The sequence below is a fragment of the Castor canadensis genome, chromosome 11, assembly GCF_047511655.1.
Source record: "Castor canadensis chromosome 11, mCasCan1.hap1v2, whole genome shotgun sequence".
In the NCBI taxonomy this organism is placed as follows: Eukaryota; Metazoa; Chordata; class Mammalia; order Rodentia; family Castoridae; genus Castor; species Castor canadensis.
In genome coordinates this window covers 109,215,314-109,336,967 of record NC_133396.1, presented here as the reverse complement: position 1 = coordinate 109,336,967, position 121,654 = coordinate 109,215,314, and the positions used below count along the sequence as shown (strand labels likewise).

The 121,654-nt window shown below is 46.2% G+C and overlaps 7 protein-coding genes across 15 annotated transcripts; 2 read left to right on the top strand and 5 right to left on the bottom strand.

Annotated features, from left to right (window-relative positions):
- Positions 1–5,017: 5,017 nt before the first annotated feature.
- Celf3 (CUGBP Elav-like family member 3) lies at positions 5,018–19,603 on the bottom strand. 5 transcript variants are annotated; one of them, XM_074048098.1, is made up of 14 exons: positions 19,549–19,603; positions 18,688–18,793; positions 17,405–17,487; positions 12,413–12,461; positions 11,884–12,012; positions 11,669–11,748; positions 10,353–10,496; positions 10,053–10,194; positions 9,682–9,831; positions 9,228–9,293; positions 8,788–8,922; positions 8,378–8,521; positions 7,482–7,618; positions 5,020–5,878 (listed from the first exon to the last, which is right to left on the bottom strand). In XM_074048098.1, the coding sequence occupies exons 4-13, from the start codon at positions 12,459–12,461 to the stop codon at positions 7,491–7,493; spliced, it is 1,167 nt and encodes a 388-aa protein (XP_073904199.1). In that variant the 5' UTR covers positions 17,405–17,487; positions 18,688–18,793; positions 19,549–19,603; the 3' UTR covers positions 5,020–5,878; positions 7,482–7,490. The 5 variants fall into 5 exon arrangements, with proteins under 5 accessions (XP_020035400.1, XP_020035399.1, XP_020035401.1 ...); XM_020179811.2 differs by lacking the exon at positions 19,549–19,603 and having other exon boundaries at positions 5,018–5,878; positions 11,884–12,009; positions 18,688–19,455; XM_020179810.2 differs by lacking the exon at positions 19,549–19,603 and having other exon boundaries at positions 5,019–5,878; positions 18,688–19,455.
- A 4,946-nt stretch (positions 19,604–24,549) lies between these two features.
- Positions 24,550–48,570, top strand: Riiad1 (regulatory subunit of type II PKA R-subunit domain containing 1). 2 transcript variants are annotated; one of them, XM_074048094.1, is made up of 5 exons: positions 24,550–24,674; positions 25,158–25,234; positions 29,656–29,702; positions 30,789–30,921; positions 46,702–48,570. In XM_074048094.1, the coding sequence occupies exons 1-4, from the start codon at positions 24,591–24,593 to the stop codon at positions 30,857–30,859; spliced, it is 279 nt and encodes a 92-aa protein (XP_073904195.1). In that variant the 5' UTR covers positions 24,550–24,590; the 3' UTR covers positions 30,860–30,921; positions 46,702–48,570. The 2 variants fall into 2 exon arrangements, with proteins under 2 accessions (XP_073904195.1, XP_020035422.1); XM_020179833.2 differs by lacking the exon at positions 46,702–48,570 and adding an exon at positions 31,496–31,614.
- A 3,629-nt stretch (positions 48,571–52,199) lies between these two features.
- On the bottom strand, positions 52,200–56,385 carry Mrpl9 (mitochondrial ribosomal protein L9). Of its 2 annotated transcripts, none has more exons than XM_020179830.2 (7): positions 56,196–56,385; positions 55,849–56,005; positions 55,261–55,385; positions 54,986–55,033; positions 53,626–53,727; positions 52,889–52,972; positions 52,200–52,740 (listed from the first exon to the last, which is right to left on the bottom strand). In XM_020179830.2, exons 1-7 carry the CDS (start codon positions 56,352–56,354, stop codon positions 52,606–52,608), a joined length of 810 nt encoding a protein of 269 aa, XP_020035419.2. In that variant the 5' UTR covers positions 56,355–56,385; the 3' UTR covers positions 52,200–52,605. The 2 variants fall into 2 exon arrangements, with proteins under 2 accessions (XP_020035419.2, XP_020035418.2); XM_020179829.2 differs by having other exon boundaries at positions 54,986–55,036; positions 56,196–56,384.
- Positions 56,386–61,092: 4,707 nt separating this feature from the next.
- On the top strand, positions 61,093–64,548 carry Oaz3 (ornithine decarboxylase antizyme 3). Its single transcript, XM_020179831.2, is given in 6 exon segments — positions 61,093–61,216; positions 61,547–61,625; positions 61,627–61,710; positions 62,619–62,794; positions 63,268–63,353; positions 64,132–64,548. Coding segments are annotated over 6 exon segments (609 nt in total). The 5' UTR covers positions 61,093–61,175; the 3' UTR covers positions 64,275–64,548.
- Positions 64,549–65,135: 587 nt separating this feature from the next.
- Positions 65,136–81,146, bottom strand: Tdrkh (tudor and KH domain containing). Of its 2 annotated transcripts, XM_074048092.1 has the most exons (14): positions 81,000–81,146; positions 74,796–74,945; positions 73,578–73,684; positions 72,578–72,767; positions 71,742–71,881; positions 71,310–71,631; positions 70,073–70,233; positions 69,739–69,911; positions 69,440–69,504; positions 69,087–69,238; positions 67,704–67,805; positions 67,162–67,258; positions 66,870–66,961; positions 65,138–66,673 (listed from the first exon to the last, which is right to left on the bottom strand). In XM_074048092.1, the coding sequence occupies exons 2-13, from the start codon at positions 74,917–74,919 to the stop codon at positions 66,909–66,911; spliced, it is 1,686 nt and encodes a 561-aa protein (XP_073904193.1). In that variant the 5' UTR covers positions 74,920–74,945; positions 81,000–81,146; the 3' UTR covers positions 65,138–66,673; positions 66,870–66,908. The 2 variants fall into 2 exon arrangements, with proteins under 2 accessions (XP_073904194.1, XP_073904193.1); XM_074048093.1 differs by lacking the exons at positions 72,578–72,767; positions 73,578–73,684 and having other exon boundaries at positions 65,136–66,673.
- Positions 81,147–86,056: 4,910 nt separating this feature from the next.
- Lingo4 (leucine rich repeat and Ig domain containing 4) lies at positions 86,057–94,512 on the bottom strand. The gene is made up of 2 exons (XM_020179836.2): positions 93,878–94,512; positions 86,057–91,704 (listed from the first exon to the last, which is right to left on the bottom strand). The coding sequence occupies exons 1-2, from the start codon at positions 94,078–94,080 to the stop codon at positions 89,838–89,840; spliced, it is 2,070 nt and encodes a 689-aa protein (XP_020035425.1). The 5' UTR covers positions 94,081–94,512; the 3' UTR covers positions 86,057–89,837.
- Positions 94,513–94,665: 153 nt separating this feature from the next.
- Positions 94,666–117,070, bottom strand: Rorc (RAR related orphan receptor C). Of its 2 annotated transcripts, XM_020179838.2 has the most exons (11): positions 116,921–117,069; positions 114,640–114,669; positions 103,630–103,715; positions 103,217–103,358; positions 101,468–101,983; positions 101,128–101,249; positions 99,301–99,433; positions 99,026–99,133; positions 98,740–98,850; positions 97,493–97,602; positions 94,666–96,193 (listed from the first exon to the last, which is right to left on the bottom strand). In XM_020179838.2, exons 1-11 carry the CDS (start codon positions 116,958–116,960, stop codon positions 96,032–96,034), a joined length of 1,560 nt encoding a protein of 519 aa, XP_020035427.1. In that variant the 5' UTR covers positions 116,961–117,069; the 3' UTR covers positions 94,666–96,031. The 2 variants fall into 2 exon arrangements, with proteins under 2 accessions (XP_020035427.1, XP_073904192.1); XM_074048091.1 differs by lacking the exon at positions 98,740–98,850 and having other exon boundaries at positions 116,921–117,070.
- Between the last annotated feature and the right edge of the window lie 4,584 nt (positions 117,071–121,654).

The following is a 121,654-nucleotide window of genomic DNA, read 5'->3' as shown; positions in this document are numbered from 1 at the left end:
CCCTCAGTTCTCAAGAGTTAATTCAGCTTGTCCCTCCCATCTGCCAGTGTACACAAAATCCTGTTACAGTTCACATCTGAGTACATATAAAACCAGGCAGAGCCCTTGGGATGGACCTTAGCACTGTCCCCTCACCTCATCTCCAGCAACATATACTTCATTTTTCAAGTAATTCAGGAAACTTTTTCTTTTGGGAATCTGAACTGAAAAGTACATGTCACCCCTAATGAATGCCCAGAAAATACCAGGCTCTTTGCCCACGCCCCTGAGAGTAAGGGTGGTCCTTTGCCTTTCCAGAGGAATCACAGGTGCCAGGCCTCCTTAGCTACTTGTAAGAGTACCTGCTCCTCTCTGTGCATGAAGCTATCAACTGAATCTGCTCTGAAAAGCTCAGCATTTGTATCAGGTCAGACATTTTTAGTGCTTTTATAAATCTTCATTTCTTACTATTTTTATAACCCCTGACTACGTGCTTTTGTTCCTTAGTTGATGATTGTAAGAGCAAGGACTAGTTTGACATTTGGTTTGGCATTTTTGGGAGAGACATTATTGTGGATCTCATTCATCCAGCTGCCAGCATTGAATATTTGGAATCATAAATATTACTGTACTTAGGGGAATTTTTTTTCTTTAACAAGGAAAGAACTCATTGAGAAGTAGAAAGTGGAATTACAGAATTAGAATTATGGAGGGTACAGTCAACAAGCATTATCTATCTACTGGGGGGGGAGCATTGTGGTAGATACTGCAACAGATACCAAAGCAAAGCAAACTAGTGCTCATTTGCAGCCTCACAGAGGAGTGAGACGTTTGCAAAAGATCATGATACAGAGCAGTGGAAGGTTTCAAGGATATGCGTGAAGAAAATCTTGAAGAAAGTAGTATTTAAGATGAATTGTTTAACATGAGCAGCATTTCAGCAAGGAGGCATCCAATGAATATTTACTGCACCAAACACTGTAGTGATGGGGGATGAAAAGACTTGTCCAGAGAACAATTAACAGTTCTATTCAAGTGGAACTTACGACATGGGTAGGAATAAAGTGAGAAGTAAGGCTTTAAGGAGCTTTCATGCTTTAGAGATACCCTACAATAAAAGAAAAAGTTTTTCTTATCAGTTGCAGTTTAGAAAGATTGACATTTCAGAATACAGTATTGACAGAAGGGTCAATTAGGAGACAGTAAGTGGAAGCAGTGGTATTTGAAAAGAAGGAAATGGATATGAGAAAAAAATCTTTATTTTTTTATGATGGAGTGGCTGTGTAGCCCAAGCTGGCCTTGAACTTTTGACCCTTATGCCTCCACCTTCCAAGTTTTGCATCCCTCTCCCCCACTCCCTCCCAATCCAGCTGTGGTACTGAGGACCTCACGATTGTAGGTAGGCTTTCCACCAATTGAACCATGCCCCAAGCCCTTTTTGCTTTAGGTTTTTTGCAGGTGGGGGGGGTTGTTTTGTTTTGTTTTGAGATAGGGTCTTTCATTTTTGCCCACTTGGACATGATCTTCCTGTTTATTCTTCCCAAGTAGCTGGAATGACAGATGTGTGCCACCATGAGCCCAGCTGTATTGGTTGAAATGGGGGTCTTGCTAACTTCTTGCCTGGGCTGGTCTTGAAACTCAAGTCTTCCCAAACTCCACCTCCCAAGTAGCTGGGATTACAGATCTGAGCCACCATGTTCAACCTCACATCTGGCTCTTTCATAATTTAATAACATTGAATTTATGTGAGAGGAGTAAAAGACTCAAGGTTTTATATATGTGTGTGAATAGAAAATAGAAATATTTAAAAGTTGAGACTTTGAGGAGAAAGTGTTTTAATTTTTATTTTAATTATTTACCATGTAGTGGTAAATTCTAGTGTTCTGGGCACTATTTAGGGTGATGGGGATACGGTGGTGAATAAGGTAGATGAATATCACTCAATGCATAATATCAGTGTATTAACTTCTTTTTTTGGTGGTACTGGGGGCTAAACTAAGGGCCTCATGCTTACTAGGCAGGTGTTCTACCACTTGAACCACTCCGCTAGCCCAAGTGTATTAACTTAAAATTAACTCCAGCTTCTTTGGAGAACAGATTATAGGAGAGCAAGAGGAGAAACATGGAGACAGATGAGGGTACCGTAGGCCTCTGTTGGGTAGTGGGGTGTGGATGGTGGAGATGGCAAGACATGAGTAGATGAGTGATAATATTTTAGAGGCGGACCCAGTGGGATATTGCAGTTGGGTTAAATAAGAGATGTGGGAGAAGAGGGGCTTGGAGGTATATGCATATCATTTCAGCACTTGGGAGGCTGAGGCAGGAGGATCTTGAGTTCAAGGGTAGCCTGGGCTACAGAATAAGAGTCTGTCTCATGTGTCCTCCACCAAAAACGGTGGGAAACTGTGGGAGAAAGGGTATAATCCAAATTTGAGCTTGAGTGGATACATAGGGGTTGATGCTACTTACTAATGAGAAAGATTAAGAGAAAAGACAATACTGAAGTTGAATTCAGGAGAAGTTAGGCTAGGAACACATGCCTGGGATTATCAAGCAGGTGAGAAGATGGAGCAGAATGGAAGGAAACTCCACTTATGGGGAGCAAAAGGGAGCTGATTCTGCATTGAAATAGACTGAGAGACCAGAGAACTAGGATTTTATAAGAACCAGGGGCTTGAGTCAGGGCTACTCAAGTTTTTAGATATGGAGAAGAGAATGAGATTTGGCCATCAGTGCAAATTCCTTCAGTCACAAATACTAGAAGCCAAAGCTGTGAAAGGCTTTGAAATTTTAGCAAGAGATCAAAAGATGAACCCTGAGAGTCAGAGAGGTCATGGCTCTCAAGCCAGCAAGCAGAGTCCACACCCACACCTCATGTGAGGTGTGTCTCATTTCCAGGAGGGGAATGAGAACACATTAAAAGAATCATTCAGGGCTCTTTTTTTTTCCCACACCATGTTCTTACACTTTAGTCTCCCTAATTGAGGATGTTTTTCTAAACGTCTGGTTTGAGTTCTACAACTGAAAGTCTCCCACTGTCCTTGCTGTTAAGGTACCAGCCCCACTCTTCTGCTTCAGAAAGTTATTTGCCTTCTCTTTATGCTTCCATTAACATTTGAAAATAGATTACTATAGCAGAAACACCCAGTAAAGGCAGCCATTGATGTTTGTGTGAGGGGCCACCACACCTTGGTGCTGCAGAGATATGAAAAGATCAGGGAGGGGACTTCCCAGTCCTGACACTCCCTACTCTCCGCATCCCAGAGGGAATACATGACACAGTAAGTCGCTCTGGGAGATGCTTTTAGTCTAAAACCCACCTTTCATCTTTCCATTCTGACCCACAATCTTCTAAAGCTAAGGCAGCTCAAGGGAAAAGTCACAAATACTAAATGCCAACTCCTACTGATTTTACACACACTCTTCCCATCTCTGACCATAGACATCTCTGAGATTTCTGAACTTGGCTACAAATTTTGCCTGGATTTCTCCTGAATAAGATCCCAATCCAAGAACTGTTTTTCCCTGATACCATGTCCACAAGTATATCTCTGCAGTACATCTCTTTTTAACTTTTTTTTCGGGGGTGGGGCCTCCTGGGAGCTTACTAGGCAGGCTTTCTACCACTTAAGCCATACCCCTAGTTGTCCCCCTTTTTTTTTTTTTTTTGCTTTGTTTTTCAGGTAGAGTCTTGCACTATTGGCAAGAGCTGGCCTCAGACAGTGATCCTATTTCCCATGTAGCTGGGTTTACAGGTGTGTGTCACCATGCCTAACCCTTAACTTTTATTCATATTTTTTTCAATGTTTTGAGACAGGGCCTCACTATATATAGCCCAAGCTGGCCTTGAACTTAAGATCCTCCCACCTTTGCCGCCCAAGTTCTGGAATTACAGGTATGCACCACCATGCTCAACTTCTTTTCAACTATTCTTAAATTGAAGCCATGTTAAAAAGAGGCAGACAAATGGGGGCGATGAATTGTAGGGATTTATGTGTTGTGCTTTTTTTTTTTTTTTTTTGTGGTGCTGAGAACTGAACCCAGGGCCTTCCATGTGCTTGGCAAATGCTGTATCACAGAGCAACCCCAACCTGTGGTTTTGCTTTCCCTGGGCAGCTTTGGCCTGAGGCCAGATCACATCTGGAAGGGGGCAACTTTATAAGAAGGGCTGAGGTAGCAGGTAGCTGCCTACAAGCAAGTGGCCCATGAACTGTGGGCCTGTGTGATCCTCCTGACCCCAACCCTACAGCAGTTCACAAAAAGGAATCACTGGGAGTCACTGCTGCAGCCTGCTTGTTACTACTTTGGATCTTTGCCTGAGGTCAGAAATAGGTGAGGAGACAAACTGGGTTCAACGGACATAGCCTACCTTTCCTGCCTTTGTGACTCTGGGTACATTAGTTAACCTGCAAAGCTGCCTCTTCCCTGTCTATAAAATTCTGTCCTGCCTCACAGGGTTGTTGGAAGGTGAAATGAAGAGATGCACATTGAAGACCTGACATAAAATCACACACAGACCAATGGTTAACGCTTGGTGATGTTACAGCAGCTTCCAGTATTCTGCTGGTCTAGGTGCAGAAATTAGACTGCAAGTCCTCAGCCTGGGCAGTGCATGGCTGGATACAGGTGAGAGGCCTGCTCACTGACTCCCTTGTGCCCAACTCAGCAGAACATTCCAGAGTTAAGCTCCGAAGATGAGCAGAAACAATGAGCAAGGCCTGGACACTACTCAAAAGCAAAAGCTGGGACTTCCCTGATAAATTTTCTCTCTCAAGCCTTGTTCTCTTCTTCCCTCCCTCCCCATCCCCAGTGTAAACAATCCCCTACCCTCCTCCTTCCAAGACTCTTAATTTGATGCTTTTCAATGTTTTTATTTAGACAGAAAAGACCAACTCTTTAAAAGTAAAATGCAATAAATAAATAAGTGAAGCATAGAGAACTGTCTGAAACTGACTCCCCAGTCTCCCCTTATCACTCCCACCCCCCACCCCGTTTTCTTTTCCCTAAAACCTCTTCCTAAAGAAAATGATCAGGTAATAAACCCCCTTTAGCCCTCCCCACACCCCTCCTCCCAAATACCCAATTACCCACCAAAGCAAAGGGGGAAATCGGAGAGTGAGAAAAAATCCAAGGGCAACATTGTCTAAACTCCCAGAAGGAGAGACGGCAGCGCCCGGGCCAGGCCGGGCAGGCTGGATAACGCACGGGTGGTTGTGGTATTTACATGGAGGGGGCCAGCAGAGACTGTAAACATTTTTAGGGGATTAGGGATAGGTCTTTTCCTTGTGAAAGGAGGAGGGTCTCTGTGGCTGACTGGTGGAGAGGCAGCCCTCAGGGCTCCCCCACACCCTCCTTGAAGGGGGCCCTTGGGGGAGGCAGTGAGTTTTAGGGCTTGAAGCCCAGGATTCAGGAGATCCTACCTCTAGCGGAGAGTGGAGGGGACGTGTGAGAGCCAGCTTCTGAGAAGCCCCTACTGCGGGGAAGAGACTGGGGTGAGGGTGGGCCAGGGAGTGTGGGGGATGCCCCACTGCCCTTCCGAGCCTGCGCAGCTAGAACAGGCCCACTGATGGGGGAGGCAAGTACAAACAAACGGTGGGCCCTGTCCCATCACAGGAGCCCTGGCAGGAGGCAGATACCCCAGAACCCTCAAGCCTGTTCCTTGCTCCCTCAACAAAGACCAAAAGGGCACCTGGGAGGAAATAGGCCCTTGGAGTCGGGGAAGCAAAGCTCTGGCCCTTCAGAGAGCTGGGTGCTGGGAGAGGGTCATGTCCTATGTCCCCAGGGCCATGAAGCAGCTTTTGCCTGAGCCCAGTCAAGGCCCAAGGCAGATGTGCAGAGAGGGCCAGGACCAGTCGTGGGAAGAGGGTGTGAAGCGCCCCTTCCTCTGGTATCTCCAGACCTGTGAAGGAAGGAAACATGAATGAAGCATGGGGCAGATGGCCGGTGCTAGTCACAGCGCTAGGGGGAAGGGGAAATGGCTGTGGTGGGCGACAGTATCTAAGATGGAGCTGCCTATGGATAGGCAGGTCATGAGAAAGGCCTCAGTCCAAGTGGACCCATCTGCCCACCCCCACCCCCAGCCATGAGAGCAAAGGGCAAGGATGTGGGAGAAGAGGAGGGAGGGAGATGAATGATACAGAAACTAAAGGCTATTAGGAAGGATTGTCAAACAGCCCCTGAGAAAAAGACTAGAAGATATACAGAGACCTAGAGGGGGGGAGAGGCAAAGAAATGAGAGCAAACAGGCAGGCAGAGATAACTAAGAGAAGGAAGGAAAAGGGGGTGCATGAATGAGACAGACACCTGGAAAGAGAGAGGGAGCATCCGCAGAGAAGGCCAGGGTGACCCAGGATGGGCTTAGGGATGGAGTCTCGGGGTGAGACTGCCCCAGCCCCTAGGTAGTGCTCTCATTCCTTTTTGAAAAGGAACAAAGAAAGCAAGAGAAAATGCACAGAACACAGACCACAGTCACCAACCACTGTTGACCAAGCACATCCCGCGAGCTGCCCCCGGCCCTGACCCTGGGCTGGGGGGCGCTTCCCTCCATGGCCCCTCCCCAAATAACAAACAATTGGCTCCAAAGACAACACGCTCGTTCCATGCAACTTACAGGGGCCCGGAGCAGGGGTCCGGGGATGGGGGCTTCAGCCGACAATGGACACGGGCCCTGGGCTGGGGGCCCCCAGGGTGGGGTGAGTTAAGCAGCCAGGATTGGGGGGGAAAGGGGAGAAACAGAAAATGTGGGTATTGTTCTTGGGTTGTGGTTTTTTTTTTAGGGGTTTGGTCCAAAAGAGATTAAAACAACACAAAAATAACCAAGGCTCACACATCTGTGGCCCTGAGGTTGGGGTGGTGTCCGGCACTGGGGTTGAGGGGACCTGATAATGAAATTCACAGGCAGTACAACATTCCAACCTCTATCTAAGTCAAAGACACTCCCAAGAGGCCTTCAAATTGGCTCCCCCAGTCTGTCCTGTGCACTCTCCTGCCCCTGGATCACTGCTGCATAGGAAGATCACCTGAAGTTCTGGGCAACCAGGACCTGGTGTTTCCACTTCTCAGAACAGAGTCTAGGACCCAGTAACTCCAGGACCCTCTGCTACTCTAAACCAGCCCCCCAGTCCCCCAGTCCTACTCCTAATTCCATCCAACCCAAAGGAAAACCAGAAAGAGACACACACAGACACATGGACACTGAACAGACAAAACCAGATACTGTGGAAGCTCTGGGAGTGGACACAAATAGATACAGACTTGGCTCCTTCTGGGTCATGGGGCGTGTGTGTGTGTGTGTGTGTGTGTGTGTGTGTGTGTGTGTCAGAGAACCATTACTAACAGCTGAGGTAGCCTCCTCAGATGCCTGCTTCTCATGCCCAGAGTCAGGGATGGGGGTGGGAGGGCCAGCCCTGAAGATGGTGGAAGGGTGAATTTGTCTACTTGAGAGCCCTGGCTGTAGGTGTGGGGGCTGAATTGGAAGGGCGTGAGACAGAAGCAGCACCCACCTGGGGCCCTCAGTAGGGCCGGTTGGCATCCTTAGGCCGCTTTAGCTGGACTTTGAGGCGCTTCATGCCGATCTGGAAACCATTCATGGCCTGGATGGCAGCCTGGGCACTGGCTGGATTGTCGAAACTCACAAAGCCTGAGGTGAAAGGGGCATAAGGCCTGGCCTACCCCACCTCACTCTCCTGTTTTAGGACCAAGGCCTGTTGTTTGGTTTCCCAGCACCACCCTACTTCTTCCCTGAATCCCTAATGCCTAGAAAATTATCTGGCACATAGACAGACATTCAGAAAAAAATTGTTGATTGATGGATTTGAGTGAATCCAGTCCAGACATTCATGCAAACTAGGACATTGTTTCCAGTGTTCTTTGCAGGGTGGCCCCTTCTCCTCAGCGTGGATAGCTTTCTGAACCTCCCTTTTAAAGACTGCCACTTCTAAATTCTGAATGGCTTTAGAATCAAGGCCCTGAGGTAGGCTTTCAAAGATGCGAAGGAACTAAAACCTACTCCCGAAAAACCAAACATCCCCAGACTACTACTTAATGAAAATGAATTTGGCTGGGTTTTTTGTTTGTTTGTTTTTGGTGCTGGGGATGGAACACTGAGCCTCAAGAAAAGCATGAGCTCTATCACTGAGCCACAACCCCAGTCCCAAGGCTGGTTCTTAAGGAGAAAGATGAAGCTGTGGCTTTCTGCAGAAAGGGAACGGCTTGGGTAGCAACTGTATGAGATGATGGGTGCGTCAAAGATGGTTCTTTCATGGCCTTGGACACTCAGGATTTCAAATACTGGGTCCACTGTGATCCTGAATGCCTTCAAATGTATCAGACCTTGTTCTAATTTGGAGTTTGTGCAAAAATGTCCATAACTTTATCTTTTGAATCATCATATTCTTACCAAAACATTTGCTCTGATTGGTGGCCCGGTCAACAAAGACTTTGGCTGAGATGACATGACCAAAGGGGACAAACATCTGGAGGATCTCTGAGTCCGTGAACTCCTGGGGTAGGTGGTAGATGAAGATGTTGCAGCCATCAGGGCCTGGGTGGCGGCAGAGACAGAAGGAAGAGCTCAGTGACTGGGAGATGCAGACACAAGCAGCAGAGGCCCCGGGGAAAGCAGATCCTGGGAGGGCCCTCCAATCCTAGCCCTAGCAGCGTGGGCCAGGGCTCCCCACTTGCTTCCATCCGCACACTTGGGGCAAGAACTGGGCTTGACACGGTGCAATCAAGAGTCCCGAGCTCACAACAAGGACATTCCTAGACCTGAAGGTTCACAGCTGTGAGGACCCTGCCCCAGGCCGGCACCTTCTCGCTGCTGCTGCTGCTGCTGCTGTTGCTGCTGCTGCTGCTGTTGAGGCGGTGGCGGAGGCTGCTGGGCGACCAGGGCTGGAGGCTGTGGGAACGCAGGTGCAACCAGGCTGTAGGCCGCTGGGTAGGCTGCTGGGATGGGGAGAACAGAAAAAGCTAATGGGGCCCTCTGACTGCCCAGTCAACGCTGTCTGCCTTCCCCTAGCCCAGGCCAGTGAAATCTACAGGACTGCAAGGTTGTCAGGGAAGGAGCTGCCTCAGATCCACCCTTGGATGTGCTGCCCCAAAGATTCATCCTCACAGGTATAGCTTGTCAGGAAAGCCCAAAGGGGGTTTCCCCTTTGGCAGGGAATGGAGAAACCAGACCCACTTTCTGGACCTCTTTTCCTCTTTTCATCCTTTTCACCTAGGCAGAGGCCTGGGTTGGGGTGCCTCACCTGTGTAGTGCTGCATCCCTGCATAGGCCTGCTGTAGGGGGTCCACGGGGGCTGCAGGGCTCTGAGCTGGGAAGAGCATCATGGACCATGAGTAAGCCTGAGACACAGCAGGAGCCCCACCAGCACCTCTGAACAGAGGCTGGCGATGGGGTGGAGAGCCTCATTGGGGCATGGGGTATGAGGTGAAGGGGAAGTGCATATGGGAAGAGGGGAAAGAGCCCAGCGTTAGGAAGACAAGTCTATGACTGGCTTGCAACCCCCAGACAAATTGTTCACCTCTCTAAGTCTCAGCTGCCCTGGCCAAGAACACAAGGAGCATCTCTGCTCAGGAAGACAGAGCAAAAGAAAGCACCTTGAACCCTGAGGCTGGAGAGGGAAGGGGTGTCATGGCTACCAGCAATGAGAATGATGTCTTGAATGTTTGCTGGCAGCGTGGGCAGGCAGAGAGCCCCACCTGGATAGGGGTGAACCCCGTTGGGATACAGAGCATCAGGGGCAGGCTGCCCAGTGGGCTGGGTGGGCACTGGGCTGTAGCCGTTGACACCCAGAGCAGCAGGGATGGCAGAGACAGGCGTGGCAGCAATGGCAGGAGGGGTGCTGGTTCCTGGGGAGGAGAAAGTGACAGAGACAGAGCAGAGTAGCAGACACACACAGATGCAAAGAACCAGTCAGCAAGTCTGAGGGCACAGGGGAGCAAGCAGGCCATTCTTTGACCCCTGAGCCTCTCCTGGACCCCATGGCTTCCCTTCTCCTCTCTCCCCATGCCATAGTTCCCTTGCCCTACCCTGTTCACACTTAGCCCAGCCTGCCTTGCACAGGCCTTACCTGAGGATGGGGTGATGGGGGTGGCGATGAGGCCATTGGCATTGATGGCAGCCATGTGCTGCATCTGCACGGCAGCCATGGTGGCCATGGGGCTGAGGTAGGCACTGTGAGCCGCTACCAGGGCTGCCTGCTGCTGCATCAGCTGGTGGAGAGGAAGGGGAGAGGAGAGGAGAGTGGGGCCAGGCCCCCCACACCCTGGCCTGTCTCCCTCTCAACCCTGGGCCTTGGTGTTGGGAGAATGAGGCAGGACGCAGGAGGGACATGGAGAAGGGACAGGGCTAGCACTGGGGGCATGCTTACAGCCTGGGTGTAGGCGCTGTAGGCTCCAAACTGGAGGGCGATGGGGCTGAACATGCCCAGCTGGGTGGCCACCTGCTGCATTCGACGGAGACCTCGCTCCTTCTCTGTGTCAGCAAACTTTACCACCAGGCTGGATGAGGCTCCCTGGGCATGGGCCCCACGTGTGTTCAGAGGAATAGAGTCAGCATCTGTCCTCCCCAGGGCCCTCAGCACCTGGCCTAGGTCCCACTCTCATGTCCTGGCTTCTCTGGGAAAGCAGCTGCTACCCTATGTCAAATGGGGAATTCCATCCCACCCTTTCCCTGTGGATGTGCAAAAGGCTGGTAAGAGTTGAGGAATGTGAAGGCATGTGCTCAAAAAGTGAAAGGCCTGCCAGGCAGCTATGGCTCACACCTACAATCCTAGCTACTGAAGAGGCAGAGATCAGGAGGATCAAGGTTCAAAGCTAGCCTACCCTACCTTGAAAATACCTAGCACAAAAAAGGGCTGGCAGAGTAGCTCAAGTGGTAGAGTGCCTGTCTAGCAAGTGTTGAGGCCCTGAGTTCAAACCCCAATACTGCCAAAGGGAAGAAAGGGAAAAAAAAAAAAAAGTGAAGGCCTATGGAAATAGGAAGGGCTTCTCTCTGAGGATTCCGAGTTAGAACTTTCTCCAGTGGATCAGCCACCACAAATGTTTAATCTTGCCTTATAGCTGCCCTACCTCCCTGACGCCCAGTCTTTGTGTGCTCAGTTGATGCAGCCTCAAATTTTAATACCAGCCTGAGCCAAATAAAAACCAAACTGGAACATTTTGCAAGGATTACAGACTCTTAAGAGTCTTAGAGCTGGAAGGGGCCTAGGATCATCTAACGCAGTTCTCTGTCGGCTGCTGTGTCCTCTCCACCAAGTCCAAGTCCCCTAGCAATGCTTGCCCAGCCTCTGCAAGCACACACCCTCCAGAGAGGAGCTTCCCAAGTATGTTCAGCTGACCCAATGCTAACGTGCAGGGGTAGCAGAACTGATGTGTAGGAGATATGTGTAAGGGGGCACCTCTAAGCAAGCGTCTTGAATGAATGAGGGTGATATGGGAAGGCAGAGAAGAGATGGGAGATGAACGGAGGGCAGAGGAATGGAGGAAGCAGAAGGAAGATGAGGGAATTTGGACTGAAGATGAGGAGGAGAGGTGGGGAAATGTTATTTTACATGTGCAGATATTCCTACGATTCCTTCTGAATCAATTAAAAACCCTATTCTGAGTGGACCACCTCTCTGCCAGGGCCTGGTGGGAGAGCTGGTGGGAAGGAAAAGTCTAGCTGGGAGGGGAGAGTAGGGCTCACCGGCAGGGTCCTGCTGCTGTGAAGGGTGTTGATGGCTGCCTGGGCCTCAGCATGAGTCTGGAACTTCACGAAGGCGCAGCCTACAGAGGTGGAGGAGGAAGGGGGTGAGTACCCATCATGAGGTCCCCTAATGGGGACCCACTGCCCAGGAAACCAGTGGGGAGGGACAGTAAAGCTAAAGGGGCCCACAAGGAGAAGGGCAGTGGGTGGGCTACCTTTGCTGGTACCATCTGGCCCCCGGAGCACAGTGCACTCATCTATGGTCCCGAACGGCTCAAACATCTTCCGGACATCTTCATCTGTCTGCTGCTTCCCTAGCATCCCCACAAAGAGCTTCCGGTCTTCTGGGGGTGGTGGGTAGGACGGGGGAGAGGAATGTTCAGGGCCTCCTGGCCTCTCTCCAGCCCCTTCACTTTCCATTCTTCCCTGGAGCTCCTGACACTACTTTCCCCCACCCTTGGGACTACTGGTTCTAAGATGTAACAGGGGTGATGACTAGGGAGTGGGGTTCGTCCCAGCTCTGAAGGACTTCTACTCCACCCTGAGCCTCAGTTTTGCTGTCTCTGTAGTGGAGCAGATCCTGCCTCCTACAGTCATACAGACTCATCCTATCCCAACCTTGACTGGGAAGTCTTTAGAACTGTCAAAACTTTCTTTGTCAGGAAAGGTTGCTCCTCAGCTCTTCCAAACCCTGGGTCTGGGGGTGGGAGGAGAGGGACTTGAGTCCAAAGGTGCAGAACCTACCTCCTCGACTCTCGCTGTCGGCTGGCTTGACCTGGATCGGCCTGTTCATCTAAAGGAGAGAAGAAAAGGCAGCTGCTAGGATCTCTTCTGCATACCCAAGAGCCCTCCCCAGGCCAGAGCTGCAGAGAGGCTGAAGGGAGCAGGCCCCAGACCAAGGCGGTTTCCCCAGTTTTCTAAATTTCTGGTGGGAAGAAAGGGCCTGACCTAATCTTGACCAGGATTATGACCTGAGGGGATTAGGGCAGTGGAGAGAGTGGGTGTGGAGGAAGATGCTCTTGGGGGCACAGCTCCAGGCTCAGGTTAACCCCAGATGCTTGGGCCAGGTGTTGCTCTCCTTAGGGGAGAGGGGGCGTGCCCAAAGGACCTGAGTCATAAAACAGAAGCCATCCAAAGGACTATTCAATCAGAGCTGCCTCCATTCTGCAAAGTAGGAGACACAGAGGCCACCCTATGGAGAAGCCCCAAGGAGGGTTCTAGACTGAGGGAGATTCCACAGAGGCCCAGACTTCCTTCTGACCCCTGGAGGTATGTCTGTCTCTCTTTCTGCCCCCCTACACCTCTTGACCCCAGGGGGAAGGCACTCGGGCAGCACAAAGGGAGCAGATGCCCAGTCTCCGTGGCAACAGGAGAATGCGCACCATGGCAACCGCCCACTCAGCCTGATTTATCCGTCCCCGTCGCCCTGGCGACCGTGGTGACGTCATCACTTCTGCTGCTCCACACACCCAGAGAAGGAGTGGGGAGGGGGGGTGGGAACAGGGTATGCTGGGGTTGGAGAATTTGGTGGAGGCTGTGAGGTGGGGGAGGGGCTCAGGAAAGCATCCTGGTCTTGGAAGGAGGTGTGCAGAACAAGCCCTGCACAGACTACCTCCTCCTGTCTCCCTCCTCCAGAGCAAATCCTTAGTGTCTGGAGAGCCTCCTGTGTCCCCTCGCAATTCCCCCCACGTTGTGTGGAGGCCCTCCAGAGCTCTACCCTCTTTTTGACCCCTGCATTATCGCCCTTTGTTCCATCTTCAGTGGCAGTGGAAAGACTCCTAGTTCCACTCTCCATGTCTTGTTTGGTGAGAACACTTGGAAATTATTACCACAGTTTGAGTTCCTTAACCAGTTTGAGGAACATCGTGAGAACTGGAAAGGGAGGACTCTCTCAGCATCCAATGTCTGAAAATATTTTGCAATTGAGGACTTTGACCTCTGGGGCCCACTGGGTTCCCCCATTCATCTGATGGTGGGACAGTCTTAGTTCCAGTGACCAACGAAATTAAAACAAACCATTCATTTATATTCTGAGAGTTAGGCTAAGGGTACCTTCAAGAAAGGCACTGGACTGGGAGTCATGAGACCTGAGTTCAAGGACCAGCCCTACCACTAACTAGCTGTGTGACCTAGAATAAGTGACTTCTTTCCTCTGGGCCTCAACTTCCTCATCTGTAAAATGAGAGGGCAGACCAGGTGGTCTCTAGTGAGGTTCCCTTCAGCTCTGATGTTCCAGCATTGGAAGACCTTGTGTGGATACTCAAAACAGAGGAGTAAAGAAGTGACACTTTCCATCACCCCTCCTCCCAGTGGGCCCTCTGACCATTGGCTGGACTCTGCCGGTCAGGTATTCATAGCCTTAGATCAAATCTTAGCCCCACCTCAAATGATACTTCTGTCCCAGAATCCACCCCCCTCCCCCCGGCCAAGGCTCTGGATCTGTGAGCAGCTGGTGGGGTAGGGAGGGTCACAGTCACACAGATCCTCTGGCCAATCTGCCCCCAGCTTTGTCTCCCACCAATCTGGGATTATCCCGTTAGAGGTTCAATCTCCTTAGAGCAAAGAGAGAGAGAGAGAGAGAGAGGGTGTAAGGCAAGGCTTGGGGAGTCAGAGGCTCAGTTCATGGTCATTCACCTCCTCTTCTGCACTGTAGCCAAAACAAGAAATTCCCTCACAAGCACCTCAGCAGTTAGGCACAGCCCTACCCCCACCCACCCCTGAGGTAAAGCCAGAACCAGGGTCACAGCACAGGGGGGATTCTTATGGTTTGCACTAACCCTTTCCCAACAGGCCTCTGGGGATTTTTTGTTCTGCTCAGAGATGGGGAACCTGGGACCCAGAGAAAGAAAGATGCGGTTCTCTCCCTGCTCAGGCTTCCAGGCACAAAAATAGCATGTCAATAAATACCCACAGTTGATGTAGATTTGCACAAAGACACACAAGTGCACGGACCACCGGACAGGTGCCCCACACTCTCAAAGACAGACTCCCTTGGTGCCCCCAGTGCATGTTCCCAGTAGCCTTCCTCCTGGTGTGGCACTTCCTGTGGGAAGCTCAGCTTTGTTAGCTGGCTCAGGCACACCTGCCCCCTCCCCTGAGTCCAGCTGTGCTGTGTTCACCTGGCAACCAGGCAGGCACGCCTGTTCCCTAGCTACTACCCACTAGGCAATAAGCCCTCTCCAGGGCCTCCCAAAGAAGAAGAGGCTATTTATACCCTGACCAAGAATCCCTGAGTTGCTCCACCAACAGGACCACTTTTAAGGACCTCTACTTCTCACCCATAACAAAGACCCCACCTCCAAGAAGTCATCTCACAAAATCCAATTCTCTTGAGGGCCCAGGCCTGGGCTCTGCCACTCCTGGCTCCACACTTGTTCCTGGTGTCTAGGTGTCCCAGACCACACACAGGTGGGGAAAGAGCTCACCTTCCCAGCCACGAGCTGACAGGAAGGCCCATGTCCCTGAAGGGGGATTTTGGTCCAGAGTAGAGAGGAAGAATAGCCAGACAGAGTCAACCCACACAACCCATGCCTCCAGGAGGCCACACCCTGCTCACAGGATAGATCCAGAGACCTGTGGCAGAGCTACCCCTGGGAATCACTCAAGAGAGAAGAGGAAGTGGGGCTTGACAGTCTAGGCCCAGCCCCCATTCTTTCTCTGTAGCCTGAATATCACCCTAATACAGTAGCACCTTCTAGATTCTGGGGTAACAAAGATAGAGAATAAGGACAGAGGGCTAAATGCTCTTATGAAAAGAGAACTTGCAGTAGGAGGACTTAGAGATTAGACAGTAGGAAGAACTTCCTAAGAGAATCGTGCAGCAGCTGACACTGTGAATACACAAACACACACGCACACACGCACACATGACTCTGAGGGGGAAGACAGGAGAAAAGACCCAGGGGTTGGGGGGTGTACAAAGGGTTATGTAGAGCTTGATCACAGACATCTCCCCTTGACTGCCCTGGGTCTGCCCCCAAGATCCCTAGTATGGGGTCCCCAGGATGATGGAACCTCTTATTTCCTACTGGAAATTCTGTCAGGTCCCTCTGGATTCTGTCAGCTAGGGCTGGGATGGGAACTCAGTGTCACCTGGGAGCTTTGGACCAGGACCAGACTAAATCCTTAACTGAATGCCCTGCCCCACACTGAGCCTGATGTCCTCAAGAAGGGCAGGTGGTGCCTCTCTGCATCCCAGACAGAGTTCTGCCTGAGCTGCACAAACAGCTAGAGGGGACAGACACAGGTTAGAGGCCCCCAGCTGGCACATACTACCCTTGAGGCTTGTAACCACCTTCAGGCCATTTCTCACCTAAGTCCCCACCCTGGTCTTCCCGTTTTCACTCTTGCTTTTCCCCTAAACCCTCTGTTTTTTTCAGGGACTCTGAAATGGGGGAGACAATAGGAAAAGACCAACAGCAATGGAGATGAAAATTGAATTTATGAGGGGCCTCCAGAGAGAAGAGAAAGGGAAAGAGAAGTTGGGACTCAGTGGGGACCAGGCTTTTGTGTGCCCCCGCCCCCACAGCTGGCCTGTTAGTGCTCACATGTGTGCGAGCATGAACCATGTTCACCCTGGATCCCTAAGCCTGCTCCCACACATGCACAGGTCCTCCACTCTGCAGTCATGGCTGTTCTTGTACTGATGGGATGAAATGGTTGGGGGAGGGGGGGGGTAGGTTTGCTCTCCCGTCGTCATACTCAAGGACTGAGGGGCCAAGGCATACCTCAAGGGCTTGAAGTTAGGGGTGATAGAAGCAGCTCTAATTTTCCTAAATCTGCCCTCTCCCAGTATGTATTGACTGTTTCCTCCCAGAAAGAGCTGGATAGTCAGCACCATTCTCCATATCCCATGTAGGGAAGGAGGAGAGGCCAGGACAGATGTGTCTCTAGCACCCAGACCTTGCTGAGCAAATGTTTGCAGAAGGCAGGGGTGGAGCCAAGTCTCAGGAAGTGCTTCCTGGAATTCACAGTCTGGGAGAAAACAAGTAGATAGATAGCAAAAGGGAATGGGCCTCCTTTCCCCCACCCAGGTCTGAGATTTTTATTACTGCCTGCCCAGCCCAGGCTTGGGACAATCTGCAAGTCTGGCTAAGAAGAAGAAACAAAGAAATGTGACTTTGCAGCGGGGAGGCTAGGCACACTTGGTGGGGTCAGACTTGATCCTTGTCAATTCTGTCTGCCCTGCCCTTGCTTACCTATGCCCAGGTCCTGCTCTACCTTGATGCCCCCGGGTGGCTCTGTTCCCAGGGTTCTTCCTGGGAAAGAAGGGAGCCTGTTTGAGCTGAGAAACCTGCATAGAGATGACAATCCAGCAGGCCCAGCTGCCTATTCTCAGGGCGGCAGTACCCCTCCCCCATCTCACACCCAAGCTGCCTTTCCAGAGCCACAAAAGAGTGCCTGGGTGCCTCCAGCTCATCCTGACACAGATGACCAGTCTTCTCCCCATACGTTCCAACCAGTTAAGTCCTCCCTCTAGCATGACCTGTGGACAGGTTGGGAAGAGGAGGAGGGGGTTGCACTTGTTCCTCAGAAAGGTCACATTTACTCCCCTAATGGCTCCTTTCCTTCTCTCCAGATAAGATAAGAGAAATGAAAGATGTGGGTGCTAGAAAGAGAAAGGGGCTTCCTGGTGATGAGAGGAGGTGGAAAATATGCTCAATGTCTTGGGACTGTAGAGGGTGGTGGCCCCCTGCCACCTCTAAGCCCTGTGGCCCTGCAAAGGACAGGACTCACCCCTGGAAGCGTCTTCTGTTCGTGCAGGGCGCTCTGGGCCTTCAGGGCTGAATCGCGGGCACAGTATGTCAGGAAGGCACATCCTGAGGAGGGACAGGAGCAGAGAGACAGGGTGGATGGTGAGTGTCTGGTCTCCCCTCCCAAGGGCCCCCCCACCCCCCACCCCAAGGAGACTAAGGGCTAGAGAAGTTTTCCCTTTTTGCCATATTCTGCCTCCTGAGTTGGGGAAAATTTGAGAGGGTAGAAATTCTGCCCCTGAAGTGGCAGAATTTAGATATGGAGGTCCAAATGCTGGTGGATGATGGACCAGGGAGAGCACTTGGGCTGTTGAGAGATGGGGCTTAGGGTGGGGGTGGGGGCGGTGTTCCTAAAACAAGTGCCTGCAGTGTGCTTCTCTTCCTCAGCTTCTCTCCTTTCCCCTTTCTCCTTTGCCTTCTCCTTCCTCCATCTTTGCCATCATCACCCCTCTCCTCTCCCATTTTCCCTATTTCCTCATGTCTCCCCAACTCCATGGGAGGCAGGTACAGAGTATAGAGTGAACAAAAAAGGAAAGGGAAGAGCAGTTGGCCCAGAAGTGCCTTTTCCCTGGGCTCAGTGATGGGAGACAGGAAGTGTGGCCCTAGGATCTGGTGCTTGGAGCTTTCCGAGTCCTGACCAAGGCCAACCCTGCTTAGCCCAACAGTCCTTGGAGAGGCCTCAGGGTATCTTCCAGCTTAACTTTCCAAGTCCCCCCATACTTCCCAGGCCTTCTCCAACCTGGTGTTCCATGCCCTACTTCTCTGGTTCCTCTTTAGTCCTGGGATTGCCCTGCCCCAGGCCATCTCCACTCTTTCTAGGTTGAGCACCTGACTATGTGTCCTGACCCCCATCCCAACATTATCTGAAGCTACTCAGATTCTCAGTCTTGCCCAACAAACACATGCACACATGCGCGCGTGCACGCACACACACCTGTCCAGCTCCTTATCTCCTGAGCCAAGTCTCTTGTCCCTCTGACCTTTCTTGAGTTCATCCCATAGCATCAACACCCTCTTACATCTCTGGAATCCACATCTCTGCAGCCGTCTTGACAACTCTTTACCCAAAATAGACCCCTTAGCCTTCCACCCTGGAGTCCCCTGGTCACTCTAGCTGAGTCCTCTTCTAGCTCCTCCATCCACAGTCCCCTGAACTCTTCTTTCATATTGGCCCTTTCTGGCCATTACATTGCTCCAGCCTAGCTTCCCCTCCTCAGTCCCCCAGCCTCCTCGCTGCCACCTCTCCAGCCCAGCCTGACCCCTCACCCTTGTGCAGCCCGGTGTACTTGTCCTTGATGACAGTCAGCTCGAAGATCCGACCAAACTGCTCGAAGATGGGCTTCAGGTCCTTTTCCTCCAGATGCCTCGGGATCTGCCCCACAAACAGCTTGATGGCATCTGGCTCCTTCATTGGGGCGGCCCAGGAGGAGGGGCCGAGGGGAGCAGGGAAAGGCCCAAAGACCAGGGGAGCTGCCCAACAAGGAGGCAAATGGTGGGGGCCCAGAGCCCAGCCGGGCCGGCTTTCCCTTTGGCCCCCAACCACACTGCTGAGGAGAGGAGCGGCTCTTCACACAAAGGAGGCCCAGGGAGTTGAGGTCTGGGGGTCAGGGGTCTAGGCAGATACTGTTATGCCACCAGGGGGCATAGCCCAAACAATCTCCCTCCCCGAGATCTGGCAAATATCCCAGATTGGGGGTCAGTGTGGTCAGGACCTGGAGGGTTAGGGTGGTAGCAGGGGCACTGGAGCTGGGAGGGCTAGGGACTGGGAGTGGAGATGAGGGGGAAAGGCCTGAGGAGGTGATGGAGAGGAGACTGAAGGGTCAGGGGCCTGATATGGTTGCCAGCAGCGTCAGTGAGAGGGGCCCACTCCTGATGTGGGGCAGGTGGATCTCTCGTTGGCCTCCCTAGGGAGGACACCTCCCCTGTGGCTGATCCTTCTGCTGGGTCCGAAGATCCCTGATGCCAGATGCTTGATCTCTGATGGCGGCAGGGCTCCGGGGGTCCCTTTCTGCCCTGCCTCCCCCTTTAGGTCCTCCCCCTGGCCCCCCTCCCACCCCCACCCCGGTCCCCGGGCCTGGGCTGCTGCTGGCTGCTCCCGCCGCTGGGGCTGCCTGCTTTCCCGGTCACCTGGGTCCCGGAGCTCTGCTCTCCGGCCGCGCTCTCCTCAACAAAAACCTCCCCCCTCCACACCCCCCTCCCCACTCCCACCTCCTTTCCCCTGACATCAGTGATGTCAGTCTCAGGGGTGGAATACAAATTCTCTACCCTGGAGAGGAACGCACAATCCAGGCAAGAGCCACGCCCTCTTTCTATCTCCATCTTACCCGACTCCCTTCCCACCCCCCAGAAGAGCAGCTGGTCCTGTTGATAACAACCCCTCCCCCATCTTACTCCCCAGTCAGGAGTTGGGCAAGGCACTAAGATGGAGAATTTATAGAGGAGCCCTAAGGTGGGGTCCATTGTTCCGGGGGCTGGAGCTGTCCCCGGTGCTGGAAGAGAAGACCCAGGAGATGGGAGCTGGGGGTGGGGAGGAGAGAGGAGCCCAGCATTTGGGGAGCTCGAGAGTGGGGAGCCAAGGAAAGAAACCACTGAAAAGAAAACGGGATAGAAAAGTTAGGTTGAGGAGGAAGGGATGTGTAGATAGGAAAGGAAGCAGGTCACAGACTGGGGTGTGGAGGGGAGAGCAAAAGGGACCCAGAGAGGAAAAATGAAAGGGAGGTGGGAGGAGAAGAACAGGTTGAGATGAGTACAGAAGGAGAACTGTATATTTTCCAGAAAAAGAACCAAGAAAAACGAGCTTTCTGGCACTTGCCGACACCCCCTTCTCTCCCTCTGGGGGTTTGTGTGTGTAAGTGTGTGGGCAGAGAGGCAGCAGAGGCTGTGGTGGCGCGGGAACTCTCACTCCTTGAAGACCAAGACACCGTTTAATTCAGCATTTTACTCTTCATGGTGTCTAGCGCTGTCTTGCTCATGGGTAGCAGGTGCTTAACCAACACTTCATGCAAAGAACCTGTGACAACTGTAGACTCTGATTCCTTCAGTGGAAAGAAACACAGCTGACAAACTCCTCTTTAGGGCAGAAAAACCCAATTACTCCTTTTTGTTTGTTTTGTTTTGTTTTGTTTCTTTCGCTTCTCCCTTAAGTTGGGCTCGTTGGGTGGAACTTGCTCTAATTGAATCAGGTAGTGAAGAGGAGCAGACATGTACATGAGGGGCCATTACTCCTCAAAACAATTATGCTTGTATGCATGAGTCCTAGGTTCCATGATTTGGAGGGATCTTGACCTCCATGCACTGGGCCAACTCACGGCACCGCTCAGCACAGGGAGCATCCCTGACAGCAGCCCTCAGTGCTAGCAGCTCTAGCTTTCCAACCAGTGCTCCACTCACAGCTTTTGTAGAACATTCTGCCTCCCTGCCATTCCCTTCTTCACTCCAGGGTGGGACTGATGTCTCCATAGTGGTGCTGTTGTCTCTGAAATGTGTCCCAGTCCAACAGTCTCCATTCAGCTAGGCAGGCTCCTCTTCTGTAAGTGAAATAGTAACAGGCTTATATGGCACTTATAGTGTCCCAGGCATTGTTCCAAGTGTGTTATACTTTGTAACTCCTTAAATCCTCATCACTGCCCTACGATGTGGATTCTACCATTATATCCAAATATAGATGAAGAAATCTCGGCACAGAGCGATTAAATAACTTGCCTAAGGCCACACAGCTAGAAAGGAGTCTAGCTAAGATTGGAGCCTAGGCAATCTGGCTCCTGAGTCCATACAACGCCCATATCAAGCATTCCTCTTGGGAATGGGGGCAGTGCCTAGCCTGTCTGTTCTTTCCCTCTGTCTTAATTTAAGTGCTGGGTGAGACTCAGTTCTTCTTTTCACTGCCTGATTCCCTGCTGACCACTTGCCATCCTTCCTTAGCCTAGGTTTCAGTGGCTTGGAACTACATTCTGGTAGGTGTGTATATTTGAGTGGATTTGTATACGTGGAGACGTGAGTATACCTCATCATATGGAGGCCCAGGTCCTTCCCATAAAGTCCCCTAAGATGGGGAGGAGGTGCAGGAGGTGGTTGAGGACTCTGTAGCCCAAAGATGTGATGGCAAGTGCCAGGGAATCAGGAAGTACAAACATATCTGTCTCCAAAGTAACTTTCCACTCGCCTGCCCCACCCCCATTGCTCCTTTCTTGCTTTCTAATCTGATCTCCTCAGTATTTATGGAGATGCTAAACAGATCACTCCCTCTGAGGATGGAGAAGGGAAGACCCCATGGCCGGGCCCCGCTGATCTCATTACTCTGTGTCTTCTCAGCAGATCTGCCGCCTTGCTGCTCGTTCAGGCTTCAGCCTAATCATATTAATTGAAATATTAAACATTCACAAAAATGAATTTCAATGAACTACTCTCACTCCTCCTCCCAGTCAGTAATTGGGGAGACAGCTGCAGGCAGCAAATTATCTCCAATCTCTCTCTTAGCTTTCAGTCTCCAGATTGGAGGTGTCAGTGTGAGTGAGAGGCAAGGGAAGGTTTAGGGGAGAGAAAGAGAACTGTCATCAGGCCTTCTTAGTTGAAGGACTGTGGCACGCCTCTGATCTTCTCTCAGGCCAGGGGAGTGGGGGCCCTGTGAAGTTAAGACCAGGGTCGGGGGACCCTGTGGCTCAGAGGCCCATTCTGAGGAGTTTGTGTCCAGGAAGAAAGGAAGCTTCAAGCCCTAATTCCTTCAAGATATTTCCTCTGTCTACCATCCTCGAGCTCACCTTCTCTCTTCTATAGTCAAAGCTAAGTTGCCCTATATAAAAGATTATTGATTTCAAAAGGGAAAGCTCTGTTCCTGGTTCTCTTAGGAAGTAAGAGAAGTCAGATAATTGGGTATGCTCAGAAAGAGAAAAATGTGGTGGTATATGTAGGCAGGGTGGCTTGTCATCAATACTTACTGGCTCCACTAATTTAACAGGGAGTGAAGACATTGAAAGAAGAATTATGAAACTGTACAAAGAACTGACTTATAACCTCCCTGCCCTCCAGTGGCTTCTAGCTCAGGTGGCAAGATGAGACAGGAAAGCACAATATGTAAGAGTGAGTACAGAGATGTTCTCACATATGGGTATTTGGGCATAAGGTGTGATCAGTCAAGAAAGACTCAATTTGCTGGAGGTGTGGCTCAAGCAACAGAGCTCCTGCCTAGAAAGCACAAATCCTTGTTTTCAAACTCCAGTACCGCCAAAAGAAAGGTTTGATTTTCTCAAGCACAAGAAGATCATAGACTAGCAAAAAGAAGATAACAATTATTTTATGCATGGGGATGGAAGATGAACAGAATTGTGTGTGTGTGTGTGTGTGTGTGTGTGTGTGTGTGTAGGTTCACAGGTCTAGACTTTAGTATTTTCTAAAGGCAGGCCACATATATAATGTGAAAATTTCTAGTATCAACATTAAAGAAGTAGAAAGAAACAAGTCAAATTATTTTTAAAAAGACATTTTAACCTGCTATCCAAATACTATTTCAACATGTAATCAATATAAAGGTATTGAGATATTTTACATTATTTTTTCATACCAAGTCTTCAAGATCCAGAGTACATTTTACATTTCCAACATAGTTGACACTCACAGCCATGTTTCAAGCACTCTAGAGTCATGGAGGGCTTGTAGCGACCCTACTGGCTAGTGCAGCTCTGGAGGTTCCACCATTAGCTTCTCTGGGGAGTACAGGGTGGGAAGAGACAGGTCTTGGCCAACAGGAAATATTGGTTAACCTCTGCTCCTGCTGGAAAAATAGCTCTTCTGACAGATGGCAGCTTATCTCTCTCTCACTCTATTAACTCTCCTAAAACACAGACAAACAACCAAAATGATTACTAACCTGGATGAGGATCAGATGAGGTTCCTGGGAAGCTTGTAGCCCGTTGCCTAATTTACCTCTTTCCCTGTATTGGGAACTGCAAACATTTTCACTATTTTTCTTTGCTGGGAAAGGGAGGGTCCGTGGCCTAATGCTGGGCTTATTTCTCATGTCATTTCCTTGCTCAGTGGAGTAGTTGTTCAACAGTCTGAAAATACAGCCTCAGCTGGCACTGAGGCACCTGTAATCCTAGCTATTTGGGAGGGTGAAATTGAGAGGATCATGGTTCAAGGCCAGCCCAGGCAAATAATTCACAAGACCCCATCTCCAAAATAATCAGAGCACAACGGACTAGAGGTATGGCTCAAGCAGTTGATTGCCTGCTTTGCAAGTACGAAGCCGAGTTCAAACCCCAGTTGTTCCCTCCACCTCCCCCCCAAAAAAGAGATAGCCTCCCTTTTGAGTTCTCATCTCCAAACTCTCTAAGGGCCTCTCTGCTGGGCACTGTCTCTGTGGATGTGAATGCTCACATGATTGTGTCCTGCCCTTTCCACGAGGATATTTTCAGCTCTCCAGCTTTATGTTTCACTTATCCTTCTTAATCAGATACTAGAAGAACAAATCTTGAAGACCTTTCTTCTCCCTTATTCAACAGGGAGTAGGAGAAATAATTTAGAATTTTTGAGAAGCCCAGGGTGAAGAGAAAAATTAATCTGTGTAGGAAAGTCAGTACAAGAGGGAGAAATTCAACCAAGATATCCCCCTGGGCCTTTCCAGCATCTGGAGTCAGCTAACGTTTTGTTTCTTCCTTTGCAGAACTCCATGCTCTGGGGTGGTTTCTGGTTGTTTTAAGACTTCAACATTTCAATGTCAAGTGTCTGCAGGTCAGATGCAAGGGTTGGTTTCTGGCCACTGGAACGGGAAGAAGCCTGGATTCTCTTTAACCAGGACCAGAGTTCCTCCAGCTTTTGCAGATCAGGAATCAGATTTTGGGAGACCATGCCTTGGGGACCTTTTTCTGTTTTGTTCTAGAGCTAATAGAAAACACTATTTGAGGTTGTCTGGGGTCAAGAAGAAAAGTTCATTCCATAGACAACTAAGTTCGGAAATAAGTCCTCAAATCTGGGAAAAAAGATCTTTTGGAGACCACCTTTTCCCCCAGGTTCACTCAGCTGCAGAGCGGACACCAACTGGTTTCTTCCGGCGGTTCTCGCTTTGAATCTGGAGAGGAACAGACTTCGGGCGGGGCGGGGCGGGGCGGGGCGGGGCGGGCTCGGGGGCGGAGCCTCGTTAGCCCTCGGCCCGTCGCCTTGACAACCACAGCAAGATGGCTACGTTGCAGGGCGGGCTGCTGGGGCCAGACCCCGGGGCTCTGAGCCCCCAGCAACTGGAGCAGCTGCGAAACTTCAAGGTGCGTGAGCCTGCTCTCCCCGAACCCTCCTCCGTCAAATTGCAGCTCCCCATGACAGAGGACCCCAAACGGGGATGGGGGCCCCGAGAGTAGGGGAGTGGGGCCTGTTACCAGTTAAAGGGGTGAAGGGCTCAGAGGAGACACGCCGCTCACCAGACTATCTCTGGGCTTTTGGTCCCCTGAGCCGAGCCCAACGGGCGTTGGAAAGTGCAAGAACTAAAGTAGGGATCTGGCCGGAGAAATAGGCCGAAATTACTCCCAGACACAAAAGTTAGATACAGACGAGAACTTACCGACCTCAGTTAACCCTAACAGGAGGCAGCAAGAAGTGAGTCTATGAGAAGATGGGCGGCGTGAGCTTTCAAGCACCCGGGAAAGATCTGGGTTACTTGCAGGTTGATTCCTCAGACTTTCGCACCTCCGGGGTTGAAACTGGATCTGTCTTCTCGAGGAGCGTGGTGACCCTTTGCTCTTGCCCGGCAGATCCAGACTCGGATTGCTAGTGAAAAGTACCTAAGGACCCATAAAGAAGTGGAGTTCCTTCTAAGTGGCTTCTTCAGGTAGGTGGTTTTCCAGACTGACCTTGGGCAACTAGTGGAAAATTTATACCAAAATTTCGCCAGAAGTTAAACGAATATGAGAGTCCCCTTCCTTTTTTAAACAAACTCTAAAAGCTGGTGGAGTGGCTCAAGTGGTAGATCACCTGAGGCCCTGAGTTCAAACCTCAGTACCACCAAAAAAAAAAAAAAAAAAGAAAGAAAAAGAAAAAAGATATTAAAATATTAAACACAATATTCTTCAAAGTTTGAAAATATCCTACAATTCAACTTTTTCTAACTCTGGGCACTGAGGACTTTCTTCCTTTATCTCTTAAAGGCTTCCTTCAGTTATCTCTAAATTCTTAAAAATATTAATGCTTGCTTACTCACTATAACTGTAAAGGTAAATATGTACTCTGTGGCACTTGGAAGTGGGAATTTGGTATTGGGAAACCCAACAAATAGCCAGTGGGTGTAGAACACTGTTCGCAACTAGAGGAGCTCAACAAAATCATTAGTAGAAGTTAAAAAAAAAATTCAGATGTCTGACCCATCCCTATCTGAGAAGTGTTGTAGAACTCCATGGGTTGGATGCCCCTTACTTCTTGGGCAAAAGGGGACCATTTTCCAGTGTATCCTAGAGTGTATTCTTTCCTTCTCCTACACTGCATGGTAGCCTGGCATTTGCTTGAATGAAAAATCTCTTAATGGGTCAACAGGCAAAGAACTGAAGGGACAGAAAAGAAATCACAGAGCAGCAGTGGATGAACACAACAGAGCTGCTCAAATACTGTTTGGCTCAATGGGCAAGGCATGGTTTAAATAATAACAATGGCTTCCATTTTCAGGCACTGCTTTGTTTCCTTACATCAACAGTCATCACACTGTATTGTAGTTGTGTTGTCAATCTTCCCTGTTACTGATCCAAAACTCCAAGCTGATGAAGCAATGTGTTTGTCCCCAGTGCCCATGCTGAGTGTGGCATCTTAGTGCCATTTTGCTGGTATTCCCAGCAACGCTACAAAAGATATTATGGTTTATGGTTATGGTTTCAATTTTATTATGGTTTCCATTTTATAGGTGAGACAGGTTAAGCTTGATGATGTGAAGTACCTTCCTCAAGTTGACGACTTAGGATTTGAACCCTGGTTCTTTTCACTGTTTTATGCTGTAAACACAGATCCTACTAAGACTCATGTGGCAGAACACTCGACTAGCATGCATGAAGCCCTGGGTTCAAGCCCCAGCACTGGCGTATTTCCCAGGCCCCTTTATATTTCTTGGATCTCACTATTCATATTTTAGCCATTTCTCTGAGGGGCATCAGACTTAGAAGACAGACTGGGGAAGGAGTCAGGAAAAAATGAAACCTATCTAGTTCTGTCTGTGAACGCCAGGTTCATTGGGGTAAGTCTTGACCAAACAATAGTTTAGGAGTCATCTGTCAGTATCAGACCTGGGGAATTAGACAATCACTTTTGCACTTTTCTTCTAAAGGGAAAGAATGACATGGTTCCTATCCTGGGGAGCTTGCAATCTAAGTTAGGAATGGTTCCAGCTGAGAGACTAGGGATAAATGTTAAAAGCTTGAATTACATCTCCATTTGCATTGTTCACAAACAACAGGATTAGAACACTTGGGGGTGGTGAATGAAGAGGGTGATGTTTGAGTCACATGTCCCCGATGGCCCTGCTTCTCTGTTTGTTCAGGAACAGTTTCCAAGAGGAGGCTGAGCCTCTTGGCCCTGGCTGTGGCAGGAACACCTCAGCTGCCTTCTCTTTTCCTTCTTCACCACCCTCCTTTCCAAGCTCCCTTGCAGGAATCCCATGAGACCTTCCTCTTGGGTGGTAGGGGCTAGTATTTGAAGTATAGGGGTTGCTTTTGTTTGTTTGGTCTTATTGTTATTTCCTTTGAGTGCTAACAGGGTGAGCCAGAATCTACCCAGCATTGTACTAGATGGGACATAGTCCTATGAGTAGAGGAAGGCAGAAGAGACGACAGAACTCTGAACAGCTTGCCTGTCCCTGTCTGTATGCAGGTTTCTGCTCTCAACTCACTCTCAACCACAAGAAGCTCTGAATTGTTCTTGTTGGGAAATGAACTCTGCTTGGGTTTTCTGGGTTCTAGTAATTTATAGCCATTCAGCCACAGTTTTCCAGTCTATAACAGAAAATACTGTGTAGAGAATTTTTAATACCTTCAAATTTGGACCTGAAAAATAAAAAGAAGAGGATGGAGCTTATTTGAGGTACCCAGAAACCTCAAATAAGCGTTGGGCTGTAGATACAACATCCATAGGTGATATCGTAGATTTATTTTTGTGGTACTAGGGTTTGAACTCAGGGCTTCAAGATTGCTTGGCAGGTGTTCCTAACACTTGAGTCACTCTGCTCATCCAGATGTTTTTATAAATACTTAGGCAGATAAATCTTTCCAAATTACAGCACTAGTCATATTCCTTGCTGGAAGAATCTTCAGTGGCTGCACAACATCGCCTTTTTTTGTTTTAAAGTGTGCTATTGAAATATACAGAGACGTGACATATCCTAAGACACATGACCTTTTCTACACTCATGGCATGAGTGTTCAGATGAACAAACTGAACCTTATCATCACCTCAGACCCGTTGTGAACCCTTTTACTCACTCCTGCCACATTATTTTTTTTTGTTTTTGTTTTTGAGACAGGGTTTTGTCATGTAGCTTAGTCTGGCTTCAAACTTTCAATCTTCCTGCCTCAGCCTCCCAAATGCTGGTGTGTACCACCACGTCCAGTTGCCAGTATTATTTCTAACTGCACAAATTCATTATGTCTTTTTGCATTTTATGTAAGTGGAATTTTATAATATGTGGTCTTTTGTGCCTGCCTTCTTTCGCTCAATAGTAGAGCCTCTATTCTCACTCCTGTGATTGTATGGCTATACCATGTTATTCATCCATTCCTGCTGGCTTCTCCTTTTCTGGGATGCTGAAGATTGAACCCAGGGTCTCTTGTGCAAAGCACATGCTCTACCTTCAAGATACACTCCAGACCTGCCACTGTCTTCTCCTTCATTTCCCCCTGCTCCCTGCATCATAGGGCTCTTACTCCAGCTAGACCGAACTTCACTGATTATTCTTTGAGCTCATAGAGCTCAGCACAGACACTCTTTGAGTGCGTTTTTTGGACTCTGGGTATACAAAAGTGGCTACAACATAGTTGCTACCCTCAGGGAAGTCATAGTCTATGGTAAGAAGACTGTTTCTATTTCTGGGTCTTGATGCTTGCTGTTCCCCTGGATCTGGAATATTCTTGTCCTTCAACCCTCAGCCCTCATCCCTTCTACCAAAATCCTATCTGTACCTAATGCCATCTGCACTATGAAGATTTTTGGGGTCCTCTCAATCCCTTCTCTCCCCTTTGATTTCCCAGAGCACTATTTAATACCCCTCTTTTAGCACATCTTAGAGATTACTTGGCCATTTGGCCATTTGGGAATTTACCTGTTCCCTGAAAGTTCTTTGAAGTAGGGCTATATTTTATCTTTAAAAAAAAAATCAATCCCTATAGCTTGTGCAGTTACTTACATGTAATTTGTGCTCAGAATTAGCATGTAGAATTGAAAGAGAAAGGAAGTGACATTATTGAAACTTGTATGTTTAAAGTTTAGGACTTCCTGGGCAAGGGGGGCCTTGGTCAAGAGAACATAGGGAAGTGGGGCTGGTGAGGCAGGCCTGGCGTTCCAGGGCAGCGAGAGCAGTAACCTCAGAGTCACAGAGCTGGGTCCACTCTCCTTTATTATCTTTGTGAACTTGGGCAAATGTTTAACCTTTTAAAGGCTTAGTTTCTTCATATGCAAAATGGGGACATAATAATTGTCATTTTACAGGGATGTTATAAAGCAAGATAATACTAGTGAGCATATTTTATGAACCATAAAACTCAATGGGATGTAAGCCATTTTCCATGACCCGGAGGTGCTGGGACTTTGGCGTTATCATGGTGTATGTTTGCTGTGCTGCAGGGCTAATAACCATCTTTTCAGCTTTGTTTATGATACCCCTGCCCTGTACCCAGTGGGAACTCAGAACCTTGTGAGGTTGTATGTTTGTCCCATTGCACACGAGCCCCTTGAAGACTGGGCAGATGCTCTTCATGTTTGCCTGTTTCCCTGGCTTGGTATTGGTTCTGTGAAAATGTTTTTGGATGAATGTCAAGCCCCACCTGGCTATAGTTCTTTTGTGAAATGAGCAGTGACTGAAGTTTATTGCCTCTTGGATGTTTTGATCCTGCCTTGGATACTGACTTGAAGAAAATCATAAATGAAAGGGTCTTTGTCTGAGGTCCCTGGTTTGTTGACTCCTGCGATGGGAATGTCTCACATTACACAGGACTATTGCAGTGGCCACTGCCTCAAAGCCTGCTTTACCTGCTACCCTCCCTATCCCTTAATGTTTTCCAGAGAAATGCTTCTGAAACGACCAGACAACATCCCAGAATTCGCTGCAGGTAAGTAAAGCAGCATCAGTTTGGGGCACCATGAAGCCTAGGCAAGGAGTGTGATTGGGAATTTAGACTTGGACAAGCCCAGGATTCTCCCTGGAGAGTCTGAGGTCCTTTTTTGCCAGATGTCCCTCACAGGAGCTATTTTCAGAAGGCTTCTTTGCTCCACTGTCATTTCCTCAAAATGAGGCCAGATAAGAAATGAGGCAGAACTTCCTCTTGGTGAGGACTGTTAATAATTTTGAGCTTCCCAAAGGAACACACAGGCAGTCCTTTTCCCTGGGAATCTTAAAGCGGTTCCTGACCCCTGCTGCACATTAGAATCACCTGGGAGCTTTTAAAAACTATGGATGCTCAGGCCCCGCCCCTAGAGATTTTTATTTAATTAGTCTGGGGTGGGGCCCAGCATCCATAGTTTTAAAGGCTCCCCAGGTGACTCTAATGGACTTGGCTGCCCACATGGCTTAAGGTCAACAGTATTTAGAAGGAAGGAGATAGGGCTGGATGATTTCTTGGGTGCAGTTAACCCTGGGAGTTGATTGCATCTTCAAGCCGTTTCTAACGGAATCTAAGTACGTCTGTGCTGCCACAGCAGATGCTGCCTGTGACTCACATTCTGCCGGGTGTATAAAAACCCTTTCTGTCGTCATCCTGCGGAGCCTGGCTCTCCTCTGAGACAGTATTCTCAGAGAAGGCGTATATTTCAGAGATAGGAGCTGGCAAGCCGAGTAGTGACAAGAATAATACTTGGCATTTATTTGGGCCCTAAGATGGGTCGGGAGCAGAAAATCCAGAGACTCCCTGAGCCCTCTGATGGCTCCCTGTGAGAGAGCAGGCAAGGAGCAAACATCACAGGGTGGTGGAGCTGGAGCCCCCTGTGTAAGGCCTCCCTGGGATGGTTTGAGCAGGCACACTCAGAGCTGGACTGGCAAAGGCAGTGGCCATGGGAACTTGCTGACCATTTGTATTATGTTAAGTGGGGGCCACCAGTGGCAGTCCTCCTAGGACCAAGCCATCCTAACTTTTTAGCAGAGTAAGCTGTCTCTCTTTTTCACTTGAGTATAGATGATTTCTTTTTGATTTTTATCCCAGACTATTTCACGGATCCCAGACTTCCCAACAAGATTCACATGCAGCTAATTAAAGACAAGAAAGCGGCTTAATTAGCAAAAATCACGATGTTAAGCTGTTGGGAGAGACCAGAACCAGACGGAATCAGCCCTCGGTGGGTGTTAACCTCACTTAGCCAAGGAGGCATCTTCACTCTTGTGAAAAGAAGCACTGGTTTATTGGTCCAGGGTGTGAAAGAAAGGAAGTGGAGGAACCAAAGCAGAGTTAGTGCAAGTGTTCAATCTTTCTGACACTGTTTTGGGGAATTAGGGACTGTGAAGAAAGGCCTAGAATCTAACATGTCAGTGGTAGGAGCTTTCAGCCAAATGAAGTGGATTAAGAGAATGGAAATGGGGGTAGTCCAGGGCTAGAGAGAGCGGTAGAAAGAGCAGTAGGGAAATGGGAGGGGACCTTAGCACCAAGTCTGCTCCTGCAAATACCCTTTTCCTACGGCCTTGGTGGTGAGAGTGGTGGGGGTTAGGAATGGGAGCAGTCTCTGTGCACTTTGGGTTGGGCACTTTCTATTTCTTCACCTTCAAAGCAAGCTGTGTATTAAGGCCATTGCACAATTTCAGACAGGATGATTCCTGAAACTATTTCAAAGGCTGGGATTTCTTTCTTTCTTTTTTTAATGTGAGGCAGGAAAAAGGCCACCCTCCTAACTCAGCAGAACCGTTTCTGTTTTGCAGGGTCATCTGGAAGCCTGAAAGCTGGGTTACTATCAGTCTGGGCTTCCAAGCTGCCTTGGGCTCTGTCAACTGTCTCAAAGGCTTTTTAAGATCTCATTAAAACCAGACTTTCCTGCTTTCGGCTTTGTCTTCCTTGAGGAAGGAGAACATCCTGCATGGAGGTCTGCTCTGCCCTACTCTGACCTATTAGGCAGTGAGCCCAGTTCTCACTTGTGGTGACCAGGGGCTCTTGATATGGCAGGGGGGACTGTCCCACTCCATCCACTCCCTGCCAGAGCCAAGACTGGAGCAAAGAACAGGGGTGGGGACCCTGACAGAACTGCCAGCTGGTAGTAATGGGACAAAACAAGTGAGTCCACACTCAGCACTGTATCTCCTGTGTGACTGGACAGAGTATAAGGTGATTAACTCTGGTTTCCCTAGAAGCAGTAGTAAGAGGAATTGTGCTGGAAGGGTATCAAGATAGACTGACATTAGACATTGAAAACCCATTTGGGGTCAGGAATATTGTGAAATACGAGCCTAACAGGTGACTCAGGGAGGTGGTGGACTTTGTTCTTTTTTTTTGTTTTTGGTGGTACTGGGGTTTGAACTCAGTGCCTTGTGCTTGCTAGGCAGGCACTCTTCCCTTGAGTCATTCCACCAGCCCTGTTCTCTTTTTTTTGAAACATAAATTTGTTATCTTTTTTATTACCGTACATTAGTAGTATAAGGGGGCTTCGTTATGATAATTGCGTAGGTTTGTACAGTATACTTTGAACAAGTTCACCCCTCTATTATATTCCCCCTCCCTCTTCCTCTCCTTTTTCAAATTGTATATGGTAGCTTTTGTATTGCTATCTTCATGTATGCATATATAATATATATGCATATATATACATATTACATATACGTATATATGTAATATATATACGTATATACGTATATGTAATATACATATACACACATAATGTATATAAACATATAATGTATGTAAAACTACTTCAATCAGGAGCAACCCTCCCCATCCATTTGACTTTTGGCTAACAGGGTGGAAAATGGGCCAGATGGCTTCCTGAAGTCTTTTCCAGGTCTAGGAATATTGGGGGTCTCCTATATTTATGTCCTCCTTCTCTGGCCTCCACAATACACTGGCTCCACTGTGTAAAGAACCTCTCACCTGTGTGTCACTTGTCAACATCACCATGGCAACAGAAGCACAGACCAAAGCAGGGGTTGTATTATTTTTATTTCCCTTGTCTCTGCCTGCCTCGTTCCCAGCTGCCATTACCTGCAGTAGTAGAAAGGGCAACAAAACAGGGCATTTAAGGACCTATTAAAACTACACATAAGCTTTGGACTAGGAATCCGAAGAGTTATTTTAAGTACTTTCAGAATTACACTTTGGCAGCTCTGGCACTGACAATGATAGTGCCTTGTTTAGAAAAGCCAAACAAAGCCTTCAGTAAAAACCACATATCCACACTGTAATCCCAGCACTTGAGAGGTGGAAGTAGAAGGATCATGAATTCAAGGCCAACCTAGGCTACATAGTGAGATGCTGTCTCAAACAAAATAAAACCCCAAAGACCCCTGTTCCATACACTAAGTTCCTCTGATGTGAAGTGTTAGGTTAGATGCTCCTGGGCTGTTTCCTGAGAGAAGAGACCTGCAATGAGGGTGGGAGTGATTTTCAAGCTGCTTGAGGGTATGATGTAATGCTGGGGTGGTAGCATGGATCATTCTTGGGGGAGGGTCACAATAGGTAGGCAAACACACTACCACTTGAGCCACACCTCCAGCCCTGGGTTTCCTAATAGAATTAAGGAATGCATTTCTCTTAAAATGTTTACATTTTTTCCTAAATGTTTACATTTTAAATACATTTCAAAGCCTTTCTGAGAGAAGAATGGCTTCAACATATGGTCATAGTACTGCTACTTTAGTGAGACACTGCTAGGAGGTCCTGGGGGTAACACATTTTTTTTTTAGACAGTTCTGCCATTATGTTATTTATAGTCTGGGGAGATGGCCTTCTTTCCTCCTATAACCTTGCCTGTCTGAATATCTCACCTAATTAGACTGAAAGCTTCATCAGGGCAGGAATCAAGTCTGAAAATCTTATTCACTGCTGAATTCCTGGCTCTTACAGTGTCTGACAAAGAGCAAGTGTTAAATAAGCATTTTGAAGACAATGCATGTGTAACTGAATGAACAGTCACACTGCAGCACATCAACTACTAGAATGGCAATTTGATACCTATGATGGAAGCAGGTGCATACTGTAGGAGGAGAGGAGCATCAGTTTGGCTAGGGAAGGGAGCGAGGGAGGAAAGTCTCAGGGAAACTGGCATGTGATGGGCAAAAAGGGTTTCCTGGAAGATCTGGGGGGAGGTGGGTGAGTACCCCAGCTGTTCCCATTCTGCCTAGCAGGAGGTGGCAACACACCCTGTCCCCTGCTCATCTTCCTTGCTAAGAGAACTCCAGATCTGTTCAGGGCAATAGTGGGCTCAGGCTCAATTGGCAGATTATATTTGATCTAGACCAACCATAACAATGACATTTCCTTATTTTCCAGCCTCCTTTGTAGCCAGGGGCAGCCAAACGGCTGCCATAAACTGTGGGTAAAAAGTTTTGGGAGGTTCTAGGTAAGCATTTGCTTTCTTAAAAAAAAAAAAAAAAAGAGGGGGTGTGGCATCTGTGCCACCTGGCAAGAGCCCACAGCTTCTCTTGTGTTTTCTTTTACTCTTTCTTTCCTTTTCTTTCAATAAGGTTTTGCTACTGTTGGTTTTCAAAAAAAAAAAAAAATTGGAGAAAGAAAAGAGGGGCTGCGATCAAACTGGTGTAGACTTCCCTTTTCTGATTTGGACCTGAATGTGATTCCTGGAGCTGAGCAGTCATCCTAAGACTACAAAGTAGCTGGGCAATGGTGGCACATGCCTGTAATCCTAGCTACTCAGGAGGCTGAGAATGGGAGGATCTAGGTTTGAGGCTATCCCTGGCAAATATATCAGGAGACCCCAGCTCCAAAATAACCAGAACAAAATGGACTGGTGGTGTGGCTCAAGCCATAGAGAGCCTGCTTTGCAAGCAGAAAGCCCTGAGTTCAAACCCCAGTTCCACCAAAAAAAAAAAAAAAAAGACTATGAAGTAGCAAGTGTGAAGGTAAATGCTAGTCCTCTGAAGTGGCAGAAAGGAAAGACTAGAAGATCCTGGGGCCCTGCTGGCATCCTTGAGCATTTTTTTTTTTTTTTTTTTTTTGGTTGGACTGGGGTTTGAACTTAGGGCTACTCATCTACAAGGCAGGTGCTCTACTGCTTGAGCCATACCTACAGCTCTTTTTGCTCTAGTTGTTTTGGAGATAAGGTCTCACTTTTTGCCCAGGCTGGCCTGGACCTTGATCCTCCTATTTTGTTATTCTTGCTCTCACTGGGATGACAGGTGTCCCACCACACCTTACCTTTTTCTGTTGAGATGGAGTCTCACAAACTTTTTGCCTGGGCCGGCCTCAAACCATGATCTTCTGATTGCAGCCTCCAACAGGCTAAGATTACAGTAGCTAGGATTACAGGTGTGAGTCGCAGTGCCTGGCTTCTTTGAGAATTTGACACAGCAGTCATCTACCTTCAGAGTTCTTGAAAAGTGAGAGTGGCAAATTATTGTTCTGAAATCAAACCAGGGGCTAAATACTAATCAACCACTGTAGCCAAGTCATTTAACTTCCTTGAGCATTAGGTTTCTCAATCTATAAAATAAGACTTGCAGTATGTACTTTTTGTATTAGGGGTAAAGAATGGACAGTGTTGTCTGTCATATGGGAGATGTTCACCAGGTGATATTCCTCATGGAAGGGGTGTAAAGTGGAAGGGTAGATCTAGTGAGAAGAGATGGCAGATAAGGAGGTGGGACAAATCACAAAGGGCACTGTGTACTAGGCAAAGGAGGTTAGAGTTTTATTATGTAGGCAATGGCGAGCCAGCAAAGAATTTTAAGTTATGAGGACTTCATGAAGAGATGTGTATTTAGAAAGTGTTAGTGAGCCTGGCATGGTGGTACATGCCTGTAATCCCAGCACTTGGGAGAATGAGGCAGGAAAATCATGAGTTTGAGGCCAGCCTGGGCTAAATAGTGAGACTCTGCCTTCAAAAAAAGAAAAAGTGATTGTGTGGAAGACAAATTAGAGAAAAGTAAGACTAGAAATGTTAAGATCTGTGGGGAGAGAGTTGCAAGAGTCTGAGCCACCATTGTCTCTCACCCCCTCAGTCACTTCTTACCTGGCCTCTCTGCTGACTTTCCTGTCAACTACATCAGTTGAGAATATATTTAATTGCAAGCACCAGAAACCCAATTTATATTGGCTTAGGCAAATAGAGGGTTATTTTGCTCACCTAGTAAGTTTTGGCAGCAGGCAGAATTCAGAGTTTTGAGGATGCTGACAAGTACCCAGAGCAGGCATTTTCTATTTTTTTTTCACTCCGCCAGCTTCAGTCGACATGTCCCTCTTGCTTGCAAGAAGACTGCAGTCCCAGGTGTCATTTCTGTTCTTTATAGACAGGAGGTGGGTAAAGTGCCATACCAGCTGACTCTGTCCCCATCAGGGGAGAAAACCTTTCTTGCAAGTCCTCCCCATCTGTGTCTCAGGGGCCACCCCAGGATCATGTGGCCCACCCTAAGCTCAGCAGAGACCAGACAGGGAGCAAATGGAGGGTGGGAATAGCGGTTGGGCCAGCCATAAAGCAGCATTGGGTCCCACCTGCACTCTCTTGTAACAGCTAGAGAGAGCTTTTAAGAAACTTTGATCTGAGAATTTCACTCTCCTGCCCGAAAACCCTCAAAGGTCCCCTAGGAACTTAAAAAAAGAAAACCTAGATGGCTCTCCGGGGCCACAAAGCTCCAGAAGACCCTTTGCCTCCTGGACTTTACTCTTTTCCCTCCCTCCCCTGTGCTCCAGCCACACACATCTTTTCTTTGTTTCTCATTAGCTCCCAATTTAGGGCTTTGAACTTTGTCCCATTTCTCTTTCCCAGATCTTTATGTGCCAGGGGTCCAAGTTGAAGTTGTGATGCTCTGTGATGAGAAAACCCCATGGAGAATGGCTTGCTTTTCTTACATAGCAAGTTTGGGGGTAGCAGCTGCTGGTGATATTTCTGGCTTGCATGCCTGGTGTTTCCCTCCTTTTCCTAGGGGCCAGAGGAGCAACAGCAGGACCAGGAAGGGACCATATCAGTGATATTTGTCTTTCTTTTCTGGAAAGCAACAGCGAGCCCTGCACACCCCTCCAACCCAGCTGATTTCCACTGATACCTCCTTGGCTAGAACTGCACATGTCCTTCTGTTAGGACGGCTGGGAAATTGAATATTTAGGCAATGATGGTGACCTAGATGGTTGCTTGTCACTGTCTCAGAGTCCTTTCCTAGAGATACAGCCGCTGCTAAATATTTAATTGAAAAGATAGTTTCCCCTAGCTGTTTTCCATCACTGTTCTGTTTTCCTTATAGCACTTATCACTATCTAGTATTATCTCATTAATTTTGTTGTTACTGTCTGTGGCCCAAGCCTAAGAGTTCCAGTGACAGCAAACCTTGTCAAGCCTGATCAGCACTCCATGGCCACCACCCACAATAGCATCTGGCACAGTAGCTGCTCAATATGCATTTGCTGGATGATTGCATGAATGGATGGATGGGTGGGTGGGTGGGTGGGTGGGAGGATGGACGGATGGGTGGATGGGTGGATGAGCAGTTGGAAAACAACTTCAGAATGAGATTTTGATCTATGCAGTGGCATGAAAATAAGGGATGAATGCTAGCTATATTTAGGAGGAGGATTGACAGAACTTGTGATTTGAATGGGGGAGTAGTTAGAAGAAAAGGTATAGATTCTAGAATGACCTCCAATGTTTCTTGCATGGGCAAAGAATGATGGAATCATTCACTAATTGAGAGGGGTAATAGGTAGAGAAAGGGAAATGGGATGAATTTTGATCAAAAGGTTTTCTGGGAATTTGTAGTTGGGTCATGGGTGATATTAATAAGAATAGTTTTGGCAGAGAAGGTAGAAGTCAGAGTGCAGTGGGATGGGTAGCAATTGTGAGATGTGGATGTAGAAGTGAATGCATAGGCGATGGCTTTCTGGGGGTATGGCTTCGAGAGAGGATGGAGGAGAAGCAGTCAGTGGAACAAGAAGTAGGGTCGAGGGTGGGTTCTTGTAATGGGAGACACTTGAGCTCCAGTGAGCTGATATTTTCATCTCTTCCAATCTATTTTACTTTTAGGCTTAAAAACTTAGAAGCTTCTTAGATTGCTCAGCTTGTTAGAAGTTGCTCAGATTGGATATGATTTCCAGGAGCAAAGCCAAAGCTAACCAGGGGCTCCAGGGAGGCCCAACTTTGCCACCAAGTGACCTACAGAAACTTCTCTGTGTCAGGGGCTTCATCCCCCATATTGGAGCAGTATCTCTCACATGAGCTTGTGAGTGAGGATCAGCTGGGTCTTACTGTGTCTCTTCTTGGGAAGCCAGGGAGGAGGCTAGAAAGCAGGGCACTCAGTGTGGCTGGTCTGGCCTCTACTGCCCTCTTGTGGGCATTACACACCACTCAGAATGCCTGTTCCAGGACCAAGTAGGAAGAGCCAGGGAAAGGAAGTAAAGAGGAAACAGAACTGGGAGTGGAAAATACGCATTTCCAGATTCCTGGAGTGCAAAGTTTCTGTGAAAACTCCAGAATCCAGGGCCTCATCTCTAGGCACTGCTGCTTCACTGAGCACCTAGATGTTTTCTTCTAACTTGTGTCGGAGGATAGACACCTTGCAAAGTTGATTATTCCTTCATTATTCACTTGTGCAATCACGTAGTCAACAAATTTCTTCATTATTCACTTCTGCAATCACTTATTTAACAAATATTAGGACATTTAGTGTATTCATGATGCAAAGCCTTGGGCTCACACTCTTTCAAGGAACTCACAGTCTAGTGAGTGAAAGCAGATAACAGATGGCCGAGCGCTGCTGGCTCACATCTGTAATCCTAGCTACTTGGGAGGCAGAAATCAGGAGGATAGTTATTTGAGGCCAGCCCAGACAAATAGTTTGAGAGACCTTATCTTGAAAATACTGAGCACCAAAAAGGACTGGTGGAGTTGATCAAGTGGTAGAGCACCTGCCTCACAAGTGCAAGGCCCTGAGTTCAAACCCCTGTACTGCCCAAAATCCCAAACAGATACATGGTTAGTTATAGTACAGTCTCAAAGTAAAATGCAAGCACATGTGTATTCAGTAGGTCATAGCAACATGAGGCCTAATGTATAATAAAGGGCAAACGCCACGTCCGTCTAACTTTGGAGTATGCTATTTTATGGTTTTTCCCCTCAGCTGGTGAGCCTTCAAAAGGGAAGTAACACTGTGAGCCACCACATATCAGATCGAGTGGAGCTGTCCAGAGCCTGGGCAGAAGTGTAATTTAAAAAAATGGTTAGGAGGGAGAGGGTGGGGGCGGGGGGAAGGGGAGAGAAATGACCCAAACAATGTATGTACATGTGACTAAATGAATTAAAAAAGTGTGGGTGTTCTACCTCTTACGTTTACAGGTTCTAAGGTGGATGCTGTCATGTCCATCTATAGGTCCCCTTCAAGACTGAAGCACTGGTCCTTGTGCCAACCCCAGGGCAGCTGGGAATTTTGGTAGCTGTCAGTTCCCTCCAATGAAAACCCACCCAAGGGGCTGTGCCCTCCTGGGACAGCCTATGTCTACTGGTCAATGTGGATGAATAAAGATCTGATCCCCTCAGCTCAGTGTGGGGACAACTCTGCAGGGCCACAACAGTTCCAATGCCCTTTCTGTCCAATCCAAATTCTCACTGCATTGATTCTGAGAGCACATCCTAATCAATCTCCATCTCACTATGTTTCCCAAGGAACCCAACCTGGCAACAACTGGTGCCAACAGTGCTGAGGAAGCAGCCTCTAAAATAAGATTTTTAAAGTGGGATCACCTGCTGGCCAGCTGACAAGGAGGATTCCAGCAGTGAAGGAGGCAGTGCAATGCTGGCCTCATACATCAGATCAGTGCAGTTACAACTTTTACTAGTGATGAGTGGGGATGGAATCCTGGTAGAAGGGATGCATTCGTGGGTAAATATTTCAAGCTTGGTAAATATATCAGGGTTTTCTACAAAGAAATTGGATGGCTGTTGCTGGAGGCAATCAATGTATTGGAGAAAAGCAATGAAAGGCTGAGCACTGAGGGTCAATTAAAGACTAAGTGCAAAAGCCCGAGGTTCTCATGAACTTAGACATTTTGATATGGTGCATCTACAGCACCCAAAAAGCTGAAAGTAAGGTCCAGGGTTTAGTTGCAAGAGTAGCTAGGCTCCAAAGAAGTCTGAATTCTGAACTCTAGCAGGTTTATTGAGAAGGAGTGAGATCCTGGGATTAGGATGGGGGTGTCTGGGTTGGTGCTTTGAGTCTTAAATCCTCAAATTCCCCTTTGTCTTTTGGGCCTAGAAGAGTGTATATTTCTTCCTTTAAAGGACTTCACTACTTCCTTGCTTAAAGTTGATGGAGAGGCCTCTGCATTCAAGACAAGTCCTAGTCCACCCCACCTCCTCTACTGACCTCCAAGCCAACAACCAAGATAAAGTCCTGTCAGAACCCAGCTAAGAGTCCCGTAAGAGGAGAAAGGGACCCATGCCTCAGAGGTATCAGAGGGCCTCGCCAGCATGTCTAGGATGGATATGGGAGAGGATGCTTGAGACTGGCTTTTGGGGGTGTTGGCCCCAGGAGAGTGGGATATAATGTCTGGTAACAGGATTTAATATTCTGGCAAGGACCCCACTTGATGTTGCTAACATTCAAATAGGATAACTGTGGGAGGCTTGGAGAAAGCCACTGCCCACATTAAATGAAGTAGAAATGCCAGTAGTGCTGTGGCTCAAAAAGAGTGGGTATGGCCAGTAGTGGTGATGCACACTTGTAAATCCCAGCACATGGGAGGGTGAGGCCAGTCTGGGTTACAAAGTGAGACTCTGTCTCAAAAACAAAAAACAAGCCAGTGAGCATTGCTAGAGTGAATATGCTATGTAAAGTCAAAAAATTCACCAAATGATTATATATTCTGTTAGATGTTATGTCTTTCCATTTATTTAGCTCTTTGATTCCTTTCATCCACATTGTATAGTTTTCATCATATAAATCATATTTGTTAACTTATACCTATGAGCAACTATAAACAGTATTGTATTTTAAATTTTGGTGTCCACATGAAAGGGTGTGTGTGTGTTTCTAGGAGATTTTTTTTTTCTTGTTATTTGCAAATAGGGAGTTTTCTTTTTATTCCTGGTGGGTCTGGGGTTTGAACTCAGGCATTCTACTGCTTGAGCCATACCTCCAGTCCACTTTGCTTTATTTTGGAGATAGGGCCTCTTGAACTATTTGCCCATGCTGGCCCTGAACCTCAAACCTCCTAATCTCAGCCTCCCAATTAGCTAGGATTACAAGTGTGAGCCCCTGGCACCTGGCTTGGAAGTTTTATTTATTTTCTGGTTCATATTCCTTTTCCTGCCCTTTCTTGACTTACTGCACTGGCTAGACCTGTTGCGCTATGTTGAATGTGAGGGGTGAGAACAGACATACCTGCCTTGTTCCTGACTGTAAAGCATTTAGACTTTCATCCTTGAGTATAATGTTAACTGTAAGGTTTTTTTTTTTTGTAGATGTTCTCAAGTTGAGGAAGTTTCCCTGTATTCTTGTTTGTGAGAGCTACTTTTGTTTTTTAAATCATAAATGGCTATTGAACCACTGAATCACAAATGATTCTACATTTTTTTAGGGTCTTATGATATTCCTTCCTTCCTTCCTCCCTCTCTCCCTTGCTCCCTCCCTCTCAACTTCCCAACCTCCCCCTCTCCCTTCTTTCTTTCTTTCCTCCCCTCCAGTACTGGGGTTTGAACTCAGGGCCTTGAGCCACTCTACCAGTCCTTTTTGTGATGTGTGTTTTGGAGATAGGGTCTGGCAAACTATTTGCCCAGGCTGGCCTCGAATTGTGATCCTCCTGATCTCTGCCTCCTGAGTACCTAGGATTACAGGCGTGAGCCACCAGCACCCGGCTTATGATTTTCTTTCTTAAGAGTATTAATATAGTGTTTTCCATCGATTTATTTTTGGATATTGAACCAACCTTGCATCCCTGGAAAATACTTCATTTGGGCATAGTGTGTAATGCTTTTATACACTACTTTAATCCATTTGTTGATGCTTTTAAAAGAATTTTTGCATCTGTATTTATAAAATGTTTTGATCTGTACATTTTGTACTGTTTTGTCTTTTTTTTTTCTTCTTTGGGGTAATATTAACTTCATAAAATGAACTGGAAAGTATTCGTTTTCTATTTTGTGAAAGAGATTATATTATGGTTGGTATTTTCTTTTTTTTTGTGAAGAGTTTTTTCAAGATAGGGTCTCACGAGCTATTTGCCTGGGCTGGCTGCAGACCACGATCCTCCTGATCTCTGCCTCCTGAGTAGTTAGAATTAGAGGCGTTAGTCACTGGCACCCGGTATGATTGGCATTTTCTTTAAAAATCTGGTACAAAATCATCTGGACTTGGAAATTTCCTTTTTTGGAGGAGGGGAAAGTTTTAAACTATGAATTAAATTTCCTTAATAGTTATAGAATTATTCAAATAGCCTATTTCATATTGGGTCAGTTGTGGTATTTCAAAGATTTGGGTCATTTTGTCTAAGTTGTCAACTTATGTGTATGGAGTTCAAGGTATTCTCTTTCCTTTTGATGTTTGCAAGGTCTTTTCTGATATGCTATGTTTTATTCCTGATATTGGTAATCTGTGTCTTTTTCTTTTTTCATTGTCAGTTTTTCTAGTGGCTTGTCAGTTTTACTGATTTTTTTCTAAGAACCAGCTCTTTGTTTCATTGATTTATATATATTTTAAATAAACTTCCTTGATTTCCTTTTCTTATCTTTATTCCATTCTCATACTTAATTTAGGTTTAGTTTCTTTTTCTCCTTCACAGTTTTTTTTTTTTTCCCTTTTTGTGGTGGTGCTGGGTATTGAACTCAGGACCTTGCCTATACTAGGCAAGTGCTCTACCACTGGGTTATATACTCTCAGCTCCCTTTGCTCTTCTTTTTCCAGCATCCTGAGGTGGGAATTTAATTACTGATTTTAGACTTTTTCTTTCTTAATGTACACATTTAGTGCTATAATTTTTCCTCAGTACTTCTGACACAAAAATTTTGATATGTTTTCATTTTTATTTGGTTCCCTATATTTCAGTTTTTTTCCTCAATACATTTATTCTCCCTTCCTCCTTTTGAGACAGGGTCTAGCATGTAGCCCAGGCTGGCCTGGAACTCATGACCCTCCTGCCTCAGCCTCTTGAGTGCTGGGATTTCAGATGTGCACCACCATGCCCAGCTGCATGACTTCTTTTAATTACTTCATTGATGTTTAGAGAATTTCCATGAACCATTCTTCTACAGTAGGTCTAGTAGTAATAAATTCTCTTGGTTTTTCTTTGTCTAATAATGTCTTAACTTCTCCTTCATTTCTGGAGGATATTTTTTCTGGGTATAGAATTTTGGGTTGACAGTTCTTTTCTTTCAGCATTTGAAAAATATTGTACTACTTCCTTCTGTTCTTCATGGTTTGATGGGAGTGGCCTCTGCCTCTCTCTCCCCTTGTAGGGAAGGTGTCATTTCTGAGACTTTCTTCGTCTTTAGATTTCAGAAGTTTAGTTGTAAGTGCATTTTTTAGGTTTATCTTACCTGGTATTGGTTCAGGTTCTTGAATCCTGACAGATTCTATGTCTTGACAGAGAAGTTTTTACGATTCCTTTATGTACTTTTTCATCCCTGCCTTCTTTGTTCTCTCCTTCTGGACTCCAATGACAGGAATATTACATCTTTTGTTATAGTCTCTTTGGTCCTTAGGGCTTTGTTCATTTTTTTTCAATCTATATTCTCAACATTTTCCAGATTAATTTCTTTTGTTTATATATTCTAGTTTATCTTCTCTCAACTATCCTCTTCATTTTGCTGTTGAGTTTTCATCAACTGAGTTTCATTTACTGAGCTTTCATTTTGGGGACTGTAATTCTGAGTTGTAATATTTCACTTTGGTTCTTCTTTCTAGTCTCTATTTTTTTGCTGAAGCCTTATAATTTTTTTCACTTATCTCAAAGCACTTGTTTGGTTGTTTAAGTATTTTTATCATGGCTATCTTAAAATCTTTGTCAGATAATTTCAGTATCTTGACATCTATTGATTGTCTTTGTCTTTTCCTTGCTCATGTTGTAGTCTTTCCAGTTCTTGATATATTTTTAAATTAGAACTTGGGCCAGGCACTGGTGGTTCATGCCTGTGATCCTAGCTATTCAGGAGGCACAGATCAGGAGGATCGCAGTTACAAGTCAGTTCAGGCAAATAGTTCATGAGAAAAAACCCTGGGTTCATAAAAAAAAAAAAAAAAAAAAAAAAAAAAGGCTGGTGGAGTGGCTCAAGGTATAGGCCCTGAGTTCAACCCCAGTACTGTAAACAAAACTTTTTTTTTGTGGTACTGGGACTTGAACTTAGGACTTTGTACTTGTTAGGCAGGTGCACTGTGTAACTTAAGCCATGCCTCCAGCCCAAAACTTGGACATTTTTGTTATAAGTCTAGTTTTTTTTGTTTGTTTTGGTGGTACTGGGGTTTAAACTCAGAGCTTCATGCATTCGAGGCAGGCACTCTACCACTTCAGCCAAACCTCCAGCCCTGTGTTGTAAGATTCTGGGATCTTAATTTAAAACTTCTGTTTTAACTTTCTCTGACATTAATTTGGTATGAGAGGGGTTGTCATTTCATTGCTTCTGGTGAAGGTGGAAGTTCGGATTTCCTACACTACCTGCACAGACAGTGAGTGGAGTGCCTACTTACCTCTGATTGGGGGTGGGAGTTCCAGCTCCCCTATGGTATCACTGTGAAGATAATCTCATCACCTGTGGGTGACAGTGAAAGCCCTGGCTCTCCACAGCACCCAGCAGGAAAGCAGAGGGGTGCCTCATTTTTGCCAAGGGGATATCCAGGTTCCACACTGACACTATGGTTTTTTTTTTTTTTGATGAGACTATAGTTTGAACTCAGGACCTCAAGCTTGCTATGCAGGAGCTCTACTGCTTGAGCCATTCTGCCAGTCCTTTTTTTGTGTTGGGTATTTTCAAGATAGGGTTTCCCAAACTATTTGGCTAGGGCTGGCTTTGAACCAAGATACTCCTGATCTTTTCAGTAATACAGATGTGAGTCACTGGTACCCAGCAATATTATCATCTTTACTGACAGGGAGGAGGGCTTGTTATTGTCTGGCTGAGATGAAATACATAATGCCTCCTACCTGGACTTTTGTGACACCATCTTGGAAGGGGTTTTGGGTGACATGTTACAACCTGAAGATAATGGAAGTCTAGGTTTCTACTATATATATTGTATATATGTATGTGTATGTGTGTGCATATATATATGTATGTATATACATATATATGTATATGTTTATATATATATATATATATATATATATATATCTCCATCTATCTATCTATCTATCATCTATCTCCATTCCTCAGTCTTCTCTGTCTCCACAGGAGATTGGGTCCAGGACCCCCACATGGATACAAAAATTTATGGTGTAGTAACTGCATAGAACCTACACACATTGTCCTATATACTTCAAATCACCTCCAGATTACTTATAATGCCTGATATAATGTAAATGCTATAAGTGATTATACTGTGTTTAGGGAGTAATGACAAAAGTCTGTACATGTTCAGTATAGATGTTACCATCACAGGCCTAGCTAGCTACATGTTACATGGAGAAGATATAAGGCAAACAATGCTCAAACAATGAATGCTGGAGAGACTGAGGATCTTTCAAATGGGGGGAGGCTATAGCAGGGTATGCCCACACACCTCTCCATTTGTGTGGATTCAGTGCAGTTTGTGGTATATGGAAAATTAAAATTTTGCTTTTTGGAACTTTTCCAGTTTTTTTCTGAGTATTTTTGGTCCATGGTTGGTTGGATCTGCAGATGCAGAACCTGCAGATACAGAGGGCCATCTGTATAGGAATCAGATCATGTGGTTATAGAGGATGAAAAGTGCCGCCAACTGTCATGTGCAAGCTGGAGATTCATGAAAGCCAGTGGTCTAATCCAGTCTGAGTCTGAAGGCCTGAGTACCATAGGAGCTGTCTGTGTAAATCCCAGTCCAATGACAAGACTGATGTCTCAGTTAAAGCAGGCAGACAGGAAGCAAACGGAAATTTTTCATTCCTCTGCTTTTTTGTTATATTCAGCCTGTCAACAGATTGGATGATGGCCACCCACCTTGGGCAGAGTAATTTACTTTGCTGAGTCCACTAATTCAAATGCTAGTCTCATCTGGAAATAACTCAGTTATATCCAGAAATAATGTTTAATCTATGCACTCCATAGTGCAGTCGAATTTTCTGTCTTGCTAGTTTGCCCCTTCCCTTTGGCTAGCAGTAACAGGTTTTTTTTTTTTTTTTTTTTGTGGCAGAGATTTAAACCAGGGACTCATGCTTGCTAAACAGGCACTCTACCACTTGAGCCACTCTGCCTTTTGTTTTGGGTATTTTTGAGATAGGGTCTCCTGAACTATTTGCCCTAGGCTGGTTTCAAACTGCAACCCTCCTAATTGGATTATAGGTGTGAGCCATGTGGCTCTCTCTCTTTGACTGTGTATACTCATGTGCATTTCCAGGTTGCTGGTTTCTTCAGCTCCAAGAGTTAAATGAGGTGAAAAGAAAACTCACTACAGTGTTTTGTTTTTCATGTCCTCAGGTTTCTAGCCAGTCTGCTTTTTTTTTCCTTTGATGGTACTAGGGTTTCAACTCAGGGGTTTATACTTGCTAGGCAGGCACTCCACTACTTGAGCTACTTTCAGCCCTTTTTTGTGTTGTTTTTTTTCAAGATAGGGTCTTGTGAACTATTTGCCCAGGTTGGCTTCGAACAGAGATCCTCCTGATCTCTGCCTCCTGAGTGGTTAGGATTATAGGCATGAGTCACAGGCATTCGGCTTTTTATTAATTTTTAAATGGACAAGTAAAAATGTATATATATGGGATATAACATGATGAGTTTTTTTGTTTTTAGAGATAGGATTTCAGTATATAACTCAGGCTTGCCTTAAACTCTTGATCCTCCTGCCTTCTGCTTTCCAAGTGCTGGGATTACAAGTGTGCACCACCATGCCCAACTCAACATGATCATCTGAAGAAAGAAACTGAGGAAGACTATAGAAAGTGGAGAGATCTCCCATGCTCATGGATTGGTAGAATCAACATAGTAAAAATGTCCATACTCCCAAAAGTAATCTACATGTTTAATGCAATTCCCATCAAAATTCCAATGACATTCATTAAAGAGACTGAAAAATCTACCGTTAAATTTATATGGAAACACAAGAGGCCACGAATAGCCAAGGCAATACTCAGTCAAAAGAATAATGCTGGAGGTATCACGATACCCAACTTCAAACTATATTACAAAGCAATAACAATAAAAACAGCATGGTACTGGCACAAAAACAGACATGAAGACCAGTGGAACAGAATAGAGGACACAGATACAAAGCCACACAACTATAACCAACTTGTCTTTGACAAAGGAGCTAAAAATATACGATGGAGAAATAGCAGCCTCTTCAACAAAAACTGCTGAGAAAACCGGTTAGCAGTCTGCAAAAAACTGAAACTAGATCCATGTATATCACCCTATACCAAGATTAACTCAAAATGGATCAAGGATCTTAATATCAGACCACAAACTCTAAAGTTGATACAGGAAAGAGTAGGAAATACTCTGGAGTTAGTAGGTATAGGTAAGAACTTTCTTAACGAAACCCCAGCAGCACAGCAACTAAGAGATAGCATAGATAAATGGGACCTCATAAAACTAAAAAGCTTCTGTTCATCAAAAGAAATGGTCTCTAAACTGAAGAGAACACACACAGAGTGGGAGAAAATATTTGCCAGCTACACATCAGACAAAGGAGTGATAACCAGAATATATAGGGAACTTAAAAAACTAAATTCTCCCAAAACTAATGAACCAATAAAGAAATGGGCAAGTGAACTAAGAAAGAAATTCAAATGGCCAAAAAACACATGAAAAAATGCTCACCATCTCTAGCAATAAAGGAAATGCAAATTAAAACCACACTAAGATTCCACCTCACCCCTGTTAGAATAGCCATCATCAGCAACACCACCAACAACAGGTGTTGGCGAGGATGCGGGGAAAAAGGAACCCTCTTACACTGTTGGTGGGATGTAAACTAGTACAACCACTCTGGAAAAAAATTTGGAGGCTACTTAAAAAGCTAAACATTGATCGACCATTTGATCCAGCAATACCACTCTTGGGGATATACTCAAAAGACTGTGACACAGGTTGCTCCAGAGACACCTGCAATACCCATGTTTATTGTGGCACTATTCACAATAGCCAAGTTATGGAAACAGCCAAGATGCCCCACCACTGACGAATGGATTAAGAAAACGTGGTATCTATACATAATGGAATTTTATGCAGCCATGAAAAAGAACGAAATGTTATTTGCTGGTAAATGGATGGAATTGGAGAACATCATTCTGAGTGAGGTTAGCCTGGCCCAAAAGACCAAAAATTGTATGTTCTCTCTCATATGTGGACATTAGATCAAGGGCAAACACAAGGGGATTGAACTTTGAGCACATGATAAAAGCGAGAGCACACAAGGGAGGGGTGAGGATAGGTAAGACACCTAAAAAATTAGCTAGCACTTGTTACCCTTAACGCAGAGAAACTAAAGCAGATACCTTAAAAGCAACTGAGGCCAATAGGAAAAGGGGACCAGGAACTAGAGAAAAGGTTAGATAAAAAAGAATTAACCTAGAAGATAACACACACGCACAGGAAATCAATGTGAGTCAATGCCCTGTATAGGTATCCTTATCTCAACCAGCAAAAACCCTTGTTCCTTCCTATTATTGCTTATACTCTCTCTTCAACAAAATTAGAGATAAGGGCAAAAAGTTTCTGCCGGGTATTGAGAGGAAGGGGGGGAGAGGGAGGGAGCGGAGTGGGTGGTAAGGGAGGGGGTGGGGGCAGGGGGGAGAAATGACCCAAGCATTGTATGCACATATGAATAATAAAACAATAAAAAAAAAAGAAAAAAAAAACCCAAAACAAAACATGATCATCTGTATTTATATCTGTAACTAACTAACTATCTATCCATCTATGTAATCTGCATACACACATTGTGGAATAGCTAAATCAAGCTAACACATGAATTACTTCACATACTTACAACACAAAATTACAATATAATACAAAAATTACAAGTCTTAGAATCTATTAGTATTTTTAAGTATACAACAGGTTTTATTAACTAGTCACCAAGTTGTACAATAAATTTCTTTAACTTATTCCTGCTGTCTAAATAAAATTTTGTATGCTTTTTCCAACATTTCTCTTGGTAACCATTTTACTTTAGATTCCACAAATGAGAATATGCATAATTTGTCCTAATGTGCCTGGCTTATTTCACTTAACATACTGTCTTCCAGGTTCTGCAATGTTATTGCAAATGATTGGATTTCATTCTTTCTGAAGGCTTAACAGTATATTGAGCATATCTATCACAACATTCATCCACTGATGGACAATTAGGTTGATTACGTATCTTGGCTGTTGTGAATAATACATCAAACATGGGAACGCTGATACTAATTTTTTTATTTGGCTATACCAGCACTGTAATTGCTGGATCATGTAGTGGTAGTTCTATCATTTCTTTTTCTGCTTTTTTGAGGCCCAGGCTGGCCTCCAACTTGTGATCCTTCTGCCTTGGCATCCCAGGTGCTGCTGGGTGTTATTTATTTGAGACAGGGTCTTGTTATATAGCCCAGGCTGTCTGTTGACTGGGAATTGATTTTTTTATTATGGGTATAGGTTTGCCTTACCTGCCTATAGAGCATCAGTCAGCACCACCATCCAAGGGTTTACAGAATTTTGATCCATTGGCGTGAAATCTTGCAAAATATTGCGAGAAACCCACTCTGTAACAAGGAGGAAGAGCACTGACATGTGACCATGGGGTCATACTACTTAGAAGGTGTCCCCAGGAGTTAGGAACAGCCTGTTGAAGGCACAGCTAAGATACCAGCTTGGAGATGATACCCTAAAAGGATGAGACACAGTGCTTCAGGATACAATATATATCCTAAATCAATGTGTTATATATATTCTAAATCATAGTATTATATCCCTAAGTAAAATAATATAAGTCTAGAAAACAAGGTGGTAAACATAAGACCAGCCCTCTACTATTCTCTCTCCTGGTGACTTAATTAGGAAAACTGTGTCTCCTAGTCAAACTCTGGGCTCTGAGAGTTTAAAAATTCTGGTTCCCCAAAAGGGTGTATTTCTACCAGTGGACACACCAAGAGTCTCATTAAACATTAAGCTATGGCTACCACCAGATTACTTTGGATCACTACTGAGACAAGGAGTTAATAAAGCAAAGAGTCACTACCCTGGCAGGAGTAACTGACCCTGATCATCAGGGAGTATGGCTGCCATTATAGAGTGGGGGCACCCAGGCCATTCACTTAAATATCTTGTTTCTGTCTTGCCCAATTTTGATAAATGTTATAGTCATGGCTTGAGAAGGACATGATGGTCAGGTACCTAATCAGGACCTGGACCAGCAACAGTACAAGTCTGAGGAAGTCAGGGAAGGAAACTAGAATGGGTTGTAGAGGAGTGAGATGAATGCCTGTTGCAGACTCAAAATAAGCAGCAGAGACTGGTTGGTCCCAGACTTTCAAAAAAATTAGACCCATCAGAATCCTGAAGAAACCATTCCAGAACTTATGAAGCAAACAGTTCTGAGTAGTGCAGGGAGTGGACTCTAATGGTGACTATGGTATACTGCCCAGAGTTCCTTCTTCAGGACTGAAGCACTCATTCCGTAAGCTGCTAACACTGACAGATCTCTCCTGAGCCTTTCCAGGAATTGCTTTTGGCTGATGTCAGGCACCTTACTCAAAAGTCATGCTCTTTTCTTAGTTAAGTAGAGATATGTAAATCCAGCCCATTTTCCCTATTTAGGCATCCTGATAAGCATCCTAGTTTGAGCTCCCTGTGGAATTGGTTAAGGCCTTTTATTGAAATGGCATCAGCTCAGTAACTCCCTCTACCCTATCCTGCTTCTTTCTGTCCCCCACAGGTGATAATTCAAAGGACTCTACCTCCCACACTCACCTTCCTGGGCAAAATCTTCAACTGTTTTTGCAAAGAACTCAACCTTTGACAAGTCAACATTTTTATTTATTTATTTATTTTTGTTTTATTATTCATATGTGCATACAATGCTTGCGTTATTTCTTCCCCCTGCCCCGACCCCTGAGAAGTCAACATTTTGTGATTAGCTGTGTGAAATGTGCCTGCTGCTCAATTTTGGAGACATGATGGTAGTAATACTGAAAAGATGCTATGCTAACTAAACCTTCCATTTTAAGAGTAATAGGGATAGTGATCACTGACATGGCAAATTTCAAGCAGTACCAGTGCTAGATCTGAATAGTAAGCGTTCCGGAAAGTCAAGTTGGGTATAGTCATTAGTGCAACTACTGATGACAGACCTCTCAGTTGGGATGGGATGAATGAAAATGCTTGAAATTGGTTCAGAGTGGTAGGTGAGCAAATAGGAGAGTAAAACCAATCTCTCTGGACTTCTTGGTAAGGAGAGCAAAATGAGTCAAGTCTCATTTTTACCTCCTTAGTCTCATATGACCTCACAATTATACTTCAGTGACCTTGACCCAACCCAACTGTCAATAGATGGTCCTTTTTCTATTATTTCCTTCATTTCCCATCAAGACATCTATTCCAGCCAGGTGTCAGTTGCTCATGCCTATAATCCTAGCTACTTGGGAGGATGAGATCGGAGGACTGCAGTTCGAGGCCGGCCCAGGAAAATAATTCAAGAGACCTCCAAGGGCTGATGAAGTGGGTCAAGTGATAGAGTGCCTGCCTAGCAAGCACGAGGCCCTGAGTTCAAACCCAAGTACTGCCAAAAAACACTAAGCACAGCTATCTTCAGCACTAAATAAAACAATAAATAAAAATAAGATTTAGTTAAAAAAAAAAAAAAAGAGAGACCTCCAAAATAACCAGAGCAAAATGGGCTGGAGATGTGATTCAAGCAGTAGAGTACCTGATTTACAAGTACAAAGTCCTGAGTACAAACCCCAGTCCACTAAGAAAATAAAAAAGACATCTATTCCAGAATGACCAAAGAATCTTAACCTTGGTGTAGAAATCAAGGTTTTTGTTTCTTTTGCAGAATTTTAGGAGCTTGATGAAAAACAATACAGAAGTTCTCTTTTTAAGCTTCTTTCATCCCAGCTTCATTTTCTCTATCAATTATCCTTAGGTCTTATTCAGATCTTCTTAGACTCAATTGTGCTTACTCACATTGATGACTTTATCAATATATCTAGCAAAAAATTCTAAGACCAAAGACATCATTAGCTTATTCAGAGGAAGCTGCTCATAGAGATGTAGTGAGCTAATGTATTCTCTCCTTTTTAGCAACAAGACCTTAGTGCTTACAGAAGATATCTCACTTGTATGTCCTGTTGCCAGTTTACTGAAGGCCAAACAACACCTAAAAAGATCACACGTCTTTATTTGTAAATGAGAAAACAAATGTTCAGTTCAGACAAAGAGAGCCAAGTACTAGAGATAATGGCTAGCTCTTTCATTTGTTCCAGTAAACTCCAATGGAGGAAGAGGCTCAATAGGATCTAAACTATTTTAGTCCACTGATACCTGCTTATCAAAACCACAGCCTAGTACTTGAGCACAACTGCCCAAATAAAGCTGGATGTGACTACAGCTGGAGGTGAAGATGGCAGTATGGAGAATTCAACATGTACATGCTGTTCAGTCTGACATGTTCATATATTCTCTTAAATCCATTATTTGGTCAGAGGTGGGAGTGAGATCAGGGTGCTGGCCCATTTTGCTCCATTGTTCCTGATTCTGCTTTGCAGTGTTGGAAGGAGAGTAGGTTTAGACTGTCCGGGAGCTGGTGGGGGTGGTGCCCGTGGCAGCTTGCTGGGCTAACCAGTACTTATATCTTTTGGTCTTGGGCTTCTCAAACATCACAACAGACATGGGAACTCTCACAGTGTCAAGCCCATTTACCTGAACATAAAAACAAAAACAAACAATAACAACAAAAAAACCAAACAGAAGTCCTCAGAGACCAGTTAGGCAGAACTAATACCACCCAATCCCAGCTTGTCGATTTCTTTCCCAGTGAGAAAAAGGAAAAAATACTTGAAACACTCACCGTCACCTCACACCAGTACTCGCCCCATCGTGTGATAGGCTCCTCTGGTAACTTCAACGCATGTGGGGCAACCACAACACCAAGCTGCAAAAAAATAAAACATGAGCCAAATGAACTCTCTTTTCTTTGGGGGGTGTGGGGGGTGGGTGGAGGACACTAGAGTTTGAACTCAGGGCCTCACGCATGCTAGGCAGGTGCTTTTACTTAAGCCACTCCATCAGACCTTGATCCTCTAGATCTCTACCTCCTGAGTAGCTAGAATTATAGGTGTAAGCCACTGGTGCCTGGCCAAATAAACTCATGGCTTCCACTCTAGGCAACCTCATAAAGACAGTTCTAGAATTTCCTGTATAGGGATGGAAAAAACTGGAGCATTTACTCTGGCTGACTTCATTGGGAGGGCACAGAAAAACTCATTCCTAATTTCTCAGAAATGGAGGTTGATTCACAAAGAGAGACAGGAATTAAAATCAAAATAATTTCATTCATGAAAGTTAACAATTCTCCAGTGAGTTACATATCCCCAGGTTCTCCCCAGCTAGAGGAAAAAAAAATGGAAACCATCACATTTTCCTATCCATTGAATTCTTTAAATTCTGTGATCATCCTTGGCTATTTCCCTCCCACTCCTTACAAACTAACCAAGAATATTTTCCCTAACTCCAGCCTGATGAACAAAGGTTCATCCCAGAGGTAGCTTCCACCCTTGGGGAGTGCTGGTGTTTGAAAATACTCACATTCTTGAAGAAGTGGCGGGCAACTATTTCAGGGTTCAGTTCCCATTTGACATTGTTCTTCATGCCCACTTCCAGGTGACAGCTTTTAAGAAATTTCACTGTCTGAAAGGAATTATAAATAGGGGCTGGGTTAGAGTTGGAATCAAAGAAAAGGAAACATGTTAAAAGTTACAATGTCTGGAGTTCAGGGAGAGGGCATAATTTCTGTCTCATAGTCAGAAGGTGAAAAAAATTAATGGGAAAGACAGAACATTTCTTATTGTCTCAAGACTGATAAGGTAGAACATATTTTAACAAGACTCTGTAGAAGATTGTCACCTATACCTTACTGAGAAACAGGTCACATTAAAGTCAGTATCATCAATCGGGGGGTCCCTTGTGTATCTCAGGATGAAATGATTGTCACAGACCGTTTTCAACTCAGTTTTTCTGTTCTTTCAATCCTACTCACACCCCATTAATGTGCCCTTCTTAAAAGTATAAATTCATTAGTTGAAGATTCAAGATGTTTTGTATATCTTGTTCCAAACCCTTTTACAGCTATATGTTTCCTAATATTATACTGTATACATCCTCTATATACCTAGATTGGTCTACTTTCTATGTTAAAACATGCCTTAAATTTCTACTTACTCTTCTTCCTCTCTAGTACTGGGATTACAGGCATGTACCATCACACCTGGTTTTAAAGAGTATCTCTGGAAGATACTAAAGAGGCTGGTAATGTTTGCTTCTGGAAGGGAAACGTGGCTGGGGGAACGACTTTTTTTTTTTTTTTTAAATTTATTTTATACTCTTGTATCTTTGAATTTTGATTCACATGTCACCTATTTTAAAACGTAATAAAAATAAAAAGGACAGGCTGGCAGAGTGGGTCAGGTGGTAGAGTACCTGCCTAGTCCTGAATTCAAACCCCAGTGCTGCAAAACAAACAAAAAAACACTTTTCCCATCTTCCTGGCCTATTCAAAACCTACTAATCCCAAAGGTCTAACTTAATACCATCTAAAAAAAATCCCTCCCCAGTCACCCTAAAATCCATTTTACTCATTATTTACTGCCTTGAGTTTGTCACGTGTCTATGTTCTCAACTTGTCAGTAAATATTCCTAAAGACAGAGCCCTCACCTCACACTTTTCCATGGGTTCCCTGATCCCCAGACTCCCTCAAGAAGCTAAGGTACTTCATTCAACAGATTAGAATTTCCCAAGAGGTCTCCATAACAGTTATGTGGTGCAGTAACAACACTTCTTTCACCACCTTATAGTGTATACAGTCAGGAGACTTCAAGGAAATCAGGGAGACTATCAAGAAGAGGTTGCTGACTGTAAATAATAAAGACTTTCTATGTTTTCACTCACCGCCTCTCCTGCTTTGGTCTGGATCTTCTCTAATTTTCCTTCTTGTCTCTGCTAGAAAATAAAGTTAAAGATGAAAGTAAATAATAAGACACAAGCCTATGTTAAATAAAATCAAACTCTTACTATGCTCGGGACAGGCAAACAGGTTGGACTTCTGGATTCTAGTTCTAGTACCTGTTTCATGTTTAAACTAATTATCAAAGGAAAGGAAGTTTCTAGAGGAAAACTTAAAAGTTTTATAACTCCAAATTTCCCTGTCCTTTCTTTGAGCTCACCAATTTCTCCTCTTCAAACAGCTTCTTGTTTTCAGGGGATGCATATACAGCCAGTCCCTGAGGAAGGAGCCGATTACGACCTACGGATTTCTTCACTGAGACCAAGTCACCCCGGACTCCGAGTTCTGACAATGAGAACAAAAGACAGTGGAGCAAAGCGATCCAGGTGACCCTAAAGAAAAGATGATCAGCATCATGGGATAGCTCACCGGTACAGAGCTTGCCTATCATGTCCAGGCCGTGGGAGGAAGGGGAGTGTTTAAGGGACTTGATGCAGAAACTTAGTATTCCCTGTATATTGTGAGGAGTTCTTTAATCAGAGGGTTTCATTATCTGTGGTACAAACCGCCAGGCTTCTCTCTCTGCCCACACACTGTTAAGGTGTTGCTGCATCCATGTTTTATCTTTTCATTCCAGAGGCCAGTGAAACCAGCACAGTACTTTTTATGGCTTCCTTTCCTCACTTATATAGGGGTATTTTCACAAAGTAGAGAAAGCAAGGCAAACAGCTGAGGGGGAAGGGCAGGAAAAAGCTAATGTCAAACAGATGAACCCGAGGAGAGGCAAGGAGCTGGGGCCCGGCCTTACCCTCCACAGACTGCGTGAGGATGAGCTCCAAGTTTTCTTTGGGCCGGTGTTTCGTGTCCTCCACCAGTTTGTAGACGCGGTGTCGCCGATGCAGGCGCGGCTTTCTACCCTCCCCGGCCAGCGGCACCTTCCACCACCGCTCCACGATGACCGTGCCCTGGGGGCCAGAGAGGCTAGGGTGACCGGGTCTCCACAGAGAACACGCTCTCCCCGGGGCACGGCCACCCGTCCCCTTCAGCCCCGGCGCATAGCCTCTCCAAGTCTTAACGCGCCCCAGAAACAATGCTCCGACGTAAATAACCCCACCAGGGTCAAGGACCCATAAATAACCCAAACCCAGCCCTCACCCGATGCTGAGAGAGACTGAAGTCGCGCCCCAGGCTAGGGGTGTCCCCTTCACGTCGCGGCCCGAGTAGCTCTTGGATTCCTCGCGGCAGTAGCCGCCCAGCGCCCGCCCGCAGCAGCGCTCTGCTCCGGCCCGCAGCAGCGAGAGAGGCCGCCGCCATGATGGCCGGCACGGAGAGACCAAAGGACCCCGGCGCCGGCGGCAGGAAGGGCCCCATGGGGCTGCCCGCGGCGCGCCTGAGTCAGCGCGGCTTTGCTCGGGGTTGAGACGAAGCGGACTGAGCGTGGGGGGCAGGCTGGACAGCGGTTTCTCTATGTCGCCCACGCCGTGAGATAAGAAAGCCCAGGGAAGTGCTCTTGGGCTCAGCATTTTCCTCACTCATCGCCCAGTTCGGTTTTTGGTTTTCCTTTGATTTTGGTGGGGGAGACGCTTTTAATTATTGACAAATAATGTAATGACTACTAGGTGGACCCGACACTGGCAAAGACACGGTCTTCCTCTTGACTTTATCTCTAAAATGGGGCCTTTGCTTTAGTCCTACCTGCTGTCTGAAGGCACGTCTCCTTGTGACATTCGATGAAAACCGGGCACGGAAGCCAGAAGGATGCTGCTCTCTGTTTTCCTTTAAGTCTGAGGGAGGCTAGATCAGGGAAACTGAGATACGGGAAACGCCAGCCAGAAATTTACAAATAAGTATTGTCCTAATGAATAGCTAATTAAAACATAGATACTGCTTTCTTTGCTTTAAGCCTTACACTCCCTCAACAAGCTGCGACATTTACTAGAAAAAAAAAAAAAAGAAAAACCTCTCCCTCTGACCTTGCCCACTTGCCCAAAAATAATTAGTACCCTCTGAGAACTGAGCAAGGATGTCTTAAAGACACTTATCATCCTGGGGAAGAACTCTGGGCACAAAAAACACCCACAGAGGAAAACATTTATCACAAGGATGGACATCTGTCTTGAAGAGAGCCTCTAGCAGGACCCATCCTTTGTTTCAAGGGATGTTCAAGGGATGTTCAAACCCAACCTTGGGCTAACCTTGAAATCTTCAGGCCTAATAAGACATTGTACAGTAAAAACAGCTAATTATACCAGGTGTCAGTACAAAGGAGATCACTGTAGGGTAAATTAGAAACCTTTAACCCACTCTTTTTACCATAAATACCCCTGACATCGAAACTGCTTGATTGTGTCTCCCTTGGAGCACCCATGCTCCATTAGAGTGTGCCTTAGTTTTCTGCTGCTTGCTTAATAAAGCTCTGCCAAATTTTTTTTACTACTGTGACTTGTGACTTGTGTAGAAATTTTTAATCTGTGATTGATGTCAAGAACAAAATCCTGAATGGAGTGTTCCTAACCTGAAGGGAAACTTCACATACACCAACCACTGGTGACAAGTATACCTAAAAGTAATAGAAGGTTGGGATCTTCTGGAAAACTCTGCCAACCCCAAGAATGAATCTAACTCTTGGTCCTTGCACTGCAGCTTTTAAACTAATATTTAAAGAATTCTAAATCACAAGGGATATAAGCCTTAGGAAAAAAATAAACTATGGTAGGGCCAAACAGTTCCCTCTGTGGAAGGTACTGGAGAGAAGACCATAAAAATGGTATGAAAGGGTCTGTTTGGCAGAGGAGATGGTAGAAAGATGCTCTATGCTTCATCATATGTGTTCCTTCACCCAGTCAACACTCCTAAAGTCATTTTCTTGGCTCCCAGAACACGAGGACACTAGTCGTCACAGTCTCCTTTGTCGATTTATCTTTTTTTTTCCCCCAGTTAGTATGAACCCAGCACTCAGTCTTTGGGCTTTTCTCAGTGTACCCTCTCCTGATGAGGTCATCTAGGCTAACAGCTAATGATGCTTTTTTTTTTTTTTTCAATCTTGGTTTTCAACTCAGGGCCTACACCTTGAGCCACTCCACCAGCCCTATTTATTTGATGGGTTTTTTTCGACATAGGTCCTCTTGAACTATTTGTCTGGACTGGTTTCAAACCATAGTCCTGATTTCTGCTTCCTGAGTAGGTAGGATTACAGGTGTAAGCCACCAGTGGCCGGCAAACATGGCCAGCTATTTATATACCCATGATTACCAAATTTCTATCTCCATCCTAGACTTCTCATAAACTCCACACTGTAATACCCAACTGCTTATTATTTTCCTCTTATATGGCTAAAAGACATCTCAAAGTTAATATGTCCCAAACTAAGCTGGTTTATACCCCTCCTCCCAAAGAGCCTACCCACAGCCTTTCCCATTCTCAATTGATGGAAACTCCATTCTTTCAGTTCTTGGACACTCCTTAACTCCTTTATCTCATATGAAATCCTGTGGGTACTACCTTTAGACTATTTCAAGAATCCAACCACTTGTCAACCCCTTTAATGTTCCACACTGGAATAAGACACTATCTTTCCCCTGGACTACCACAATGGTCTTCCAACAGATATCCACTGTGTATTTATAATACAGCAGTAAGAAGGATTTTCTTTTCTTTTTTTTTGATACAGGGTCCCCCTCTGTAGTCCAGGTTGGCCTCAACCTCTCGATCCTTCAGCCTCAGCCTCTCGAGTGCTGAGATTACAGGTGTATACCACTACCTTTAGCTGAGGATCTTTTTAAAAGTGTAAGTCAGGGACTGAGGGTGTGGTTCAAATGGTAGAGCACTTGCCTAGCAAGAGCAAGGCCCTAAGTTCAATCCCTAGTACTGCTTAAGAAATAATTTACAAAAGTGTAAGATCATATAATTTTTCCACCTAAAACTTTACAATGATGGTTCTATACTCTTGGACTTCCTGGTCTCCAGAATGGTGGACCAAATAAATTTGTATTCCTTATAAGTTCCCAGTCTCAGGTATTTTGTTATAGCAACAGACAATGGACTAAGAAGCCTTCAACATATGAGTTTTGTGGATTCATGAACATTTAATCCATGGTACAACAGGATGGAGTTTTTAAAATCATGTTAGAGTCTGGTGCTGGTAGCTTACACCTGTAATCCTAGCTACTCAGGAGGCAGAGATCAAGAGGATCGAAGTTTGAAGACAATGCTGGCCAAATAAGTTTGCAAGACCCTATCTTGAAAATACCAATCACACAAAAAAAGGGCTGGTGGAGTGGCTCAGGTGGTAGAGTGCCTGCCCAGCAAGTGTGAAGTCCTGAGCTCCCAGTACCACCAAAAAAAAAAAAAAAAAGAAAAAAAAATTCATGTTAGAATGCAGGTCAACTATGTGGGCTCTGATACCAGGCTGCCTGGGGTCAAATCCCTATTGGGTAAGTTGCTAGCTGTTTCACTGTGGTCACCTGGAATATGGAGATGTAAAAAAAATAATAACACTGACTTCTCAGGTGTGTTAGGAGACTTATATTAAATAATCAAGTTCTTCACCCAAACAAACAAAAACTTCACAATGCAATGATTTTGGTCTGTATATTCTGGCCCCATTAGCTTTCATTCCCTATAGCTTACACTGCCCTACTCATTCACAGTGGCTGCCTTGCTCTTTCTTGAAAACACCAGGCACATTTCCTACTCTGGGTTCTTGTAGTGGTTGTTGCTTCTAAATAGAATGCTCTTATGCCCAGATGCTGACTTGGTTAAAAACTTACACTCCACAAGCCTTTGTCACCTTTCCCTGGTGAAGCCCCCTTGAATTGTCCTATTTGTTTTGTGGTACTGGGGCCTATACCTTGAGCCACTCCACCAGCCCTTTTTTGTGTTGGGTTTTTTCAAGATAGGGTCTCTTGAACTATTTGCCTGGGTTGGCTTCGAACTGTGATCCTCCTGATCTCTGCCTCCTGAGTGGCTAGGATTACAGGCATGAGCCACCGGTGCTGGGCTCCTTCACACTTCTGATTCTCTTTTTTAATCCTGCTCTACTTCCCCTATAGCAGTTATCTTTATTATTACTTTATTTTGTAGGCTTGTTCTTTTACTTTTAGAAGTTCCATAGGGCCAGGATCTTTGTTCGCTGATGAATCCTTAGCACCTAGAAAGCCTGGCTCATAGTAGGCCCTCAATAAATGTTTGTTGAATGTATGAGTAAATTAGTATAAAGAGATCTCAAACTGGTGGACAGAACCAAAATTTGCCCACAATTTTTCTCATTTTTTTTAGTAGTCACTTGAAAATATTGGAGAAGTTTACTAAAAACTCTGGTTTCAGTTGAAAAATCTAAGATCTGGCACCACTGACTGCATTCCTGCAAGACAACCAGATGGAGCTGAGTTATGCTGGCATCTTTTAAACAGGATGTGAGCTTCCTATTTTGTTATTGCCCCACCCTGCAGCTCTGCCAATTAGTAGCTGTCTGAGTCCCTGGGTTTTAGTTTGTGATTCCTGCCCTACAATTCCTATGATTGCGATTCCTATTGTTGGAGAAAGTTCAATGATCTATAGCGTCACTGAGTTAAGGGTGGGAATTATATTAAGAATATTTAACTGGAAACCAAATAACTAGGTCACTGCTGGATTAGAGCCTTGAAAGCCTCCTGCAATGCCAGCACCATCTCTTTAGTTGCTGGATTTTAGGGGAAGGTGTTCCAGAGAAGAGCCAGGATGGGTGGGCACAAGAAGTAAATAGCTCAGGCAGGGCTATTTACCAATGAGTACAGAAGTTTTAAGGTATTTTAACTACTGATACAGCTGTCAAGTGCCTACTAGTTGAATAGGAGCCTTGGTTAAGGGGACAGGGTGGGGGAGGGGAATAGCAGAGTCCTGAAGTGACATAAGATCTGACCTCTTGTCTATGTCATAGTGCCCACCAGGTCACAATGGACAAGGTTGCCTAAGGCTCTGCCACTCATCACTGAACTTCACTTTGCCGCAGGGAGGCACTGAACAGTAAAACTGCCTTGTAACAGGTCCCACCCCTCTCTCTACTCCCTTTCTTTTATCAAGAGGGGAAAAACACGGAACTACCTCTACCCGCTCTGGTCACCATACGCCTATTATCTTTACTGCTACAAATACCGGATGACCCTCCGGGAGAAGATGCTGCCTTGGTGTTATAGAAGGTATTTGTTTTCATTTTTATCTGTAGTTATATAAACTATAAGAAAAAATAAAAGAATTTGCAAGAATTTCCCAAGTGACAGCAGATAGCAAAATAAGGTAGAAGACCAGCATGGAGCTAACAGATTTTTCCACTTGGCTGGCCAGGGAAAATGGAGGCAGACTGGCCCAAGGTATTACAGAAGACAATGTCAGAGCCTGATCTGTGAGACTAAGTGGTCCTAAGTACCTGAGTTACCTCCTGTTCTCAGATTCCTTAGCTTTTTTTTTTTTTTTTTTTGTGATCTCAGATTCTGAGGCAAAGTAATTTGGGTTTCTTTTTTCCCACCCAGCGTCACTTATAAGGAACAGGAAGACTTGACACTCCAGCCCCACTGCTGCCTCCCATACTGCTGCTGCCTCCAGTGCTCCTGAGTCCCTAGGAGGCCTCCAGGTGGGCAGAAGCACCAAGCAGGGAAAAGACCATAACCATAACCAGCTTAAAGAACTGTATTCGGTAAGTGGACTGTGACCTGGTTCTGTGACAGGGCAGCTCACTGCTTACTGTAATGATGCAGAGGAGGGACATTAGCTAGCTGGAAAATCAATCATGGAAAAATAGAGAAAAAACATTAGAGGTAGATGGGACCTAAGAGTTCAGGTGTAAAAGTTACTTGCTGTATAGAAAAGAATTCTGGCCCAAAGGTTTTAAGTCAAGGTCATGAAAGGCAGGATGGGAAAAGGCAAAGTGGGAACAAAGGTGGGGAAGACTATTTAGGACTTGTGGGACTTAGAGCTGTTTAAGATGCTAAGCTGGGTCTAGAATCCTATACTTTCGTTTGTATCATGTTGCAATAACATGCCTAGAGTGATATTTGTGTTTTAATGAGAAAAAGGAGAACTTATTGAAAACTTATATGAGCTATAAAAGGGTAAGAGTATGGCGTGAGAAAGGAAATGCAGAAAGCTTTGTTTAAACAAGAGGCCAGTTGGGCATGGTGGAATGTACTTTGTAGACTTAGCTACTTGGGAAGCCAAAGTAGGAATGCTTGAATCCACGAGTTATGTTGCCAGCCTGGGCAACGTAACTAGACTTTTTGTCTTAAAACAAGGCAAAAGCACTAAGCTCTCTGATGCAAATAGTAAGTTTTTGAATAGTTAGTGCACCTCTGGGATGACGTCAGTAGGCAGTAACACCCCATCAACTCCAGATTTAATTAACAGGTAGAACTCAGCAACAAGGATGGCTATTGGTTCTCAGGATTAAGGGATATTGTACATCTTCTAAGACAACGTCTCCACTTCTCCCAGGTTTCCTCATTTGCCCCACCTTGCTTCCAGACACACCCAAATCTGTGTGATCTGACTTGTGAACTAGATGATCACAGAGGCAGACTATTATTCTCCATTTTATTCCTTTTCCAGGCTGGGAACCTGACGGTGCTTACAACTGACCCCCTGCTCCACCAGGATCCAGTGCAGTTAGACTTCCACTTCCGTCTCACCCCCCATTCCTCTGCCCATTGGCACGGCCTTCTTTGTGACCACCGACTCTTCTTGGATATCCCATATCAGGCCTTGGATCAAGGCAATAGGGAAAGGTGACTGAGCTGGGATGGGCAAGTAGGGAGAGAGATGCAAGATTCTATCCTTCTATCATGTCACAATCAGTAAGTGGGCTGATTCAAGAGCAGAATCAGATACCCTTCAGGTGGCATGTAGACAAGCCTGTGAGTTGAGTCAGGATCCTGGGGTTCCTGGACCGGTAACGGTCCATGGGAAGTTTCTGGACTGATTCAGAAACACAGACGTGAGGATCCAGAAATAGTTGAGTAATAGAAGGTATTTTCTAGCTGCTTATCTGGATAGACCTTTCTTCCTAGAATCCCTGCTGTGGCTTATACACTCGCAATCCCTTGGTGTCAGAGAACAAGCTATCAAATTAGTTTAGCAGCTTTATTTCTTGGTTTAGGTAGGTGGAGAGCAAAAACTGACTTAAATTTGTTCTGCTCCAACCAAGTGTCTTTCTAGATTGAGTTAGCTGAACATTTAACTTTTTCTCTCTGGCCCCTAGTTTGACAGCAACACTGGAGTATGTGGAGGAGAAGACCAATGTGGACTCTGTGTTTGTGAACTTCCAAAATAATCGAAAGGACAGAGGTGGGGATCATCTGCTGTCCTTTCTTGACCTTTGTGTGGAAGCAGCTCCTTTTTCTTTGTAGGAGTCCTTCTCCCTGCTCTTTAAAAAAGGCACTCTCTGGCATTTCAGGGATTTTTTTTCCCTCTCATCTCAAAGGAAATTAAGACTCTCAGCATTTTGTTCAGTCACTTTCAACTGCACTATCAGGAAGCTGCTGGAGGTGGAATAGAGGCCAGACTGAGGGAACACTGGTGAAATTACACAGGATTAATTCAAGGGGTATGGAAATCAAAGGATCTCAAGTAAATGTATCAAGCACCTACAGTGTGAAAGGATTGAGCATAAGGCCAGGAGAACAGGAATTTATTTAACTAGATGCCCAGAGCAATATATTATAGAAAGTGCTCTTACCTCAAGGAATTCATACTCTGTTGAATTTAAGACAAAGAATAACCAAGAACAATTCATCAATATTCCAAGGGATGGATTACTATGCCATCATTGTATGAAGCACTTCATAAGCACCACACTTAAATTCTGTGAGGAAGGCTCTGATTCCAACTTCAGAAATGTGAAAACTTAAAGATCAGAAGGGTTAACCCAGAATGTTACAAACTAAGCAAGTGTTAAAGCCAGGACTACATAGATGCTAGATCTGTTTCACTCCAAAGTATATTCTAATACCTGCACTACACTGCTTCCCAGAGGGCACTTCCTAGTGAAAGAAACAATCTCTGAGGGGGTACGTGGGTTGAGCTTCGTAGAGTGTCCTAACCATTTGTTCTGTCCTTTTCACAGGTGCCCTGCTGCGGGCCTTCAGCTACATGGGCTTTGAGGTGGTCAGACCAGATCACCCTGCCCTACCTCCCTGGGACAATGTGATCTTCATGGTGTATCCTCTTGAAAGGGATGTTGGTCACCTGCCCAGTGAACCTCCCTAAAACATGCTTATTCCATCACTGTGAGGGGCTAGAAGCTTAACACACGGGACTCAACCCAGGATGATTTAAAACACCTCCATCCTAGGAATAAAGGGTAGTGCAATCAAAATGTGTTCATTGTTTCTTGGGCGGCAGGGTAGGGTTGGCTGGAGTGGAATATGAACCTTACAGAGCTAAACTTACTGTAGGACACACACTTAATGAAAATATCAGAGGGCCCTTAGCCAGAAAGGTAAGGAATTCAAGGATTTAGGTTCCTTTTGCCTTCCCTTTATTTCTAATAAAGGGGATTATCCATACTCATTTACAGAGTACCTGCCAAGGGCAAGGACAAACCAACTAGGAAGTTCAGAAAGACTAAACCTTATTAGGATATATTCAACTACGTATTTCAGTTAAAATTGGAGACAAGGGCCAATTCCTTCTCTTTGGAATGTGGAGAAAACCAGAGAAGGTACATGGATCTCAAAGAGGATCACAACAGATAAAAAAAAAAAAACATAGTACAAGCTGGGCACTAGTGGCTCACATATGTAATCCTAGCTACCTGGGAGGATCATAGTTCTGGGTCAGCCTGGGCAGTTTGTGAGACCTCATTTCCAAATTCACCAGGGAAAAATGGATTGGAGGCATCACTCAAGTGGTAGAGCACCTACTTTGCAAGTAGGAAACTCTTGTTCAAACCCCAGTCCCCCCCCACCCCCGCAAAAAAAATGTAGGACCAAAGAGGGCATTCCAGACAGCAAGTACAGGGTTGAATTGGAAGAATGAAAGGAACTTGGATGGAATATAAACTGACAAGACATAAAAGCCACATTAAAGGAAGAAATTTTTTATGCATAGGAAAACAAGACACTAATTTTCTAGAGTAGGAAGTCCTAGGAATGATTTATATTAAGGGACCTCTATCCTTGAACGCAAAGCCACTGAGGTTCTGAGACTAAATGACCTTCTGACCCTGTTGTACAGTAGCCCCAATGCCAGGGCCAAGCATGCTTTAGTGAGTTCACTGAAGCCAGCACCTCAGATGTACAACCAGTGGAGGCTCTTCTGCAGTACTTGAAGACTGTAAGAGCTACTCAGAGTTAATTGGTATTAAGAGTTTTCTGAGAAAAATTAGAGAATTGTGGTTGTGGGAAAATATAGTTTCCATGTAGTACACAGGTAGACCTCACTAATCCCATTACTAAGGACTTGCTAAGGTATCCTTATGTGTCAATATTAAGTTTTTCAGTTTATCTTGCCTTGTCCTTAAAAGTTCATTTCATTTGCCATTATTTTATTATCCACATTACTATACACACTTACCTTCAATTATCTTTCTAGTTCTTACTAGAGCCTCATATTGTCAGAAATAAAAAGTACTACCTAAAGTCTTACAAGTATACAGTGGAGACCTATTCCTAGAATCTAGGTTTCTAGAATTCTAATCCACACCTTTTACTCCTACCAATTTAGGTGGGGTCTTACTTATATAGCCCTAAATTGGTCTGGTTCCTAATGAATGGATGATTCTGAAGTAACATTAGGGAAAGAATGTGAATGCATGTATGAACGGGACACAGATGGCCCCTTTTATGTGAACATTTGGCAATTCTCACCAGATTTAGGCTCAAAGTACTTTACCTATAGGGCTGCTTCCACTTTGTGACAAAATGGGAACTAGATTTTAGATCATTTTCTTGAGAACTTTATTCAACAAATAAATGATTTAAAACAAATGATTTAAACAGAACTATATATGTTCTTTTTCTAAGGTGTGTGCATACATATAGACACTATCCCAGTAATTTAGATATTTCCTGAGCTGCCTCTCTTCCTTTCTACTTGTATTCTAACTAAAGTTCACCAAAGAATAGCTGTAGCACTGTTTCAAAAAATCTGTCACCAGTAACTTTTACAATTGAGGCTGGGAGGTAGTATTCTCTTTCTACCTCCCAAAGTTTTTAAAAATATATTTAGGCTTATTTTTGTCTTTGCCTCTTAACTAATGTCTTTTGAGTTCACCACTCAAGCACTTCCTGTAACTAGAGTCACCTGATGAGGTGAGTCAGTCTGTAGAATCATCACTTCCAATGTCCAAACCCTGGCTGTTTTCCAGCTTCATAATGGACACAGTTTCACAGTAATGTACATTATGACTGGCAGAGAAGACTCAGTCTGACTCAGAGCCTGGAAGTAACACAGCAGCATTCAAATATTGGAAGGTAGGGAAGGGATCAGGGTGAAGTGTGCATGTGGGGTGGTGTATCTATCTCCTGCTCCACACTCTTTCTGGTAGTCCAATGGAAGGATAAAATGGATTTGGTCCTCAGCAAGCCAGACTGTGTGCATAAAAAAGGAAGGATTCCATGGATCTCTACAGATTCTTCTCTTAGCACCAAATCCTCTATCAAATCCTGCCAAAGACACAAACACAACAGAGACAAAAAGCTTAAATGGCTCAATCTGAAAGAAAGTTAAGGTATAGGAAAGCAGCTGCAGACAAATATATGAAACTGCAGAGAATACAAGGGGAAGAGGGGATAAAACAAGGTCCCTGTTGGCACCTTCACCACTTTCCTGTTGCTACAGATAAATAATAGTTCCACTCACACAGCAAAGCAGATGGTTGATCCAACTGAAGCCCAGACTTCAGAGTAAGTAGTCATCTTTAAGGTTATCATCACCAGACATAGAAGTAGCTTCTATTGAACATAAATGAGGGGAAAGTTAGACATTGCCCTATTGTATGTAGCAGGCACTGCCGTGAAATCCAGGAGAAAAATAGGCTCTTAGTGCTCAATGACCTGAAAACCAAGTTTTAACTTAACCTCTATAGTCTGGAGAGACTGACTGATAAAAGGTAACCTCTACAGACGTTATAGGTATACAATTCTACTTGTACCTGATAAGCTGAGGCAGGACAGGGTATGTGGTATCTCTTCAGGACTCTCTTTGGTCTCAGTAAGCATACTGGCAAGAGAGGCATCTGTTTCTGTGGCCTTAGGGCATGAAAACAAGAGAAAAAGAACATCTTGGCTGATGGGAAGGGAGATGCCACCCTGTCATTTTGCTCATAGGATCTGGTTAAAGCAGTTGAGTTTGGTGGCTGAAAGGGACACGAAGTGTTTTTACCCCCCTTTATAACCACTCCCTGTCCCTCCACCCCCCATTACTTTACAGCTTTTAGGTTTCATTATGCTATTTTCATAAACACATATAATGTACTTCAATCATATTAACCTTCCCATCACTCTCCTCCCCCTACCCAATGCCTCCTTTGATCAATCTTTTCAAAGCAGGTTTGAAAATTAAAGGTTCCCAGGGTGACAAAGGTTTCAATTGACTGCAAGTTAATGAAATGTCATGATTAGATGCGCTTATTGTGTCTCCATGCCCTAGGTTTTCCTGGAAGCAGCAGTCTAAATGACTGTAAGGCTTATTTACCATGTCCTTCAACATGTCTGGGATGGTTCTGTTTTCTTCCATGTCTTCAGGAAGCTCAATTGCATATCCTTTACGAACTAATTCTAGCCCAATATCAAGCTTCTGAGAAGAAAAATGAAAAAGGAATCATGTTCTCTTTGTAAGGAAAGGCAAATTTGAGAAATAAGGCAGAAGAGCTTCGATTAATACTTTAAAGACATTCCTTTGTGGGATGGTGAGCAGGATCTTCCAAAATAGGAGTAATACCAGATAAAGGTTTCTGGGAAATAAATAGTAGGTGAGGCCATGAAAAAAATCAGAAGAAGCTGGGTGCCGATGGCTCATACCTATAATCCTAGCTACTCAGGAGGCAGAGATTAGGAGGATCATGGTTAGAAACCAGCCTAGGCAAATAGTTTGTGATATCCTATCTCAAAAAAAACTTTCACAAGAAAAGGGCTGGTAGAACGATTCAAGGTGCAGACCCCGAGTTCAAAACCCAGTGCTGGAGGCCAATAGGAAAGGGGACCAGGAACTAGAGAAAAGGTTAGATCAAAAAGAATTAACCTAGAAGGTAACACACACGCACAGGAAATCAATGTAAGTCAACTCCCTGTATAGCTATCCTTATCTCAACCAGCAAAAACCCTTGTTCCTTCCTATTATAGCTTATACTCTCTCTACAACAAAATTAGAAATAAGGGCAAAATAGTTTCTGCTGGGCACTGAGGGGGGGGGGGAGAGGGAGGGGGCGGGGGCAGGGGGGAGAAATGACCCAAGCCTTGTATGCACATATGAATAATAAAAAATGAATGATGTAGTTGAAAAAAAAAAAAAAAAACCCAGTGCTGCAAAAAAAAAAAAAAAAAAAAAAAAAAAAAAAAAGAAATAGCAGGCCAGGGGTGTGGCTTAAGCGCTACAGCTCTTGCCTCGCATGCAAGAGGCCCTGGGTTTAATCCCATGTATTGAATGAAAAAAAGAAAAGAAAGAACACTGTTTGTTTTTTGTGTGATAGTACTAGGGGTTGAACTCAGAGCCCTGCACTTGCTAGGCAAGCACTTTTAGCACTTGAGCCATGCTCCCAGCTCTTTTTGATTTAGTTATTTTTGAGACAGGGCTTGCTTTTATGCCTAAACTGGCCTGGATTATCATCCTCCTATTTATGCTTCCATGGCTGGGATAACAGAAACGTGCCATGACACCCAGCTTTTTACGGTACGAGATGAGGACTCACCAACTTTTTGCCTGGGCTGACTTTGAACTGAGATCATCCCAAAAGACCCTATCTTGAAAAAAAACATCACAAAAAAGGGATGGTGGAGAGGCACAAGGTGTAAGCCCTGAGTTCAAGCCCCCATACTATAAAAAAAAAGAAAGTAAGCAGTGTGTGAATTCCACTCTTACCTTCCCATTACTGGTATCATATAAGTAGATCTTTGGCCAAGTTGAGATTCCAGTCTGGACATAGCTAGAGATCTTGGCCACCAGGGGCTTCCAGTCAGCACAGTGAGTGAGTCTGTCAAACTCATCCAAAGCTTCCTCTTCCCATTGTTCACCTGGAAGAAGATTGTTTTTACTCAAATTTAAGGTAGTCAAATTCTTTTCTAGTGTGTTTGTATCTGACTGCAGGTAAATTTCTGGCTTTTTCTTTCTTGCACTGGTATAGAAAAGCCACTTGAGACCCCAGAACTTAAAAAGTATGGGAATGTGAGAGTTCCTCCCATGAGCTGCATAAAAGACTAGGTTGACTGATTTACCTGAGGGGGCAATCCGTGCCAGACTACATTCTATTGCTTGAAATGGAAGGCTTAGGAAGTCACTCCTAAGGAGAAAGAAACAAATTAGAATCCTAGGGCTAGAAGGGGATTCTTATATTACTTGCTTTTAGAAAAAAATCAACTAATCCAGTGTGAGAGATAATTATCTACTCTCTGTAAACAGGTTCCCTTTCAAATCCTCCTGATGATGTGTGCCAACAGCTTACCAGTCTGTATCTGGTTAGGGCTGAGTCAACAGCTGGGATTCCAGAAGACTCCACCCCAACCTCCACACTGACCTGAGAGCCCTGAGGTCCTTCAGTGGGCAGTCTCCATTATCTCCAAAGTCAACAAAGTAGAGGTCCAAGTTCCCATTTTCCAAGGTGCCAAGGATCCGGGCTCGATACCAGGAACCATTTGTAGATAAAGGTGCTGCTACAATGTCTCCAACATGTACAGTCAAGTCTTCAGGCTATACATAGGGATGAGGAGTCAGGAGGAAATAGAGTTATGAAGTGGTAGCTAATAAATACAGAATACCAGAAAAAAGAAAGAACAAATAGTTGCCACACAGGAAAAGGAAGAAAATATATTATAATGAGAAATCCCAGCCCTCTACCCATGGCAACTCACCAAACTATTCTCATAATGCTGGGTCATCTCACTGACAAGCTTATCCAACTGCAGGCTTCGAGAGCCAATGATTTGGATCCAGAAGTGGTTGGGGTGTTCAGAAGCAGAAACGTAGACTTCTAGGTACTCATCAGCATGGAAACTGAAGTCGGGACTGGGGACTGAACATAGGGATAAGGATGGTGACTATATTAGAACCATCTTTGGTTGGAATGGAGACTGCAATAGGAAAATAAGAGGTACAAATACCAACTGAGTGGTTGTTAACCATTTAAAAAATGGATGGAGGAGCCAGGCATGGTGGCTCATGCCTGTAATCTTAGCTATTTGAGAGACCAAGATCAGGAGGATTGAAGTTTGAGGCCACCCAGCCAAACAGTTCATAAGACCGCCATCTTCAAAATAACTACAGCAAAATGGACTAGAGAGGCATGGCTCAAGTGGTAGAGCATGTGCTTGCAAGTGTGAAGCCCCGAGTTCAAACCCAGTCTTACAAACAAAACAAAAAAAAAAAAGGGGGGGGGATGGAGGGACGGGGGAATGGAGGGACAATGGGATGAATCATACACAAATGGCTTTCTGTCTTGAAGAAAGGTTCTAAGTTATTTTCTGTACCTTTCTATATAAGTGAGTAATAAGTTTACATTCTTCATCACGTCATGTATTCAAATCAGTTATCAGTTATAATGAAGGTAAATTCTCTATCTCCTAGGTGAATCAGGATCAGTAAAAAGGCACATGGACAGCAATCTTTACATGAACAGAAATTTTGCTTGTTCTACATTCCATTCTACTATGGATCCATCATACGACCATGGACAAGCCCAGAACTTCTTGAAGTCCTGGTCTTTCCTGTCCACGGCAGCACCTTTGCATAGAAGAGGAAGCTCACAGCCTTTTCATCTTTCTTAAATAATGATCATTTTTAAAAACAGTAATGAGATAGGCAATACAAAATTAGGCTGAGAATTTACTTATTTCAAAAGGATGTTTGGAGAAAGACAAATTCAATCTTTTGATGTATTACAGGTAATCTCCTTTATCAGCCTATTTCTATCTCATTAGTTGTCTTATATTCAGAAAAATACTTTTAATGTTTAGTATTAATCTAAGATATTACTAGAAAAGCATTATTTATGATGACAGATTTAACATTCTTATTGCTTCCTATTTCAGGTCAGGTAAACTGGTATTCCTATGTATCATATGGTTAATGGGTTCCCTGATTATTACATACTTTCAAACATGGACACCTCTGGACTGGTTTGGGCTCCAGATTTCTGAAAGCTGTCATCATTAGGTTTCTCCCAGGAACCTTCTTTTGGTCCTACAACAGCCATGTCACCCCCTCCTTTGTGAGGAGGAACCTCCAGAGGTGTAGCTGGCCCCATGCTAGAACTCATGTTTTTCCATAAAGCTGGTTCTCCAGCTCCACTTGGCTCCATCACTTCATCTCTTCTCACACTGATTGGCTGCTTGCGTGGGACTCTGGTTTCTGCAGAATGGGCAATTCTCTTCCGAAGTTCTTCATCTTCTGAAACTTTCTCCAGTATCAAATGCTGTGGAAAATAAGAGAATGGACGATAGCTATGCAGCCATATACTGACCCAGGATGCAGTAAAGAGTTCTTTTCATTCTTAGGTATGATTCAAATGTATCAGCTACTTGCCTTAGCTGCTGCCACTTCCTTCTGTGTTCCTGAGATTTTTATAAGTCTTGATAGTAGTAATGTCCCCTCTGATTCTTTGTCACAGGTAATTTTGGCTCCAGAGGCCTTACAGATAGAACGAATCGTCTCGCCGCCTCTCCCTACATTGAACAATATATAAAAACCTGTCCTTCCCTCCTGATCAACCTTAACTACTAGAGAAATTACCATTTAGGGTATACTACAAGAAGGGAGTCAATTCTAATTTCCAAACTGAACAGATTGTAAGATGCTTCAGGAACTACTGAAGTTGTTACTATAGGAAAGAGAATAAAGAATTCTGCTTTATCCATTTTATTTAAACTCTACCCTTTGGCTAGATTAACTTCATGTCATTTCCATTTTTTGGCTACTTAGCAAGGCCATACTTTACATTCTCAGCTCTTAAGAAGACATGCTAAATGGTGTATCAGAATCCTGAACTGAGAACAGACACTTCTTTGCCCCTAACAGCAGCACTAAGGAATGATCCAAGGGAAAGCATGACAGGTTTTTTTTTTTTTTTTTTTTTTTAGAGCACTGTTTTGAAAGATTTCGGATAGCCTGAGCATCTCTGGCTTCCCTTTAAAAATCTATTTGTAAAGTTCAGATCACACAAGTTCTTGAAGTAATGAGTTTTATTTTACTACCAGTTCTGTAGGAAAGCAAATCTCTGGTCTCAATATTCTTGTCTTTTTTTTCCTCAGCAAGGTGAAGAAGAGTAAGCCAGAAAAGCCTTGGGAAGGGGTGAAAGAAAGACAAAGGTAAAGAATAGAGGAAGAATAGAGAATAGAGCAGAGGAAGCTGTCTAGTGGTACCTATGATTCTGCCCACAGATCTCTGGGGAACTGAGAGCTGCTCAGACACTGGGGTATTCTCTGTCAGGATCTGATGAATTGCTGCTTTGGCCTTGCACACCTGAACAGGAAAACCACTGATAAGCAGCACTCGCTCATCACCTACATCCTCTGTGTCCACATCAATCCGAGCACCTGTCTGTTTCCGCAACTGCAGAGAAAAACAACATGGCAGCACACTCTGGAAGAGCTCTAATTTGGGCCCAGCTAAGGACACTCTAAACCAAGCCCTGGAGGTAGACAGAGTTGAGCAAAAGTATCAGTTAAATGAAGATGCTATAATCAATCCTCATTTACTTGTACTTATGGAAGGAAATTAGTGACAAAGGTAATTCCAAATAAGTTAATTCAAAACCATTTATCTTTGTGTTTACAACCCTTTTCCCCTAATTTTATTTGGATTAGTCAAAATTTTTTAGCTTTTCTTTTTTGTTTTTGTTTTTTTTTGGTGTTGGGGAATGAACTTGGGGCCTCATGCATGCTAGGTAAGCATTCTACCACTGAGCTACATCTTCAGCCAATAGATAGTGTTTTCTTGACAACATCTCAATTAAACAATGAAAGGTGGTAAGAAAAGGCTAGACAACAATACTATATATACTGACAATTAATAGGGTTCAATTAATGGGGTTCTCCATAATAGAAAAGCATAGTTCAAGCTAAGAATCATCCTATCAAATATATTTGATATACTGTAAGATAAATGCTGTAATGTAACCCCACCCAGCACAACAACAATAACAACAACAACAAAAAACCTTCTACTTCAAGGTAAGCCACTTCTCTAAGGAGAAGTACTAATCTCTGGAAAGGAAAATAGTATAATTAGTATAATTAGCTAAAAAGTTCCTGTATTTTTTCTTTTTAAAATTTAAATAGCATTGGGGTCTTTTGTGATATGAGGTCTAAGGAAGGAAACAAGAAGTCAGTAAATAGAATCAATGCCTGCTCACACACTTACTTGTTTAATGTTGGCTCCTTGCCGGCCAATGATGAGTTTCACAGCTTCCTGGGGAACCCGCATCTCTATCTCAATGTCCTCCTCTCCAACAAATGTCAGCCGCTCTTCTGCATAGATCTTGGCTTATTAGATAAGACTTAAATACACCCAAAGCTACTACTATCCCTCCCTTGAATCTGGCTATCAAAGAGACTGTGGATTGCAATCATAATGACAGGAGTTGGAATTAGAAGGTTCAAAAGACCACAGCTGGAGCTGGGGGTATAGCTCAGCAATAGAGTGCAGTGTATGCTTAACATGCACAATGACAAGTTTAAGCCCCAGTACCCACCCCAGACCATTTTGCACATTCTCAGGGAACTATTTCAGATACTATAATGGGAAAAGCAGATTCTCTAAAGAAAGGGTTCTGGGTTCTGAGCAACTACTTTTCCTGAGACAAGACTCCTGGAGAAGAATGAAGGCCAAAAGTTGCCTGAAGTATCCATTATTCTCAAAAATTCTCCTGAATTATTTTTACATTTCTGTAGGTCCTATTCTCCAGGTCTAGCCTATGGGAAACTACTTTCTTCTGACACCTACAGAGAAGCATATAAATAAGAGAATAATATAAAAAAATTAACCACATTGATTTTGCTAAGGGGAACAGATCAATGAAGTTATAAATAAGATCATTTGGTGAGCATGGTGGATCAAGCCTGTAATTCTAGCTACTCAGGAGGCAGAAATCTGGAGGACAGTGGTTCAAGGCCAGCCTGAGCAAAAAGTTTGTGAGGCCCCCACCCCCCCACCCCACCTCAACCAATGACTGGGTGTGAGTCTGTCATCCTAGCTGTTTAAGAAGGCATAAATAGGAGGACCATAGTCCAGGCTGGCCCAGGCATAAAGTGAGACCCTATCTCAAAAATAACCAATATAAAAAGGGCTGTTGGAATTGCTCAAGTGGTAGAGCACCTGCCTAGCAAGCATGAAGCCCTGAGTTCAAACCCCAAAGACACAAAATAAACAAACAAAAAAACCCATCTCATAGACTAGCTTCCCAATAAGAACACAGAAAAAGAAGAAATCACATATTTTCAGTTGGAGATTCCTCACAGAAAGCCAAATGCATCTCAACAAACAATACCAGTCTAGCAAGGAAAGAGTTTTCATTTCAATTTAACAAGGCAGGAACACAGTCTGAATATTTTTGTAGGCATAGCCATGGGGTTCACATACCTCTGCTTTCCCTATACCTACGGTATAGGATATAAGCAACTGTTGCACTGGCTGGGATCCCAAGGCCCAGGGCTATTTTCTGAATAGTGGACAGGCTTGTCCAAGAAGTTCGTTCAGTGGACATTTTCTTCTATACTCTTGATTTACAGCCTGACATACGCAAAGGAAGAAAAAGCAGAAGCTTTCAGCCAATACTTGCCTGGCTGGCAGAGAGGTATGACAACACATTGTTATTGAAAAGAACACTATTGCCTGTTTTCCCACTTCAAGAACTTCAGCAGTCTCATAATTTCTATTTCATAGAAAAGGTTTCACAGTATTTAAAAATGTTAGCCAAGGGACAGATGCACACAGAATTAAATACAAGCATACTTCAATTTTACCCCAAGAACTATTCACTGATCCATTTGAAAATACAAGTGAATGGCTGGGTGCTGCTCATGCCTGTAATCCTAGCTACTCAGAAGGCAGAGATCAGGAGTAAGACCATATCCCAAAAAAACCCAATACAAAACAGAGCTGGCGGAGTGGCTCAAGTAATAGAGCGATGACTGCCTAGCAAACCTAGCAAGCATGAGTCCCTGAGTTCAAACCCTAGTACTGCTAAAATAAAATAAAGTAAATACAAAGAAATGGACTGGAGGTATGGCTCAAGCAGCAGAGTGGTCTGCTCTGCAAGTGTGAAACCCTGATTTCAAACTCCAGTGCCACAAAAAAAGTAAATTAATAAAATATTTTAAAAACATATATACTTAGATTAGGATATAAACTCCATGAGAGTATGAATTATTTTGTTTCCACCTCAGTGCTTAGCATACAGCAGTCACTCAATTAAGTATATGGTCAATAATTTTTTTTTTTTTTTTTACAGTACTAGAGTTTATACTTAGGGGTTTCACACTTGCCAGGCTTGCTAGGCAGGCACTCTACCATCTGAGTCACTCTACCAGCCTGTATTCAATAATAATTTGTTGAATGACTAAACTTCCTATTTCTTCAGTGACTCTCAGTTGCCTAAATATAAATTGTTTAATTGAATGAAAGGTTCTTTGTAATCTGATCTTTGCCTGCCATCTTCATATCCTCATTTTCCTTTCCTTTCCCTCTTTCTCTTTTTGGTACTGAGGTTGGAACTCAAGGCTTCAAGTTTGCTAGGAAGGCATGTTACCACTTGAGCCACTCTACCAGTCCTAGCCTCATATTCTTACCCCACCTCTACTAGGACAATGGGATGTACTTATGTATCCTTGCTCTAACACATTACACTCTGTCTTCCTTGTCTTACTTCTTAGCCTATCTGATGTTCCTGGAAAATTCTATGCCTTCAAGTTTCATTTTAATATCAACTCTTCTGAGGCAGCTCAGAACTAGGTGACTTAGGAGGAGCTTCTCCTTAGCTCATACTACCCTGTCAATAATACCTCAGTGACAGCACTTGTTTACACTATATGTAATTGTTTATCTGTTATGCTTGTGTCATACAGACTACTGGCTTCACTAGTGCAGTTTAACTACATTAAGATGCTACTGTAGCCCTAAGAACATAAAAAGATAAATGTATTAAGTACCTATGCCAGGCACTTCCTATACATTAATTATTCCAAATTCATACAATCCTGTCAAGCAGGACATATTAACCCCATTTTTACAGAGATGTACATGTGCTTGAGAAGGTTATCTAACCTGTCTCTGGAGTCTAGATTATTATTTGCTTATGAAAAATCTTTTAAAGTGACTTCAGAAGTCCCTCCTTGACCTTTTTATCTAAACTCTCAGGATAATAGTACCCAGTGTTTTCATTCTTTGACCAACTTTAATTCAAAAAGTGCCTATTTCCAGATATTACAGTATAGTAGAATAAAACACAAGGAGGTTGGGAGTGGTTGTGCACACTGGTAATCCTAGCACTTGGGAGGCTGAGGCAGAAGAATTGGAGTGGGAGACTAGCCTGGGCTATAGAGTGAGTTGAAGGCCCTACTGGGCCTTGTCTCAAAAACAAAATGAAACAATGTGGCTTTTAATGAGATTTAATTATGAATAAATGTAATTTATGCTATAATTTGCCTCAAGGCACAAAAATTCAACCCAAATAATGATAAACATGTAAACAAAGATGTCTTCACCATGAAAAAAGTGAGTTTTGTCCTAGTAAAATTAAAGGCATACTCATTAATATAGGATGTACTCCAGAATAAAACTGGCTCTAAATGTGCTTTTCCAGAAAGCCTATAAAGAAGAATGAGGAGAGAAAGGAACCCAGCATAGAAACCTCATTCCCAGGAGCAGACAGAGGAAGGTAAGGAGAAGAGGTAGGTATTTTACTACTACTCTCATATAGATAGACTACCAGAATTTTCATTTGGCATGCTGGGCATATCAGTGGAAGAGCTCCCGCTTAGCATGCACAAGGCTCTAGCACCACAAAAACAAAAACAAAACAAAACCCTTGCATCTGGCCTCAGAGAACTTTACTGACCAGCAGAATGGAACAAAGTTCTTCAGAAAACTATCATAATTTGCCAAATCTATTTTTTTTTCTGGACATTAGTTATAAAAAAAATTTAATCTAGCCTCTTGACCAGATTCATGGCCTGAAGAGAAAAAACAAAACCTTTTAACTTGGTTGGGGACACTTTTCAAGTGTTGTCTATTCCAGACAATTAGTAGATACAGTATATCACTTTTATTAATTTATCTTTTGGCGGACACTGGGGTTTGAATTTAGGGTCTCATGCTTGCTAGGCAGGCACTCTTCATTGGAGCCACTCCACCAGCCTTTTCTTCTGATGGGCTTTTCAAGATAGGGTCTCACAAACTATTTGCCCTGGGCTGGCTTTGAACCTCAATCCTCCTGATCTCTGCCTCCTGAGTAGCTAGGATATAGACATGAGTCACAGGTACCTGGTAGTAGCTCCATTTTAGAGATGGAGAACCAATCTGAGGGAATACTTCTCTTCCCCTTCCTGCCTGTTTTGGGGGTTCTGGAATTTCAACCCAGGGACTCAAGGATGGTAAGCCATGCTACCACCCCTTATTTATTTATTATTTTTGTTTTGAGAAAGGGTGTTGCTAAGTTGCCCATGCTGCCTATACTTTGGATCCTCCTGCTTCAGCCTCCCAAGTAGCTGGGCTTATAGAGCTGCAACACCATCCAGAGCTTTCCTTCCCTTTTAAGGGAAACATGGAAGAGTTGAGTTTAATGTGGGCTGTTTGCTTTCATTTCTTCTTCTTCTTTTTTTTTTTTTTTAAATCGCTCTATGTGCTTATTTATTTTTCACTCACTACATTTTTTTAAATTTTTTTTTTCCAAAACTGAAGTTTTTTTTAAATTCATTTATTCACATGTGCATACACTGTTTGGGTCATTTCGTCCCCCCTCCCCCACCCTCTCCCTTGCTTTCATTTCTGCGGTATTCTCCAACTCACTGGATAAAAAAAAAAATCAGTTCTTTTTAAACAGCTAGCAAATAAGACCTTGAGTATTATCATGTAAACACTTTTGTATTTGCCTTGATTTCATAAAGGATTTTTTTTGCTTAAATAATTTTTTAATACATAACTCCCAAGTTGTTACCTTCCTACACTAAGAAATAATCTATTCTGGGTGTTTAGAAAAGATTTTACTTCTTTTATCTCCTGGTTACATCATACTGTTTTTTCATCTAGTCTTTTAAGCACAAATTTGTCTTCATTATTAGTGTGCCTCAGTTAAATACTGCTCATTGTTATGGGCTGAGCATACTAGGGAGAAAAACAGAATAAGAATTCCTGCTCTGAGTGCCTGGAACATAAGAATTAAAAATTATTGCCTACTTTTATATCCCTGTGTCATAGATGTAGTTAGTTAATATTGGTTTAGCTTCAACAATTTTCTAGGCATTACTGTTCACCAATGATATATACAGATTAAAAAAAAAATTCTTCCTCTCAAGGAGCTTACAAGGGCTGGTGGAGTGGCTCAAGTGGTAGTAGAGTACCTGCCTAGCAAGCATACCACCAAAAAAAAAAAAAAAGAATTCCTGCTCTAAGACAGCCTAGTGAGAGAGATAATCACCAAAACAACTAATTACATGGCAGTGCAAAGACAATATAAATTCTTGGTCACAGCAAGAAGGAACTAGAACTTAAAAGGTTTATTTCTAACAGTGATCACAGTTGAAAATTATCTCAAAATACAATTCATTTATCTTCTAGTGATTAATTCAAACCAATAAAAACTGAGTATCCAATGTAAGAGCTTGGTTCTGAGGACACCAGTCAAGAAAGGCTTAGTTGCCTTCATGGAGCTTCTTGTCTGGCAGGGAAGGTCTTGTAAGTATTTTGGGGAAGCCAAAATAAATCTAGCCCTCTCCTTTAATACCATCTTTCTGGTGACAATTCATGCTAATGGGGGCATAAGAACCACAGACTTTTAGAACTGGGAGGGACCACAGAGATTATTTTGCTTCATTAATGTTACAACTGGGGAAACAGATATAAACTGAGTTTAGGGATATAAAAGGATTTCCCTAAGTCACACAGCTGGTCAGTCATTTCTATACAATACAGTATGCACAGGAAATAAATTTTTGTGGTACTGGGGTTTGCACTCAGGACCTCAAGTTTGCTAGGCAGGAGCTCTGCCACTTGAGCCAATAATCCTATTTTGAAGGTCAGTCATGCTCACACTTGTTTAAGGAGACATAAAACACTAATAGTTCAGTTCTGAAACTATCAGAATCAAAATCAGAGATATCCAAGGTTGGGTTTCATCAACATGGTCTTCCACAGTATCCCAAACATCCCCTTCATAACAAGCCATGATTGCAATTTTTTTTTCGGGTGGTACTGGGTTTCAAATACAGGGCCTCACATTTGCTAGGCAGGTGCTCTTACTGCTTGACCCACTCCACTGGCCCTTTTTTTTGATAAGCTTCTTACTAGATTGTGCAGACTATTTACCTGGCTAGCTTGGAACCTTGGATCCTCTTGATCTCTGCCTCCCTGAGTAGCTAGGATTACAGGTGTGAGCCACTGGAACCCATCCATGCTTGCAATTCTGGAGTAACAGCTATGTCTCTTGTGAGAATGACTTGAAAGCACCAAGAGTAGGTGCAGAGGGACCAGTCCAGCCCAGCCATCAATGATAGAAGTAGAGTTTGAATAAACAGCATGAATACCTGAGATCCAGCATCTGCTTATGGAAAGGTAGAGGGCAGAGCCAAGGAGCTCTATCAGGTTTCTGGTCAGAACACCTGGTAGATGGTGGTGGCTGACAGTAAACCCTGATTTTGTGGTGGAGGGAGTATGTCACATGACAAGGATAAATTTGTTGGGGGACTTCTATTTGAACCAAAAGCTACAATTCACCAACACCTCTTCAGATGTTACTAGTGACTTTTTTTTTAGTACTGGGGCTTGAACTCAGGGTCTACATCTTGAGCCACTCCACTAGCCCTTTTTTGTGATGGGTTTTGTCAAGATAGGGTCTAGTGAACTATTTGCCCGGGCTGGCTTCCAACCGGAATCTTCCTGATCTCTGCCTCCTGGGTAGCTAGGGTTACAGATGTGAGCCACCGGCGCCCAACCTAACTAATGATTTTTGTATGCTGGAGGTGTGACTCAAGCGATTGAGCGCCTGCCTAGCAAGCACAAAGCCCTGAGTTCAAACTCCAGTATTGCCAATCCGCCTACCCCCAAGGGAAAAAACCTAAAGATTTTTATGCTAATTGGGTTATCAGCTGATTACTTGAGGAATGAATTAGCAAAGTCAAATCAGCCAAAACCCACCTCCATACCTGCCTTAAGGAATGAGGAAGGTATTATTGTGACCACTGCAGTTAGCCACTCTACTAAACTAAAGCTAGGGGGAAATAAAAGGCAAGCTAATAAACTAATGGCGCTCCAGTCTCAAGAAGAACCAGGCAAGAGTGCAAACTCACTTTGGGCAACCCTCTGGTACTGGTCCGTAGTGGCCTCACCGTGGGACCTGAGCATTTCCTTCGGATAAGGTTTTGAGTTCCCGGGGCACAGCCGCGGGCAAACCACGCTTCAATGCCCAGGGCTCTTAACACCCTCCGGGCCTCACCCTCACCTCTGCCCGGCGGGCGTCGCACACCTCCTTCCCTCAACCCTTCATTTCGCGCCCCCCCTCCCAATTTGCCAGGGTTGCGCACCTCCAGGCCTCTTCCCTATCAAAACCTCTAGCTTGACTCCCGCCTTTACCGTTCCTCGAAAGTCGGCCGTCGTGCGCTCTGCCTCACACCTCAACCAGGTCGCCGCCTCCTCCCACTCGCACTGCAACTGGAGCGGTGCCGGCCGCGCTACAGCCCCCATTGCCCCGCCCCCGCAGCGCGTCCGCACCAATCAACGCCCGCATTGCAGTCCGACCAATCGCCACTCTCAGCCGCAACCAATCCTTCCTCGGGCTGCCATGAGCGACGTAGCTGCTGCGCGCTAAAGTCCAATTACCCGGATGGAATCCAAAGCCGGCCCATCCTATCAACCAGTAAGATGCAGGGAAAGCAGTTGTTGTTAATTGAGATTGCACCTGCTGAGAATTAACTAGCCAATTAGAAGCTTCTCAGCATCCTCTTAAACCAATTACCAAGCAGGCTTCTGCCTCCTAATCTTAGAGGAAAATTAGAGATAGCGAGTCTGGCACCCAGGTGCGAGGGGTTGAATTACTCATGCGTGTCACAGTTCCCACAAAATCAATGCCTTTGTACAAAGCCAGCGCCATTCCACAACTCAGTGACCATTGGGGAAGCAGCCCCGTGATGGGCAGTGCTCCACTTGTTTTTCTTGCGAAAAACTGCCACGATCGGTCCCTTGTATCGTGACAGGAGCTTAAGAGTCGTGGAAAACATTAAAATTTTTAAAATTTCGTAGATAGAAAGGGAAGCAAGGGGGAAGGAACTGCACGGCAGAGCGAGGATCCCACGCTTCTATTCATGTGCTGAGGCATGAGCACCGCGTGTGGACTGCACAGCAGCGGGAAAGGAGATGAGAGAGTTCCCACTGCGGTGGTAAGGGAGCTGTGGGTTCCCTGGGGGTCAGGGCACACGCAAGGGGCCGTTTCCGTAGGAGCCAGACAGGGTGGGCTGCTTTTGCAGGCAGCGGTTTGCTTTGGAAGATTGAATTCCAGCCGCCGTCTGGGTCCGTCCTGGACCGTTAGGAACGGTTGGGGCCTTGCAAACCGGACCCTGCGCCCCACTCCATCCACCCTATCCATCCCCATTCTTGCACCGGAGACTGAGGCCGGGCATTCCCTGTCGTTGGGAGATTTTTTTTTGCCCTAGCTTCTAGCTTGACAGGTGATGGGCACTCAATAAACGTTTGTTTAATGAACACAAGATTGTATCCTTGATCAATTAGAGAGATGCCTTTGGGCCTCAGTTTTTCCCTTTCTTTTGGTCCTCCTCCTCCTTTTCTATTATTATTTTGCCCAGGCTGGCTTCCAACTCCTGGACTCAAGTGACCCTTCTGCCTCAGTCTCCCGAATAGCTGGAACTACATCCTGCAGCACATTCTGTTTCTATTGATTTAAAAAATATGTATGTGTTCTGCATAAATAATACATGTATATTCTAGAAAATTCAAAAGGAACAAAAGGTTATTACACAGAATACCTGTCTTCTTTCCATCAGGGGCAACCAGTGCTACAGTTTCTAGTGAAAAATTTCACACACAGTTAACATGGATAGGGATATATTTTTACCCAGTTAATGATGTACAAATTTGCAACTTCCTTTCATATAATCTAAAAATCTTTCTTTAGCAGCACATATATATCTGATTCATAGTAAGTTTCATAGTATGAGTGACCTGTATATGATATATTTAACCAGTCCTCTAGGATTCACTTCATTTTTGCTCTCCTGTGAATATTTATGTATAATACTTTGGAATGCAAATGAGGTCAAAAAGTGTATTTTTCTTTTCAATATGTGTGATTTTGCAAATTTCCTTCCTCCCACAAAGGTTTTTCTAATTTTCATCCCACCAGTAATATTTGAAAAGGATTTTGCTTAGTCTTGTCCAGTTGCCTTCTACACAATTAACAGTTTTCTCTCCCGTCAGTCATGGATGTAAAGGAGCTGTCTGATAGCCCACGTACACAGCATGTTATCACATCTTGATTTTTGACAATCCAATAGTGTAAATGATATCTCATTGCAATTTAAAATTTTATTTCTTTTATTATAAGTAAGGTTGAGCATCATTTAATTCATTTAAGTGCAATAGTATTTTGGGTAAATTATCTGTTTATATACTTTGCTCATATTTTTATTTGTTTTTGAATCTTTCCTTAATACTTGCTTTTTGTATATGTTAAAATATTTTCTCCTTTTCCCAGTTTGTTCTACATCTTTTTACTTTGTTTATAGTGGTTTTTTATGATGCATTATTTTTTATGTAGTTGAATTTATCAGCATTATCTTTGATAACTTGGGTTTCATATCATATTTAGACATGAAACTACTACTTAAGATTATTTTTAAAACTCCTATGTCTTCTTTAAATACTTTTATAGTATCTTTTATACATGTAAGTGTTTGATTCTAGAATAAATTCTAAAATTTATTTTGGTATAATGGTGTGAGATAGATATCTAACTTTGTTTTGTTTTATCCAACCCTTCTAAGTGAATAACTTATTTTCTCCAATGTTTTTGAATGTAACCTTTTTAATCTCCAAATTGCCACATGTACTTGAGTCTGTTTTGTTCCATTGATCATTCATATTCTAGCACCATACTATTTTAAAAAATTGATGTACAGTGTATTTTAAACACAGTTTTAAAAATTTAATGGAATGGTATGTATGCATACATTGAAAATTCTGCGTATACATCTTGATGAGTTTTCAAAAATGGAATACATTTGTGTACCCAGAATCAGATGAAGACAGAGGTGCCTCAGAAGCCACGCCTGTGTCCTCTCCCTGTTACTACTCCCCTCAAGAACAATCACTTTTCTGATTCCTAATACTAGAAACTAGTTTGCCCGTTACAGTATGAGAATATACCATAATTTACTTTCTGTTCTACTATTGGTAATGTTATTTTGATTGAAATCACTTTTAGATTATTAAAGGAGAATTATTGTCTTATGATATCGAATCTTCCTATAAATTTAAATCACTGATGTCCTATTAGTAATGTTTCAGATTTTCATCATGTAGAATTTACATTTCTTGTTAAGCTTTTTCCTAGGTATTTAAGCACCTTGATTGCTATAACCATTTTTACTTTTAAAAGGTAACAGAGCAGTTTAAATCTAAGCAAGAATGTTCAGTGTTGCTATAAAAAGCACAGGATTATTTTATAGGCTCCTGATTTTTTTTTTTTGCATTATTGGGGCTTAAACGCAGATCCTCATACTTTTGCTCTACTACCTGAGCCATGCCCCTAATCCTCTTGCTTTTATGATTTCTTTCCAAGAGGGTTTTGTGTTTTTGCCCAGGCTTGCTTTAGACTATGATTCTCCTACTTTTGCTTTCCTAGTAAGCCTGTACCACTATGCCCAGCCTATTTTTGAGACAGGGCCTTGCTGACTTTTTGCCTGGGCTGTCCTTGAACAGCAATCCTCTTGTCTTTGCCTCCTGAGTAGCTAGGATTATAGATATGCACCACCACACCCAACCCTTTCCAGCTCCAGTTGGGGTTGGGGTGAGCAAAATTTTAAAAAAGGAAACAAAATGGAAGTCCAAAATAGGGATTAAAAATTTAAATTACAACACAGGAGGAATTTCTTATTCAGAGTGGTGAGAAGCCAGATGTAAGCACTTTTCCAAGAGGATTGACTTCTAATTGGCTAGGTAGGGAGGCTGGGAGTACAAGGAATAAGTTTAGATGAAATGGTTTCAAACTCACTCTCAAGTCACTGTGCATTTGGGATTTGTCATCTAATTTCCCCTCAAAGCCCAAATCAGGATTGAGAGATTGAGTTGTAAGATGCTGGATTTCTTTAGTCTCATCTCCAATTCCTAAGAATGTATTCTGTTTCCTTGAAAAGTGTTCTGAGCAGTCTGCAGGAGGCAAAAGGTAAAATGAAATTACAAAAAGTCTCAGTTGCCCAGAGAGTTCAGTGGGCAGGTGTTTCCACTCAATAAGCCAAAGCAGGAAAGGAGACTTTAGCTAGCATGTGGGCAGTGAGTGGTTTTCACACACAGGTAGCCTGGCTCTAGGGCCTTTTGACTGCTCTGAGTCACTTCCCATACAACATGTGAATTATTAATTCAAGTAATATTCAGTTGTCTAAGTCTTTGAAAAATAGTACTTATTTCTCCTTTTGCCCACTGTAGGAATCACTCCTTTCTCCCCCCATTAATTGAGCCTCTTCTCCAGAAACCAGCAACTGGGAGCCAGAGCCTTGCTATCATCATCTATGGTGGTGCTACTGTTCTGTCTTAGATCAGGTTGATGAATTGGGGCAGGTGTCCTCAGAGATTTTCCTCAACTTCTCCCTCCCCCCAGCTCTAAGTCTTCCCACTTGGTTTCTCTTCAAAGTGTTTGGAGGAGGAACAGGACTCAGAAGGCCCTGGTCTCAGATGTTCTCCTGCCTGAATCATCTTCATATTTACTTCTTAGGAGACTCATCCAGAGTTTCCTCCTTGTCCGCAAGAAATGAGTGCTGGTGGGAGAGGAGGAAGCCCATTCCATCACCTGCTTTTTCCTGTGCTAACATCTACTTTACACTGTAGCCCTTTCCAGACTTTTCTCCTTGCTTCTAATGGATCCTGAGAGCAAAGTCACCTAAGTCCTCAGCTTTTCTCTGGTAACCTGAGGCTTCCACAGTAGAGGTCCTTTACCTGCACTCCATGGGGTCTGTGATGGCTTTAGAATGAGTAGATAATGGATGAACTTTCTTATTTATAGTTTGCCCCAAGCATCCTAAGAGGTCTTTGACTCACAAATGTTGAGGATCATTGCTTTGCAGGGCTCTCATCCTTTGAAGCAGGATCCATCACAGTGAAAGAAATAGAAGTCAGAAAGTAGAGAGACAGTATATCAGGGACTGAAATAGTGCCAAATCACTTTGGGTCCTGGGATGGGATACCCCAGGAAGGGTCTCTGCAGCGGTAGCCAGAAGGTGAATTCAAACAGCTCTTGGATTGTTCTACCATACTAGAAATTTCTGAGTAGTCTTTCTCTAACCTAAGAGGTTACTGAGGTTAGAACCTAGAAAGGGAACTAGGGAACCTAAAACTTCTTTCTTTCTTTTTTTTTTTTTGTGGTATTGGGGTTTGAACTCAGGCCCTCACACTTGCTAGGCAGGTGCTCTGCCAATTGAGTCAGTCCTTTGCATTTGTGTGTGTGTGTGTGTCTGTGTGTGTTGGGTATATTCTTGAGAACTATTTATCCAGGCTGGCTTCAAACCACAATCCTCCTGATCTCTGCCTCCTATGTAAATAGGATTCCAGGTGTGAATCACTGGTGCCCAGCTAGCCTCCATTTTTAATCATGAGAGGATCCTTTGCTGGGAGAAAGACATTTCCCTTCAGCCTGATCCCTGGAATTTTGACTTCTTTTTACCAATCCCAGGGCAGAGGCAGTCAGGATATTGGGAGAGGAGACAGAGAAGAAAGAATAAAATCCAACACCTTCTTGAATCAGGTTCAGTAGAGTTATGGAAGGAAAGTCAGAATCAACAACTGATCCTAGTCCCCCTTAAAAATTCAGAGTGGGTAGGGTAGAAGATATCCCCTTCCTTGCAAGTCATGTCCTACAACTGAGAGGCCCTATATGAAAGAATAATAAGAGTATAACAGTACCAGGCACCAGTGACTTACGCAAAAAATCCTAGCTACTTGGAAGGCTGAGATGGGGAGGATCACGGTTTGAAGCCAGCCTAGGCAAATAGTTCATGAGACTCCATCTTCAAAATAACCATCATGAAATAAGTGTACTAGAGGTGTGGCTCAAGTGGTAGAGCGCTTGCTTTGCTTGTAAATGGGAAGCCCTAAGTTCAAACCTCAGTTTCCCCACCACACACACAAAAGAATATAATGGTGAGTATAGATAGAAGTATGATAGAAACTGTATGAGTTTTTAGTTAGCCCTGAGTTCGAATGCAGTTTCTTTACCAACTAGCTCTGTACACTTGAGCAACTTAATCTACTTGACTTTAGTTCTATCAGCTAAATTGCCTATCTGCCTTACAGGGTTGACATGAGTATTAAATAAGGGAACATACATAAAGCCAGTGATACAGAATAAGCCATTCATAAATGTCTTCTTCTATCTATCCCACTGTCCCACCTGGGCACATCCCCCCTTGGATTGTACTGACAAGGTGATACCGTCACATCCTTGCATGAGGAGATGCCCCACAAAGCCATGTAGTAGGTACACACCTATCGTGTCCCCAGTTGCATTTGCACAATCTCTGGCACACACACAAGAACCTGTACAGTCATAGCGGAGCTAACAGCAGACTTCCCAGATGGGTAAAATAAAGGACTGACTTGTGGATTACTGGACAAAGTGCAACCTTGTTACATTAATGGAATGTATCCTGAAAAAGCTGTGAAAGGCCAATAGGGTGGTAGTGGGGAATAGCCCTATAGGCATTGGGCTGAGAAGCAAAGATTTCTTGGTCCACCAAAAAGACTATGCTAGGGGCCTGCTATCTGGAGCTGCACTGTTCACAATAGTAGCCATTGTGCACTTATAAAGATCACAGTGTGACTGAGGAATGGGATTTTAAATTAATTAATATTTAAAACTGATACTTGGTTCAGTTATTGGAAAACTTGGATGTGTGAGTCTACTTTTTCAACAATAGATCTTATGAAATCTAAATGCAGATAAGTTATTTCTGGTGAGCATTTAGTGACTGAGATGTGCTATAAATATATGACCCACACTGGATTTCAAAGATCTAGGGTGAAAAGTGAATGTTAAGTATTTCATTACTGATTTTTATATTGATAACATTGAAATGATAATAGTTCAGGTACATTGGGTTAAATAATGTATAATATTCAAATTAATTATATGTTTCACTTTGATTTTTTTAAAGTGGCTACTAGAAAATTTGAAATTATATATGTGACTTGACTTCTCTTTTTGTGGGTGTCTCTGTTCCTGAGACTTTGGGCAGCAGAATTTCCCCATGCCAGACACTCATCTGTTCCAGACTGCCCCAGGAGCTTCCCAGAGATTTCTCTAAACAGCAGTGTTGTTTCTGCTCTTATTTGCATTGCAGAGAGGTCAACCATGGCCCCTGATTCCCAGGTTCCAATTTAATAAGCTGCAGGTGGAAGATTATGGGGAGGAGGGCATATTGTAAACTGTAGGGGGGGGTTTGCTGGGATGCCCATTGAGCCATGTGTGCAGTGGGGAGGCTAGGGGCTCAGGGATACCCATTTCTAAGAATGTTGGTTTCTCCCGCCTCACTCTTGGAACTGCTGGATTCTCATACTCACCACTGCTCCACTAAAGATCTTGCCTGCCCTGAAGTCCAGCTCTGCCTCTTCAGTGGCACCAGCTGCTCTCACCTGTCAGGGACTCTGTAATAAGTGGAGTCTCCTCAGAGCACACTCAGTGTGCATATGGTGAGGTGGGCAGGGACTCTACAGGAAGGAGAGAAACTAAGGACACTGGGCAGATGCTGCTGCAGAGAGAAAGGCTCCTTGGGTCACATGATTCTCTGCTCATCAGTCCCTCCTCCTGCTCCTCCATGCTCCCTTTTGCCCCTCCCCTTCTGATGATGCTGATGCTGTTGTCTGGTCTCTTGAGCTCCCAGCATCTCTTGCATTTTGGGGCTCTGCTTTGTCCTTGGTTTGAAGCACACTCTGTTGTAGTCAGCAGTTCCACCTCTTACCCCACTTCCCCATCTGGATGACATCTGTCTAGAGACAGCTTCCCACTGGGGCTGTGCTGAACACAGATCCTGTGGAACTGCAGAAGTAACCAGGCAAAGCAACCAGCCAGGCAGTTCCCTCCACTTTTCACTGTGGCTCGCAGGGTTGCCCTCTCTTGTTCTGTCAAGTATAACCCCTGCAGCATTCTGGGTCACTCTCCTTTGACAGCATTGACTGAGCTGCAGCTTAGTCATTTTCTAGGAGTTCCCTTTTTATGGCTTTCTCCCAAGGGCACTGAGGACACAGGAATGGCTAGAAATGTGAAAGAAAGGAATATACTGGGTGTCCTAGGCTGGAATTTCTGCATAGGGATCCCCTGGAAGGTGGGGAAATCTCTCCTTCAGCTCCAGAGATGGAGAATAATAAGAAAGGGTTGAGACTGAAAGGGAATGGGAGTGCTGGTATCTCCGGGTGTGGTGGGCCTCTCTTATCATGTATGTCAGGCTAGGTTAGGTGGAGGTTAAGGCCATTGGGAATATGATCAATGGGAAAGTAGAAAGGGGAGGAAATAGACTGAAGTAAAGAAAGTTCCAGAGATCGTGTTTCATTTTGACTGCAACTGTAGTGGCTTTCTGGCAGCAGGTTTAATGATCAGACAGACAGGAAGGTGGTGAGGCTCATGCAGACACTGTGCCAGTGTACAGTCTGTCCTACCCCAGCCCCACGTGCATGCATTCTTTTCTCCTTAGCTTGAGCGTCCTTGCACCTAGCGGCTGGGGCTGGGGTGGGAATGTGAAGCAGAAAAAAAAGGAAGACTGCTCCAAGAAGCAAGTAGCACTTTCCAGCCCCACTTCTGAAATAATTCTTATGGCTATGTTTGGCAGCTGGTATTGGTTATTAGAAGTACAAGTGTGTGAAGAAAGCCCAGTGGTTAGAACAGCAGGCTGAAGCCTTGGTTGTTTCCTGCTTTGTGTTAAGGAGGGGAGGGTGAAGGAAGAGCTGGGCTGATGACAGGAGCTGTATCTACAGCTCCATGGGGCCCTCAGAGAAGAGATGACTATTATCTTTAGGCTGGAAGAGCATGGGGTAGCAGCCCCTCTAACAGGAGCCGCCACTAGCTGCTCATGATGCAGGCAGCAGGTGTGGGACATCTGTGCCTGGGATGAGGTTGTGGTCCCAGTGACCTTGGCTCTAACTTTCCCTTTGGTATCTGAAGTGAACTTGGTTGGGTCTCCGGTATGGAAGAAAAGGTCAGAATAGCTTGGCAGTGACCCGGTTACCTCCAGAGTTCTTATCCCCAGAGGGCCGAGGTGCCACAAAGTCAAAAGTCATGTGGTGCTTGACCCGGCCCTTGCCCTTGCTCCAGAGGGCAATCAGGGCAAAGCAGAGGGTCACTGAGGTGAGGAAGGGGAGGAAGCCCACCGCCAGCACCATAGCCACACCCCTGCTGTCCAGAAAGAAAGGCCTTGGGATCCCTGGCATGGTAATATTGGGATCAGAGAAGGTGCCATTTGGTGGTTCAACTTGGATTACTTCCAGCCAGGTCCTCAGGGAGTCATTCCCAGCTACATTGCTGACCACACAGACATAGGCCCCTCTGTCCCGTAGCTGCACTGAGCGGATCTCCAGTGTCCCATCCTCTAGGACCCTTATTCTCCCAGCCCTTCCAAGCCAAGCCCCCTGAGGCCTCATCCAGGAGACCGTAGGGGCTGGGTCTCCATCTCCAGAGCAGGAGAAAACGGCATGCCCCCCCTCCTCTGCAATGACCCACCGAGGCCCTGACTTTCGGATCAGGGCTGGTTTGCAAGTAAAGTGCCCTGGAGGCAGGATGTCTGAAAATTCCCTCAGGTTCTTCCCTTGGACATGCTGGGGGCCAGCACAGGCAGGAGGGGATGTGCCAAAGTCTAGGTGGTGGCGGAGCCGAAGAAGCCAGAGGAGGCGGCAATCACAAGTTAGGGGGTTTCCAGACAGCCTCAGTGTGACCAGTTTGTCTGGAGAAGGGAAAGCTGTTTCCTCCAGTGTCTGAAGTGCATTGTCTGCCACATCTAGCAAATGGAAGGCAGTCAAACCATGGAAAGCATGGGCAGCGATGGAGGTGAGACAGGCCCCTGACAGCCGAAGTTCCTGGAGCCGCACAAGGGGGCTGAGCCTTCGGGCTGGTATGGCAGAGATGGGGTTCTGAGATAGATCCAGGACCCTAAGGAAGCTCAGGTGATGCAATGCTTGGAAGGGCACTGAGCTCAGATTGCAGCGGGTGATGGCCAGGCTGCTCAAATTGAGCCCAACCAGGCTCCCTGGGTCCAGAGCCTCCAGAGATGGCCAGTGGTGGATCTCCAGCTCCTTTAGCTGTCCCAGCCCCTGCAGTGCCCCTGCAGGCAGCCTCTCAATATCCAGTTCTCGAAGCCTAAGGGCCACTAGTGCTGGGATCCGGGCAAGGGCCACACCAGGCACTGTACTGAGGTTGCAGCGCTCCAGGGTGAGGGTGCCCAGCTTGGCCAGCCCAGCAAAGGCCCTTGGAGCCACAAATACCAGGTGGTTGTCCCCAACCTCCAGCTGCTGGAGGCTGCCTAGCTCACCAAAAGCTCCATCTAGGAAGAGAACAATTTGGTTTAGGCGGAGGTCTAGCAGCGTGAGGGAAGACAGGCCTGAGAAGACCCCAGGCCCCAAGATTCGGAGACGATTGCCCTGCAGCCTCAGGGTGAGTAGACTCTGTAGACCATGGAAGGCCCCAGGCTCGAGGATGGAGAGCTGATTGTGGCTGAGGTCCAGTTCCTGGAGCAGGCCTAATCGAGAAAGCATGCCCCGCTGAAGCCCCCACAGGCGGTTCCCACTCAGGTCCAGAAGCTCAGTGTCCAGTGGGAGTCCCCCAGGGACAGCTTCCAGTTGCCTGTGGGCACAAATCACTGCCTGGGGCTGGGAAATACAGTCACATACAACAGGGCAGCTACCACTGCCCCCTCCAGGCAGGAGGAGCAGGAAAAGGAAAGGAGGCCATGGGGGCCAGGCTTGCTTTGAAGCTGTGGCTGTATCCATCCCCTTAGTCCCAGAAGAGATGATGACATGTATCTTTTTGGAAACCAACTTCAGTTGATGGTGACCCTCGACTTCCCTGGGTCTCCTTAGAAGGGAGAGAAAGTGGTCTGTCATCAGGTAGGGCCCAGAACCAGGAAGACTTCTTGTGCACCACCTCCCTGGGGCTCCTCTTTGGGAATTTCTCCTTTCCTCCCCAACCCTTCCCTGGATAACTGGTCATGTGCTTACTAGCTCAGGGAACCCTAGTCACCTTGATTTCTGTGAGGAGAGTTTTATGAGAATGGGAAAGGGAGCAGCAAGGGAAGTAACTTTGAGTCTCCTAGCAGCTGTAAGATCCAGGGATGCTTCAGTTCTCTTCTTCCTGGTATCTGCTGTCTCCAAGCTCTGCTCTGTTCCTCGTATCCCATCCTTGTTCTCTCATATTTTGTACCCACAGTTTTGCCAAAGGTTCAAGGAGATCACATCCTTGCCAAAGTTGGAGAGAGGTCCTTACCTTGACTAAGTCACCCAATGCTGGGGAATATGCAGCTCTGCCCCTAATCTCTGCCCTCCTTCAATCTGGCCCAATGCTTATGCCCTGGACTAGAATGCCTATGTGGACAGCAGCCCAGCTGCATATTACCCATGGCACAGGGTGCAGGGGGCACTTGATGGGGGAGCTGGTAATCCCTTACAAGAACTCCCAGGGCAGCCCTTCTCCCCTGCAGATGGTGTTGGGGTGTATGAGGGATCCAAAGTGTGCCCAAGTTTGATTTCTGTTGTCTGGTCCTCAGTTGTGGGCTTCTTTTAAATTCCTCCCTAATGGTGTTTTGATTCTAGTCTACTGTAATCTAGGGAGGCATAGATACGGGAGGAGAGATAGCACTGGACCAGATGCCATGGGGTGGGGAGGAAGGGAATCCTTGACTGGCACAGCAGACATCTTGGCACAGGCAGTGTACAGACCCTGCCTATTCAAAGCAGGTTTCTGGGTACCAGAGGCCTGGGCAATATCAGGAGGGTGGTGACTCTGAGGACTACCAGAGGCTGGCAAGGTGATAGAGGAGAAGGAGGTCTCTAGTGGTGAGAGCCCTTCAACTTCTTTTATTCAATGCAGTTGATGGAGTTGGCAAGACATGTCAAAAGGGTAGGAGCAAGAGCCAACTGGTGGGCTCCCGAAGGCACCATGTCTGGGTTTCTCCCTGGTTGCAGGTTCTGTCTCTTCTAGGCTTTGGAGCTTCGGGCTTTCTGGGCCCTATAGGGTCAGCTTTCTTCTACATGCCCCATTTTCTCCCATGTGGAACACAGGAGAGGTAGTTTAGGAGAAGGTATGACTCCTTCCCCTTCCTTCCTCTAGACACTTTAGAGGACTGTAGTAGTGGGGCAACTAAAGAAGAGGTCAAGTTTTTTGATCCTGAGCACTAGGGAAAAAGAAAAAAAGCTGACTCCTCTTGCTGCTGTGCCCACCTAACAAGCATCTCTGGCATGCAAAGAGTTCTTCAGGGAGAACAATGTCCCCGACTCCCTTCTTCACCCCGTGCCTGTTCTGGGAAGTCCACCTGACAGCTAGTTCTTCATCACTGCCACTGCAGTTCCTGTTCATCCTCTTTTTGCTCTGCATTCAGCAAAAGTGCAATGAAGCAAGGAACTCAGCTTCCTTCCTTCCCACTCCTGTGAGTTTCCTCTTAGTCCTCAAAGCCTGCTGGTCTAGGGGCTCGGGGACCTGGGGCCAACCTCTTTTATTTATAAGGTGGCTAATTTAATCACAAATTTCCCTTGCTATCCTCCATGGCTACAGGACTGGCTTCTGGCCACTTTGCAGAAAAAGAGAGGTCTCAGAACCACTCCTTTCTCTCTTTCAATAGGGTGGGGGCCTGGGGCATCACCCCCTCAGGGAGCTTTCTTATTTTCTTATGTGTATCCAGAGACACACATGTACATGGATGTGCTCTTTAACGCACACCTGATTGAGGCACAGGGACCTGCATAGGGAGGGGGCTCCTGGGGAAAGATTTCTAAAATATTCACTGACTATAGGGGGATTCCTTCCTAGAGATGGAGGGAACAGTGGGCAGAAGGAAAGGAGGTCTCCTTGGAGTCCTTCCACATTGGATATTTTACTTTCCCCATCAAAGTCCTGTGGGGCCAGGATTTTGGTTGGCAGGGGTAGGTAGGCTACAAACCCTCTTTCTGTTATAGATACACTGGTATGGCCTTGTCTTTGAGAATATTATGGGAAAAGGCAGCTGCAGCTTCGGGACAGAGGGCAGAGCACTTACCAGAGAAGCTGGAGGATGGCATCAAGTTGTACACTGCATCTGTCCAGGGCTGGGGACCCGTCCCATTCGTGCTGCACCTCGGACCCTGCACCTCCCTGGTGTGCCTCACTCCCCAGCCCCTGCAGCCCGACAGCTGCTGCACTGCTGTTGCTGCTGCCGCTGCTGCTGCCAAGGCTGAGGGAGAGAAAAGAGCCAGGAAGCATTTTTCCTTTTTTTTCTCTCTCTCTCTCTTTTTAAACCGGGCGAGAATGAGTCTGCAGCAACCCTGTTGGTGCAAAATAAATAAATAAAGCAAGGAGGGAAGGCTGCAGTAAGCGCCACTACAGGATGACGAGTCAGGGGAGGGAACAAGGAGGGAAGGTCAGTACTGGGGAGGGGGCTGCAACTGAGGCAGCTAGGAAGCTTGAAAGGTCCTTCTGACATCTGGATTCCCCTCTCAGGCCAACACCTTTGAGAGGATTGTCTTTTGGTCTCCCAGATGTGGGGCAATTCTGTGCAACCTCTAAATCTAAACGGCCCCATGGCTATCATTTGTGGGAAAGTTCTCAGTCTAGAACATCTCCATGGAGTTTAACTTGAGGCCTTTTAGTGGATACCTGAGGATCAGCTCACAAGTCTCACTGGGGGACTGCTCAGTCTGGGGAGAATCGAGGGGCGAGGGGGTCAGAATCCTTACGAAACTGATGGATTGCTTACTGGACATAGGGATGAGACCAGACAGCAGGCATGTATGTAGGTGTACTCAAGGCTCCCTCTACCCCTGGCACACACACACATACACACACCTCTTGCCTTTAAAATCATTTTATAAAGAATAGCACTAGTGGGGTTTATGTTTACCTAGCTAACCCTCTCTCTTGAGAGGAAAACACCCCTCTCCCTATCACCTGCTGTTGATCCCTCCTAAGAGGGTCCACAGTCATTTCTAAAGCTGAGAGACGTTCTAGGGCAAGATCATGGTGGGAGGAACAGGTCCCTGCCCTGTTCCTGGTTTGCTCCTCAGGCTGGAGTCAGTGGCACCTAATCACAGAACTGTGGGATGGTGTCACTTTCCTTTTCCAGTGTAGGGCTGGAGGCCAGAGCCAAGGAAGTCTTCCCAGGGGCTGTCCTTGGCCTTCTGACTATCCAGTGTCCAGCCCTGTCTGCTTTTCTTGATGGTTCTTGTGATAGAAGACAGCTGTAGCTGGGATGGAGTTTGGACACCCCATATCTAAGATTGGTGGGTTGGAACACTGTGAAAATATTCTGAGGTCCTGTTGGATTGGGACTCTTCCCTGAGGCCCCCCAGGCTTCTCTGAGCAGTGACCTCAAGGAGGAGATTGTGTCAGAAGAAACGTCTCCACAGAACTGCAGAGCTGCAGGTTGAGTTGGTATGTGTTTCACCTGTATGTGGATGGGTATCTCTGATCAGATTTGTGCCATTTTTAAAGTGCACACGAGAGGTTTGAGTTCTAAGTCCTGTCTGTGATACTCTTGGCCTCCTCCATTGTGCCCTCTCCCCATATCCAAATCCCATAAAGCAATTATCCTGACCCCTTGCCCACATCTTATCCTTACTCTCACATATCCAGGTTTTTTTTAGACCCCAGGAAAAGGGCAGAGCACCCAACAACTTCTTTGATGAACTGAGAGGAGGGCAGAAAATCTAAGGATCCAGATTCATGTTATATATGGATATATATAACACATCCTTCTGGGTTCTCGCCACCAGTCTCTTGAGCTTGATCCATCTCCCCCAGCTGAAGCCCATAGGGAAATGCAATGAGGTATTTCAAAGGCCTATTCTTAACTTCTGAGACCAGAGTTGAATTCTCTTCATCCAGAGTGCCTGGATTCATTCCCTGTTTTCTGGAGGACACCTTGGTCCTTCTAGAAGTTCTTATATCCCACACACCCCACACCTTCCAGAAACCAGGGTGGAGGGTATGGGAAATGAGGCAGAACGAAGTTTTCCTCCATCCCCACCCTCTGGCTATTGTCTCACTGCCAGACAAGCCTGAAGACAGAAAACCAGTCTCAGCATTTGCTCACTCCCAGAGAACAGGTGGGGATCACCTTCCAAAGGGCATAGGAAGGGAAAGGATGAGGGTGGAACAGGGTCCAGAGAGGTGGGCCAGGAGGCTGAAGGGAGAGGAAAGGCATTCCTCCTCTAGGTCACTTGGACAGCCCCTCAGGGGACTCGATTTCAGTGCTGAAGAGTTCCTTGTAGAGTGGAGGGAATGCAGCTTGGACCACGATGGGGTGGAGGTGCTGGAAGATCTGCAGCTTTTCCACATGCTGGCTGCACAGGCTCCGGAGCTTCCCTTTGGGTGGCAGCTGAGGATGGGTTAATGGGGAAGGAGGATCAGTATTTCCCCAGAGCAAACAAGTCCTGTTGCCCTTCCTGGGCTAGGGTACCCCTCACTGCTTTCCTCTTATTCACTTGACACTTTTGGATCAACTAAATCTCATTGGTAAAAGTATGTATGCATTCAGGAAACTGAAGGTAACAGAGAGCTGATGTGAGACAGGTAAATGTTTTCTGCATGAAGCCCCCAAAGCCATTTCTGGATCCTCAACACTAGCACTGTGCCTGGTGTGTAGCAATGGCTCACTTGAATGATTATATAGTGGGTTCTTCACACTGATTCTAAAGTAAATGGCCTAATAACAGCTTTCATAATAGTATTTCTTTGGCTTTTGGGCATTCCTATTGTCTAGAAACAGAGTCTGAACCCTTCTAAGGCACTGAAAATCCTATTTTCAGGCTTTGTTCTGGTACTCTTCACTTCATCAATCTATTCCAACTTCCGATCTTACACTTTAGTCAAATGTGCTATGACTTATTCTCCATCTGTGTACTATTTTGCCTCCTTACTTTTCCTCTTATCATTCCCTAAGTCTGTAATTTCTGCCCTCCCCTCATTAATGTCTGTTAAAATCTAGCATCTTTCATGGCCTTGTTTAAATGCCATTTTTTTAAAGGTAGCAGTTATGATTCATTCCTTTTAGTCTCAAATTGTTTGGAATCTCTGCACTATGCCCTTGTAATCTTTAACAAATTGGTGGCACAGGGATATGGCAGAAATAGCACTGGGATTAAATTTTACATTTGTCCATTAATGAGCCACATAAACAAGTCACTGAAGTTTCCACATATTACAGGGAGATAATAACACCTTGTCCTATTGACTGGGTTGCTATGAGCATGAGAGAAAGTATCAGTGAAAGTACTGTGTTAATTGTATTATTATAACATCACATATCACATTCTATTCTATATCAGAGTTACATTAGAAGATACGGTTTCTTCATAGCAGACTAAAATATCTTGGTAGGGGCAAGAATTGAATCTCTGTATCTTTCCACAGTGCCTTGTACAAGCAGGTGCTGGGTAAGTGTTTGGCTATATTAAACCAAATTGTTCCCTGGAGGTCTCTTCTAATTCCAGGCTCTCTAACTTTCCATCTCTATGCACATGGAAGTAGCTGCCTGTTCCCTGTCCCCACTGCTGTTGCAAGCTCTCTGACACAATGTGGTACTCAGTATTCCCTCCTCTGCACCCTCAGACCCTAGCCCTGATGTCATAGATCTGGCACTGGGCCTGGCCTCTTTTACTCCAGGGACTGTTCCTACCTCTGCCAGGATGCCTTGGCGATGAGTCTTGCAGAGATGATGATGAAAGGCCAGCTCCAAATTGTATTGCAGCTGCTCCACTTTCCTTTTCTCTTGGAGCCCTGGCCGGTCTGAAGGAAGGGATGGGACCAGAGAGAGAACAGAAAGAACATGGATGTCTACTTCCAGCAAAAGGGCTAGAAAGGCACCTTCAGCTTGTGCTCTCTCTCTCTCTCTCTCTCTCTCTCCTCCTCCTCCTCGTCCCCCTCCCTCTCTGTTTTTTGATTTAAAAATTGTGAGCTCTGGGACCCTGAGCTGAGTTAGCTGTCTACAAGGGAACCTGGGGATAAATGAAAAGGATGGGAACTTCTAACCTCTTAACTTCAAGCTATAGTCTCTCTGATAACCTGGTATTTCAGAATTCTAGCACTAGAATTCTGGATCCTTTCATGGTTTGTGTATGTGTGTGTGTGTGTAGTGGGGGTTGGAAAAAAGAGTTCCTCCCACTCCTACATGAGTGGCTCTGGATAGGAGGTGGCCTTCTTCATGTCACCCAGGCCCACACCTCCATTGCTCCTCTGTAGCATTCTGTGGCTCGTTTCAATTCCCAAACCATCTTTTGCCCTGCTTCCTCAAAATACCCAGAAGTCATCTTTTAAGTTTCTATTTCCAGTTTGAGGGGCATGTTGGTAGAGCTGAAAGATTGGTACTTTTGATCTGCACACTAAGGTTGGCAGTTGGACCCACTTCTCCAGGTTCTATGAAAACGTAATTGTTTAGCTGGCTCAGTCCAGCTGCTCCAGTCCAGCGGAGTGGATATCCAGAGCCCAGGCATTCCATCCTTAAATGAGCTCACACGGAGCAGTGATCCTTAAACTTGGTGGCATAGAGGAGGCTGTTAAAAATTCAAGTGCAACCCAGACCAATTACTAAATCAGAATCTCTGGAAACAGGATCCGGGCAGCAATAGTATTTAAAGTTCCTCAGGTGATTCCAATGTGTACTACAAAGGAGTCACTGCCATATACGGATGAGAACTGGTTCATTTCCTCTCAAGTTCGCTTCTCCCCACTCCTACCACCCCACCTTGTGCTGCTTTTGTAAGGCTCCTCTGAATTTTCATTTTAACTTATTTTAGAGCAGTTGGGCTCACTGGGAAGGGCTCATTCTGCTATTTCAAGCAAGCTCCAAGATTTAACCTAGACTCTTCAATATCTGCCATGCCTTGGCCACCAGAATGTCCTTTCCCCGCCCCCAGCCACACTCACTGGCATTGATAAGAACAAGGGCCGTGTAGAGGGCAATCTCATCCTCGGAAAAGCGCAAGGCACTGAGGGAATGGGAGAAGTCAAAGATGGAGCTGATGAGCTCACTGCAGCCTAATGGAGTGGAAATGAGAAGAGTGAGCAAGGCAGGATAGACCATGGTGCCCAAGGACACCACCCTTTGTGTGTTAGTTGCAGAAGGGGTGCAGTACAGAAGGTGCTTTGGGTCATGAAGCTTTGGATGGGGTTGGTATCAGAATCCTTTCTCTTATTTTCCCCTGTCTCTCACCCAAGGCTCGGAACAGCTCCACGCCACCGTATTTGCCTTCAAAAAAGACTGTGTGGTTGTCAGCATTGTAGGCCCGGCACATCCTGACCAGTACAACCTCCATTGCTCCTGGGGAGGGGGAAGAAAAGATGAGTGGACAGCATCAAGCAAAGCCAAATCTGTCTCTGACCCCCTCAGGGTCATCCTAGTTTCTTTAGGCCCGCTCCGTCCACTTGGCCCTGTCCAGTCCATGGTTGGTACCCTCTCCCCCCGGCTGCCCACCCATCCCTGGGCACCTGCTTTCAGTAGTACGATCTGGTCATTCTGGCAGAGCTCCATAAAGCCTGAGAGCCGCTTGGCAAACTCCACCACATACTGAATGGCCTCGGTGAGGCGGTGGGCACAGCGTTCCCACATCTCCCACATCGACTGCGGGACAGAGGGAGATCCTGTTGTAGTCCCCCATGTGACCCTGTGATCCTTCCAAGTTCCCAGGAACCCCACATAATAAACTGAGGGGGGATATGTGCTGAACTCCCACATTCTCAACGTGGGCATTTAAAAAGCTTATTCTTAGCACAAATGAACTTGGGTCCCATTCAAGTCACTCAGTCCCATTTACTGAATACTCACTAGCTCTGTACAAGGGAATCTGGGGAGAAATGAAAAGCATGGGGACTTCATCTCCCTGATAACCTGGTATTTCAGGTAGCCCATCCAATGATAGGAACTAGGCTTCTACCAAGGGGAGGAAAAACTCCTTTCACTCCTGTAAGAGTGGCTCCAGCACTCCACAGCTCACACCTATAATCCTAGCTACTCAGGAGGCAGGAGGATCACAGTTCAAGGCCAGCCCTGGCAAACAGTTTGAGAGACCCTATCTCAAAAATACCCAACACAAAAAGTGGGCTGGTGGAGTGATTCAAGTAGTAGAGTGCCTGTCTAGCAAGCATGAAGCCCTAAGTTCAAACCCCAGTATTGTCAAAAAGAAAAAAAAAGAATGGCTCCAGATAGGAGGGGGCCTTCCTGAAGCACTGGATTAGCTGTTGTAGGGGGAATAAAAACCAGATGAGTTACAGCTTTACCCTTAAACAATCTGCATCTTGTTGAGTTAAGAAGGACATACTACTTATTCTTCCCCTAAAAAAAAAAAAAAAAGGACATACCCACATTTGCCTCAAAAACAAATGTGAAGTGCCAAACGAATGTTTTTTAGAGCAGGTGGTATTGTTAGTGTGTGATAGAAGAGACAGTTTACACTTTGGAACTCATGGATCTGAACTTGACTTTAGCTCCATATTTTTTGGTCTTGACTAAATATATACATGAGTAAATGCCACCCTTAGAGGCTGGTTGTTGGAAAGGTTGAAGGATAATCTATGTAAGGCATTTAGGACAATGCTTGGTAGAGAAAAGGTGTTTAACAAGCCGGGTGCCAGTGGCTCATGCTTGTAATCCTAGCTACTAGAGAGACTGAGATTGGCAGGATTGCAGTTCCAGGCCAGCCCCAACAAAAACAAAAGTTTGTGAGACCCTATCTTAATGGAAAAAGAAAAAAAAAAAGAAAAGAAAGAAAAGCTGTGTGCCTGTCATACCAGCTATGGCAAGAAGCATAAAATAGAAAGATCATGGTCCACACTGGCCTGGGCAAAAGGAGAGACCTTATCTCCAAAATAACTGGAGTAAAAAGGGCTGAGGGTGTGGTTCAAGTGGTACAGCGCCTGCCTAGCAAGTGTGAAGCCCTGAGTTCACACCTTGGTACCACCAAAATAAAACAAGAAAAAAAAATGTGTTTAACAAACAGTCCTCAAGTTCTGATTAGTGTTAGTGCAGATGGAGGAAGAAGGAGAGGACCCCAAGGTCTGGGTACTAGAGAAGGTGGGTTGAAAGCTGGGTAAAATTTTAATAGGCAGGAGATAAGAATATATAGATAATAATAGAATTATTATCTATGGATGATAATCCATAGATACACAACCATACTGAAAAATAGTACACACTTATTAGGCAGCCTGTGTCTCTCTGTGATACCCCTCCCCCAGACCCAATGGCTGGTAGCTATCTCTGGACTCTCTCAGTGGTGGTAGGGCATACTCCCTTCCCCCATGGTCTCCTGACCTCACCTTCCTCTGGTAGCTTGTCACCTCCTCCCGAGAAAAGAGATTGGCACGCTGACGTAGCAGGTCCTCCAGCCGCAGCTGACACGTTTCTCGGTAGGACTTGCAGACATTTTGTACCAGGTGCTCTGGGGTTGGAGGAGGAAGGCATGACTCAATCTCAGTCAGCTCCTACCCCAACCTTTACAGGGATGGTTCTCTGCCTGGCCTACTCTGTTCTGCCTTCTTTCTCAGCCCTTAGTCCAGAACCACTTGACAACTAGGGACTTATGTTTGGTTGACATGGGCTGCTGGCAGAATCCCCTCCCTCATTTTCATCACTCCCTCAGCCCCCCCAGATGCTCACCCATCTCCGTCAGAGAAGCATATGGTGCCTCTGGGGTGCTGCGGAAACTTGGGCTGCAATAGCCATCCAGGCCCTGTCCTGGATCCCCAAGCCCAGGATGCCTAGGTCCCTCAAAATGAAGTCCACATCTGCCAGGTGTAAGCTGGCTGCCCCTGCTATAAATGCTCTCTCTGCCTTCAGCCTTGCGTCGCTCAGGGCTATAAGCAAGGTGACAGGAGGCCCCATTGAGCTCTGCCTTGGCCAAGTTGTTGGAATATGACAGCCCAGAGCCTGAGGCTCTGAGAAGGCCAGGGGGACAGGCAGAGGCCTCGGGCAGGTCAGGTGAGGCGCCCAGAGGTAGCTGCCCATCCGAGAGGCCCAAGGTGTAGGTGAGGGTGTCTGCTCCATGGCCCCCTGATGGAGGGGTCTTGGTCACTTGTTCCTCCTGTTGCTGCTGCTGCTGCTGCTGCAGTTGTTTCTGTACTTCTGCATGCAGGCTGTCCCTCTGCTTCTTGGACATGCGGCCGAACTTGACAGCTGAAGGAGGTCCAGGGATCAGAAGTTTAGGAGGCAGGAGAATACAGTTAGGGCAGGGTCAGCAGGCACGTGGATCATTACAGAATAAACCTGCTGTTTTCTGATCCCAGGTCCTACTTCTCCAGCCTTGCCTAAGAATCTCTCTTTTGGGAACTTAGGCTCCAAACTCCTCCCACCCCTCACTCTTGTTCCCTTCAGGACCTATCTGATCTGCCATTTCTATTTCCTGAGCAAAATTTTTTCAGTTAAGCTGGCTTCTAATAGTGGCAGAATTCAAGCAATGAACCTGGGCTGGGGAATTCTCGCCTCCTGAGATTGAGGCTGGGTTGGTGGTGGTTGAGTAGGGGGCCTCAGGCTGTATTGGGGTCAGCTTGCCTGTCTGGGAGGGCCAGAGGAAGGGGAGGGCTGAGAACACAGGTCTCCCTGTGGTCAGGCCTGCAGGCTCCCTGGTGACCTAGATACTCACCACAGCCCAACCCAGGCTCCGTGGCTTGCTTCTGAACATCCTCTTCTGCTCTCTCTTTCCTGCCTTTTTACTCCCCCCATCACCCCTCCCAGGTGTGGGGGCACAGCCCCTCGCCCCGCCTGCCCCTTTGCACCCCTGCAAGTTTCCTTTCGCTTTGTTATTTTGAGCACTGAAAAGTGCTGACAGGCTCCTTCTGGCTCCTCATCATCTCATGCCCCCCCACCCCCTGCACCCTGGGCTCCTTCTGTGGTGGGGGATGTGGGGGGACTGGTGAGGAGGTGGTGGGTGAGGAGAGTGGATAAGGCACTAGGAATACCCGCCTATCCACTCCCTCATTCTGGGTCCTTCTCAGGCCAACTCTGGTCCCATTCTTAGCCATAGTGCTTTGTCCTATGATGGAATGGAGGAACAGGGAGGGAGATGGATCTAATCTAGGTCTTGGTAGACCTAAACCGTAGGCAGAAGGGAAAGATGTGGAAACTTTCCCTCTGGGACTGGGCCAGAGAGAGCAGTGTGAAGAGAACTCATCTAAGGAAGAAGAGACGAGACAGCTGAGACCTTGGGAAAGGTTTGTTGGCAAAGAGCCTAAAGTTGGAAAAGCTCTGAGGGGTGACTCCCAGAGAGAAGAGACAAGGGGCTGTGAAGCAGAGGAATGGAGCAAGGTCTCTGGAAGGGCGTTTTGCAGGCCATCCTCTGCCTGGCACAGCAGGCCATCCACCCTTCTGGAGGTGGCAGAGAACCCCTAGGGGCTGCCTACTCAGGCTCACCATCTCGGGACATGCCCAGCGCCAGGCATTTCTGCAGGCGGCAGTGCTGGCATCGGTTACGGCTAGTGCGGTCGATGGGGCAGTTCTGCTGGCGGGTGCAGGAGTAGGTCACGTTACACTGCTGGCTCCGGCGAAAGAAGCCCTGGAGAAGACACGAGGAGACCCAGGCTGCTTATCCTGGTGACGCCTGGCTCAGTTCTGAGGATCTCCAGCCCACTAGTGCTGGCCCAGCTTTCCCATATCCTATGATCCACCCTCACTCTTCTTACCTCCATTTATTTGTGTAATTGCAATTTGCTCCATGCTCAGGGTCTTCTAGGGAGGCACTAACTTAAGGATACCATTAATCCCCTTGTCCTCCAGCTCTGAAGAGACTGTGTGCGCGCATGTGTTTGCAGATGCCTACAACTCACCTTGCACCCCTCACAGGTGATAACCCCGTAGTGGATCCCAGACGACTTGTCCCCACAGATTTTGCAAGGGATCACTTCAATTTGTGCTGGAAGGGAAAAAAAGACTCAGGTCAACCCAGAATTTTTTTTCTTTTTTTTTTTGCATTCCAGCACCATGTGGAATGGTGCCTGGTACTTCCCCCATTTTTCCAGCCAGTTCCAGCTTCTTGTTTCCCTCTTGCAAAATGGAAGGGGAAGTGAAGTGGCAAATGCTTCTCAGCAAAGGGTTTGAGGAGAGTGTTTTTCGTTTCACAGAGGAGGGGGCAGCTGAGAGGTGTACCAGAAAGCAGCTGCAAAGAGGCCATCTGCTCAGCCATCAAGTTGAACATCTCCAGCTGCCCCCCTCCTGCCTTGGGCCATAGGAGTCCTCACTGCCTCGCAACACCTGCTTCCCGCCCAAGGAGCTTCCTTTTTGCCTCCCTCCCCCACTGGGGCTTGGATTGCGTGGGCAGTGTGGAGTATGGCAGAAAGACAGGGTACACTAGACAGGAGGCAACTAGAAGCTAGGCAGAGATGCCAGCCATTCATTCAGCCAGACAGTGAAGGCTTGGGGAGAGGCTGCATAGAGAGGCAGGAGCTGAGAGGAAGGCTCACAGATAGGGTTCAGAAAGGCCAGGAAGAAGCCACAAATAGAGTCCAGGAGAGTCGAGCTCAACAACCCAGCTCTGCTGGATACCTGAGAGCCCAGGGAGAGAATCAAATAGATCTTCTAGGCTCTCAGCCCCAGAAGAGACAGAAGGTGGCTGTGTATGTATCAGTGTAACAGGATGTACAAGAGCATCTGTGTCCACCTGTGTGAGCGCAGATCATTGACAGTTATAACTGGCTGAGATTACAGAACACCTCAGTCACCCTCTCACTTGACAGATGAAGAGTGAGGTCCAATAAGGGAAGATTGTTTGCCCAGGTTCACATAGCTAGCTTGCCTGAGAGTTGGGTCTCCATCTCTGTTCCCTTGGGGTGTCCATTATGCTGCATTGTGTACACATATCACTGGGCATGTTTGAAAGTGTGCTTTCATGTGTGTGCACATTGGCTGTGGGCCCATAGCATGTCTGCTTGTGCCAGTGTGCACACATGTATATTTGTGTGTTAGAGCTTTGCTCACTATGCACAGGACCCATTGAGCTCACTGTAAGCTGTGCTTGCTCACTCTCTCCTGTAACTTGCTGCTGGCCCCAGGTTCATCTCCTTTCCTCTGCCTGTTCCCGTCAGTGCCCACAGCTGTCTACAGAGTTTCAAGGGACTTGCAAAAGGCCTTCTCCCAGCCCTTCCTCAAAAGGCAGTTGGGAAAACTTGGAATCCCTGGCCACTTTGGGTGGTTTTAGTTCTTTCAAGGACCTATGAATCTTTTCCTCCATCAGTGGCCTTTTGTTTTCTCCTCCAAGGGGGAGGCCAGGAGTGCAGCAGATCAGAAAAATCATCTGTGGCCAAAGCCTCTTCTAATCTGTGACATGTCTCCCACCGTAGGGGCAGAGGAACTATCCCCTGGAGGGTAAATCTACATTCCCATGAACTTACTTTCATCTCCAGCCCCAGTCTCAGCCCTGGTAACATGTAGGGCCTGCTTATATGAGGTGAAGAGGGAGACCATGACTTACCCACCAGTCCCTGAAATACTTTTTCTGCCATCCTTTTTTTTTTTTTTTTTGTCTTTTCTTTTTTGGTGCTGGGATCGAACCCAGGGCCTCATGCATGCTAGGCAAGTGCTGTACCACCGAGCTACATCCCAGCCCTTTTTCTGCCATCTTTAGACTATCATCCTCTCAGGCCAGAGTTGAGCTGAGTCAGAGTAAGTAAATGCCTCCTTATGGGGACAGGCCACATGAGTGTTTTGAAATCCTTCCATTAGAACTCATGTTCTTCCCCAACCCCCACCCATACTTGATTACCTGACACCCGTACAGTAAGCTGTGCTCACCTCAGGACAAGAAAGCAAGTGAGCTTTTCAGAGGCTTTCCAATAAATTATGAGCAGATTTCAATGCATAGAAGTGAAGAGAGAACAAGAAGGAAGATGGGGGCCTGAAAGAGGGGCAGAAAGTATGGGAGCACTTGTGCTTCTAGTCACTTGCATTCTCTCTTTCAGCCTCAGTTTCCTTGGCAGTAAGATGAGGATAAAAATAATATTGCCTGTTTGAGGGTGACTGTAGGTTGTACAGCATGATTAAATGACATCACCAGTGGAGTACCCTATAGGGCACACTACCTGTGCCAGTTACTGCTGACCCAGGTAAAGCAAAGAAATTGTGGGCATGGCCAGGCCCGGGAGAAGCACTTAGGCCTCACAGTTTTTTTTCTCATCCAACACCTTCCCCTCCAACCCTGTGGTATCTTTCTCCTCAGTGGCCCTTAGACCAGAGAGGGGGGAAACCAACGTGGGTCACCCAAAAAAGCAAGCTGGGGGAAGATTAGGCCAAGCCACAGTGGGAACTTGGGCTCTGGCCCAGCAGTCAACCACAGGCCTCCCTGCCTCTTCCCTTCTCCAAGAGCCACATCCGTGTGCGTGTGTGCACTGACCACATGGGTGACCCCAGCCATGTCTCCCTGCCCCATGCCTGACCCACTGCTGGTCTTGGCCCTAGGAACCTCACCACGGTGTCACCAAGACCATGCCTTCTCATGGGAAGATGTGGTCAGCCAAGAACCCCTTTCACAAATACCATATTAGGGGGATATTGGAACCTTGGACCCCAGTCCTCAGGGCAGCCTGTCCTCCATCTTCCCTAACCCAAAGGCAAAGGAGCACAATGGAAGAGGCACAGAGGGCCAAACCCTCTAACCTCTCTGATCTGGAGGGACTAAGAGGTTCAGGACTAGGAGAAAACAGAGGCAGACCTAGTGATGGAGAGATAGCTGCAGAAACATAAGAAAGCCATACTGGTGTTCTGGCCCTATGCCCAACTTTTAATACTACCAGGCTTCTTGCCTTACTCCTCTCTCTTTCCCCTGCCACCTGCACCCCCTTCAATGCCATCCACCCCAAACCTCAAAGAGAAAGTACCGGTGTGCATATGTATGTGACTTGTGGGGAGGAGGGGAAGGATGGGGTGTGTGGGGTGGGGGGAGAAAGGAGCTGAGAAACACCTCAGATAGGCACCTTCAAGACTTACCCCATGAACCAGTCCCTGTGCAGCAGATGGTGGGAACTCGGATTGGGGAGAGGGAGCTGAGTAATCACAGGATTACTCAAACTGTTGCCTGGGAGCCTGGTCTGCCAGGAACTTACCATGTCAGGGCCTAACGGTGCCAGGAACTGGAGCCAAGCAAAGGTCAGGAGCCTTGAGGCCAGCCTCTGCCCCACTGCTCCCACAATAGCGGAACTCTGCCTGCTTCCTCACCCACTTGCTTTGGGAAGATATTTTGTCTCGCACTATATCTCTTCTCTGAGGAAGATGAGAAAACTGAAGTCTAGAGAGACTTGGTGGCTTGACTAAGACTACACAGGCAGAAGTGGCAGATCTACATTTGAACCTAGGTCTCTATAACTCCTTAAGCTATGTGTTCTATGAGGATGAGACACCTCAAGTTACCAAGGAAAGAGGGATAGAGGTAAGGTTGTTGGTTATTGAAAGAAAACCCTCCAATCCCATACTTTCAAAAGGTGAGAGAAATGCCTGGGTGCACAGCTACTTCCCTAAATCGTCTAGTTATGGGATGACTCTACTCTTTTGCTTCTCAACATCTCAAACAAGATCACCTGGGAATCTTATTAAAATGCAGGTCTTGGGGACTGGGAATTGTAGCTTAGAGGTTGAGTGCTTGTTTAGCATGAGTGAAGCCCTGAGTTTGATCCCCAAAACTACAAAAAGCCAAGCAAGAAAATGTAGGTCCTGGGACTGTAGTTTAGTGTTAACAGTGTTTGCCTAGTATGCACAAGGCCCTGGGTTGCATCCACAGCACCATAAGACAGAACAAACAGAATGTAGATCCCTGTTCAGAAGATTGGGGACGGGGCTTCAGATTCTGCATTTTAAGAGGTCCAGGTTGGTGCCTAAAGGTCTTCAACCTGTACTTTGAATAGCAAGAATTTAGTCCTTCTGCCTGCTTTTGTGCAGGGCTGCTCCTCCCAGGGGGCCAAGATAGATTTGACAATCTCTTCCCTGGCTCTTTTTCTTTTTGGTGTTAGGTTTTGAATTCAGTGCCTTGAGCAAGCTAAGTGCAGGCTCTACCACCTAGCTACACCACCAGTTCACCAAGTTCATTCTTACATCTTCCCTACCATTCAGTGTGACCTTTAAAAGTTCATTCTGATGTAGGCCTAGAAAAAGAAAACGAATTTCCTCTGGATTGCTTCAGAGATGGAAGGCTCCCTGTACACATCCCCTCCAGAGCCTCATATGAGGAGAAATACGGTAGAGGCAAACCTCCTCTTCCTCCAGCCTCCTCTAATCTCACCCTGCTCACAGCTGTGAGATTCATTGATAGAGCTCTTTGAATGTATCCAGAGCCTGGCCCTGGGTCTCTCCAGGTGTCCTATGCCACAGAGAGGAAGTGGTAGGAGCAGAGGAGGGGTTGTAACTCAAAGGGATCTCACCGCCTCCCCCTAAGCCCCAGAACCACCCCAGAACAGTGGGAAAATGATTTAGACTGAGGAACCCTGAGGTTCTCACCTCCTCTTGAAGCCCTGTCAGTCTATGCTAGGCCCTTTTTTTCTTCTTCTCTCTTCCTGTTCTCCAGTAGATATTGAATAAGGAGGAATAACAATTATGGACATAATTCATTTCTGATTTCTTACTTTTTGCCAGACTTCACAATACATTTTTAATGATTACAACAGCCCTGTGAATTTTACAGATGAGAAAACCAGGGCCTAGAGACTTGGTAGTTTGACTAAGGTTACACAGGTAGAAGTGGCAGATTTGGCATTGGAACCCAGGTCCCTGTAACTCTGGAGCCATTGCCCTCAACCATTAAGCTATGTGGCGATGAGATGCCCAAAGGCACCAAGGAGAGTGGAATAGGCATAAGGATATTGACTGCAGGGGGAAAACTGTGAGAGGAAGGTGGTGAGTAAAAAATTTAGGGAGGAAACCCACAGGATTAAAGCCAGGAGAGATATTCCTCCTGCTGTAGCTTTTCCTCTGTGAACCCAGCCCCCTCCTGCCGTTACCCATTTCTCTACAGCCAAAGTGAGACAACTTGTCCATCTCAAGTGAGCTCCTGAGTCGGGACTCCTTCAGGCCGTAGTTTCTTTGGGATGCAGACTAGGTTTCTTACATCTTGGTAGGTCTTTCTTTACAGAAATGAATGAATAAATGAATGGACGAGAAACAGGAAGACATATCTCTTCTTGACTTAGGCCCCTCCTCTCCTCACTGAGACCACAGCTCCAGCCAGGAGTCCCCTGTGTAACCCAGTCTGTCACCAGCCTCCCTCCTTCCTCAACTCTCGGTTCCCCCAGCTTCTGCAATGCTGGAAATCAAGGTGGTAGGCACCACCACAGGGGAGCAGGAGCAAGAGGTCTGGGTGGTGAGCCACCATTTCTACCTGGTGGACATTACCCCAGTCCAAAAAGGGGCCTCCCAACAACCCCTGGTGAGAGTTTTCTGCTGATACACTGGGATCCTAGAGCTGAGAAAATAGTGAAGCTAAAACTCAGGTGGGCGAGGGAGAGTCTGGGGTTTTGCAAAGCCATGAAAGACAGCCAGCTACCCGAAACCCCCTCCTGCTGCCCCCGCCACCCCCGCAGTCTGGGACAGGAGAAAGGAGGGGAAACAAAAGAACCCAGTGAAAACAACCAGTGCATGGGGGGAGGGGATGAATCACCAGGAGGAAGCTCTGAGGAGTGGGACCCCAGACATCACACTCAGCAGTGTCTCTTGCCTCCAGTGCCATAGCTCTTTCCAGGGCATCTCTGCTGCTCTGGGAGGCCAGTAGACCCAGACTCTGGCTCTGGCCCTGGGACCCTGCCCTGTAACTGTCCCACCCCCCAAACAGACATCTCCATCCTATCTGAGCCTCTAAGCCCCAGAGAAGGGGCTGTGTTGCAGAAGCAAGAGGAGCGGAGGTTAGATCTTAAAACTCCAAGGCTGCCTTCCTAGGAGAGTCCTTAGTACAGAAAAGTCCCTGTTCCCTGCTAGTTTGAGTCAGCAGCATGGTCAGGGGTCGGGGAGAATGAGCCTCCAGTAGGGATGGAATACAAACACACTCATATTTTCCTAATGATAGGATGGGCCAAGACTCTCCACATTCTAGTGCCTTGGGCTCCAGGTGGTTGGCATTTTTGCTAGGAATGGAAAGAAATGAAAAGAGAAAGGTGCAGGATTGATGCAAGGAAAGAGCAAACCCTTTACAAAGTCCTCAGAGGACTCTGGACCCTCAGGGTGAGATCTGTGGCACCCAAGGGACTTGCCGTTCTTTCTAACCTGTTGCTCTTCATTATCATGATAGTGAGGACAGGCATGTGACATCACACCCCTTGGTCTCCCACCTATCCAGGCCCAATGCCAGGGTCTTAATGCCTATTGGTTCTGCACTCACCAGTCCCTTAGGGTGAGATAGCTGAACCGCCCTCTCTCTGGTTGGCTGAGAGTCTCCCTGTGTCTGTGCCTTGTGATCTGCACTCCAGCTGTCTCTGGGTTTCACACTGCACAGTTTTGGTTCTCCTAGTATGTTCCATCCATGTCTCCATCTAGACATCACCCTTTCCCTACATGTTTCTTAAATCTATCCTTTGAATTCAGCCTCTGCATTTCTTTATTTCTTGAACTGTTCTTGTCCCTTGTTTGTCTGGCATTGGGGTCTGTCACTGTCCCAAGCCCCATGTACTTGTGCTCTGACTCTCACCAACTTATGGGTCCAATGCAGAGCTGCCCAAATGTCTTCCTCAGCCACTTCTGGGGACTTCTGATTCCCCTTCCTTTTGGGCTTGAAATCTACCAAAACATGGCACCCCAGGGTTGATTTGCTGATTTGGTCCACTCTGCTAGCCTTTGCCACTAGTGGGTAGAAGCTAGAAAGAAAACTGAAGCCCTACTTATGTTGTTTGGAAGCTTTTGGTTTGTCTCCTCACCCTTCTTTACCCACCCCAGCTCATACACCTGCACTGCAGTCTCCTCTCAATCACAGAGGTGGAGCTCCTTTCTTGCCTTGTCCTCTTTTCCTTCTACCCTCTGAGAGGGCGGAGTCTCTTTCACTACCCTTGGGTAGCCTAACTCAGGGGCCAAGGCCCTCTCCTTGGTACTGGGCTCTTAGAATGGGGACACTCTTCATAGTTGGTTTTGCTGTTTTTAAGCTTAATTCTTTTGGTAAGCAGACAAGAGACCATAGTCCCAGTGACTTGCCAAAAGGTGACATGGCAAAGCAATGACAGAAATGGCATCAGAACCTGCTGGTAGACTCTCAGTCCATGGGTCTTTCCAGGACCTGACATGGCCTCCCCTCTGTGGCTTGTGGGAAGACCCCAGGTTGAAGCTGGGACTACCTCAAGCCTCAGGGACACTGGCTTCCCTTTTCCTCCTTCATTTTGTGCTCTGAGAGGTTCCATAACTTCCTTTACATAGAAGGACTGTCTGATTTGCTTACCTTGTTTGGCTAGAAGACAGACCCCAGACATCTGCACACTAGTTGTTGGCCCACGGTTCCAAACTGGGAAGGGAGTGAGGGTGAGGGCTTTCTGTTCCCATCCCCTGACCCTCCTCATCAAATAGGCAACTGAACCTGGAGGAACACACACACACAAACACACATACACACACGCGTGCACATACACATGCATGCACATGCACACACACAGTGCAGTGGACCCTGGCTGGATGGCACTTAGTCCTTATGTTCCTGGGTAGACAGAAAGTGATTCCAAGGTGTAGACACTGGGGTTCTGACCCCCATTGCCTGCTGACCTCAGTTTACTGTAACTGTCCTGCTTCAGGGCACAGCAACTCCTCTGGAGGCCCCGGATGGAAACATTTCACTAGTTGCTGGGGAGAGTAAGTCCAAGGCCCTGGTAATTGCCATCCTCCATGTGCTCCCAGATGTGTGCTCTTGGGTACAACACTCCCTGGAGGGGCTGGACACCTCAGGCACTCCCAGAGTCTTTCTAGAACTCACCCACAACAATTCTTTTACTACCACTGCTGTAAGGAAGTTCCTGGAGACTCCCAGGCTACTCCGCCCCTCTCCCAACAGATTTTGACCTTGACTGGGACACACCCTGACAGGGAGGAGCCCTTGGCTTCTTTCACACTGTTCCGACACCCCTTCTGTCCAGAGGACCCAGGGATGATGACAGGACCCAGGTTTCCCCCACACCCAGGTGGCCCCATTCACTTACTTCTCATGACTGAGCCTCAGCTAGGCGGCTTGGCCAACCTTGGCTCTCTGTCCTCAGCAGGGTGGTCCAGGGACTGGGCACAGCTGGCAGCAGAGGTGGGGGTGAGGCCCTCTCAGCGGTGTCTCAGCCCACAGCTCTGCACCTAGCTCTCCCCCAGTGCTTCTGGGCAGGGGGGGTTTATGCTCTGCACCACACAGGTGGCCAAGTGACCCCCCCCTTTCAGGGGTGCAGTGGGTAGGATGACTGACGCCCCACGTGGCCAATCCGGGCCTGGGGCAGGGTGTGAGGGGCGGGGCAGCCAATCGTAGGGGGCGTTGGAAAATTCCAAAACCACATGCAACAGCCACGCACTGTAAAGCGCGGTAAAAGCTGTTTCCACTTGCCAGGGTAGTTCTGGTTGGGGAGCTGGAGGGGAGCTCCTATTCCCCTCTTCCTGAGGATCCCGAGTCTGACCTTTTGTGCCAGGTGACTCCAGGGACAGGGATGTCCCAAAGGTAAGTCACAGGATGCCTGCTGGGGGTGGCGGCATGTGCTGCTGAAACCCTGTGGATTGCTAACAGCCATACTCAGCATCTCGGGGCTGTCTGACCCCCTGTCATGCTCACACTCCTCCCTACAGACATGCTGTATACCTTGGGCTAGGGAAGCATGAAATAATGTTAGCAGTCATGATCACCAGGAAAATATCCCGAATCTGCAGGAGGGATTAGACCATCAGAAATTTCCTTAGGGTCTGAATTGGAATGCAGATGATGACAATAACCATCACCTTATTTAATCATCATAATAGTGCTTACTACGTTTTATCTGGATTATCTAATCCTTAAAAAATGCATCATGAGGTAGCTACCATTATCCCCTTTCAAAGATGAGGAAAGAGAGACACAGAGAGGTTAAGTAATTTGCTCAAGATCACACAGCTAGGGAGTAGTACAGCCAGGATTCAAGCCCAGGCAGATTGGCCCCAGATCCCACATGAGGGACAGGAGAGTTTCTCTAGTTCAAGTCTGCTTTTGAGGGTACCAGCCTTGGATGTCCCCTGGCATTTGAGTTTCTCTGTAGATTTCTTGGTCTGGAACTTCCTACTGATAGCTCAAGTTCGGAGGCCCTCTCAACCTCCAATCTGCTCTGTGGGGTACCTCAGTCTTGAGGGTCCCTCTTCAGGGCCCCTCTTGGTCTGGGAGTCCCTCCTGGGTTCCTCATTTTGGATGCTTTTCTTGGAGCCATATCTCTTGGCCTGGGGGAGGCTTGAACATCTGGATTCTCTGGCCCAACCCTCCTGAGAGGTCTTTGATCTTGCTTGGGCTCTAGCAGCTCCTTGGCCAGTGCAAGCTTTTCTTTGCTGGTTTCAGGAGCTGGGCAGTGGATTGGGGAGGGGACCTTCAGCCTGGAGCCTCATGGTGACACTCAGGAGTATGGGATCGTTGCAAGGGCTTAGGGGGCCTAGGACAGGTACAGAAGGTATGGTCCTAGCCAAGGTTTCTGTAGTAAGGGATTAAAGATAGGAATGGAGTTTGGCCTCTCCCAGTTCCTGTTACTCCAAAAGTCCCCCCTCTTTCCCCTATCTTGCCCTCCCACAGCTCACCCGCGTCACTCTCTGACCCGCTTTCCTCCCAGGGCCCTGCTCAGCATTTCCGTGGGGCCCTGTGGCTAGCAGCAGGCGCGGCCCCATCAGGATTGTGCTGAGCAAAGCAGCCCCCCGGGAGGATGTCGCATCCTAGATGACTCCCGGCCCTGTCTGCCCAGCTCAGGAGGGAGGGGTGCTCTGCCCTCTGAAAGTCTCTGCCAGGTTGGCTAGAGGGAAGGAGGCACTGATGGGTGATCAAATGGAGAACCCTCATTTCAAGGACCAGGCTATGAAGCTTTTTCCAAGCTAAGGGCCTGCATGGCCCTGCTGAGCATGAGCTTTGGGAGTGAGATGAAGTGGGTGCATTTTCTGCCGGGGGGGGGGGCGGTGCGGGGTGCGGGGGTGGTGGACCTTTCCCTCAAACCAGGAGAGTAGATCTGACATGCATCCCTAGAAAGGATGCTGACTTGCTAGTGTCCATTGGGAAGTTCTTCCTGGGCTCTAGCCTTTTTCTCACACATGATAATCTCAGTCTTTCAGGGCCCCTATCCATTCTGTTTCCTACAGCACAAGGCTTTCCTGCTCTCCAGGCTTTGCCTGGCTCCAGGCTCGTTCACACCTCAGGATGTGTTAACCACAGAGCCAATACCAAACCTGGCTCTGCAGCCACAAAGCTTGGGGCATGCTGCTCTGGGGCCTCCCACTGTGGCATCCTTGAGTTCCTGAGGCAACACTGCCTCCCACCTTCCCATCTCCTCCCTTCGCTGGCCCAGCAATCTCCCTTGGGTCCCCTCCCACCTCTCGTGCCTCTGTCCAGCATCTCTGCACTCCTTTCTTCATGGTTCCCTTTCCCTTTGTTCTCTGCTTGTCTCTTGATATTGTTCACTTATCAGGTTTCTTCCTTATATCCTCCCATTGCCCTTGTCTGTGGGTTCTTCACTCTGCTTCTTCCTTTCCTCTCACTCCTCTGCGTTCCCAGGCACACCTCTCTTCAGGCCTTTGTCATCTCTGCCTGGCTCCTCTACCTCTGTCCAGCCCTGAGCATTTCTTTTACTTGAATCTCTCAGAGCCCTTGCTGAATTCTCTCATCACACCACAGCACCATTTCTTGGCCTCAAACCCCTACTCACAGGTATGTGTCTTCTTTGCAGCCAGCAGTTCTGTAAAGAGAAGGGGGAAGGGGGGGGGGTCAGAGTCATAGTAGAAGAACCTGCTGGGAAACACTTCCCTCAGTCACAGGATCCCATCCCATTCCTTCCCAGCAGAGCCTGGTGTCTGAGGAGAAGCTGGGCCTCCATTGGCCAGGCTCTGTTTGCTTCCTTCTCTACCCTTCGGCCATGCTAGCCCTCTTCCAGGTCCTCAAAGTGCCAGGCTCCTCACTGCTTCCAGAACTTCCCCATGTCACTCCTTCTGCCTGGAGTGCCCTTCCCTTGAACACCCCTTAATCTAGCCAGCCTCTCATCATTCCTCAGATCTCAGGTTATGTCTCTTCCTCCGAGAAGCAACACAGGCTTTCTCCCCTGCCGTAGGGTTTACTCATTCAGCACTTTGCATTTAATTTCCTGGCACAAACCATGTCACCTAACTGCCACATATGTGCCATGATCTACAGAATGGGCTTTTCTTGCTAGACTGTAACCCCTATGAAGGCAGTGCCTATGTGTCTTGTTTACCTTGCTCTTCTGGCAATATCCAGAACACTTCTTAGTACTGGATGCATTAGAGGTTGTAAAATAAATATTTTTCACTCAGAGTGATATTTGTATGTGAATAAAATCTCTTGGTTGCTGATCTGTGCCTGAAAGTTACAGAGGTGTGGGAGTGGGAGCAAGATGGAGTGTTTGGAGGAAGAGGTGGGGGAGAATTGCAAACACAGACCCTTCTCTGGCTCCACTGGGCAGGCTTCACTGGCCTGCAACCTACTGAGAGAAGAATCCTTTTTTCTCTGCTGCTGTGCTGTGTGGCTGGATCTGGTAGAGACTAAGCAGTAAGGACCACAGGAGGGTGGATGAGGTTTTGCTGTGATGCATGGATCCCTAGAAGGAGCAGCTGCTGAGGGAAAGCCTCAGAGCATGACTGTGGGGGCTGTTTATTCAGGTAGCCTCTGAGAAGAGGCTTCCCAATCAGATCTTGATCCATTTCCTATATCCACATAGCAGCTCTGCCCAGAGCCCAAGCCCAGTCTTTTGTCCCAGATAGCCCTCTAGCCCTGCCTAGAGCTTCTCTAACTTTTGACTCTATTCTCCTGTTACTTTTTTCCTTCTGCTGTCCAAGCTTGACACATAAACTCTCTCCCCAGCACACTGCCTCCTATCACTGTCCCTCAGCCCAGGAGATGGTCCCCAGTGGCAGGTTTCCTACATTGGGCTGCCATGGTGGCCAGTGGGCCTGGTGGCTGGGCTTGCTGGAGTTGGGGAGAAGGTCTGCCCAGAGAGGAGTGGCTGTTCCCGGCCCCTCCCACTTCTCCTCCCTCCATCCTGCCTGGCCCCACCCAGCTTCCTCCATGACGTGGCAGTCGGAAGGGCCTCCAGCCTTGCACCTCAGAGCTGCCCTGGGTGGGGGTTCCTCCCTTTGCTTGCTTAGGCAGTTAGTTCTTCCTCCACCAGGTGGCCCTGGAACTTGGCAGCTCTGGCACTTGCACTTTCTCCTGGGTGCTCACACTGACCAAGCATGTGTGTGTGTGGGGGGGGGGTGGTTGTGGGGAATCCTGCTCTGAGGGCCTCCTGAGTTAGTCCACTGGTGGGGACAAGGACTGCCCAACTCTCTGCCCCTTCCTATGTTTGGCCCAGGGCCTAACATTCTCTGTAGAAATGAAATCCACACTTCTGGGCCAGCAGGGAGGGAAATGCTAGGTTAGTGGACATGGCAGCTGACAAGGTGTGGTTGCTGCGCTACCCCCTCCACAACTCCTTAATGGCAGGTTCCCCCACTGATAAACGAAGTGACTGGCCTCCTGCTACTGCTGCCCAGGGGCCAGGCCAGCTGAGATCAGTGAAGAAGGGTCCCGCCACCTCTCAGGGGCAAACTGACACCTGGGAAGCCACCCTGTTCAAATTCCTCACTCATCCAGCTTCCCTCATTCATCCTTTTCTCCTTATCCCAACCTGTCTTCCTTCTTCCCTTCTCTCTTTCTTTCCCCTGGATGGGGTTCCTATTTCGCCCCCTTTTCTATTTCTCCTCTGTTATTTCCCTAGCCCCTTCTCCTGTTTCTTCTTCAGTTTTTGTCAGGAGAGTTTAAGACAGGACTTGTCCTGTCTTACCCACCCACTCTCTCCTACCAATCCATCTCTCCCTTTCTCTATGTTCTTGTCTCTCCCCCTCACTTCTTGCCCAGCCTCTTCCCATCTCTCCCCTCCTCTGAGCCTTCTGGCAATCCCATCCAGCTGCCTTTAGGGCTGTAGGGCCTCTTACCCCTTGAGGCTCGGTGGTATCTCTGTGGGGCCCTGTCCATGGGGCAGCTCCCTTGGTGCCGTCCTTGCTGCCCTGGCTGCCCAGGAGGGCAGGGAGCAGGGCCCAGGGGAGGGAGGAGGGAAGAGGGAGGGAGCACCTGGCTGTCAGCAGGCAGGGAAAAGGAGTGGCTGGCAGAGCGTCTTGGCACTAGGAGGGGACATGGGGAGAGACCAGGGGGCCAGAGTTTGGAGCCTTAAGGCAAAACAAGATAGGTGAAAGGAAGTGAGCTATCATTTATTGAGCACCTACTATGTACTAGGCCTGTTGCTAGGGCCTATCTGAAAACCTTGCTTTTGCTGTATGCAGTTCTTTAAGATGCTGCCACAGGGAAACATTGATCCCAGATTTACCAATGAATCAATGATGCTTAGCAATATCAATGACTTGCCCAAGGACTTGCCCAAATGCTATAGGTGACTGAGTTATGGTTTGAACCTAGGTTTTTGACCTCAAAATCCCATGGTTTCTACTAGACTAAGACAGATGACAGAACGGTGAAGATGGGTAGGGAATCCCGAGGGAAGGGCACGTTTGGGGTTATTCTGCCTCTTCTCTGCAATAGGGTCAGATTTATTCCTGTGGATCTTCAGTTCCTTGAAGATGGTGCCTGCTTTGTCCCTGCCCCCGACTCTGCTGCCCCTTCCTTGGATCTCTCTGACTTACAGATGCTCCCACATGCTCCTGATTGGGGACTAGGTAGAGGCAGGTCTGGAGGACTGTGTGGAGATAGAGGAGAGGAGAAGAAAGGAAAGGAGAGGAGAGGAGGGGAGAAAGGAGAGGAGAGGAAAGCAGAGGATAAAGGCTACACCAACCAGTTGGGAGGAGAGCACCAGGTCCAAGACTGCCTACACCAAATTCTGCAGTGGAATCTGAGGAGGGCTTCTGTGGATCGGGGATGCTGTAGTCTCCAGCCAGGCCTTGACCCAGAGTTTGATTAGCTGGGCCTGGCTCTCCTGGTTACCCAACAGGCAGCTGGCCAGGGGCCAGGCTGCAGCGAAGGCTCCCTGGCACCACCTCCCTCCTGCTCTCTTCCAGCTGGTAAACAGCAGAGCAGGAGCCAGCCATGCCATGGCCTCGTGACTCACCCACTCCCCCCACCTGGTGCACGTGGCACCTGGCGTGGAGAGGGCAGACAGCTGTCCCTTCCTCCTTCTGCCCTCCCATCTTGCATCCTCTGCTCTTGCCCCACCCTGGAACTTCACTGCTGCCATCAGCACCTTTCCCAGAGTCTCCCAAGGGCTGCAGCTTAAGGGACAAAGGTTAGAAAAGGAGAAGGACTTTCTAACTCAGGGTAGTTGACAAGGGGCTAGGGAATAAGTAGGGAGTGGGGGGGGGAGCTTTTGAGGCTCTTCTTGTACTGAGAGTCTGAGGGTATGTGCCGGTGCCTCTAAGGCTCTGATTATTCCATGTCCTGGTAAGTGCTGGCCCAGGGTACACTCTGTCCAGAACTTTGTGTTGGTCTTTCAGGGTTCTGTTCCTTGGGCAGCTTTGGCAAAGTTCTGGTAGTGGTGCCCTGCCCAGGACCCCTGGCTGATAAGTAGAGTCAGCAAGAAGCAGGGGAAGAGAAATGCTGAGCAGTACTGCTCTCCCCTCCCCAGAACTGCACGGTGTCCTCTCTGTCTCTGTCACTCTGTCTCTCCTCTGGTCTCTGCCTGCCTATGGCTCTTTATGGTTTTCTGTGACTCTTCTGCTCTCCCCTCTGTCTCCTCTCCTCTTTAGGCCTCTATTCCTATGTGACTCTGAGTCCCCCAGGCTCCTTCCTGACTACCCCTCCCCCAAATCATAGGCAAAGGGTGGGGGGTCAGGAAGAATGCTTGTGGGTGGGCATCAGCATTGTGTCCCCAGATACTGCCCCAGATAACGCAGGTGTGGCTGCCTCTCCCAGTTGTGCTACTTCATGCTGCTATGTGGGGTAGGCAGGAAGTGACTGGGGGTTGGGAAAACAAGGTCCTGGCCTCTATACCTCAAGAGTCACAGCTTCCTAAGCATTCTACTCCCCAAGTATGGATGGTTTAGATTCTTTCTCCTCAGGACAAGAAGATACCTAGGTGTTCTCTCAGGAAGTCCCCTCTGGCCTAACCTTCCTCCCTCCTGCCGCAATCACAGTCCTTTTCTGGAGGAATCAGACCTTTCAAAACAGGGTAGTGGCTATTTCCTCCTCAAATACATTCTTATGCAAGAAAGAGGCTGATAGGAATCAGACAATCATTTCACCCCCCACGTGCCCAGTCCTCTTATCAGGCTTGGGAATCTTAAAGCAGGGGGCAAACAGCCTGGAGGGCGGGGGGGGGGGGGGGGTGTTGGCTTGGAACTGGGGAGCAGTCACCAACTTCTCTTTCCCTTCCTCTCCACCCCCTAAACCACAGAAACCACTTAAAGCTCAGCGTAAGCCTGCCCTTCCAGGTAGGGCCTGGGGGTAAAGATGGAAAATATGTGGCGCTCAGACAGCTGTGGTGCTACACACAGTCCCAGCTCTATCCATGGAGGGCCATCTCCTACGGGACCCTGATCCAGTGATTAGGGAACACCTTTCTTAGGATCCTAGGGGCTTCATGCCTGGGGAGACCTCAACCCACCAGAGTGACTTAGGGAAGGAACTGTGTCCCAACCATTATAAAAAGGACAATACAGACTCTGTAAACATCTGTAGCCTCCCATCTTACAGCCTGCAGCCCTCCCTTTCCTGTCACAAAGGCCACTGTGGGTGGAGAAACAGTGGGAGTTTGACCCTAGCTCCTGGTCTTGAACTTTCTTTCCATGGTGACCCTGCTGTTCCTCTCATTCATCAACTAACATTGAAAGTCACACAGGCTTGGTGGCTGCCTGAAAATCAGGAATTCTGAGTTTTGGAGTAGAAAGACTTGTAGGAGTGTGTGGTCTGCTGGGCATCAGCTGTGGGTCTTGAGGCACACACAACCCTCAGAGATCACATCAGTCAAAAGGGGCAATACCAGTGGTCCTCACTGTTGTTGGCGGAGGTGCTTTGGGGCCTGAGCAGTCTGCACATAGGAGGGCTTCTCAGGACTCATTTGCTCCCAGGGTATGTTTCTGTGGCTTTAGCTAGCCAGGATGCTCCTCCAGGGACTGTGCGGCCCCCATCACAGGGACGGATGGGGTGTAAATGCTGAGAGAATTGCTCCAGAGAGGACTTTCCACCTCACAGCCTCCCTTGAGCCTCTGGGCTGGGGTTAAGGGGTATTTGAGTAGAGCCTTAATTAGAAACCTTCTCTGTAGCCAAGACTGATCTCCAGGGGAGTTTGCTTAACTTCTCTGATCTCTTTCCTCCCTTGTGAAACAAGAATAATCATACTTATTTTACTGAGTGATTGTGATGACTGAGATAAGACTGTGGATAAAGTACAGGACCTGGTACAAAGTACTACAGTAGGAAAAAAAAAAAGTGTTTCATGTTTCATTTTTCATTCCCTCCCTTCCTTTTCCATTCCTATAATCTTCCCTTCCTCTTTATCTAACCCTTCTTTCTATTTCCTTCCTTCCTTCTTTCCTTCCTTCCTCCCTCCCTCCCTTCTTCCTTCCCTTCCTCCTTCCCTCCCTCCCATTTTCTTTCTTTTTCTCTATATCCTATCACCAAGTAACATTCTTTACATCTTCCTTGGTCATTTTGTAATTTGTCTGATCCCTATGTTTTGATCACGGCTGTATGCAATGCCTGGAACCTCAGAGACCCTCCCTAAGTATATGTTGAAGGAATGCATGAATGAAGGTAATATGACCTCTTCGGTTTCTTTCCGGTTACTTTCAAATCCAGCTATTCACTAACGGTTGTTATGGGAGGAAGTGCAAATGCAGTACAGTAGTAGAGCTAGAACTAGATCTGTGAGTGGACCTCCTGGATTCCACCATGTACAGATTCCAACTACCATGTGAAATGACTGAAGAGATATCACCTTGGGGAGGGAGGACCCTTTCAGAGTGACCTGAAGGGAGGCAGTACTTGGCAGTTGGAGATAATTATAGTGAGGTGATTAGGAGCCCTGAGTTTGGAGCCAGACTTTCTTTCAAGTCCTAGTTCTACTTTTTGCTAGCTGTGTAAGGTTCAAAGTCACATTGGATAACGATATTATGTGCACCCTTATGGCAGTTGCTGGACTTGACAAGTTGTTGGAACTGTTCCTTCTGTGAGGATAATCTATGTGTAGCTGTTAGCACTTGTGATTATTTGGTTAATACTACCACCTGGTGGACACCTGGAGTAAGGGCATGGTGGTGGGGACCTACTGGGCCAAAGGACAAGGAAGCCTGGAAGTCATCTGAATGGAGTGTGTGAGTGTGTGTATGTGTGTGTGTGTATACTTGTTGTTATAGAGTTGCTGAGGTTTTGTTGGAATCCATCAGGCTTAGCCCTGGTGCAGGGCACAGCTGGCACCATGGGAATTAAGAAAGTGTCCAAAGGGGAGGAGGAAGAAGCTAAATTGGCTCAATGTCTTCCCTCCTTCCTCCTGCAAGCCTGGCCTGAGCCAAGAGGAACAAGTTCCCAGGTAGGTGGAGGTAGAGAGAAGGCCACTGCTGACGTCAAGGACATCCAGGTAAGAGGTAAACACAATCTGACCCACATTTATTTCTCTGTCTTTCACTCCCTCCTTCTCCTGGTCAGATGCCTGTTATGACATCCCCAAGAATAGTTCTCACACTCAGGTACCACCCACCTCCCCTATTTGTAATGTCCCAGATTTC

Coding starts and splice junctions, on each gene's coding strand:
- Celf3 (XM_020179810.2), bottom strand. CDS start 18,832: ATGAAGGAGCCAGATGCCATCAAGCTGTTTGTGGGGCAGATCCCGAGG. Junction 10,497..11,668: donor ACAGCAGCAGGACCCTGCCG/GTGAGCCCTACT, acceptor GCCCATGCCCAG/GGAGCCTCATCCAGCCTGGT. Junction 9,832..10,052: donor CCCCATCACCCCATCCTCAG/GTAAGGCCTGTG, acceptor TCTCCTCCCCAG/GAACCAGCACCCCTCCTGCC.
- Riiad1 (XM_074048094.1), top strand. CDS start 24,591: ATGGCTACGTTGCAGGGCGGGCTGCTGGGGCCAGACCCCGGGGCTCTG. Junction 24,675..25,157: donor AGCAGCTGCGAAACTTCAAG/GTGCGTGAGCCT, acceptor CTTGCCCGGCAG/ATCCAGACTCGGATTGCTAG. Junction 25,235..29,655: donor CTTCTAAGTGGCTTCTTCAG/GTAGGTGGTTTT, acceptor AATGTTTTCCAG/AGAAATGCTTCTGAAACGAC.
- Mrpl9 (XM_020179829.2), bottom strand. CDS start 56,354: ATGGCGGCGGCCTCTCTCGCTGCTGCGGGCCGGAGCAGAGCGCTGCTG. Junction 53,728..54,985: donor AGACCAAAGCAGGAGAGGCG/GTGAGTGAAAAC, acceptor AATTCCTTTCAG/ACAGTGAAATTTCTTAAAAG. Junction 52,741..52,888: donor AGTACTGGTGTGAGGTGACG/GTGAGTGTTTCA, acceptor TTTTATGTTCAG/GTAAATGGGCTTGACACTGT.
- Tdrkh (XM_074048092.1), bottom strand. CDS start 74,919: ATGTCCACTGAACGAACTTCTTGGACAAGCCTGTCCACTATTCAGAAA. Junction 73,685..74,795: donor TAGGTATAGGGAAAGCAGAG/GTATGTGAACCC, acceptor AGATCTATGCAG/AAGAGCGGCTGACATTTGTT. Junction 69,505..69,738: donor AAGGACCTCAGGGCTCTCAG/GTCAGTGTGGAG, acceptor CTTTCTCCTTAG/GAGTGACTTCCTAAGCCTTC.
- Lingo4 (XM_020179836.2), bottom strand. CDS start 94,080: ATGCTTCCTGGCTCTTTTCTCTCCCTCAGCCTTGGCAGCAGCAGCGGC. Junction 91,705..93,877: donor GCCATCCTCCAGCTTCTCTG/GTAAGTGCTCTG, acceptor CTCCCTTCTAAG/GAGACCCAGGGAAGTCGAGG.
- Rorc (XM_020179838.2), bottom strand. CDS start 116,960: ATGGACAGGGCCCCACAGAGATACCACCGAGCCTCAAGGG. Junction 99,434..101,127: donor TGACAAGCTACCAGAGGAAG/GTGAGGTCAGGA, acceptor TCTGTCCCGCAG/TCGATGTGGGAGATGTGGGA. Junction 96,194..97,492: donor GCCAAGGCATCCTGGCAGAG/GTAGGAACAGTC, acceptor ACCCATCCTCAG/CTGCCACCCAAAGGGAAGCT.